Below are 144,179 nucleotides of genomic sequence, written 5' to 3'. Positions count from 1 at the left end.
GTCTTATGGCATGGATGGCTACCCCCAGTTACTGGATGAATTAATAAATTCGGGCTATTTCCAATAAGGGAACATGGTTCTAATACCATCCCGTGTATGACTGAATACCACGGTTGAGTAGGCCAATCGGGTACTATGAGAATCCCAGATGCCGAGTCTTGTTGAATTTTCCTTAGTACCCGATTGATGAGGCAGAACGGGGGAAATGCATAAAAGAGACAATTCCCCCAATGCAAAGAGAAAGCATCTGTAGCTTCTGCCCCAGGGTCTGGTTCCCAAGAAACATACCTTGGTAATTGGTGATTCAACCTAGATGCAAACAAATCAATATCTGGTCTGCCATATTTTGCTGTAATTTCAGCAAATATATATTTATTTAACAAATTGACCGTGTTAATGGTGAATCCTAAATAATCCATATTAGTTGCTGGTATCAATTTACATTTAAGTGGATGGATGACAAACCCTAGTTGTTCAAACAATAGTTTTGTGGCGAGCACTGTTTGATATGCCAATTCATAAGTTGTGCCAACAATAAAGATGTCATCTAAATATGCCATCACCCTATGGCTTTGTTTACGTAACAACGCCAAAGCGGGTTTCAGAATTTTAGTAAATAATCTCGGGGCTGATGTTAGCCCATTTGGTAAGGCTCTATATTGCCAAAGTTCCCCCATCCAGTTAAACTTCAAATACCGTCTGTGATCCCTGCTGATGGGTACTGTATAATATGCATCTTTTAAATCAATGCTTGCCATATAGAACCCAGTTGACACTAATTCTTTAGCAGTAATAAAAGTATCCATTTTAAAGTGAACATATTGAACAAATGTGTTCAACGTAGAAAGGTCAATAATAATCCTGCAACCCCCATCTTTTTTATTTCTAATAAAGATGTTAGATACAAATTCTAATTTTTCATGAACAGTATGCTCAATCGCACCTTTTGAGGACAATCTTTGTAGCTCCATGTGGGCCTTAGATTGTTCAGCTTTTGCAAGGACAAAAGTCCTTTCTGGTATATGTTGTACTGGGGTTTTTTGGGGTTAAGTTTGAATACTGCTAAGAATATATGAGTCTGTAGTGATTTTACACCATTCATAGCTATAGTATTGCAACCTCCCCCCCACCATAGTGGGTCCCTTTTTTACAGCAGAACCACACCCACCTACCTCCATGGTTACTGGTGGTTGACTTATTTCTTTGGTTTCCTGAAAAAGGGGGGTTCCGGTTTGATGTCCTTTCGGGTTTGTGTGTGAGGTTGAGGCTTCCGTATCTTCCAGGGTGGCCGGCCCTGGCCATACCCTAAAAAAGGCTGCTGTTGGTAATGTTGAGGTTTGGAAGTGCGACTGGTCTTGCGTGTGGCTGATATCTAGCTCCAAAATATGCCTTTGCACTGGCTTTAATGAGCCCTAGTGTTTTTGCTTCATCATCAAGTTTTCTGACTTGTGCGGTCAAGTCCTTCCCAAATAAAAGGGTTGATGTGTTAGTAGTTTTCTGTTTGCAGATAGGCGCATATCTGGGGTCTAGCGTTGGCTGAATGGCAGTCTTCCGCATATTGTTCAATTCGTACTGCACATTGCAAAACAGAGCTAGTGCATCCTGGTGATTCTTGGTGAGCTCTGTTTTGTCCAATGTGCGGGTGTAGGCCGTGATACCTGCTGTCAGCCCCTTAAGTGTTCTCTGGATTTTGAGGTCTTGATTTCTTATGGTCCTCCCCATATGCTGCCAAATAGATTGGTTCACGGTGGGCACCTGTAATGCCTCACAGTTTCCCGGTGGCAGATGTCTGGCCAGAGTTTCGGTGAATACGTCCTGTTGTAGCTTGTGGCCAGACATATAGTTGATACTTGCTGCCATCCTGGGATCCAAGTCTCCCCCTGTTTGACTTGGCATGAAATACGTGGCGACCATGTCCAGCAGAGTCCCTGCTGTATTTGGATCATGGGCCTCTGTATTGTCGGGCTCTGGCCCCTCAGGGTCCTGCCCACTCTCCTCTGAGGAGTCTGAGATTGGTGGGGGTCCCTCACGGGGTACCCCTATGGGGCTTGCCTGCCCACTCTGGCAAGTCTCCTTCTCGGGACTGCCACTATGAATGAGCTCCTCGAGCAGCTCCTTTAAGCGCTCTCTGTGCTGGGCTGCACTAGGCATGTTAGGCTGCCCCACATCTTGCAGGCTTTCAGCAAAGTGCTGTTTCCTGGTATATACCAGCTGCTCCCATCCCTGGTACTCACGGGTGCTGGCTTGCGGGCTTGCTTCATTGGGCCGCTGACCATACCGTTCCTGAGTGTGTTCTCGATCCGCGGTGTCTTTTGGCTGCTCTGTGTGCACCCACTCATAGCGGGTTAGTTGCGTCCCCCGCTCCTCAGCCGTAGTGTGTTGATATGGGCTGGTCTCCCGTTGCGGTACAAAGTCGGGTTTCTCTAGATGGTGTGTCTTTCTCCAAACTTTTCCTCCCGCCCGGGCCATAAGTTTTGGTGGTGCCAGAACGGTTTCTGGCACAGCTGGTACCTCTGCCGAGGTGTCCATAGTCGGCGGCTGCTGTTCCTGCCGTTCACCCGTGTTCTCCACGCGTTTGTCGGGCAGCTTCTTTGCAGGCCGCTTCCTTGTAACTCTATCCATTTTCCTATAAATGTAAAATGTAGAGTCCTTACCTGCCTTTTGCTGTTCCTTTTGTACTCTCCCGTTACTGGGGACGTCCTCCCCCTCCTGTTGACTCGTACAATGCGTGTAGCGATATGACACGCATGCGCTGGAAGCGGGGTTCTTCACGAAGTCACTCACGTGACTCCGAAGTAAAATTTATAATTTTACCAAAACCAAATGAATCGACCAACCTGTATGTCTTTGGAGTGTGGGAGGAAACCGGAGATCCTGGAGAAAACTCACATGCTCACTGGGTGAACGTACAAACTACGGACAGCTCCCGTAGTCAGGATTGAACCCGGATATCTGGTGCTGTGAGGCAGTACCTCTACCGCTGCACAACTGTGCTGCCTCCAGCTTTTTGTTTGCTGTCCTTCTTAAATTAGCCACCCTCTATCTCTACTGTACTGAGGCAAGGAAGAATTTCAAAAAAAAAATCCTTGCCTTATCTTGCGGTCACCCTCTGTTCAGTCTCTCACTCAGTCTCTCACTGAGGCTCAACACTCATCCTCACACAAAGTACTCCTCATCAACGTACAGCCTCTCCCACCAAGGTCGCTCCCACTGGACTGCTCCACCACTGCCTACTTTCATCTATCCACCACAAGAACACCATCACTAACATTGTGCTGCTCCTCCTGTCAGCTGCTCACTCAGCAGTGGACCTACCCTGGCCTCACGTTAGCAGCTGTTATTTAAGTAATTGAATCATGGAGTCATACAGCTCGAAAACTACAGAAAGAGAATGTTGTAGGCAGGAGTTAGAATAGAATAGAATAGAATAGTTTCTTTATTGTCATTGTAACATGAACCATGTACAACAAAATTTTAAAATGTCAGCCAGTCAGTGCACCATTCAAACATTTCTAAAAGCTAACGATACATACAAGATAAAATATTAAAAGATAAACAACTAAAATAAATATCACGAAAATAGCACGCATAAACACCCAACCCTCCATCCTTCTGTCGATTTCACAGTGTACCACAGTCCCTTAGTATGTATCGCCCCTGCGTTCCTTGGCGGCTACATTTAGTGCTTTTATAGCAGTGGGGTAAAAACTGTTTTTTAGTCTGTTCGTCCTTGTCCTTGTAGATCTGTACCGTCTGCCTGACGGCAACAGTTCAAACAGGGAGTGTCCGGGGTGGGAAATGTCCTTTATGATACTGGGATTTTTTGATGCAACGGGAACTGTGTAAGTCCTCCAAGGTAAGGAGAGGGCAGCCGACAATCCTCTGGGCATTGTCAATGGCCCTCTGGAGCGCCTGGTCACACCCAAGGTGTGAGTTGGTCACACCCAAGGTGCAGGCAGAAAGTAGATCACTGACCATCAGCTCATGCATGCTGACCATCATGGTCTATCTATACTCCAATGGAAGTTTGAATCATCCCCAATGCAAGTGTGACTGCCCGTAAATAAGGAGACCAATGCCCTGGTCGCCCCAAAGATGTTGGTTAACTAGTGCCCATTCTAGTCCCCTTTGAAAGAACGGCCAGTGTTGCAATGACGTGCTCAACCTGAACACAACATTCTGCATTGGGCTACTTCCAGCAGTGCCAGGCTGTGGCTCCGGCAGCTCGTTCCATACACCCACCACCCTTTGTGTAAAATATTTATCCCTCAGGTTCCTATTAAATCTTTCCCCCCCCTCATCTGAAATCTCTTGGTTCTCGATTCCCCTACTCTGGGTAAAAGACTGCGCATTTACCCTATGGATTCCTATCATGATCTTATACGTGATCATAAGATTACTTCTCATTCTCCTGCGCTCTGGGGATTGATGTCCTGGCCTGCTCAACCTCTCCCTGTAGCTCAGCCCCTCGAGTCCCGGAAACATCCTCATAGATCCTTTCTGCAGCCTTTCCAGTTAAGACATTTCTTATAACAAAATGACTAAATCTGAACACAATACTCTAAATGTGTCCTCACTAATGTTTCAATAGTAACATGGCCTCCCATCTTCTATACTCAATATGCCAAAAGCCTTTATCACCACCCTATCTACTTGTGACAACACTCTCCAGGAATTATGTACTGTGCTTTCCAATGCTCCTGACAGCCCTGCCATTCACTGTGTAGATCCTGCCCTGCTTTGAATTCCCAAAAGCAACACCTCACATTTCTCTGTATTAAACTGGATCACCCATTCCTTAGCCCGCCTGCACAATTGATCCAGATCCTGCTGCAATTTTTGACAACCATCTTCACTGTCTACAATGCTATCGACTTTAGTGTAATTTGCAAACTTACTATTCATGCCTTGTACGTCCTCAACCAAATTGTTAATATAGATGACAAACAGCAATTGGCCCAGCACCGAACCCTGAAGCAAACCACGAGTCACAGGCCTCCAGTCCGAAAAACAACCTTCCACTGTCACCCTCTGCTTATTTCCATGATGCCAATTTGCTAGCCATTCAGCTATCTCTCCTTGGATCCCATGCGATCTAATCTTCCACAGCAGCAGGGAAAAGAACGGAGGGGGCGCTGCACTGCAGCAGCCTCGACCTACAGCCAGTCTGTATTTCAATATTTTTTAATTTTTAGTTAGTCTAAAGTTTTGTGTTGGGGGAAACTTTAACTTTTCTATGTGGGGGAGGGGGGCAGGGTAAGGGGGAAACCGTTTCCCAGTCTCTTCCGGGCGGGGACGCGACTATTTCTCCGAGTCGCGTCCTCGCCCCCCACCTCGCAGCCTACCAGCTGGATCGGAGCGGCCTTTCCTGCCGGGGACCGGGAACCAGACCGGGGCTGCTACAGCGGCGGCACAGCGCTGGAGTCACCGCAGAGCGGGCGATGCCTACCCGGGTCGCCGTTTGGAGCTCCGGAGCGTTGGGCCGCTGCTCCAACATCGTGGAGCTCTGGTGCGGAGAGCTTCCAATGTGGGCGGCGCTGAACAACATTGTGGAGTCCTGGGGCATCTTGCAGAGGGTCTGCAGCGGCGGTCTCCACCCGGCGCGGCCTGCGGACTTTGGAAGCCGCCGACTCCGGTAGGGGGCCGACTCTGGTGTCCACGCTGCTGAGGACGTCCCGCAGCCCCGACGTCGGACTTGTATCACCCCGGCGAGCGGTCCTGGACATCGGGCCGCCCGTAGCTGCAACTGCGGAGGGCTTGGGGAGGCCCTGAGCACGAGGAACAGTGGAGGAAGAGACTGACTTTGGTGCCTTCCCACCCAGCGGGAAACATTGATTCTGCTGTGTGGGGATGTTTTATGTTAAATTCTATACTGTGTGTTCTTTATACCCTTTCTGGCTTAATCCCTCCCTTCACCATCTCCAGTTTAAATTCCAGTTGGAATATTTTGGAGGACCCAAGAACCAAGAACCAAGAACCAAGCCTACCATGCGGAACCTTGTCGAATGCTGCTGAAGTCCATGTACACAACACCTACAGCTCTGCCCTCATCGACCTTTTTGGTCACGTCTTCAAAAACTCAATCAGATTTGTGAGATACAACCTCCCATGTACAAAATCCTATCACCAATCACCACTTGCCATCTAAATGCCTGTATTTATGCATGTCCATCTAAATGCTCACAACTGCAGGTCAGTGCGTCAAACATCTGTTGTCGGGAAGTTACTAGCGAGAATGCTGAGGAAAGACCACAGATGTTCAATACAGCCTTCGATACAGTGAACCATAACATTCTGCTCACCAGACTCAAAGGCCTCGGCATTGAAGGTTCTGCACTCAGCTGGCTCCGTTCCTACCTTTCCAACAGATCCCACTTCATCTCTCTCCACAACCACACCTCTGCTACAGCCACAGTCACTCAAGGCGTTCCCCAAGGCTCCGTACTCGGCCCCCTACTCTTCATCATCTACATCCTCCCCCTTGGTCAGATACTCCGCTACTTCAACCTGGACTTCCACTGTTATGCTGACGACACTCAGATCTACCTCGGCACCAAATCCCCCCACAAACCCCCCCTCTCCCATATCAACTCCTGTTTCTCAGCTATAAAAACCTGGATGCAACATAATTTCCTCAAACTCAACAGTGATAAGACAGAATTCCTCCTCATAGGCTCCAAAGCCACACTCAGCAAAATCAATAACCCCACTCTCACCATCGACGGCACCACTGTCTCCCCATCTCCCCAGGCCCGCAACCTTGGTGTGATCTTTGATTCCACCCTCTCCCTTGAGCTTCACATCTGCCATGTCATTAAAACCTCCTTCTTTCATCTCCACAACATTGCCAAACTCAGACCCTCTCTCACACCTCCCGCTTCTGAAAAACTCATCCATGCCTTCATCTCCTCCCGACTGGACTACTGCAACTCACTTCTCCTTGGCATCTACTCCACCTACATCAACCGACCCCACCTGGTCCAGAACGCAGCCGCCCGACTCATCACCCACACCAAATCCTGGCATCACATCACTCCAGTCCTCAAACAACTTCACTGGCTTCCCATCTCCCACCGGATCAACTACAAAATCCTGATCCTCACCTACAAAGCCTTCCACCACCTGTCCCCCCCATATCTCACTGACCTCCTCTCCCCCTACCAACCCTCACGGTCCCTCAGATCCACATCATCCGGTCTCCTCTCCATCCACAAGTCCAACCTCCGCAGTTTTGGGGACAGAGCCTTCTCCAGGGCAGCTCCCAGGCTCTGGAACTCCCTCCCCCAACTGATCTGCAATTCTATGTCCCTCACCATCTTCCAGTCCCGCCTCAAGACCCATCTCTTCACCTCTGCCTATCCTTAGACCCACGTCCCCCTCCTTTTTCATCTGTGCATTAATTGCCTCATATTGTGTTTTGTATTGAATTCTGTCTTTACTTTGTGTACTAGTCATGTCTCTACTATTTATTTCATTCCCCTTACATGTTTTTCCTCTACCTGCTAAATTTTTGTAAAGTGTCCTTGAGACTCTTGAAAGGCGCCCATAAATAACATTTATTATTATTATTATGAGATGTTCAACACACTGGCCTATAGTTCCCAACATTTTCCCTGTCGCCCTTCTTGAATAGTGGCACATTAGCCTCCCTCCAGACTCGGCACGTTACCCATATTTAACAATGACTCATAAATGACACTCTCTGTGTACCTGCGTGCTCACTCTGTGGAACTCTGTGAGAGTGCACTGCTTTTGTTTAATTTAGTTTAGAGATACAACGCAGAAACAGGTCCATCGGCCCACTGAGTCTGTGCTGACCAGTGATCCCCGCACACTAATACCATTCAACATCCAGTAGGTATAATTTTACATTTATACCAAGCCAATTAACCTAGAAACCTATACGCCTTTGGAGTGTGGGAGGAAACTGGAGATCCCGGAAAAAACCCTTGTAGGTCACGGTGAGAACGTACAAACTCCATGCAGCCAACTCCCTTAGGTTGGATTTAACCCGGATCTCTGGCGCTGTAAGGCAGCATCTCTACTGCTGCGGCTACCCTGCTGCCTCTACTTCTGGTATTTCAGACGCTTGGTTCAGAGGCTCAGATATCATTATGAAACACACTTGCGTTAGACATCTAGTTAGCCTGAGGATTGTCGTTGGCTCTAGAGACATGCTCAGGGGCGGGGGCAAATGTGAAGATAGACAGCTGTCGGAACAGATACAGACAATTGATTCAAAGTGGCATAGACGGAGAACTGACTCATGAACCCTGTCAGGTGGAGACTGCAAAGTCAAATCATTCTCATTTTAGTTTAGTTGACATTGTTTAAAAATAGATGCTACTTTTTACAAGCACCCATTCACAACCCAAGTGTGTAGGTTGAAAACAGACATGTCTTAGGGGCCAGATTACTGAATAAATTATGGTAAACTGAAGGAGCTCTAATAATTTTGGTCCAGGGCCCTCGAGGATTGAGAACATCCATGAGGAGGTAATTTGCCCATTTGGGGGCAGGGAAGTATGTGTTTCCTTGATAAGTGCTGGCTAATTAACCGTAAATGAAGCAGGAAGCCAGCATTAATAACTGCAGTCACTGCTCCTGGCTGATGTGTCATTAACACAAAAGGCAATGGCACAACAGGCAGTGTTATCCACAGGGAGAACTCTGCAGCAACTAATGAAAATTATTGGAATAACTGGGCTGATTTTCCAGCAACCTTCTTCATCTTCATTCCCCACAAACCTGTCTGTCATCGTCCACCAGGGGGATGATAGTGGAGAGAGTTAAAGCCTTCAAGTTCCTGGGCGTGCATATTTAATTTAGTTTAGTTTAGAAATACAGCGTAGAAACAGGCTCTCCAGAACCTCCACAGGTGTACAGTAGAGAGCGTATTGACTGGTTGCATCAAAACCTGATTCAGCAACTTGAACGCCCAGGAGCGAAGAAGCCTGCAAAAAGTTGTAAACACTGCCCAGTCCAACACACGTTCTGACCTCTCCACCATCAAAAGGATTTACATGAGTCGCTGCCTCAACAAGGAACCCAGCATCATCACAGACCCACACTACCTTGGCCACACACTAATTTCTCAACTGCGATCGGGAAGAAGATATAAGAACATGAAAACTGTAACATCCAGGTTCAGGAATACCTTCTTCTCTACAGCTATCAAGCGTTTAGACATTACATCTACATTAAACACTACATTGTGTTTTTTGATTTTTTGTCTTTGGAGGGATTTCTGTAATTAATTTGTGTATTGGTGATGTCCTTATTATTTATTTTACTCCGACTATATGTTTTTTTCTCTTCTGTTAATTTCTGTAAGGTGTCCTTGAGACTTTGAAAGGCGCCCGAAAATAAAATTTATTATTATTATTATCTTCCAAATAAGCTCTCAACTAAATAGACCTGGGGGCATTAGTTTTGTCTTTTTGCACTATTATTGTTTGTTTGTTTTTATACACAAGTAAGAATCGTATTGCTCTCTGGAACATATGACAAGATTCTTAACTCTTGACCCTACCTTTGCCTGCGTCTTGGGATTGGTCAATTCACTTGGCATACGTTCCAGGGGTAATGCTGGATTGATAGAGAGGCAGGATCCCAGATGTCAAGAGGTGAGTCTGAAACTGACTTAACACAATGAACCTGCCTGCAATGTCTCCAAACCAGCTGGTCCAGTTGTCGAGCCAGACCTACCTTTCTGTCCCCAAACATTACTGTCCTCAAGTAGCAGGGGTTTCCTCACCCCCAGGGTCACAGCCCAAAACATCATTTATCCATGTTCTCCATAGATGCTGCCTAGCCCGCTGAGTCACTCCAGCACTTTGTGTCATATTTTATAAACCAGCACCTGCAGTTCCTTGTGTCCACATTCAGTTCATAAACGTTGGGTTCTTTGCATCTGTTCCCACCACTGTCTTGACTTCACACATGATCTATCCTCCTTACTTTTCTTCAGCCCCTTGCTTACTCAAATTACACAAAGGAGCCAACATGCGTTAGATTCGTCTTCTAAACTATTGCAGCTTTCTCCCTCCACCCTCCTGCAAATTGTTGGAAGAAGGGTCCTGACCCGAAACATCATCAAACCGTAGAAACATAGACAATATCGAGCCAGCACTGCCATTCAATATGGTCATGGCTGATCATCCAGAATCAGTACCCGTTCCTGCTATCTCCCCATGTCCCTTAATTCCGTTAGCCCTAAGAGCTATATCTGACTCTCTCTTGAATGCATCCAGTGAATTGGCCTCCACTGCCTTCTGTGGCAGAGAATTCCACAGATTCACAACTCTCTGGCTGGAAAAGTATTTCCTTATCTCGGTCCCAAATGGCCTATACCTTCTTCCTAAACTGTTACCCCTAGTTCTGGACTCACCCAACATGGGGAACATTTTTCCTGCATCTAGCTTGTCCAATCCCTTAAGAAATGTATATGTTTCTAAAATATATCCTCTCATCCTTCTAAATTCCAGTGGATATAAGCCTAGTCAATCCATTTTTTCATCATATGTTAGTCCCGTTATCCTGGGAGTTAACCTTGTGAACGTACGGTGCACTCCCTCAATAACCAGAACATCCTTCCTTAAATTAGACCAAAATTGCACATAACACTCCAGGTGTGGTCTCACCAGGCCCTGTACAACTGCAGTTGGACCTCCTTGCTCCTATACTCAAATCCTCTCGCTATGAAGGCCATTTGACTTCAGAATTAAGGGACAGAAGTTTAGGGGTAATATGAGGGGGAACTTCTTTACTCAGAGAGTGGTAGCTGTGTGGAATGAGCTTCCAGTGGAAGTGGTGGAGGCAGGTTCATTGGTATCATTTAAAAATAAATTGGATAGGCCTATGGATGAGAAGGGAATGAAGGGTTATGGTATGAGTGCAGGCAGGTGGGACTAAGGGGAAAAAAAGTTGTTCGGCACGGACTTGTAGGGCCGAGATGGCCTGTTTCCGTGCTGTAATTGTTATATGGTTATATGGTTATATGTTAACATGCCATTGGCTTTCTTCACTGCCTGCTGTACCTGAATGCTTACTTTCAGTGACTGATGTGCAAGGACATATAGGTATCTTCGCACCTCCCCTTTTCCTAATCTGACACCATTTAGATAATGGATAGAACTAAGGAATTGTAAGCATAAAAAATACCCTAATGGGACTTATCTACAGGCCCGCAAACAGTAGCCTGGATATAGGGTGCAAGTTGAATCAGGAGTTAAAATTGGTATGTTGTAAAGGTAATGCTGCGGTTGTTATGGGAGATTTCAACATGCAGGTGGACTGGGAAAATCAGGTTGGTACTGGAGTTTGTGGCATGCCTTCATGATGGGTTCTTAGAGCAGCTTGTATTGGAGCCGACCAGAGAGAAGACATTTCTGGATTTAGTGTTATGTAATGAACAGGATTTGATAGGGAAACTTGAGGTTAATGAGCCATTAGGAGGTAGTGACCATAAGATGGTCAGGTTTAATCTACAATTTGAGAGGGAGAAGGGTAAGTCGGAGGTGTCAGTGTTACAGTTGAATAAAGTGGACTATGGAGCCATGAGCGAGGAGCTGGCCAAATTTGACTGGAAAAATATCCTAGTAGGGATGACAGTGGAACAACAATGACAGGATCAGTTCATTCCAAAGAGGAAGAAAGATTCCAAAGGGAGTAAGTGGCGACCGTGGCTGACAAGGGAAGTCAGGGACAGTATAAAAATAAAAGATAAGAAGTACAATGTAGCAAAGATGAGCAGGAAGCAAGAGGATTGGGTAATGTTTAAAGTGCAATCTACAGACCCCCAAATAGTAGCCCGGATGTAGGGTGTAAGTTGCAGCAGGAGTTAAAACTGGCTTGTAACACAGGTAATGCCACTATGGTGATAGGGGATTTCAATATGTAGGTATGCTGGGAAAATCAGGTTGGTTAAGGACCCCAAGAAAGACAGTTTGTAGAATGCCTCTGAGATGGATTCTGAGAGCAGCTTGTAATGGAGCCGACCAGAGAAAAGGCAATTCTGGATTTAGTGTTGTCCAATGAGCCAGATTTGATAAGAGAACTCGAGGTAAAGGAACCGCTTGGAGGAAGTGATCATAATATGATTAGTTTTAATCTGCAATTTGAGAAGGAGAAGGTTAAATTGGAAGTGTCAGTGATGCAATTGAACAAAGGGGATTATGAAGGCATGAGAGGGGAGCTGGTCAAGGTAGACTGGAAAGGGATACTAGCAGGAATGATGGTGGAACAGCAATGGCAGGAATTTCTGGTCATAATCCGGGAGACGCAGGATCATTTCATTCCAAAAAGTATGAAAGATTCTAAGGGGAGCAGGAGGTAACCGTGGCTGACAAGAGAAGTTAGGGGTAAAATAAAACTAAAAGAAAAGATGTATAACACAGAAAAGCGTAGCCGGAAGCCAGAGGATTGGGAAACTTTCATAGGACAACAGAAGGAAACAAAACGGGCAATACGGGCTGAAAAGATGAAGTGCGAGGGGAAGCTGGCCAGGAATATAAAGAAGGACAGTAAAAGCTTCTTTAGATATGTTAAGGGAAAAAGAGTAGTACAATCAGATGTGGGTCCCTTGAAGGCAGATATGGGTGAAATTATTATGGGGAACAAGGAAATGGCAGAGGAGTTGAACAGGAACTTTGGATCTGTCTTCACTAAGGAAAACACAAACTATCTCCCAGAAGTACTGGGTGACAGAGGATCAAAGGGTATAGAGGAACTGAAAGAAATTATCATTAGGCGAGAAATAATATTGGGTAGGCTAATGGGACTGAAGGATGATAAATCCCTTGGGCCTGATGGTTTACGTCCCAGGGTCCTCAGGGAGGTGGCTCTAGAAATAGTGGACGCACTGGTTTTCCAATGTTCAATAGATTCAGGATCCTGTGGATTGGAGGATAGCTAATGTTATCCCACTTTTCTAGAAAGGAGCGAGAGAGGAATATGGGGAATTACAGATCAGTTAGCTTGCCTTCGGTGGTGGGAAAGATGCTGGAGTCAATTATTAAAGAGGTAATAATGGGACATTTGGATAGCAGTAAAAGGATTAGTCCAAGTCAACATGGATTTATGAAAGGGAAATCATGCTTGACTAATTTTTTGGAATTTTTTGAGGATGTGACCAGTAAAATGGATGAAGGGGTGCCAGTGGATGTAGTGTATCTAGACTTTCAGAAAGCCTTTGATAAAGTCCCACATGGGAGACTGGTGATTAAAATTAGAGCACATGGTATTGGGGGTAGGGTGTTGACGTGGATAGAAAATTGGTTGGCAGACAGGAAGCAAAGAGTAGGGTTGAATGGGTCCTTTTCAGAATGGCAGGCAGTGGCGAGTGGAGTGCCGCAAGGCTCGGTGTTGGGGCCGCAACTGTTTAACAGATATATTAATGATTTGAAGAGGGAATTTGGAGCAACACTAACAAGTTTGCATATGACACAAAGCTGAGTGGCAGTGTGAACTGTGAAGAGGATATTAGGAGGTTGCAGGGTGACCTGGACAGGTTGAGTGGGTGGGCAGATGCGTGGCAGATGCAGGATAATATTGATAAATGTGAGGCTATCCACTTTGGTGGCAAAAACAAGAGTGCAGATTATTATCTCAATGGGGTTAGGTTAGGTAAGGGGGAGGTACAGCGAGACCTGGGTGTCCTTGTACACCGGTCACTGAAAGTTGGCATGTAGGTACAGCAGGCAGTGAAGAAAGCTAATGGAATGTTGGCCTTCATAACAAGAGGATTTCAGTATCGGTGTAGAGAAGTTCTTCTGCAGTTGTAAAGGGCTCTGGTAAGACCACATCTGGAGTATTGTGTACAGTTTGGCGTCAACTTAGATTTATCTGGATGTATGACAAAACCCAAGGTTTCAAATAAATGTCTAGTAGCTAATACTGCTGAATACAGCTAATTCCATGGTTTTGCCTATTATCAAAATATCATCAAGATATGCCATGACAATATGTTTTTGTTTTCTTAATATTGCCAAGGCTGGTTTTAATATCTTGGTAAACAGTCTTGGGGCTGATGTTAGAACATTAGGCAACTATTTGTACTGCCATTATTGCCCCATCCATGTAAATTTTAGGTATCTACGATGATCCTTATGAATAGGTACTGAATAGTATGCATCTTTTAAATCGATGTTTGCCATAAAGGTATCCTTTGGAAATCAATTGTTTGGCAGTCACAAATGTTTCCATTTTAAAGTGTATATACAGCACTTAACGAAAGTATTCAGTGTAGTTAAGTCAATGATGATGCGACATCCACCATCTTTTTTGGTTTTAGTAAATATATTTGATACAAATTCCAAAGGTTCATGTTCAGATTTCTCTATGATACCCTTTGTATGTAACCTCACCAGTTCTGCTTGCCCCTCCCGTTTTTCTTTTAGTGAGAGGGTAAAACCCCTTTGGGGTGCATGCTGAACTGGTGGCATGTTTTCTTGAATGAATTCAATTTTATATCCTCGAATACTGTTAGGTATATAACTATCAAGTGTGACAGTCCTCCACGCTTCCATAAACAGGTGTAGTCTCCCCCCTGTTAGCACAATCCCCCCACCTTTTATGTACTGGTAGGAACCGGACCCACCTACCTCCATTGTTATTGGTGTATTCCTTTCTTCGGTTTCTGGTTCCTTGTCTGTCGGGGTGGTGCTGTTGGGGGGTGGCGCATTTTTCATGGGGCCCGCTCTGGGCCCTGTCCTAAAAAAGACTTCTGGGGATGGTATGCGGGCCCCGAGCTTTCACCAGTCCCATGAGGTTGACGCCTACTGGTGGTTGTGATGGGGTACTGCCATCTGAGTTGCGTGGTTCTGCTCGATCTGGGTCCTGCCCTCATGAGGTCAAATGCTTTGGATTCTTCATCCAAGTCTTTGACTTGCTTGGGCAAGTCCTTGCCAAATAGCAGGATCTGTGGTTCTGAGGTTGGTGTTCTAAACAGTCCTGCAAAGTTTGGATTGTGGGCAGGTCTTATTGCTTCCTTACGGAGGTTGGTAATCTTGTACTGTGTGTTGCATAGTAGAGCCAGGGTATCTTGTTGGTTAGTTGTTATGTCTACCCCGTCCACGGAACGAGCATATGAGGTGATAGCCGACGTCAGGGGCTTCAATATTTTCTGCAGTTTTAATTCTTGGGTTCTGATACCCTGCCCAATGTACCCCCAGATTTGACTATTGACGGCAGGCACATTGAGCGAAATGCAGTTTTCAGGAGGCGTGTAGAGTTCCAACGCCTCATTGACTACCTGTTCTTGCAGTGGTTTAAAGGACAGGTAGTCAATGCTGGCCGCCAGTTTAGGCTGTAACAGCCATCCCACTCGCGGTGTTACTGTGTAGCGGTTCACCACTCCCAGCAGCTCTTCCTGTTCCTATACCCCAAGCATACTCTCGGTATCAGCCAGTGAACCCTGTTCTTGACCAGCCCAGTCCTGGTCGTCAACGCTCCCCTCTGCTGAAGGAGATGCGATGGCTAGTGCTCCCTTGGCAAGCTTTCCCCATCTCACGGAGCAAGTCTCGCTGCAGCATTTGCTCCATGAGCCTTCCATCCGGCTTTAATGGCCACCTTTGCCGCTCTCGGGCGGTGAGTCTTCCGGACCGGACTCGATGAGTATACCGGCCGGTCCAACTTCCTTTTTGCCTTACCTCCAGCCAGCTGCTGTTGTTCAGGCTATGCTAATGGCGCTGGGCTCGGATTGGAAATGCTGTCGGTGACTGTGGACCGCAGCGTCTGTGGTCCAGGTGCCGCCAGTCGCCCCCCACTGATGGAATCTCCTGTTCCGTTGCAGTCGAACGGGGTACGACCTTCCTTGCTTGTTTTCCCTTGTTCATGATCCTGTGTGCATAAACCAGAACAAGGGTTCGAAAAGACATGACCTCAGAGTAAGTTTACTTACCTGGAGGTCCCATTTGAAAACTTGTTGCGGGATAGCCCGTACTCCCGTTCGTTGCTGTTGCACTGCGTGAGACGCTATGTCGCGCATGCGTGCTGGACGGGGTCTTCACGTAGTCACTCACATGACTCCGAAGTAAAATGGATGAATGCAAACCAGACATACACATTGTACATATTGTTGCAAAGCTTTACTTTGCTAGATGTTGATTGGATTAAGTATTGAGCATTGTCTGGGTTTCTTGAATATCTGGGCAAATGTTGCTATTACCATCAAGGGCGCCGGTGAGATGGCAACCCTGCCAGCAGTCTGTTTGTCTTTTCACTCTTTTGTTATTTTTTAGTTTGTTAAAAGTTTTGTTTTAATGTTCTTCGTTTTGTTTTATGTGGGGGAGGAAACTTTTTTTCAAGTTCCTATCTTGCCGGTGATGTGATTAATTTTCGGATCACATTCTCCGGGCTCTGCGGCCTACCATCGATGGAGCTGGAAACCTCCTCAGAATGTCGTAAGCCCCACCGTGAGGCGCGGACGTAACATTGGAGCTCCCACCGCGGAACCAACACCAATGGATCGCAGTCTTCGGGTGAGGCCGAGTCGGCTCCAACGTCGCGAGGTTCGATCGCCCGGCGCAGGGGAGCTGACATCCCCCCTGATGCGGGAGCAGATCATCTCGACACGGAGGGCCCGAACGCCGCCGGCTACGGGAGTCAAGATCATCGCATCAATGGAAGGCTGGAGGCCCACGACCGAGGAAGAACTAAGGGAAGGGACTTGAACTTTATTTTGTCTTCCATCACAGTGAGGAATGTGTAGGAGTCACTATGGTGGATGTTCATGTTAAAATGTGTTTTTGCGTGTTCTGTTACTTTTAATTGTATGACTGACCTGGCCAATGAAATTCCTCGTATGTTGCAAAACATACTTGGTGAATAAAGTGCGATTCTGATTCTGATTCTATGTTTGTTTCCTTTCAGAAGCTTTGTTTGAATACATTGTATTAGTCACTGTATTATTGGGTTCATGTACTGGGTTAATCGATATCTGTTATTGGACTGTAAAGAGACCACCCCCATGTGGTTCGGCCCCTCAAGGTTCGGGGACCTATAAAAGACCACTCCCACGAGGTCCTGTGTTGATCTTCTGGGAGAGCACTTGGGATCGTGACCTTCTGGAGTGTCCCCGCTTGAGCGAGGTTACAGTGGGCTTGAGCAGGCAGATACGAGGATCGAACCCACGGTGGTTAGGTATAGTAGTGAGAACTTTAATTGATTTTTGTCAAAATAAAGATTAATTGTGCAAATGACTGAGTGATTTTTGACTGAAACTAGACTGGGGGGAAGCTTAGAATGAGCTATTTACACTTGTGACCAGAGGATCTGGGGTGATGGAGGAGCAGAAGGAAATCGACATTAGGCAGAAAATGGTGTTGGGTAGACTGATGGGTCTGAAGGCTGATAAATCCCCAGGGCCTGATGTTCTGCATCCCAGGGTGCTTAAGGAGTGGCTCTAGAAATCGTGGATGCATTTTCCAATGTTCTATAGATTCAGGATCAGTTCCTGTGGTTTGGAGGGTAGCTAATATTATCCCACTTTTTAAGAAAGGCTCCCACAGGGAGTTATAGACCAGTTAGCCTGACATCGGTGATGGGGAAGATGCTGGTCAATTATAAAAGATGAAATAGCGGCACATTTGGATAGCAGTAACAGGATCGGCCCAAGTCAGCGTGGGTTTATGAAAGGCTTGACTAATCTTCTGAACTTTTTGAGGATGTAACTAGGAAAATGGTCTAGGGAGAGCCAGTGGATGTAGTGTACCTGGATTTTCAGAAAGCATTTGATAAGGTCCCACATAGGAGATTAGTGGGCAAAATTAGGGCACATGGTGTTGGGGGTAGGGTGCTGGCATGGATCGAAAATTGGTTGGCAGACAGGAAACAAAGAGTAGGGATTAATGGAATGGCAGGCGGTGACTAGTGAGGTATTGCAAGGCTCGGTGCAGGGACCGCAGCTATTTACAATATATATTTTACTTCGGAGTCACGTGAGTGACTACGTGAAGAACCCGCCAGCACACATGCTCGCCATATCGTCTCACGCATTGCACCAGCGACGGGCGGGGGAAGAGCTCTCCCATGGCAAAATTGGAAAAACGGACCTACAGGTAAGAATTCTTATTCTAAGGTTGTATTTCTTGTCCTTGTTGTGCTTTGTGTTGTAGCACCATGGATAAGGGGAAGAAAACGGGTCGCGTCTCGTATGGCTGCGGGGGACCGTGAAAGTCCCGACAGCTGGGGGCGACCAGCGGCACCTGGACCGCAGTCTCTGCGGTCCATAGTCACCGACATCAACTCTGCTCAGCCGAGTCCAGCGCCGCGAACTGTACAGCCCGAACCAGCGCAGCGGGCTGGAGGCAAAGCACAGCAGAAGTCGATCCGGCCGATAGTCTCGGACGAATTCGGCCAGGAGGAGGCGCTGCCCGAGAGCAGTGGAGGTGCCGCCTCTCCTGCATGGAGCGGTTGATGGAGCAAATGCTCCAACGTGAATTGCTCCAGAGCATGGAGCAAGTTCGCTATGGGAGTCTTCGCACTCCCATAACAACACCTTATCCAGGGCTGTCCAATGCATCTTCCTCGACAGAGGGGAGCATTGTGGGCCAGGGCTGGGTTGGTCCAGAAGAAGGGGACATGGCTGAAGAAAATGGCAGTGTGCTGGGGGTGCAGAATCCTAAGGAGCTACTGGAAGTGGCCACCAAATTTGCGGACCACCGCAATCAGAAGTACCATTGTAGACCAAGCTGGCGGCCAGCATCGACTACCTGTCCTTCCATCCTCTGCAGGAACAGGTAGTTAACGAAACTACGGAGAAATATATGCCTCCTGTGAACTTTATTTTGTTAAATGTGCCTGCAGTAAACAGTACGATCGGGGGGTACATTGGGACCCAGGAGGTCAATATACAGAAGATTCTAAAACTTCTGACAGCGGGCATAACATCGTTTGCTCGTTCAGTCGATGGTACTGAGATGACGGACACTCAGCAGGACACACTGGCATTTCTCCGCAATACCCAGTATGATAAAACCTGCACTAAACCCCAAATTTGCAGGGTTGTGCGAAGCAGCTGCAACACAACTGCAGATACTGCTGTGTGTGTGTGGGGGGGGGGGGGGGACTTGTTCAAACAAGTAAAAGAGCTTGATGAAGAGTCTAAAGCCGTTGGGCTCATGAGAGCGTCATCAGCAACGGGCAAGACCACACACCGCAGAGGTAGGTGGGTCTGGTTCCTTCCAGAACATAAAAGGTGTAGGACCTGTACTAACAGGGGGAAGGTTACAGCATGGAGGTTTATTACCACTGATAAATAGATACTACAGAGTATTCAGGGATATGAAATTGAGTTAACCCAAAAGATATGCCACCAGTTCAACATGTGCCTAACCGAAAGTTGTATTCTCACAACAGGAGAAATTGGAAGGACAGACAGAACTGGAAAGGTTATATACCAAAGGTATAATAGAGAGGTCGGCACATGACTCTCTAGAATTTGTATCCAATATATTACGAAAACCAAAAAAGATGGCGGATGATGCATCATCATTGACTTAACAAAACTGAATACTTATGTAAAGTATACTCATTACAAAATGGAAACATTTGTTACTGCCAAACAATTAGTTTCAGAGGGATACATCATGGCATGCATTGATCTAAAAAATGCATACTATTCAGTACCTATACATAGGCATCATCGTCAATACCTAAAATTTAACTGGATGTGGCAACTATGGCAGTATATAGCATTGCCTAATGGGTTGAATTCAGCCCCAAGCTGTTCACAAAGGTATTAAAACCACCTTTGGCAATACTTAGGAAACAAAACATATTGTCATGGCATATCTTGATGATATATTAATTGTGGGGAAAACCCTGGAACTAGCTAAATCAGCGGTTTTAGCTACCAAACATTTGTTTGAAACACTGGGGTTCATCATCCAGCCAGATAAATCTAAGTTGACGCCATCCACAACTATGGACTTTCTGGGATTCACAATTACCACTATCCACATATCTGTAACATTGCCAAAGAGTAAAGCAGCAGACTTGGTGGAAGCCTGTAACAAATTGATTGTTGCAAATAAACCATCTATTCGACAGGTGTCAAGAGTAATTGGGAAAATAGCAGCATTTCCAGCTACTCAGTTTGGACCTTTGCATTATCAAAGTTTAAAAAGGGCAAAGGTGCAAGCGCTAAAACACCAAGCAGGTAATTTTGATCGACCAGCCAAAGCAATTTCGTAGTTACAATGGTGGAAGGGAAATATTTGGCATACTTCCAGCCCCATCATTATTAGTAAACCATCATTCACATTACAAACGGAGGTCAGCGCTCATGGCTGGGGAGCTACTAACACTATATCCAGTACTGGCGGTAGATGGAACATCAGGACTCACCATTACTAAAAACACTGGATATAAATTATTTAGAGATGTTGGGTGCGTTTCATGGGCTGAAAGCCTACTGTTTACAATGCACCATCTGCATGTCCGCCTACAAATTGATAATACCACAGTGGTGGCATATATTAATCATATGGGTAGAATGAAATTGATATCATGTGTCAATCTGGCTAATACAATCTGGCAATGGTGTGTTAACATACATATTTGGCTATCAGCAACTTACCTATCAGGTAAGCTCAATACAGTGGCAGACACCAGGTCAGGAAAATTTAATGACAGCACCGAATGGATGTTGGACCACAAAATGTTTTCTGATATTACTATACGATATGGTACACCAGATATCGATCTATTTGCATCTAGACTCAATCACCAGTTACCAACATATGTCGCTTGGGAACCAGACCTGGGGCAGCAGCGATGGGCGCTTTCTCGCTGAATTGGGGAAATTGTTTTCTATGCTTTTTCCCCCTCCTGCCTCATCAGTCGAGTCCTACGCAAAATACATATGGACCCAGCATCAGGTATCTTGGTAGTACCTGATTGGCATACACAGCCATGGTTCCCTGTGGTCCTTGACATGGTCTCTGAACCATATATGTCCATCATGCTGGATCTGGGCTGACGGACAGGACCATGAACATGATCACCGCGGCCTATCAACAGTCAACAAAAAAGCAGTACCTCTCCAGCAAAACAGTATGGGAGTTGTATTGCTCAAGGGATGGTGTAGCGTATAATACAGCTACAGTCACCAATGTCCTGGAATTCCTGTCCAGCCTTCATTTTGATGAAGGACTGAGCTGCAGCGCTATCAATTGCGCTAGGAGTGCCCTGTCAGCTTACTGGTGACAGGCACCTGGACAGCTCTCCATGGGATCCCACCCTCTAGTTGCCAAACTTATGATGGTTATTTACAACACTAACCCCCCTAGAGCGAGGTACTCCCAGATCTGGGACGTCAGTGTTGTACTAACATTGCTAAGGGGTTGGTCACCAGCAATGTCCCTGTCCCTGGAAAAGCTCACATTAAAATCAGTATGCTAATGGCACTGGTCTCAGCTCAAAGGGTCCAGTCTCTGCATAAACTGAGACTGGACAATATGATGGTATCTACAGAAAAGATAAACTTTCGCATCTTGGAGCTGGTTAAACAAGATAGACCAGGAACATCATGATACATTTTGGAATTCCAGGCATACCCATCTGACACCCGACTGTGTGTGAAAACACACCTTCTACTATACCTTAAGACTACTAAAACCTTAAGAGGTAGTGATTTGGCGCTATGGGTCAGCTATAAACAGCCTCAAGGCCAGGCATCGGCACAGACCATTTCCAGATTTCCAGGTTTTGGAAGCTGCTGGGGTGGATACTGACATTTTAAATCTAATTCCACAAGGGCAACAGCAACATCGGCAGCTAGAGACATGGTGGTGCCTATGGACCATTTCCTGGTAACAGCAGAATGGTCTAAAGAGAAGACCTTCCAACTCTTTTATAATAAACCAATAACCAAACCTGCGGTGTTGCAGAATCAATTTTGAATTCTGTAATATATTTAGCCCAAGGGAGCATTATTTTTGTTAAAATAAATTGTTATTGTTTGAATTTTGATTCATGTCTGAATACGATAACATACTAGCTCCCTTGGATGACTTCGGCAGTGAGTGAAGCATGGACTGGTTCCACGGCATGAAATCACAGATCTTTAAAATCTTCACGTAGTCACTCACGTGACTCTAAAGTAAAATAGTAAGATTAAACGAGAACTTACCAGTTTGAAGTTTGATCTTTATTTTAATGAGGAGTTACGTTGAGGGATTACGTGCCCTCCACGTCCACCCTCTATTACAAAGTTCAACTGGTATCTTAGTTCTTATTATCTTACTATGTTTATTTCACTTACTTTTGTCTGTGATTCCACACCGCTGCTTTGAAGAATGTCATGCATGCGTGCTGGCGGGGTCTTCACGTAATCCCTCGACGTAACTCCTCATAAAATAATGATCAAACTTCAAACTGGTAAGTTCTCGTTTAATCTTACAATTAATGATTTAGATGAACGGATTCAAAGTAACATTAGCAAATTTGCAGATCACACAAAGCTGGGTGGCAGTGTGAACTGTTAGGAGGATGCTATGAAAATGCAGAGTGACTTGGGCAGGTTGGGGGAGTGGGCAGACGCATGGCAGATGAAGTTTTATGCAGATAAATGGGAGGTTTTCCACTTTGGTTGCAAAAACAGGAAGGCAGATTATTATCTAAATGGTGTCCAGTTGGAAAAAGGGGAAGTACAACGGGATCTGGGGGTCCTTGTTCATCAGTCAATTAAAGTAAGCATGCAGGTACAACAGGCAGTGAAGAAAGAGAATGGCATGTTGGCCTTCATAACAAAAGGAGTTGAGTATAGGAGCAACGAGGTCCTACTGCAGTTGTATAGGGCCCTAGTGAGACCACACCTGGAATATTGTGTGCAGTTGGATATCTTATTGAAACAGATAAGATTATTAAGGGTTTGGACACGCTAGAGGCAGGAAACTTTTTCCCCATGTTGGGGGAATCCAGAACCAAGGGCCACAGTTTAAGAATTAGCGGTAATCCATTTAGAACAGAGATGAGGAAACACTTTTTCACACAGAGAGTTGTGAGTCTGTGGAATTCTCTGCCTCAGGTGGATTCTCTGGATACTTTCAAGAGGGAGCTAGATAGGGCTCTTAAATATAGCAGAGTCAGGGGATATGGGGAGAAGGCAGGAACGGGTATGTTTGAGGATGATCAGCCATGATCACATTGAATGGCGGTGCTGGCTCGAAGGGCGGAAAAGCGTACTCCTGCACCTATTGTCTATTGTCTTTTGTCTATTGTGTAGCGGCACCTAGTGGTGAAGCTGTGTATTCAGAACTCTCGTCATTGGTCGGTGGTGTCACGTGACCGGGGGTTCGTTTGCGAGCTTTTTAGTATGTTCAGTAGCTAGTGCTCCTCATGACGGCAGGAGCTTAGATCCTTTATTCCTGGCCTAGTCTACGTGTAGTTCGAGTGTTGTTTCGATTTTAAAGAACATTTTGCTCTACAAGCCTGGTCTTACTACAATTGGCAACCCCAACATCTCGTTCATTAGGCCCTCCAGCCCGCATCGTCTCAGCCTGCGCTCCCCTCCAACCCACACCTCGACTCGGTGTCAGACCCGGACGACTTGTACGCTCAAATTCTGGCCGATTTCTCTGAGATCCTGACCCCGCCAGTTTAAATTTGCCAACCCCAGACACGACATCGTACATCACATCCTCACCACAGGCCCACCACTCCACGCACAGACACGCAGGCTCACGACTGACAAGCTGCAGCTTACCAAGGAGAAATTCCAGTGCGTGGAAGAGATGGGTATTGTGCAGCGCTCTGACAGCCCATGGGCCTCCCCACCCCATATGGTCCCTAAGTTGTCCAGCGGGTGGAGACCCTGGAGGGACTACCGTCACCTCAACAATGCCATGATGTCGACCACTACCCCGACCCCCGCATACAGGATTTCACGGCCCATTTGGACGGGGCTAAACTACAATTGTCTATAATAATCTGCTTTCTTGTTCTTGCCATCAAAGTGGATAACCTCACATTTATCCACATTACAATGCATTTGCCTTGCACCTGGCCACTCAACCAACCTATCCAAGTCACCCTGAAGCCTCATAGCATCCTCCTCGCAGCTCACACTGCCACCCAGCTTTGTTTCATCCGCAAACTTGGAGATATCACATCACCTATACATGTTCTTGAGAGATGCTGCCTGACACATGTAGTTACTACAGCACTTTGGTTCTTCATTGTTAGATAGATACCACTTCTTAGTTGAGATGATAAAGTGTAAGACCTGTACAATACACGTATAATATCATGAGGCATATATAGATAGTCAGAACATTTTTCAAGAGTAGAAACATTAAAAATTAGAAGGTATAACTTTAAGATAAGAAGGACAAAGTTTAAAGGAGATGTACGGGGCAGGTTTTTTGCACAGAGTGTCGGGTGCCTGGAATGCGTTGCCAAAGGTGGTGATGGAGGCAATTATGTTAGTGGTGATTAAGAGGCTTTTAGATAGGCACATCAATGTGTATAGAATGGAGGGATATGGATCACGTGCAGGCAGAGGAGACTAGTTTAATTTGGCATCATATTCAGCGCAGACATTGTTGGCTGAAGGGCCTGTTCCTGTGTAGTACTATTCTTGTTCTTAAATAAAATTTCGAAACAGCCCAGGGAAACCGATGGAAAACATGAAATGTTTTACTTCTATTACTTTCTTTCATTTTTACTTATTTGTTCATGTTTTAATGCATTTCTAAGAATTCCTTGATTAAAAATATATCTATTGGGTGTTTGTTATCAGGATGTTGCACTGGCCCAGCTCCTGTTGCATGACGGGGTTGTTGTAAGGTCGTCTGGATGTGCCGGTCGATCTCCTCCTTAGAGCAAGCCAAACTCCCACTGCGCTTCTGCCCCAGCAGTTTGGTGAAGCCGAAGAGGTTGGCTATGAAGGATGCTCGCTTCCTGGCTCTTTCCTTTGATGCTACTCAGCTGTATAGAGGGTCAGCAGCTTCTTCCTCAGGATGGTTCACAGCTCAGCCAAGGGGGGGGCGTTGCTCTTCGCTGGCCTCTTTATATTGCTTCTTGAGAGACTTCAGCTCCTGCCGGATCTTGTGGATCTTTGCTGCTCTTTGGTTCATTGTGAAAGGTGTTCTGGCCGGCTTCTTCCCCACTGCTCCAAACCTTTCTACAGCTAGGCTGATGATGATTGGCATCATCGGCCGCAGCCTTCGGTCCACGTCTCCCTTCGCAGTTGTTTCTAGCACCTTGTCGACGTCCTCATCGAACTGATGCCAGACTGCCGTCTTGCAGGCCTGAGGCCATTCGACTCGAACCTTCTCCAGAGGTCTGTTCTGAGGGACTAGTTGCACCACTTGGAGGCTTCGGGCTCTATGGGGTGACTCCAGGCCCGGCTCCTCCTGCATCTCACCAGGTACTGTAAGTTATTGTGGCAAATCCTCCAAAATTATGGAAGAACTCGGATAAGGACGGATATTTTAAAAATACAGATTTGCTGGCTGCAACGGGAAAAAACCCCAATCCACAGAAAGATTCAAACCAGTCTGGCCTGTGGACTTGGGCATCACACAACTGTGCGAATGGTGTGGGGAGGAAAGGCTGAGACGGAGATAACGAGATTATCTTGGATGCACAAATTAAGGAACCAAGCCTCAGCAGACGGTGGTAAACAGGCCAGCCCAAGCTCAATCACCATCTTGGATGACCCATCCATCGAGACAATAGGAGCCCATCCAGGCGATGGGATAATGATCAGGCTGAGGGATCATGACATCAGCAAACCCCTTATCATCGGAAGCTTATTGTTCATGCCAGATCGAAACTGAGAATCATCAAAAGAACCCTTATATCTAGAGGACCACCTGGGGGTTTCAAAGGAAGCCTGGAAACAGGAACAGGAGTCAAGCCAGAACTCTTTCTCTCTTTCTGCTCTGCTGGACGGCTCGTGAGCCCAACTGTAAGTACCCCAGTGACCTGGTGAAATTCCTGAAATGGGATAGTGGTTGAGAAGAAGGAGAAGGGGGTACTTACAAGTAAAATTGTGTAAAGTAAGTTTTACGACGTGCCCGATAGTTTTCCGTCCATAGTCTTAGTTTAAAGCATAAGTTTAGCCACGTATTATGTAGTGTTGGTGAGATTCGATTTCTCATTGTTTAATAAAGCCTGTAATTTTTAGACTTGCTTTGAGTCCATCTTGGTTTCTGTTTTCTCTCATCGGCACACTCTGGTCAATTCAACCTTTTATCATATCCCACCATAATTCCGAGGTCTAGAACCTAGGGGAATCCCTTTTGTTGTATTCTCTCTCTTGGAAACCGCTCTAGTGGAGTGCTGGCCGTTTGATCCTCCGACAAGGGAGAGAATAACTCGGGCAGTTGGGCCCGAAGGGAAATAAAGGGAAACACAAAATCCCTACAGTACTATACAACGGAATGGAGAGGAGAAGAGCCACCAAGAACATCACAGATGTGGCACTCTCTCTCCCTCCAAACACTTCATCCGGGTCTGGGGAATCAGCAGGCTTCGGCTGTTCTTGCAGTCCTTCCCACATCTGCATTTCATACTCATAGTCGTTTGCCATTGCCATTAGTCGTTAACCATTGATCCGTCAAATTGAGGTGCTCATCCTCCCCCCTCTCAGACACCCCGGGGGTAATTTTTCCATTAGTTTATCTGTAGCTTGACTTGGGTCTCATCCTTTCCAGGATGCGGTTTGGGCTGCCAACCCTCCTCGCCCCAGTTGCCGAGCTGTCCAATGTCTTTCTAGTACTCAACACCATATTCTTGGTTGTCAACCAGTCTATTCCTGGTCGCCACTGGTTTCACCAGCACAGTGATTGATAAAAATACATCTATTGATGCTCCTGAACACATCATCAGTAATGTAACCTGGGGTCATTGGGTGTTTCGGGTCTTTCAACATCAGACAACCTCACCCAGGCGACCCAGCCGTGGTTGATCAGCTGTTTCACCAGGTCTACAGATTGCTGCCAGTCTTGCGCAGTCGCCAGGATTCCAGGCTGCTGTGGTTCTAGGCAGCTGCACTCTGGCCTTCACGAAGGTGATCATCTGTGTGGTGGGCCATTCTCATCTGCAGCTGCAGATTCCCATGCTGATGGTTTCTGCAAAGGGTTTAAGAACCTGGTCGTCTATGTTCCAAAATAATTTCTCAGTTCAGAAATGAATAACAATCCACCTTAGGAAGGGTCCCGACCCGATATGTCACTTATCCATGTTCTCCACGGATGCTGCCCGACCTGCTGAATTACTCCAACACTTTGTGTCTTTCCTTGTTAATCCAGCATCTGCAGTTCCTCGTTGTTACAGAAATAATTTAAACACATTTGAATCTATCTATACTCTATACTATTACTAGAACTCTCTTCTTGTCCTCTTCTGGTTTACATTGTATTTTAATTTGCACAAAAACGGTACCCTATATCGCTAGGATTTTTTGGCCACCTTACTAACCATTCTCATGTGCCCCTAGCGCACCAGGTTTTGTTCCAATCAGTGGAATATTACAAAAGTTGAGTGAACTGTGAGTCCAGCAGCCGTGAGTGAGTGAACTGTGAGTCCAGCAGCCGTGAGTGAGTGAACTGTGAGTCTAGGAAAAGTGAGTGAATGAACTGTGAGTCCAGAAGCCATGAGTGAGTGAACTGTGAGTCCAGAAACCATGAGTGAGTGAACTGTGAGTCCAGCAGACGTGAGTGAATGAACTGTGAGTCCAGAAACCATGAGTGAGTGAACTGTGAGTCCAATAACCATGAGTGAGTGAACTGTAAGTCCAGAAGTCATGGTTGAGTGAGCTGTGAGTCCAGAAGCCATGAGTGAGTGAACTGTGTCCAGAAGCCGTGAGTGAGTGAACTGTGAGTCCAGAAGCCATGAGTCAGTGAACTGTGAGTTACCCCTGTCGACGGCACGGTGGCGCAGTGGTAGTGTTGCTGTCTTACAGTGCCATAGATGCTGGTTCCATCCTGACAATGGGTGCTGTCTGTACAGTGTCTGTACATTCTCCCTGTGGCCTGTGTGGGTTTTCTCCGGGTACTCCAATTTCATCCCACACTCCAAAAGCATGAACGTTCGTAGGTTAATTTGGCTTCAGTAAAAATTGTAAATTGTCCTTTGTGCATGTAGGATAGTGATACAGTGCGGGGATCGCTGGTCGGCGCAAGCTCGGTGGGCTGAAGGGCCTGTGTCTGCACTGTATCTCTAAATTAAGAACTAAAACTGATTTGGATTTTTCCTAATCTGGATAAAAGATTCTGTGCATTAATAATGCCAACGTATTCTTATGAAATGTATAAAATTATAAAAGGACTGGACAAGCTAGATGCAGGAAAAATGTTCCCAATGTTGGGGGAGTCCAGAAACAAGGGCAACAGTCCAAGAATAAAGGGGAGGTCATTTAAAACTGAGATGATAAAAAACGTTTTCACCCAGAAAGTTGCGAATTTGTGGAATTCTCTGCTACAGAAGGCAGTAGAGGCCAATTCACAGGATGAGTTTAAAAGAGAGTTAGATAGAGCTCTAGGGACTAGCGGAATCAAGGGGTATGAAGGCAGGCACGGGTTACTGATTGTGGACAATCAGTCATGATCACAATAAATGGCAGTGCTGGCTAGAAGGGTGAAATTGCCTCATACTCACTTGCTGCAGCACCACAGTATATGTAAACATATCAAGGGACATGTGAAGAAAGGAAGAACGTAGTGTAAAAATAAGAATCATCCAATGTCTTAATGACTGGGCTGTTTCCTTTACTCCTTTTTCAATGTTTATAATAATTCCATGATTTGGTGAATACAGTGCAAGAGACCACTCCCTCTGCAACTCCCTTGTCAATTTGGCCCTTCCCACCCAAACCATCCCCTCCGCTGGTACTTGCCCTTGCAACCGCAGGATATGCTATGCTTGTCGCTTTACCTCCCCCCTTGACTCCATCCAAGGACTCATGTCGTCTTTCCAGGTGAGGCAGAGGTTCACCTGCACTTTCTCCAACCTCATCTATTGCATCCACTGCTCTAGGTGTCAACTGCTCTACATCGGTGAGACCAAGCGCAGGCTTGGCGATCGCTTCGCTCAACACCTCCGCACAGTTCACATTAACGAACCGGATCTCCCGGTGGCTCAGCACTTCAACTCCCCCTACCATTCCGTATCTGACCATTCTGTCCTGGGCCTCCTCCGTGGCCAGAGTGAGTCCCACCGGAAATTGGAGGAGCAGCACCTCATATTTTGCTTGGGTAATTTACACCCCAGCGGTATGAACATTGACTTCTCTAATTTCAGGTAGTCCCTGCTTTCACACTTCCCCTTCTCTTCCCAGCTTCCCCACAGCCCACTGCCTCTGCCTCTTCAATTCTTCTTCTCGCCTCCCCACCCCCACATCAGTCTGAAGATGGGTCTCAACCCAAAACGTCACCTATTCCTTCGCTCCATAGATACTGCCTCACCAGCTGAGTTTCTCCAGCATTTTTGTCTATCTTCGATTTTTCCAGCATCTGCAGTTCGTCGAGTCAAGTCAAGAGAGTTTATTGTCATGTGTCCCAGATAGGACGATGAAATTCTTGCTTGCTGCAGCACAACAGAATATTGTTGTCATAAATACAGATCAGATCAGTGTGTCCACATACCATAGAATATATATATATACACACATAAATATACAGATAAAGTGCAATAGGCTGTTATAGTTGATAGTTTGTTTTGAGTTGTGGTTAATTGTCTGATAGCTGTGGGGAATAAGCTGTTCCTGAAGCTGGATGTTGCAGATTTCAGGCTCCTGTACCTTCTACCTGAAGGCAGCAGGGAGATACGTGTGTGACTAGGATGGTGTGGGTCCTTGATGATGCTGGCAGCATTTTTGAGGCAGCAACTGCGATAGATCCCCTCGATGGTAGGGAGGTCAGAGCCGATGATGGACTGGGCAGTGTTTACAACTTTTTGCACCCTTTTCCGATCCTGGACGCTTGGGTTGCCGATCCAAGCCACGATGCAACCAGTCAGCATGCTCTCTACTGTGCACCTGTAGAAGTTTGAGAGAGTCCTCCTTGACATGCTGACTCTCCGTAATCTTCCCAGGAAGTAGAGGCGCTGATATGCCTTCTTTATAATTGCATCAGTGTTCTAGGACCAGGAGAGATCTTCAGAAATATGCATGCCCAGGAATTTGAAATTCTTGACCCTTTCCACCATCGACGTGTTGATATAAATGGGACCGTGGCTCCCCCTCCTACCCCTTCCAAAGTCCATAATCAGTTCCTTGGCTTTGCTGGTGTTGAGAATAGAATAGAATAGAATAGAATAGTTTCTTTATTGTCATTGTAACATGGGCCATGTACAACGAAATTTAAAATGTCAGCCAGTCAGTGCAGCATTCAAACATTTCTAAAGCTAACGAAACATCCACGGTAAAATAATAAAGATAAGCAAATAAATAAATATCACAGACAAAGCACGCATACACACCCAACCCTCCATCCTTCTGTCGATTTCACCGTTACCACAGTCCCTTAGTCTGTATCGCCCCTGCGTTCCTTGGCGGCTACATTTAGTGCTTTTATAGCAGTGGGGTAAAAACTGTTTTTTAGTCTATTTGTCCTTGTCCTTGTAGATCTGTACCGTCTGCCTGACGGCAACAGTTCAAACAGGGAGTGTCCGGGGTGGGAGATGTCCTTTATTATATTCTGGGTTTTTTTGGTGCAGCGGGAACTGTGTAGGTCCTCCAAGGTAAGGAGAGGGCAGCCGACAATCCTCTGGGCGTTGTCAATGGCCCTCTGGAGCGCTTTCCTCTGAGCCGCTGTGCAGCTGGTGTACCACACGCATACACAGTATGTTAGTATGCTCTCAATGGAGCACCGATAAAAGGACAGCAGCAGCCTCTGAGTGATGTTGTTCTTCCTGAGCACCCTCAGGAAGTGCAGTCTCTGCTGGACCTTTTTCAGCAGCGCAGTGGTGTTTTTCAGCAGCGCAGAGCCAGGTTATTGTGCTGGTACCATTTGATCTCACTTCTATACTCTGACTCATCCCCATCAGTGATACGTCCCATAACAGTGGTGTCATCGGCGAACTTGATGATGGAGTTCGCACTATGTCCGGCTATGCAGTCATGAATATAGAGTGAGTACAGCAGGGGGCTGAGCACGCAGCCTTCAGGTGCTCCCGTGTTGATTGTTATTGAGGATGACAAATTTCCACCAATACGGACAGACTGTGGTCTGTGAATGAGGAAGTCGAGGATCCAATTGCAGAGGTATGTGCAGATACCCAGACCTGAGAGCTTGTTAACCAGTTTGGAGGGGATGATTGTGTTAAATGCCGAGCTGTAGTCAATCAATAACAGCCTAACATATGAGTTTTTGTTGTCCAAGTGGTCCAGAGCGGAGTGGAGAGCCAATGATATCGCATCCACCGTTGGCCTTTCTTAATCAGTGCAGTAATCTAATTCTCATACCAGAAAGTCCAGGGCCTGTCCTTCACTATCACCTTGGGGCCTGCCTTGAACATAAAATCATAGACAATAGGGTAGGAGTAGGCCATTCAGTCCTTCGAGCCAGCACAGCCGTTCAATACGATCATGGCTGATCATATTCGTTCACCTGCACCTGCACCTCCTCCAACCTCATCTATTGCATCCGCTGTTCTATGTGTCAGCTGCTCTACATCGGTGAGACCAAGCGTAGGCTTGGCGAACGCTTCGCCCAACATCTCCGCTCGGTTTGCAATAACCAACCTGATCTCCCGGTGACTCAGCGCTTCAACTACCCCTCCCATTCCGTATCCGACTTTTCTGACCTGGGCCTCCTCTATGGCCTGAGTGAGCACCACCGGAAATTGGAGGAGCAGCATCTTGTATTTCGCTTGGTTAGTTTACACACCTGCGTTATGAACATTGACCTCCAATTTCAGGTAGTCCCTGCTTTCTCCTTTCCCCTCCCCTTCCCAGCTCTCCCACAGCCCACTGTCTCCATCTCTTCCTTTCTTCTTCCCGCCTGCCCCACCCTCACATCAGTCTGAAGATGAGTCTTGACCCGAAACTTCACCTATTCCTTCGCTCCACAGATACTGCCTTATTCGCTGAGTTTCTCCAGCATTTTTGTTTACCATGGCTGATCATCTTCCTGCATTTTGCCCATATACTTGATTCCATTAGCCCTAAGAGCTATATCTAACTCTATCTTGAATACAGTGAATTGGCCTCCACTGCCTTCTGTGGCAAAGAATTCCACAGATTCACAACTCTCTCCTTGTCTCAGTCCTAAATTGCCTGCCCCTTATTCTTAAACTGTTCAATAATCAGAGCAGTCTCATCATGTTATTTGTAAAGCCCATATTCTGGGCATGCAGCCTTGCCACCACAACATTTGCATGTTTCTCACAGCCAGAGGTTGGTTCATCTCGTCCTCTTTTATTTCCTGGAATTAGTTTCCATCCAAGATCCAGTTACTTTGCCAGAGTGACATATCCCTGGTGTGTGAAGCCTTCCTCCTTTTCAGTCAGCAGCGTTCTCTCATTCTCACTCCACACACCTCTGCTATCAGATTGCAGTTTGATCAGCCCAGAGAATGAGCATTTACTTATTTCTCCATGAAATCACCCTGTCTGCAATGGCCCTTGCCTCAGTGGCCAGACAGATGGATGGGCATAGTGTTGTGAGTCTGTTGAAGGTGGTTCAGACAAAGATGACAGCAGATTTACTGGTCTGCGCAAATTCCTTTCAACTTCGATGAGCTTGCATACACCATGAAATAACGTTGAGAACCCCCAAGGGCAGCCCCGGCAGCGACAATGTGTGGATTAGTGTGTACTTTTGGTGTTCCTTGTAACGTGGTCATAAATTGTGGTTCAGTAGCTTTCTTAATTAATGCAAACTATTCCCTTTGGAACCGTTTACAAAGTCATTGACTAGGAAACTTTGGCAGAATTTGCGAGAATGTTACCAGACACCAATTAGAAGGATAGATGAACAGTGTACTAAAACTTCTGAGATGGAATCAGTTGTATTATTATGCAACATATTTAATAACTGTTGAAAGACCACTTGTCCACCGACTGTCACTTACCTTGTTCAGCTCAGGAGCAACATTTTTCAAACATTATTTCGCTGAACATTGCAACATTAATGAGAGGGAAAGACTGAAATGAGGCTGGAAATGCGTTTTTGGATAATTAATCCCCTTTATATATGTAGGGATCCTTACAGCATCCCAATCAGTGCAAGTGACAGCCTCAGTAATGAGGAAAACAAACTAGTTAATTTGGTTTGAGAACATAGAACATAGAACAGAATAATGAAGGAGGGAACTGCAGATGCTGGTTTACACCGAAGATACACACAAAATTAGGGAGTAACTCAGCGGGACAGGCAGCATCTCTGGATAAAAGGAATGGGTGATGTTTTGGGCCGAGACACTTGTTCAGACTGAGAGTCAGGAGAAAGGGAGACACAGAGATAAGGAAGGGTAAGGTGTGAAAATGAGAGATCAAAGGGGAAAAAGTTGAAGGAAAATGCAGAATAGATCATTGATAGCGAGGGGAAGGTGACAATGAAGCATACAAAGATAAACTTTAATCAGGAGGACAGAATAGCACAGGATCGGGCCCTTCAGCCCACAATGTCGGTGCCGAACATGATGCAAGGACCAACTCTTATCTACCTGCACATAATCTCTGGCGCTTCAAGCGCTGTGTTAGGCAGCAAATCAAACTCTGCGCCACTGTGGCCATGTCATGAGGTATGACTCGTACACTCATTGCCTTAACAAAGGATTTGTAGCATTTTGTGAGACATGAGTGATTCCTGCTCTTTCCTGAAAGGTCCTTTGGGATCATTGTCCATCCTGATCGATAGCCAAGGCGGACTCAGTTGCATACATCCACTAAATGATGACCCCCTTCAGCACTGCAGATGCAGCCTAATACTGAACTTAGGTGCATATAATGAACATCATGTACAAGCCTTTGTGATCATCATCTACATTCCTTGTGCTGAGCCCACTGGTGTTATATTGCACTGTAGGTATCTTGCATTGACTGCCCAGGTGACTGCATTCCAGTTTCACTGCAGCTTTGCATTGCCATTTGGGTCCACAGAGACATTGCCAGCAAGCTACAGTGCACAGCAATGATTTTGATGCACGCTACCAATCATTCTGCACTGGCCCGTAGATCATCTAATTCAGTGAGAAGCTGATAGTTGGATTGAAGTCAGCTTTCTCATGTTGACAGATGCAATACGTGGATGGGGGTGAGCAATGCAACCTGCAACATCTGCAGACAGTTGCAATCAAATCTCTCTGTTCCAGGTGGAATGCTGCACGCCATCCGTCAGTCAAGGTGAGTGGGAAAAGTGAGAGAGGAGAGCTGATAAATCAAAGCCTCGCCATCAGTGATGCCCGAGTAAGAACCCTCTTCCTTATCCACACGAGGTGAAGCTTGAACCTTTCCTTCACAGCTTGATGATTGTCTTTGCTGCTCAGTGGGTCAGTTCAAGAACCTGACAGATCCTTTATCTCCCAGTTTAGAAACATTCCCTTCAGCTCAACTTGCCCACACCGGCCAATGTCCTTTCCACACTTATAAGATCATAAAGTCATAGGAATTGGAGTAGAATTAGGCCATTCGGACCATCAAATCTACTCCACCATTCAATCATGGCTGATCTATCTTTCCCTTCGAACCCCATTCTCCTGCCTTCTCTCCATAACTTCTGACACCTGTAAGGGACTGTCCCACTTGGCAAATTTTTCAGTGACTTCCGGCATCATTGACTGATGTATTAGGGTCGGCGAAATGTTTTGAACATATAAAAATCCAGCGGTGACAAAAAAAATGTCTTCTTCGGTGACCTGATACGCCAGTCAATGATGCTGGCAGTCGCCGAAAAAAATCACCAAGTGGCAACAGGCTCCGTGCTGATCAAGAAATTAGTAGTAGTCCCACCTACCCACATTTGATACACAATCCTCTAAACCTGTCTTATCTATGTACCTGTTTAAATGTGTCTTAAATATTGTGATAGTACCTGCCTCAACTACCTCCTCTGGTAACTCGTTCCATACACCAACCCCCCTTTGTGTGAAAAAGATACCCCTCAGATTCTTATTAAATCTTTCCCCCCTCACCTTAAACCTATGACCTTTGATTCTCGATTCTCCAACTATGGGTAAGTGACTCTGTGCATCTACTCAATCTATTCCTCTCATGATTCTAAACACTGTAAGATCACCCCTCATCCTCCTGCACTCCAAGGAATAGAGTCCTAGCTTGTTCAACCTCTCCCAATAGCTCAGGCCCTTGGTTCCTGGCAACATCCTTGTAAATCACAACTCTCTGGGTGAAAAACGTCTTTTCTCACCTCAGTCTTAAATAGCCTGTGTGAGTCTGTGTCTGTATTGTGGAACTTATCATTATTATTCATCTTTTTTCCCTCTAAACCTTTTGTATCCTAGTACCTGTCCAAGTGTATTTTAAATGTTATTATTGCACCTGCTTCAACTACCTCCTCTGACAGCTCATCCCATAAACCCACCACCTTCCGAGGTTAAAAGTTTCCCTTCAGGTTGATATAAATCTCTCCCCTCTCACCTTAAACCCATGCCCTCTGCTAAATAATTCCCCCACCTTGGGTAAAAATCTCTGCATTCACCCTATCAATGCTCAGCATGATTTTAAACACCTCTATAAGATCACACTCCAGCCTCCTGGGCTCCAAGGAACAAAGTTCTAGCTACCCCAACCTATGGTTGAAGCCCTCGAAACCTGGCAATATTCTTGTGAAACTTCTATGCACTCTTTCTAGCTTAATGACGTCATTCCATTGGCAGGGTGGCCAAATTCATGCTCAATACTGAGATCCAATTGTGGCCTCATCAATGTTTTATACAATTATATCAGAACGTCTCACTACGTTGCCAGAATACGCTGTTCCCTGATTGACGAAGGCCAATGTATGAATAGTCTTTACTTTAACCACCCTAACTACCTGTGATGCTACTTTCAGGAAACTATGCGCCTGTCTTCTGGATTCCTTTGCTCTCAACCACCCCCCCCCCCCCCCCCCCCTCTCCCAGAGCCCTGACATTCTCTGTGAAGGTCCTGCCCTAGTTTGACATCCCAAAATGCAAAACCGCCCACTTACCTGCATTGAACTCAACTAGCCATTTGCCCAGCCCATTTGCCCAGCCCATCAAGATCCTGCTGTCAATTTTGATAACCCTCTTCACTGTCTTTGATGTCACCTACTTTAGTGCCATCTGCAAACTTATTAATCATGCCTTGTAAATCCTCATCTAAATCAGTGATGTAAACATCATTTGCCCTCTCACTGAACTCTTCAAAAACTCAACCACATTCATGAAACACAATCTCCAATGTCCAAAACCATAAAATCCCTAAACAGCTCCTTTTTATTAAAATGCATTGAGATCCTATCCCTCAGAATCTTCTCCATAACCTGCCTACCACAGATGTTGGTCTCACGGGTCTATAGTTCCTTGTTTGCGCTGAGTGTGGCCAAGGTCACAGCCAAACAAATTACAAGAACTCGATGATGAAACGGGTGGAGCTTTATAAACCAGTGCGTGAAGGCTCTGTGTTTCTTCTTCTTAAGCAGTCCTCAAGACTGAACATGTCCATTTTTCATTGGGTCTGAGTCAGTGAGATGAATGAATGAACGATACTTTATTGTCATGTGGTGAAAAGTGATCTTCTTTGTTTTGCCCACCCAAGGTGTGCAAAGTGATGCCACATGAAGAACGTTGACACAGTTACAATGTACCTCCTGCTGGGTGCTCCTTTGTTCATAACGTCAGAAGTGATAGGAACAGAATTAGGCCATCCGGCCAAGCAAGTCTACACCGACATTCAATCATGGCTGATCTATCTCTCCCACCTAACCCCATTCTCCTGCCTTCTCTCACATTCACACCCATACTAATCAAGAATATATCTACTGTATCTCTGCCTTAAAAATACCAATTGACATGGTCTACACAGCCTTCTGTGGTAGAAATGTCTCCTCATCTCCTTCCCAAAGGATCGTCTTTTACTTCTGAGGCTATGACCTCTATTCCTAGACTCTGCCACGAGTGGAATCATCCTCTGCACACCGACTCTATCCAAGTCTTTCATCATTAGATACGTTTCAATGAGATCCCCCCTCATTCTTCTAAACTCCAGCGAGTACAAGCCCAGTGCCTTCAAACGCTCATCATAACTTAACCCATTCATTCCTGGGATCATTCTTGTCCATCCCCCCCCCCCCCTCGCCCCCCCCCCTCTCCATCGCCCCCTCCCCCCTTTTCCAGCGGTTCCGCTACGCCAGGTCCACCTCTGTCCTTGGCAGTGCGCCCCTCCTCTGCACCCAGTGGCCCGCCCTCGACCACCAGCTCCATCCTTGGCAATGACTGCTGGCATCCTCAGCGACCCCCTCTGATCCCCCCGTACTACTCTACTTTCTTTCTCCCTTTTGGCTTCCTTGCCCTGCAACCAATGCAGAAGATGTGATCTCAGTGTTGGGAATATTGGGTTACATCACAGCTTGGGTTGGCAACAGCTTTGCCCAACATTATAAGGTAGTTGTGGATGTAGCCCGGTCCATCACACAGACCAGTCTCCACCCCACTGACCATCTGCACTTCACCCTGCCTCAGCAAAAATATAACCATATAACAATTACAGCACGGAAACAGGCCATCTCGACCCTTCTAGTCCGTGCCGACCACATATTCTCCCCTAGTCCCATATACCTGCGCTCAGGCCATAACCCTCCATTCCTTTCCCGTCCATATAACTATCCAATTTATTTTTAAATGATAAAAACGAACCTGCCTCCACCACCTTCACTGGAAGCTCATTCCACACAGCCACCACTCTCTGAGTAAAGAAGTTCCCCTCATGTTACCCCTAAACTTTTGTCCCTTAATTCTCAAGTCATGTCCCCTTGTTTGAATCTTCCCTACTCTCAGTGGGAAAAGCTTATCCATGTCAACTCTGTCTATCCCTCTCATCATTTTAAAGACCTCCATCAAGTCCCCCCTTAACCTTCTGCGCTCCAAAGAATAAAGCCCTAACAGCCAAATAAACAAGGATCATTCCCTCTTCTCAACTCTCCTGTTGGGCAAAAAATACTAAAACCTAAAAGCACGTTCCACCAGATTCAGGAATAGGGCAGCACTGTGGCGCAATGGTAGAGTTGCTGCCTTACAGCGCCAGAGACCCAGGTTCGATTCTAATTATGGGTGCTGTCTGTATGGAGTTTCTACATTCTCCCTTTGACCACGTGGGTTTTCTCTGGGTGCTCCGGTTTCCTCCCACACTCCAGACGTGCGAGTTTGTAGGTTAATTGACTTTTATAAATGGTCCCGAGTGTGTATGATAGCGTTAGTGTGCGGGGACTGCTGGTCGGCATGGACTTGGTGGGCTGAGGGGCCTGTTTACACGCGGTATCTCTAAACTAATCTAAACTAAACAGCTTCTTCTTCCTGGTTGTCAGCAGATTACTGAATGGTCCTTCCATTATCTAGATTGTAGTACTGACCTCCCAACCTGTCTCATTTTGAACCTTGGACATTTCTTCTGTTACTTTAACACTATAATTACCTAACTCCATCTACCAGGCCCTGTTATTTTTCTCTTTACACTACCTGTTGTGCTTGTATGTGGCTCGATGGGACTCCTGTAGAGTATGATTTGAGTGGATAGCAGGTAAACAAAGCATTTTTCACTCTATCCTGGTACAAGTGAGAATAATAACCCAAAGGCAACAGCTTGTTGTTGATCCCCAGTGTTTGAAGCAACAATCTTTGTCACTGAACAAAATCCTCAGCAGCCTCTATCTCCACATGTTTAAATTCCTGCAAGACATATGAAACTATAAATGCTGGAATCTTGAGCAAACACAAATTATTTAGCAGGTCAGATAGCATCTGGGGATGGAAATAAACAGACATCCTGTTGGCTCAGGACCTTCTTCAGACTGATGGATTAGGAAAGCGAAAGCGGAAAAAGCGAGATAAAACCTGGCATGCGATAGGTGGATACAGGTGAAGATGGGTGGAGTAAGTCACTTTTACTTTTGGGCAGCACGGTGGCCTAGCGGTATAGTTGCTGATTGTCAGCGCCAGTCTCGGCTAATCTTGATTCCAGAAGCTGTCTGTATGGAATTTGTATTTCTCAAGTGACCTCATGGGTTTTTCTCCGGGTGCTCTGGTTTCCTCCCACGTCCCAAAAATGTACAGGCTCATAGGTTGTGTAGGAAAGAACAGCAGATGCTGGTTTAAATCGTAGATAGACACAAAATGCTGGAGTAACTCAGCGGGACAGGCAGCATCTCTGGAGAGAAGGAATGGGTGATGTTTCAGGTCGAGACCCTTCTTCAGCCACTTAACACAGGTGACCAGGTTTTAGGTGAATGTGAACATCTGTCTCACATGGAAGGGCTGTTGTGGCTATGGACAGATGTGTGTGTGAAGGTATAGAGGCAGGTGTTCCATCTCCTGTGGTAGCAGCAGTAAGTAGCTGTGGAGAGGGGGTGTTCGGGGGAAGGGGGGATTGTGTGGGAAGGGATGAGCGAAGCAAGGGTTTGGGTAGGGGGTGGTTGCTGCAGAAAGTGGAGAGTGGTGGGGACAATAATTTGTTGCTGGTGGTGGATTATTTTGACATTACACTTTAAAGATGCAGCAGGAGAACAGGCCCATCGGCCCACTGAGTCAGCACCAACCAGCATTCAGGCTTGTCCACTAGTGCTATCCTACACACCAGGCACAATGTACAATTTTTACTGAAGCCTATAAACCTGTATGATTTTGAAATGTGGGAGGAAACCGATTCACCCGGGGAAAAACCATGCGGTCAAAATGAGAACGTACAAACTCCGTATAGACAGCACCCGTAGTCAGGATCAACGCCGGGTTTCTGGCGCTGAAGGCAGCAACTCTACCGCTGCGCCACTGTGCTGCCCCTATTACAAGTGATTCATGTTAACGATGGCGGAAATGTGGGCTTCTTGCTTTGCTCAGTACCTCCCATCAAGGCGATGTTGTGTGTAGTAAATGCGGTGTCAAGTCAAGTCAAGTTTATTTGTCACATACACATACGAGATGTGCAGTGAAATGAAAATGCCAATGCTCGCGGACTTTTGTGCAAAAGACAAACAACCAAACAACCAAACAAACTATAAACACAATAATAACACACATATTCTTTTACATAATAAATAATGGAAAGAAAAACGTTCAGTAGAGTTAGTCCCTGGTGAGATAGGCGTTTACAGTCCGAATGGCCTCTGGGAAGAAACTCCTTCTCAACCTCTCTGTTTTTCACCGCATGGCAACGGAGGCGTTTGCTTGACCGTAGCAGCTGGAACAGTCCATTGCAGGGGTGGAAGGGATCTCTCATGATATTGTTGGCTCTGGAGTTGCACCTCCTGATGTATAGTTCCTGCAGGGGGGCAAGTGAAGTTCCCATAGTGCGTTCGGCCGAACGCACTACACTCTGCAGAGCCTTCTTGTCCTTGGCAGAGCAATTCCCAAACCAGATGGTAATGTTCCCAGACAAGATGCTTTCTAATGAAAGGGGGGCTGGCGGGATGTTGCACGTCCTGCGTCTGAGCCGATGTTGTCACTCCACTGGGAATAATGGATTGCCACCGGTTTTGTGGTGTGTGTAGCCTGCTGGCTTCAGAGCTCGTCAGAAGTCCTCCTGAAAATATTTCATGAAAATATGCAATGTGTGTTAACAGTGTTCTTGTAAAAAGAGCTCAGCCTGAATAGTATATTCATAGCATGAATAATGGATGGCTGTGGCATCGGGACTATTGTGTGTGTGTTGTTAATGAGACTGAGAGAGTGTATCTACACCTTCCTGCTACCTAGGGAGGCTATTAGAGCTAACTTTGCTCTCAGTGTTATTGGTGTTAATGTTAGAGCTTTCTTTGGCTTTAAAATATTAATTGACAGATATTTTCAAATAAAATGCAATTCACCTGGATATTATATGTGACGTTTTATCAATGTGTGTGGAACATGAAAGATTTCAGTGGGATTTTGATCCGTTTAAAAAAAGCACAGAAGCAGAGGGCATTTTGACTTCCAACCTGAAAGGAAGAGTTCCACTGGAGATTGCTCTGGCCACTGGATGACATGTCCTTCTCAGATACAGCACGAGTCACGTTTCACACGCAGGTTAAACGCCAGAACCTTCCTCTATTGATCTACCACGATGCAAACATGGTAATAATGCAATTCATTATTCATGCTGAAAACACTTGCAAATTTAACCCGAACCGGCTGACAAACACTTGGTGGGTTCCCATTAAAATGGCACAGGTTCCTCGTGGCTTCCAGAGGTGAAGGTAGCTCCTACCTCTACCGCTGCGCCACCGTGCTGCCCTGTGATACTTGCTCACCGTCTGTGAGGTATGAAGTTTACATAAATACATCGATACATAGACAATTGTTGCAGGAGAAGACCATTCGGCCCTTCAAGCCATCACTGCCATTCAATGTAATCCTGGCTGATCATCCACAACCAGTACCCCATTCCTGCCTTCTCCCCGTTCCCCTTGATTCCGCTAGCCCTAAGAGCTCTATCTAACTCTCTTTTGAATGCATCCAGTGAATCGGCCTCCACTGCCTTCTGAGGCAGAGAATTCCACAAATTCACAATTCTCTGGGTGAAAAAGGTTTTCCTCATCTCCATTCTAATTGACCTACCCCTTATTCTTAAACTGTGGCCCCTGGTTCTGGTCTCCCCCAACATCAGGAACATGTATCCTGAATCTAGAATGTCCAATCCCTTAATGATTTTATATGTTTCTGTAAGATGCCCTCTCATCCTAAATTACAGTGAATACAAGCCCAGTCGCTCCATTCTCTCAGCATATGACAGTCCCGCCATCCTGGGAATTAACCTTGTGAACCTACACTGCATTCCCTCAATAGCAAGAATGTCTTTCCTCAAATTAGGAGACCAAAACTGCACACAATACACTAGGGCCCTGTACAACTGCAGAAGGGCCTCCATGCTCCTATACTCAACTCCTCTTGTTTTAAACATATAACCAGATAACCATATAACAATTACAGCACGGAAACAGGCCATCTCGACCCTTCTAGTCCGTGTCGAACACGTATTCTCCTCTAGTCCCATATACCTGCGTTCAGACCATAACCCTCCATTCCCTTCCCATCCATATAACTATCCAATTTATTTTTAAATGATAAAAATGAACCTGCCTCCACCACCTTCACTGGAAGCTCATTCCACACAGCTACCACTCTCTGAGTAAAGAAGTTCCCCCTCATGTTACCCCTAAACTTCAGTCCCTTAATTCTCATGTCATGTCCTCAAATTAGGAGACCAAAACTGCACACAATACACTAGGGCCCTGTACAACTGCAGAAGGGCCTCCATGCTCCTATACTCAATTCCTTGTTTGAATCTTCCCTACTCTCAGTGGGAAAAGCTTTTCCACGTCAACTCTGTCTATCCCTCTCATCATTTTAAAAACCTCTATCAAGTCCCCCCTTAACCTTCTGCGCTCCAAAGAATAAAGCCCTAACTTGTTCAACCTTTCTCTGTAACTTAGTTGCTGAAACCCAGGCAACATTCTAGTAAATCTCCTCTGTACTCTCTCTATTTTGTTAACATCCTTCCTATAATTAGGCGACCAAAATTGTAAACTATACTCCAGAATTGGCCTCACCAATGCCTTGTACAATTTTAACATTACATCCCAACTTCTATACTCAATGCTCTGATTTATAAAGGCCAGCACACCAAAAGCTTTCTTTACCACCCTATCTACATGAGATTCCACTTTCAGGGAACTGTGCACAGTTATTCCCAGATCCCTCTGTTCACCTACTTTCTTCAATTCCCTACCATTTACCATGTAAGGGTTTTGAAGGCCATTAGGTTTCTTCACTGCCTGTTGTACCTGCATGCTTACTTTCAGTGATTGATATACACCCAGGTCTCAATGTACTTCCCCTTTTCCTAACCTGACACCATTCAGGTAATAAGTTGCCTTCCCGTTCTTGCCACCAAAGTGGATAACCTCACATTATACTGCATCTGCCATGCATCTGGCCACTCACCCAACCTGTCCAAGTCACCCTGCATCCTCATAGCATCCTCTTTACAGTTCACACTGCCACCCAGCTTTGTGTCATCTGCAAATTTGCAAATGTTACTTTTAATTCCTTCATCTAAATCATTAATGTATATTGTAAATAGCTGCGGTCCCAGCACCGAGTCTTGCAGCATGCCAATAGTCACTGCCTGCCATTCTGAAAGTGAGTTAATCTGTACTCTTTGTTTCCATATAACCATATAACCATATAACAATTACAGCACGGAAACAGGCCATCTCGGCCCTACAAGTCCATGCCGAACAAATTTTTTTCCCCTTAGTCCCACCTGCCTGCACTCGTATCATAACCCTCCATTCCCTTCTCATCCATATGCCTATCCAATTTATTTTTAAATGATACCAATGAACCTGCCTCCACCACTTCCACTGGGAGCTCATTCCACACCGCCACCACTCTCTGCGTAAAGAAGTTCCCCCTCATATTACCCCTAAACTTCTGTCCCTTAATTCTGAAGTCATGTCCTCTTGTTTGAATCTTCCCTATTCTCAAAGGGAAAAGCTCCACATCAACTCTATTCCTCTCATCATTTTAAAGACCTCTATCAGGTCCCCCCTTAACCTTCTGCGCTCCAGAGAATAAAGACCTAACTTATTCAACCTATCTCTGTAACTTAGTTGTTGAAACCCAGGCAACATTCTAGTAAATCTCCTCTGTACTCTCTCTATTTTGTTGACATCCTTCCTATAATTGGGCGACCAAAATTATACACCATACTCCAGATTTGGTCTCACCAATGCCTTGTACAATTTTAACATTACATCCCAGCTTCTATACTCAATGCTCTGATTTATAAAGGCTAGCATACCAAAAGCTTTCTTTACCACCCTATCTATATGAGATTCCACCTTCAAGGAACTATGCACGGTTATACCCAGATCCCTCTGTTCAACTGTATTCTTCAATTCCCTACCATTTACCATGTACGTCCTATTTTGATTTGTCCTGCCAAGGTGTAGCACCTCACATTTATCAGCATTAAACTCCATCTGCCATCTTTCAGCCCATTCTTCCAAATGGCCTAAATCACTCTGTAGACTTTGGAAATCCTCTTCATTATCCACAACACCCCCTATCTTGGTATCATCTGCATACTTACTAATCCAATTTACCACACCTTCATCCAGATCATTGATGTACATGACAAACAACAAAGGACCCAACACAGATCCCTGAGGCACCCCACTAGTCACCTGCCTCCAACCCGATAAACAGCCATCCACCATTACCCTCTGGCTTCTCGCATTCAGCCACTGTTGAATCCATCTTGCTATTCCTGCATTTATACCCAACAGTTGAACCTTCTTAACCAACCTTCCATGAGGAACCTTGTCAAAGGCCTTACTAAAGTCCATATAGACAACATCCACTGCTTTACCACCGTCATCCCTGCTAGGGTCCCTTTCCAGTCCAGTTTCCTGTCTACCAACCAATTTTCTATCCATGTCAGCACTCTACCCCCAATACCATGTACCCACTAATCTCCTGTGTGGGACCTCTGCCTGCATCTATTCACTATGTTTCTATGTTTCCCTGCTTTCCCTCTTCCTTCTTTCTTGAAAAGTGGGATAATATTAGCTACCCTCCAATCCACATGAACTGATCCAGAATCTACATGGAAAATGATCACCAATACGTCCACAATTTCTAGAGGCACCTCCTTGAGTACACTGGGATGCAGACCATCTGGCCCTGGATTTATCAGGCTTCAGTCTCATCAGTCTACCCAACACCACTTCCTGCCTAATGTGAATTTCATTCAGTTCCTCCGTCACCCTAGGTCCTCTGGCCACTAGTACATCTGGGAGATTGTTTGTGTCTACCTTAGTGAAGACAGAACCAAAGTACATGTTCAACTCGTCTGCCATTTCCTTGTTCCCCATAATAAATTCACCTGTTTCTGTCTTCAAGGGACCCACATTTGTCATAACTATTTTTTTTATCTTCACATACCTAAAGAAGTTTTTCCTTTCCTCCTTTATATTCTTGGCTAGCTTACTTTCATACTTCATCTTTTCTCCCTGTTTTGCCTTTTTGGTTAAAAGTTGTCCCATCCTCTGGCTTCCCGCTCATCTTTGCTATGTTATATGTCTTCTATTTTATTGTTATACTGTCCTTGACTTCCCTTGTCAGCCTCGGTCGCCTCTTACCCCCCTTAGAATCTTTCTTCCTCTTTGGAATGAAATAATCCTTCATCTTCTGGATTATTCCCAGAAATACCTGCCATTGCTTTTCCACCGTCATCCCTGCTAGGGTCCCTTTCCAGTCTACATTGGCCAGCTCCTTCCTCATACCTCTATAGTCCCCTTTGTTCAACAGCAATGCTGACACTTCCGATTTTATATGATTGCATCTGGATTTGGCTGCGTTTAACTTTTTAATGGAGATTTTAAATGAGATTTGACTGGCATGTTGCAGTGACTTGCCCTCCAGCCCAGCCCAACAGGGTTATTCCTCCATGTTCCTTCACTAAAAACTGAGGCCCCTTGAGCTGTGGAATCACACTCCTGTCCTAGTTGACAGTACCCCTCACCAGCCAAGCTGTGCACCCACACTCCCCTGTGTTACACTGTCTGCTACCCCACATCTGGGGGTTAATAATAATATTAATAGTTATTATTAATAATATTAGTATCATTATTATTAGTATTATTATTAGTGTTATTATTATTATTAGTAGTATTATTAATATTATTATTATTATTATTATTATTATTATTATTATTATTATTATTATTAGTAGTAGTAGTAGTATCATTATTATTCGTATTATTATTAGTGTTATTATTATTATTATTATTATTATTATTATTATTATTATTATTATTATTATTATTATCTATATTACTAAAACTCTGATCTTGAAACGCTGCCACTTACGGTTGTGATTTTTGGCCTTCTTACTCAGAGTCCTACTCCACTGCGCAGGAAAAGAGGATTTTTCCCATCAATTAAAAATAAAAGAGGTATTAATGTTTAAAAAATGTTGAGATTATCTCTGCTGCCCCTACTGGTGGGAGGGGGGAGGGACTATAAAACTCGGAGGTGTTGTGCCTCAGTCAGTCTCTGCAAGATGGAGGAAGCGAGAGGGTCACGTCTCTCTGAGCTGTGAATAACACTGAACACACGTCTAACGTGGTTGCTTTGAAATGCTGCACTGCAAATGCTGCACTGCAAATGGCTGTTGGTGGTGGTTGCTTTGAAATGCTGTACAGCAAATGGCTGTTGGTGGTGGTTGCTTTGAAATGCTGCACTGCAAATGTCTGGAAGTCCAAACTTGACAACTTCCTGCTTGCACTGTATATTGATAAAATGCTCCACTTGCGGCTGGTATTTTTGGCCATCTTACTCAGTCCCCCTCTGCGCATCAGGCGCAGAGGATTCTTCGCATCAATGAAAAATAAAAGTGTTATTAGTGTTTAAAAAAATGTTGAGAATCTCTCTCCTGTCAATCAGGCCCCTTCCTGATGGGAGGGGGGAGGGATTATAAGACCCGGAAGTGTGGGTGTTGCTCAGTCTCTGCAAAATTGGGGAAGGAGAGGTCACGACTCTGTCTGAGCTGTGAATCGACTAAACACACGGAATGCCTACTGAACTGTAAGTGTGGTGCTTATGTGATGTTTTGTGTGGTTATATGGTGGTTTCCGCCTGCTTGAAATGGTATGAAACTGCATTTGAATGTGGTGACCTTGCACCGTGCATGAAATGGTATGAACTGCATTTGAATTTGGTTGCCTTGCACCCTGTATGAAATGGTATGATACTGCACATGAATTTGGTGGCCTTGCACCCTGCTTAAAGTGGTATGAAACTGCACTTGAATTTGGTGGCCTTGCACCCTGCTTGAAATGGAATTTCAAGGAATAGCCATGAGTCATCTGCTAGCCCACCAGCCGTGAGTGAGCTCCCAGTACATCAGGCTTCTAGCGCTCCAGAAAGCCCCTGCCACCCCAAGAATCCATTTGGCCCAAAATGTCCATACTAGCCCTCTGGAAACATCCCTTCCGCCCACAATAGCCATACTAGTGCTCCAGGAAGCCCCCCCCCCTCCCCCCCCACTGGTCATCAATATTGGAATTGGTGGAGAGGTGGAATATTGCATTGGGGGATCAGCCCTCCCATGTGAACATGGGACCCAGTGGGTCCCACTTAGTCTAGTTATTATTATTATTATCTTTGCACTTTTACTGGCGATCTTTGCACTATTATTGTCTATTGTTTATTTATTTGTCTGTATTTTACATTTTTTAGTTTAGTTTGGAAATACAGCACGGAAATCGAGTCCACACCAACCAGCGATCCACAAACACTAACACTATCCTACAATGTTATCAAGCCAATTAAACAACAAACCTGTACATCTTTGGAGTGGGAGAAAACCAGAGCACCTGGAGAAAACCCATGCACGTCAAGGGGCGAACATACAAACTCCATAGAGACAGCACCCGTAGTCAGGATCAAAACCGAGTCTCTGGTTCTGTAAGGCAACAACTCTACCGCTGAGCCACCGTCCCACCATTTATATTTACTGAACTTTTTTTGGTGGTATATTATGGTGTTTACAGAGTATTATGTTTACATAGATGCGGCACGGTGGCACAGTGGCAGAGTTTCTCCAGTTTGCAGTGCAGGAGACCCGAGATTGATCCCGCCTGCAGGTGCTGTCGTACGGAGCTTGTACCTTTTCCCCATGACTGCGTGGGTTTTCTCTGGGATCTCCGGATTCCTCACACACTCAAAAGGCACAGGTTTGAAAGTTATTTGACTTGGTATTAATCTAAAATTGTCCCTAGTGTGTGTAAGATAGTGTTCTTCTTCTTGCGATTGAAACATAAACCAAAGGAATAGTTATATCTCAGGCTGGGTGTTGAGCAGCCAGGTTTGTTGTCTCTGTATCAATGTTAATGTGTTAGTGTTAACCATATAACAATTACAGCACGGAAACAGGCCATCTCGGCCCTACAAGTCCGTGCCGAATAGTTAGGATAGTCTTAATGTGCAGGGATTGCTTATCGGTGCGGAAACGGTGGGCCGAAGGGATTGTCCCCACGCTGTATCTCTAAATCAAAATAAAACACTCTTGACTCTTAACTCTTGAATGACAACAGAGCAAAAGGATGCTGTCATAAAAGGACATGTAATAACTGTAGCTGTTTCTGAAAGATAGTCAGCTTAATGGGTAACAACAAAATTATTTTCTCTTTCTCAATCCAGTTGGATCCTGTAGGACCAAGGATTGCAAACTTGTGTCATCCGCAGCCTGTTTAGTGGCTGAAGGGATAAGAACAAGAATCTGGAGAAAGCACACATGGTCACGGGGAGAAGGTATAAACTCCGTACAGACATGCCCATGGTCAGGATTCAACCCAGGTCTCTGTCCCTATAAGGCAGCAACTCTACCGCTGAGTCACTTCCTAAACTTGAAGCTGAGCTACTGGGCTTGTCTGACTTAGTCCAGAATGATCATTCTCAGACAGTCCTGTGTTGCACATGTGTCGGTGCTAAAACCTTATCCTTTGCCTCTCCAGGCCTTGAAGACTTGAAGGGAGGTCATCCCAGCCCCACCTCGGACTGATCCTGACACCCGTTGGCAGTGGGCTAGGCTGGGGTTCCTGGGGGTCTATCAATGAGAAAAGCTACCAGAGAATTTAATGAGATACGGTACGATAAACTTTATTCATCCCCGGAGGACAATTGGTCAGCCTACAGTCACAACACACAAGGTACACAAAAAGTTAAAAGTGAAAACTAAAAGAAAAAGGACAAGCGACTGTTGTCTGGCTGTCGTGTGCACAGCGTCTTCGCCAGAACAAATGGACAAACAAACAAACAAACACAGACTTTTCCTCTGGGTAGATGATTCTAAACTGGAGAACTCGTTCCAAATGTCTCTGATCTAAGCACCATTAAAATTGAAGTGTAAATAAAACTAGTTAAACAGAATACAATCATGGAGTGATACAGTGTGGAAACAGGCCCTTCAGCCTTACTTGCCCACACCAACCAATATGTCCTATCTACACTAGTCCCACCTGCCTGCATTTGGGCCAAATCCCTTTAAACCTCTCCTGTTCATGCACCTGACTAATTGCTTCTAAAACGTTGCAATAGTCCCTGCCTCAATGAATTCCTCTGGTAGTTTGATCTATACACCCACCACCCTTTGTGTGGAAAGGTTACCCTTCAGATTCCTATTAAATATGTTTCCCTTCACCATAAACCTATGTTCTCTGGGTGTCAAGAAGTACTTAAAAAAATAATACATTTTAAGAAAGGTAAGATGATTTGTACCAAGTAATGCCCTTTCCATTTTGCCTATGAATCCATCAGTGTCCAAACCCCATTGAAGGCACCATCACTGGAGGCCCCATCACTGAAAGCCCCATCACTGGAGGCCCCATCACTGGAGGCCCCATCACTGGAGGCCCCATCACTGGAGGCCCCATCACTGGAGCCCCATCACTGGAGGCCCCATCACTGGAGGCCCCATCACTGGAGGCCCCATCACTGGAGGCCCCATCACTGGAGGCCCCATCACTGGAGGCACCATCACTGGAGGCCCCATCACTGGAGGCCCCATCACTGGAGGCCCCATCACTGGAGGCCCCATCACTGGAGGCCCCATCACTGGAGGCACCATCACTGGAGGCATCATCACTGGAGGCACCATCACTGGAGGCCCCATCACTGGAGGCCCCATCACTGGAGGCCCCATCACTGGAGGCCCCATCACTGGAGGCCCCATCACTGGAGGCCCCATCACTGGAGGCCCCATCACTGGAGGCCCCATCACTGGAGGCCCCATCACTGGAGGCCCCATCACTGGAGGCCCCATCACTGGAGGCCCCATCACTGGAGGCCCCATCACTGGAGGCCCCATCACTGAAGGCCCCATCACTGGAGGCATCATCACTGGAGGCCCCATCACTGGAGGCCCCATCACAGGAGGCCCCATCACTGGAGGCCCCATCACTGGAGGCATCATCACTGGAGGCCCCATCACTGGAGGCCCCATCACTGGAGGCCCCATCACTGGAGGCCCCATCACTGGAGGCCCCATCACTGGAGGCCCCATCACTGGAGGCCCCATCACTGGAGGCCACTCTGAGTGCAAAGGTGGAACAAGCTATTGTTTTTTGTTTAAAAAAAGGACAGAAAATGATGGAGTGACTCAGCGAGCCAGGCAGCATCCCTGGGGAACATGGATAGTTGCGTTTTGGGTCAGGACCCTTCACCAATCTGAAGAAGGGTCCCACCCAAAACGACACCTATCCATGTTCTCCAGAGATGCTGCCTGGCTCGCTGAGTCACTCCGGCATTTTGTGTCTACTTTCGGTGTAAACCAGCATCTGCAGTTCCTTTCTACACATTTGGAGTTCCTTGTTTCTACATATTGGTTCAGGGTCCCTGGTTCACATGAAAGTCTGGGATTGACAACTGTTTAACCAGTTGCTGGCAGATATCTCCATGATTAGTGCACTGCCACTCGGATGAGGGTGGGTCACATCTCTGCTTTGTACTGCGTGCCTGGTGTACTCCTCTCCTGTGACGTTGCACTTGGTCCTCCGGGATACAACCAAATTTGCTGCGGTTTTGGTCAAATAGGAGCAGTTATGACAAATGGTTACTGAGTGCAGGGCTGTCTTCAATGTATTTGTTAGGTACCCATTTGTAAGATCATAGAAACTGATGTAATAGATTTTATAAATTTAAAACTGCATTTGAAAGAGTTGACGAAGAAAGGCTGTGAGACAGCTGCCATGGCAACGATTAGGCAGGCTTGTCAGCTACAGTCCCTGATGGACGTCCTTGGCTTTGTTGATGCTGAATTTCATTATTTTATAATTCATGGTTGTAACATTGAGGGCAACAGAGGCAGGCTTGTCAAAGGCTCCCTTCTGTAGGTGTTCCTGAACGCTACGCTGCTGGAGATGAAGTGAGCACAGAAACATTTCAGCATGGTTAAGGATCATTCCAGCCATCAGGTTCATATCTAATGGAAGGCTTAACTTGGTGAATTGCAAACCCATGAACTCTAATCACTGAAGAAGATTCTGAAGAAGTGTCTCGACCCGAAACGTCACCTATTCATTCTCTCCAGGGATGCGATCTGACCCGCTGAGTTACTCCAGCATTTTGTGTCCAAGTCTAATCACAGCAGAGTGCAATGTCAATTTCCCTCGAACTCACCTCATATTACTTCTTTCAACAACCCCTCCTCCATCAATCTTTCAATTCCCACTTCCCGTCGCGCAGTGCCGTCTCTATGCCAGCAGGAAGCCCCCGAAGGCGTGGTGGATGTCCGAACCCGTACGGACTTTGTTCCGCTCTATCTGAAGGCTGGATGGGTACAGAGGAGACCGATTGGGGACGGAGGTGGCCGAACGTGCATGGGAGACATAGAAACGTAGAAACGTAGAAACGTAGAAACGTAGAAATGTGGAAACATAGAAACATGCAAAATAGGTGCAGGAGTAGGCCATTTGGCCCTCTGAGCCAGCATTGCCATTCAATATGATCATGGCTGATCATCTAAAATCAGTACCCGCCTCCTGCTTTCTCCCCCATATCCCTTGATTCCCTAAGCTCTAAGAGGTACATCCAACTCTCTCTTCTGTGGCAGAGAATTCCACTGATTCACAACTCTCTGGCTGAAAAAGTTTCTTAAACTGTGGCCCCTGTTTCTGGATGCCCACAAAATCAAGAAAATTTTTCCTGCATCAAGCCTGTCCAACCCCTCAAGAATTTTATATGATTCTATAAAATACCCTCTCATCCTTCTAAATTCCAGTGAATACAAGCCCAGTCGACCCATTCGTTGGAATCCCGTGGAGCCCCGCGGCTGGAGGTCACAGCTGCATTGAACAGAACTGGGGGTTGCCGTCTGCAAACAAAGGTGGCCCCAGAGTGCGGGGACCACCGTGAAAGGTCAGGGGAAGGAGAGGAGCGGTGGAGAACAAAGGGAGACCTGGTACAGGATACTTTGTAACTTTGTCAGTGCCCTTTACGTGGTGACTATTTGCATACCTTGGCTATGCAAACAAAGAATGTCAGTGATTTGCCACATGTCACAATAAAGTATTCAAATACAAATTAATGCTAAATCGGAATTATAAATGCCGATATATGAAATAGGGAATAAAAATCAGAAAATGGCGGAAGTACTTAGACGGTGAGGTTGCTTCATTGGTGAGAGGAACAAAAGCAACATTTTCAGATCAATTACCTCTCTGAGATGAAGCTTTAAACTATTTCTATTTTAAACAGATACAACTTGACAGATGCTGAACATTTCCACATGTTTCTCCTTCAACTCAAAGTCTACCTGAAAAATGCTCACCGTTCTGATATCTGTGTAAGTCCCTGCCAGGCCATAGGACATACGGTCATGAGACATAGAAGCATAAGACATAGGAGCAGAATTAGGCTATTCCACCCATTGAGTCTTGTCTGACATTCCACCATTTCTCTCAACATTCTCCTGCCTCCTCTCTGTAACCTTTGATGCCTATACTAATCAAGAACCTATATCCTCTTTGAAAATACCCAATGTCTTGGCCTCCACAGCCATCTGTGGCGATGGATCACCGATTCACCACCCTCTGACAAAATAATTTGCCCCTCTGCTACATCCTTGTATTCAGAGGCGTCCCTTTCTTCTTTGTTGTTTTTTTTAGTGTGTGTTAAATGCATGTTTTTAGTGTTCTTTAGCTTGTTTTATGTGGGGTGGGGGAGGGTGTTGGGGGAAACTTTTTCTAATCTCTTACCTCGACTGAGATGCGATTTGTTTCCATATCGTATCTCCGTCCGCACTGTGGCCTAACATCGAGAAGTTGGCAGCCTTTGCTGGAGACCGACTTCAAGAGCTCATCGCGGAAGCCTGCGGGACATAACATCATGGAGCTGGCGATCCCTTAGCCAGGGATCGACCTCTGAGCTCCAGACTTCCGCGGGAGGCTGCAGACTTTAACATCGTGGAGATCGCGGCCTCTGGTCAGAGACCGACTTCGGGAACTCTAAACCGCAGGAGCTTTGATGGCCCCGACGTGGGAGCTTTGATCACCCCAACAAAGAAGCTTTAATCATCACCATGTGGGAGTTGCGACTGCTGGCTGCGGGTGCTTCAATCGCCCCAATAGATAGTTCAACTGCCCCGACCGGGGTGAAAAATGAGGGAAGATTAAACTTTATTGTCTTCCATCATAATGAGGAATAATAATAATAATAATAATAATAATAATAATAATAATAATAATAATAATAATAATAATAATACATTTTATTGTCATTGCACATAGGTGCAACAAAATTTGGTATGCAGCTTCCATCCGATAGTCATAACTTACATGACTAATAACATTTAGATTTAGATACCCAGAGATACATGATTTATAAAAAAAAAAGAACAGTAAAACAGTGGGGGGGGGGGGGGGGGGGGGGGGCACTCAGCAGGGGCGGTTCAGGGCAGCGATAGCTCTGGGGATGAAGCTGTTCCTGAGTCTGGAGGTGTGGGCATAGAAGGCCTTGTAACATCTGCTGGAAGGTAGGAGTTCGAACGAACTATGTTAAGGGTGTGAGGAGTCTTTGTGGATGCTGATGGCCTTCCTGAGGCACCGTGTGTAGTACATGCCCTCCAAGGCTGATAGCGGTGTCCCAATAATCATCTGTGCACTGTGGACGACGCGCTGAAGAGCTCTCTTCTCCGCCTCCGTGCAGCTGAGATACCACACAGAGATGCCACGTGTTAGTATGCTCTCTGTGGTGCTGCAGTTGTCAGCAGCTGTTGGGGCAGACCAGACTTTTTCAATGTTCTTAGGAAGAACAGTCATTGCTGTGCCTTCTTGACCAGCACAGCGGTGTTGGTGGACCATGTGAGGTCCTCCAAAATGTGCGTGCCAAGTAACCTAAAGCTGGACACTCTCTCCACACTGTCCCCATAGATAGAGAATGTAGAAATGTGGGGATTCCGCTGTGGTGGATGTTTATGTTAACTTTTATGTAGTTGTGTGTTTTGTTGCTTTTTTAGTATGACTGTATGGTAAATCGAGTGTCACTGTTTCTTAATTGGTACACGTGACAATAAAAGACCTTTGAAACCTTTGGTCCTAGGCCCTCTCATTAAGCAGGTACATGGAAAGGACAGTTTTGGATGGATATGGGCCAAACGCAGGCAGGTGTAGCTGGGACATGTTGGCCGGCGTGGGCAATTGGGCTGATTGGCCTGATTCCATGCTGTATCACTCTATGACTCTATCCTTACCATGCCCACTCTACCTAGGTCATTCATTATTCAGTAGGTTTCTGTGAGATCCCCCTTATCCTTCTAAACTCCAGTGGCTACAGGCCCAGAGCCATCAAACTTTTTTTCACATGAATCCAATCATCCCCAGGATTCTGAACCACCTCCAACATCAACATCAGATATGGGGCCCAAATCTGTCACAATATCAATTGACAAGAATTTTTATAAACACAACTCCAAAAAACAAGTCCATGGTAGTTCAAAAGTTCAAAGGTTCAAAGATCTTTTATTGTCACGTGTACCAGTTATAGTACAGTAATTTACCACCCAGCCAGACTAAAAAAAAGCAACAAGACACACAACTACATAAAAGTTAACATAAACATCCACCACAGTGGCTTCCCCACATTCCTCACTGTGACAGAAGGCTATAAAGTCCAATCTTCTTCCCTCCTTTTCTCCCGCGGTCGGGACAGTCGTACCATCCGCAGTCAGGGCGATCGAATCTCCCGCAGCCAGCGAGCGATGCCCCTGTATCAGGGCGATCGAAGCTCCCGCCTCGGGGAGGTCGAAGCTCCTGCTGTTTGGAGCTCCCGAAATCCCACCTGCCCGCGTTTGGCCTAATCCCTCCAAACCTGACCTATCCATGTACCTGTCTAACTGTTTCTTAAATGTTGGGATAGACCCAGCCTCAACTACCTCCTCTGGCAGCTTGTTCCATACACCCACCACCCTTTGTGTGAAAAAGGTTACATAGAAACATAGAAACATAGAAATTAGGTGCAGGAGTAGGCCATTCGGCCCTTCGAGCCTGCACCGCCATTCAATATGATCATGGCTGATCATCCAACTCAGTATCCCGTACCTGCCTTCTCTCCATACCCCCTGATCCCCTTAGCCACAGGGGCCACATCTAACTCCCTCTTAAATATAGCCAATGAACTGGCCTCAACTACCCTCTGTGGCAGAGAGTTCCAGAGATTCACCACTCTCTGTGTGAAAAAAGTTCTTCTCATCTCGGTTTTAAAGGAATACCCCTTTATCCTTACCCCTCAGATTCTTACTAAATCTTTCCCCCTTCACCTTAAACTTATGTCTTCTGGCTACTCTGGGCAAGAGATTCTGTGCATCTACCGGATCTAATCCTCTCATGATTTTATACACCTCTCATCCTCCTGCGGGAGGTCATGGCCCAGATGCTGGGGATCCATGATTATAAATGCCACATTCTTGAGGCAGTGCATGATCTAGATGCATTCTGTGGTGGGATTGCTCTGCCCATTATGGGTCTACCTCTCTCTGCAGACTCTTGCGTTCCCCTGCATTGGAATTGCCGTACCAGGCATGATGCAACCAGTCAGGTTTCCTTCCACAGTAGATGGAACATAGAACATGGAACATGGAACGGCATAGCAAAGGAATGAGCCTTTCGGCCCAGTATTTGAGCCGGACATAATGCCAAGTTAAATTGATCAAATCAGCCTGTTTCTGATCAATATCCCTCTAATTCCTGAGCTTCCATGTGCCTATCCAAAAGTCTCAAAATACCACAATCTGCCTCCTCCACGACCCCGGGCAATGCATTCCAGGCCCTCATCACTCTCTGTGCAAACAAACTTCTCCCACACATCTCCATTAGACTTTCGCCCTCACACCTTATAGCTATGCCATCTAGTGTTGGATATTTCAACCCTTGGAAAAGGATTCTAAAAGTCTACCGTATCTATGCCTCTGATAATTTTATATACTTGAATCAAGTCTCCCCTCAACCTAAAACATTCCAAAGAAAAATAATCAGAATCCATCCAACCATGCAGCTGAAACCCTCCAATCCAGGCAGCATTCTGATAAACTTACCGTGCACCCTCTTCATAACCTGCACATCTTTCCTATAATGGGGTGACTCTTCTTCTTTTCGTGTCCATCTTGTTACAAATGTTGACCTCGCACCTGAAAAGGACGCAAGCTTCTGGCGACAATCAGTGGAAGCCATCACTTGTCGCAATGGATATTGGTGGTAGCAGAATTAGCTCAGGATACTTCCAGTTTTCAGCCCCGCGAGGTGGACACTTCTGCTATGGGGCCATGGGGCGACTAGAACTGTAATACTCCAAAGACAGCCTAACCAAAGCCCTATACACTGTATTATGGCTTCTTGACATATTCAATGTCCCTAGCACTGAAGGATAACATACGCCGCTCTATCTACTTGTGCTGCCACCTTCATTCAGCAATGAACTTGGACTCAAAGATCCCTCTACTTATCCATGCTGTTAAACCATTAGCAAATTGGTCTTATAACTTCAACTTCATAAAGTGTAACATCTCACACTTGCTCAGGTTCAACTACATCTGCCATTTCTCTGCCCATTTCTACAGCTGATCTACATCCCACAGTATAGGATTCCTCACTATCTACAACTCCCCCAATGTTAGTGTCATAGAAACATAGAAACATAGTAAATAGGTGCAGGAGGAGGCCATTTGGCCCTTCGATCATCAGCAAACTTACTTACCTACCCATTAATATTCACATCTATGTCATTTATATATATATCACAAATAGTAGATGTCCCAGCGCAGATCCCTGCGGATCCCCCATAGATCATAGACCTCCAGCCAAAATATCTATCTTCCATAACTCTTTGTTTTCCATGATTAATATCCAGTTTTGTACTGCCTGACGGAGGCGGATTTCCTTGGGCTGCTAGCTACTGAAGAAAAATCAATCTGACTTCTGTACTTGTTTTTTTTTTAAATCGCTAGATAATTTAATAATTGTATAACAAAATTTAAAAAAAAGTTTCATAACAAAATCTAGGGGGCACCGTTCATGCAGCTGTCCGTCCTTTCACTCCTTACTTTAATTTTTAGTGTGTTAAAAATTGTTTTGTTTGGAGGTCTATTCTTTTTATGTATGGGGAGTGGAGGTGGGGGGGGGGAGGAGGAAACTGTATTTCTCAGTCCCTACCTGGTCGGGGGGCAGCTTTCCTCGGAGCAGCAACATCGACCCATCCTCGCGGACTTCCATCGGGTCTGGAGCAGCGTTTCCTGAGGGGGCCGGCCAGAACCTTGGCTTCGGCGGCGGCAGAGCGCTGGAGCGCTATCGTGGGGCGGAGCTTTTTTGCGCTTTATGTGAGCTGTTATGTTATGTTCTGTTATGTTGTCTGTTTATGATGTCTTGTTTATTCTTCTGTACATCACTTTGGTCAACATTGGTTGTCTTAAAGTGCTTAACAAATAAAGTTGGATTGGATTGGATTGGACCTACTGTGGCGATAGACAAACTGACATGGATCCAGGTCAGTCCTGAGGCAGGGGTTGATTCACACCGTAACCCACCGTTCAAAGCACTTCATTATGCCAGCTGTTTAGACGGTGGCCATTGAGACTGGTCACCTTGCCCTTCCTGGGCATCGGTAAAATGGATGCCCATTATTCGTTCAGTATTCCTAATTTCTACATTTAATTTCACAAATGTTTAAGATTACTAAACACATCAAAATAGTAAGATTAAACGAGAACTTACCAGTTCGAAGTTTGATCATTATTTTATGAGGAGTACGTTGAGGGAATACGTGAAGAACCCTGCCAGGACGCATGCGTGTCATTCTTCAAAGCAGCGGTGTGAAATCACAGATAACTGTAATGACTGAACATAGTAAGATTAGAGAAGAAAATACCAGTTGAGTATATGATCAAGGGTGGTAGCGGAGGGCACGTATTCCCTCAAAGTACTCCTCATAAAATAATGATCAAACTTCAAACTGGTAAGTTCTCGTTTAATCTTACTATTTTACTTTGGAGTCACGTGAGTGACTACGTGAAGATTTCAAAGCTCTGTGATTTCATGCCGTGGAACATCTGCCTTAATTGACTGTGGGAGGATTTGTGTTAACATGTTTAGACATGAATCCAACATTGAAATCCATGATAAATTATTAACAACAATTATAGCCCCTATTTATGGGGTGAAATTATATTACAGAACTTAAAATTGACTCTGCAAAGTTCCAGGTTTAACTACTGGTTTGTGGTAGAATAGTTGGAACATTTCCCCTTATCCATCCTGCTGCCATTGGTACATCCAACTCCATAGCTGCCGATGTAGCTGCAGCCCTGGTGGAATAAGATTTGAATATGTTAGTATCCACCCCAGCTTTTGTTAAAACCTGTTTCAGCCATCTGGAAATAGTTTGAACCAACACTTTTTTTGTGGGTTGTTTGTGGCTGGTTAGTAGTGCCATCTCATAGCCTCAGATGTTTTTGGTGTTCTCCATATATAGCAATAATTGTCTTATTATACAGAGACGATATCTGTAGGGTAATCCCTAAATTCTATTTTGAGGCCTGATGATCCCGGTCTGTTCTGTTTGACTAATTCGTAATATGAAACGTTATATTCCTGTTGAAGAAGTCATATAGTCCAGCCTTAACTTATGTACGACTGTACCCTTAGTGCCGTGACCAAAGCCATCAGCATGACTGTTTTGTGCGTCAGTCTTTGCAGGGACAGAGCTGTTGCTGGAGACCAATTCCTTAGCAACGTTAGGGCAATACTCATATCCCATTTTAGAGAGTACCTGGTTCTTGGGGGATTGATATTAAAAATTCCCCTCATAAATTTGGTTACCAGGGGTGAGTCCCAACAGAATGACGCTCTGATCCTTGCCATAGATATGTTGAAAGGGCACTTCTGGCGCAGTTAATGGCACTGTAACTGAGCCCTTCATCATAATGGAGGCCTGCCAGGAATTCCAGAACAGACGTTATGTTCATCGAACTGTAGGTGATGTTGTTTCTGTGACAACATATCTCCCATTTCCTGATGTATACCAGATATAGTTTTTTGGTGGACTGTCTGTGGCCCACTGAGATAATGTTCAATGTTCGGTCCTCCAGTCCCAATTGCAGTAGAGGTTTCTTTAGACTATACAAATTGATAGGTCTGTTGTATTTGACATGGATGGGTTACCCTGTTACGGGATGAACCAATAATCTGGTTGTTTCAGGATGGTGATACATGGTTAAAACCCATGTCGAGTATCACAGGGAACCATGGTTAAGTAGGCCAATCGGCACTACCAATTAACAGACGCCGAGTCTTGTTGTATTTTTCGTAATACCCGACTGATAATGCAGAAAAGGAGGGAATGCATAGATAAACAATTTCCCCCTCAATGCAGTGAAAAGCATCTGTCCCTGCTGTCCCAGGGTCTGGTTCCCAAGAAACACAGTTAGGTAACTGGTGATTAAGTCTTATTTTATTGAATTTGCATGACCTGATGTCTGTCACTGAATTTAGGGTTACCTGGTAGGTAAGTAGCTGATATTCAAATATTTCTCTGGATACACCATTACCAAATTGTATTAGTCAGATTGTCACTCTGTAGTCTAACATACTGCTGATTTATCCCAGAGCAGTATGACTTTAGGCCATAGAACGCACCCCACATTTCCAGGTAATTTATGCCCAGTGTCTGTGATAATGATGCCTCCTGTGCCTTTCATCTACCTCCACAGATGGAGATGGAAATTGGTAGTACCCCAACCAAGCGCACTGGCATCAGTTTGTAGCACCACTAAGGATTTGCTGATAACGATAGGGTTGGAACAATGCTGAATGTTATCCCTCCACAATTTTAATTCCATAAGCTTTTATTGGTGGCTTATTGGTCTGTCGAAATGACCAGTATTGACTTTGAGTGCTTGTATTTTTGCCATTTGTAGATTTTTGGTAATACAAAGGTCCAAATTGTGTGGCTGGAAAAGCAGACACTATATGCCAATTACCCTTGCTACCAATCTGAAAGACGGTTCACTGATGTCAGTGGGGTTATTGCAGGCCTCAGTTAAGACTGTAGCCTTGTCCTTTGGAAAAGTCACCAACATGTGAGCTGTCAATAGTGAACCCCAAATAATCCATTATGTTGGTAGGCGTTAGTTTAGATTTAACTGGATGGATGATAACCCCAGTTTTCACCCAATTGTATGGTGGCTGTTAAAGCTAGTTTGGCCAACTCCAAAGTTATGGCCACAATTAGTATGATCATATGATTATGTATTTGGTAGAGCTCTATACAGCCAGAGCTGCCCCATCCAGTTGAATATTTTTTTAAATAACGTTTGTGATCAGTCCGTGTAGGCCCTGAATAGTAAGCATCTTTTAGGTCGTTGCTAGCCATGGAGTAGCCTTTGGAAATCAGTTCTTTAGCAGTTACCAGTTCCCATTTTGTACTGAATATATAGTATAATGTATTCAATTTGGTCAATTCTATGATGATGCGACTGTCACCATCTATTTTGTTTTTGGTAAAGATATAAGACACAAATTCCAGCCAATCGTGTTGGGTTTACCCATTACCCCTTTTGCACAATTCAATGGTATATCCCTGGATACTGCTTAGGATATAAGTGTCTGTTGTTGATATACACCATGTATCCGAAAGAGTGTAATCTCCCACCACTCTTCCTATAATTTGTAAGGGACCAGACCCACCTACCTCCATTGTTACCAGTGGAAGTTTGCTTCTTCTGTGTAGTCTACGTGGAGGTTGAGGCGCCGGTGTCTGGGTTTGTTTTTGGGTTGGGGGTGTGCCCATCTTCCACGAAGGCCGGTCGGGGCTATGGTCTAAAAGACTGCTGTCCTGTATGCCCGGCCTTTGAGCTTTCACCAGCTTCTCTTGTTCTGCTGGTGGGTGCATAAGGGTGCTGTCTTTGGCTGTAGGAGATCCTTAATGTTGTCGCCTTTATGAGCCCCAGGGTTTTCTAAGTCCTGCTCCGACATGTTTCCAGATGCTATTTCCACGACTGGAACATTCAGGGATATGCAGTTTCCTGGTCCCAAGTATTTTTGCAGTGGTGTCCATCATGGTCTGGCTGTATGTATTTGGACACCATGACCAGTAGATTTTGCCTTCCTGCACACTTGTAGTTTTGTTCGTCAAAACCCCTCTTCAGGGTCAGCCCAGAATTGACCCCCCGGTACTCCCCTCTGACGTGGGAGATGCACTGTGCAGCCCCATGTAAGGTGCTGCTGTGGGTGTTTTTTATATCCCCACAGTGACTAGGAGTCTGTCATGTTGGAGCTTGGCTCCATAAGCCGCTCCAACCGGCTCCAGCGCTCACAGTCGCCGGCCGCTCGCAGCTGCTCAAAGTCGGACTCATCAGTCACCGACTCTTTTGGTTTTCTTCTTGCCTTCCCGCCCAGACGCAGTGTTTAATCTGGCCGGTGCGGGGGCAAAGTCGGGCACAGCTGTTCCCTTACGGGTGATTCCTGTGCCGCCAGCCGCTGCTGGCGTCCGCAACTCCGCGGTCTTCCCCCGCCAGCTTTGTCGCAGCTTTGGTCGACTTCTTTGCCTTGTGCATGTTTCCCCCACCTGTAGAACAGTATGGGAACAATAAAGACCGCAGTATCACTTACCTGCAGGTCCAGGCTTAAAACTTGCCGTTATGGGGGAACGTCCTTCCACCCCTCCTCCTGCCGTTTTGACTTGTTAAAGCCAACGGCTCCATTCTGTATAGTCTCCCACCCAGCCATGGTGTTTAATCTGGCCGGTGCGGGAGCGAAGTCAGGCACAGTTGTTCCCTTAAGGGTGATTCCTGTGCCGCCTGCCGTTGTTTGCACAGCTCTCCATGTTTCCCCACCTGTGAAACAGTATGGGGAGAATAAAGACCGCAGTTTCACTTACCTGCAGGTCCAGGTTTAAACTGTCGCTACGGGGGAACGTCGTTCCACCCCAACTCCTGCCGTTTCGACTTGTCAAAGTCGACGACCCCATTCTGAATAGTCTCCCGCCCGGCCGTGGTGTTCTGGCCAGCGCGGGACCAAAAGTCGGCACAGCTGATCCCACTTACGGGGCTTGTGCCTTCAGCTGCTGCTGGCTCCCGCAACTTCGCGGTCCTCCCCAGCCAGCTTCACTCGCAGCACTTGTGGACACTATTTTGTCCAGCTTCCCCCCAGTGTAAAAACAGCACGGGGAACAAAAAACTACCGCAGAGTAAGTCACTTAACTGCAGGTCGCGGTTTCAAACTTACCGCTGCGGGGGAACGCTCCACCCCGCCTGTCGTTTCGTAAGCGTGAAAGCGATATGTCACGCATGCGTCCTGGCGGGGTTCTTCACGTAGTCACTCACGTGACTCCGAAGTAAAATATACCATTCTGCAGGATTACAGAAATATGCTTTGGAAAGTATAATCCCTTCTTCAGCACGCTCCTGCCTCACTACCACTCACTCCTGCGTAAGGCTCTGTGAGTAGACCACAATTAAACTCTCTCCTGGTCACTATCCACGATAAGCAAGATCTGATTGGGGGCAGCACAGTGATGCAGCAGCCTATGCTGCTGCCTCACAGCGCCAGGCCCTGGTTCGATCCTGCCTTCTGGTGCTCTCTGTGAGGAGTTTGCATGTTCTTCCTGGGACCAAGTATGTTTACACTGGATGCTCCGCATTTCCTCCCACTTTCTGTAAATGTGCAGGTTTGTAGGTAAATTAGCTTCTATACATTGCCCCTTGTATGTAGAGGAGGTGAAAGTGAAATATCATAGAAGTGTGGGATAATGGGTGATCGATGGTTAGGATGGACTTTGTGGACTGAAGGGTCTGTTTCCATGCTGTTACATAACAAAATAAGCAAGATTTCCCTATCATTTTTTACATTTTCTATTTAGTTTAGTTTAGAGATACAGCACGGAAACAGGCCCTTTGGCCCATCGAGTCATTGCCAGCAATCGCCGCACACTAATGCTATCCTGCACACATTGTAGGACAATTTCCAATTAACCTACAAATCAGTACATCTTTTGAGTTTGGGAGGAAACCGGAGCACCAGGCGAAAACCCACGCAGGTCACGGGGAGAACGTACAAACTCCGTAGTCAGGATCGAATCTGGGTCTCTGGTGTTGCAAGGCAGCAACTTTACCGATGCGCAAAGTAATTTACTAATTAAATAGTAATCGAATTAAAGTATTCCCAAGGTAATAGTTTCAATGACAAGCGATCCGTGTAATCAGACTGTTTGTCACTTCCCTATACCCCAGTTCTGGAGGGCAGAATAAATCTGCAGTCTGAGTGGAATAGCAGTGCAGGGCTCTCAAGATGAGAAAAGGCAGTGTGAACTCACTATCCTGGTGAAGGAGCAGCCAATGTGAGTTCATAATAGTGATGATGCAATAGTGATGTTTTAAAGGTTTTAGATAGGCACATGGATACTCAGGGAATGGAGGGATTTGGATCATGTACAGGCAGCAGAGAGAAGTTTAGCTGGCATTATGTTTGATGCAGACATTGTGGTCCACTGGGCTTTTTCCTGTGCTGCAGTGTTCGATGTTGAGGTCCACCACCGATTTTCTAGCAGCAGGCAGTCCGGCCCCTCGTTTAATCCGGACAAATTTCTGCCCAGAAGCCCCCCCGAAAATGTGGCGCTTAGTTGGGTGAGGTGACTGATCTCAACCTCATAGGAACTTCCGGGCCGATCAGCGGGTCAAATTCCTCGGCTGCGGCCAGGACTTCGGAATTCTGGCCCGGCCGGAGCAAGCAGATCCGTTCCCATAGCCACAACAGCTGACTTTGCGGGCGGGTATTTCAACCCCGCACCCAAGGCCGTGACCTCTGCTGGTCCGGCTAAATGGATATTCTGGTAAAATAGGCTCTGGACCCAAAGGTGCTGGAAAATAGTAAGATTAGTAAGAACTTACCAGTTTGAAGTTTGATCTTTATTTTATGAGGAGTAACGTTGAGGGAATACGTGAAGAACCCTGCTAGGACGCATGCGTGTCATTCATCAAAGCAGCGGTGTGAAATCACAGATAACTGTAATGACTAAACATAGGAAGATTAGAGAAGAGATACCAGTTGAGTATATGATCAAGGGTGGGAGCGGAGGGCACGTATTCCCTCAACGTTACTCCTCATAAAATAACGATCAAACTTCAAACTGGTAAGTTCTCGTTTAATCTTACTATTTTACTTCGGAGTCACGTGAGTGACTACGTGAAGATTTTAAAACTCTGTGATTTCATGCCGTGGAACGAGTCCATGCATCACATCTGCCTTGATTATGGGGAGAATAGTGTTAACATCATTAGACATCAATACAATGTTGAAAACAATGATAAATTTATTAACACCAAATCATAGCCCCTATTTGTGGGGTAAAATCATATTACAGAACTTAAAATTGTTTCTGCAAATGTTTCAGGTTCAATGACTGGTTTATTATAAAATCGTTGGAAAGTTCTTTCCGTTGACCATCCTGCTGTCTTGAGGACTTGGTTCATTGGAACATCCAACTTCATAGCTGCCGATGTAGCTGCAGCCCTGGTGGAGTGAGATTTAAAAATGTTTAGTGTCTACTCCAGCCTTTATTAGGACCTGTCTTAGCCATCTTGAGATGGTCTGGACTGTCACTTTTTTGTGTGGCTGTTTGTAGCTGATTAAAAGTGACATTTCTTTGCCTCTGATGATCTTTGTATTCTCCATATATAATAGTAAGTGAGTTACTAAATAGAGACGATCATCTGTCGGGTAGGCCCTGAATTCTATTTTTAGTCCTGCTGACCCCTGTCTGGTCTATTGACTAATTCATAGATATGAAAAGTCAAATTCCCAGATGAAATAGTCATGTTGTCCAGCCTTAGTTTCTGTAGCGACTGGACCCTTTGTGCCGTGACCAAGGCCATCAGCATGACTGTTTTCATTGTCAGTTTCTGTAGGGACAGAGCTGTAGGTGGAGACCAGTTTCTTAACATGGTCAGTACAATGCTCACGTCCCATATTTGGGTACCTGGTTCTTGGGGGATTAGCATTAAAAATGCCCCTCATGAGTTTGGTTACCAGGGGGTGTGTCCCTACAGAATGCCGCTCTGTTCCTTGTCACAGGTATGTTGACAGAGCACTCTGGCGCAGTTGATGGCACTATAACTGAGCCCCTCATCGTAATGGAAGCTTGCCAGGAGTTCCAGAACAGACGGAATGTTGATTGATCTGTGGATGAGGTTATTGTTGTGACAGTACTTTTCCCATTTCTTGATGTACACCAAGTACTGTTTTTTGGTGGACTGTCTGTGGGCCGATGCAATCATATCCACTGTTCGGTCCTTCAGTCCCAGGTATAGTATAGGTGCTTTCAAACTCTACAAATTAATAGGTTTGTATAATTATGACATGGGTGACTTTCCCTTGTTACGGGATGAACCAATAAATTAGGTCTATGATGGATGGGGATGCATGGTTCTAATACCATGTCAAGTATCACCGGGAACCATGGTTGAGTAGGCCAATCGGGTACTATCAAAATACCAGACTTGTCTTGCTGTATTTTCCTTAATACCCGGCTGATGAGGCAGAAAGGCAGGAATGCATACATAAACAATTTCCCCCAATGCAGCGAAAATGCATCTGTTGCCGCTGCCCCAGGGTCTGGTTCCCATGAAACATAATTCGATAACTCGTGATTGAGCCTGGATGCGAAAAGATCGATATCTGGTGTTCCATACCGTGCTGTAATTTCAGCAAATACATTTTTATCCAACATCCATTCAGTGTTTTCATTGAATTTGCATGACCTGGTGTCTGCCACTAAATTTAGCTTACCTGGTAAGTAGGTAGCTGATATCCAAATATCTCTCTGGATACATCATTTCCAAATTGTGTTGTCCAGGTTGTCACATGATGTCGATTTATTTCCACCCATATGGTTGATATATGCTACCATGGTGGTGTTGTCAATTTGTGTCTAACATGCTGGTGATTTAACCCAGAACAATATGACTTAAGGCCATGGAATGCACTTAACATTTCCAGGTAGTTTATGCCCAGTGTTAGTAATAATGATGCCTTCTGTGCATTCCATCTCCCTCCACAGCTGGAGATGGAATTGGTAGCACCCCAAACAAGTGCACTGGCATCAGTTTGTAGTACCATAGACGGGTTGCTGATAATGATTGGATTGGAACAATGCCTAATGTTATGTTCCCACCATTTTAGTTCCTTTACGGCTTCTGTTGGTGGCTTCATTGGTCTGTCAATATGACCACCATTAATTTTGAGTGCTCTTATTTTCGCTCTCTGTAAATTTCGATAATGTAAAGGTCCGAATTGTGTGGCTGGAAACGCAGCCACTATCTTCCCAATTATTCTTGCTACCAGTCTGATGGATGGTTTAGTGATGTCAATGATTTTGCTGCAAGCCTATGTTAAGGCTGTAACCTTTTCTTTCGGCAAAGTCACTGACATGTGAACTGAGTTAATGGTGAACCCCAGATAATCCATTTTGGTTGAAGGTGTTAATTTAGACATAACTGGATGGATGATAAACCCCAGTTTTTCAAATAATTGTTTTGTGGCTGTTACCGCTTGATTAGCCAATTCCAAAGTTTTGCCCACAATAAGTATGTCATCTAGATATGCCATTACCATGTGTTTTTGTTTCCGCAGGTTTCAAAGTTTTTGTGAACAGCCTGGGGGCTGATGTTAGCCCATTAGGGAGTGCCCTGTATTGCCATAGCTGACCCATCCAGTTGAATTTTAAATAACATTCACCTCTTATGGGTACTGTATAGTAAGCATCTTTTAAATCGATGCTTGCCATGTAGTAACCTTTGGAAATCAATTACTTAGCAGTAACAAAGGTTTCCATTTTGAAATGAATATATTGTACGAAAGTATTCAAAGTAGTCAAATCGATGATGATGCGGCAACCACCATCTTTCTTGTTTTTGATAAAGATGTTGGACACGAATTCCTGTGATTCGTGTTGGATTTTCTCAATTACTCCTTTTTTATTCAGCATGTAGTTCAGCATGTGCTTTTAATTTTTCTATGCCTGTAAGCACGAACATTCCGTTCAGTACATGCTGAACTGGAGGGTTATGTTTTTGTATAAATTCTATGGTATAACCCTGGATACTGCTTAAAATATAAGTGTCGGTAGTTAACTTATTCCATGCATCCAGATAGTATTGTAATCTCCCACCAACCTCCATGCTCCCTTCAATTCGTAAGGAACCAGACCCACCTACCTCCATGGTTACCAGTGGTAGGTTTGTTACTTTTTCGGCATTCTCCGTGGACGTTGGGGCGCCCATGTCTGGGTCTGTAGTTGGGTTGATGTTGAGGGTTTGCGCATTTTCCAGGAAGGCCGGTCTGGGCCATTGCCTAAAAAAGACCGATGTTGGGTGTTCCTGGCCTTTGCGCTTTCTCCAGTTTGGCTTGGCCGGCTGGTGGGTGCGTAGGGGTGCTGTTTCTGGCCGAAGTAGTTTTTGGACGCTGCTTTTATGAGCCCCAGGGTTTTAGCCTCTTCGTCAAGTTCTTTGACCTGTTTGGATAAGTCCCCTCCAAATAGTAGAATTGGTGGTTTGCAGGTTCCAGGTTTGGAGAGGCCTGTAAATTTGGGGTCTAAAGCTGGTTGGATAGCACTCTTTCTAATACTGTTTAACTCGTATTGGGAGTTGCAAAATAAAGCCAGTGCATCTTGGTGATCTTGGGTCATGTCTTGTTCATTCAATATGCGGGAAAAGCCATAATTCCTGCTGTTAGGACTTTCAGATCTTTTTGTATTTTCAAGTCCGTGGCTCTGATCGATGCCCCGACATGTTTCCAGATGCACTGGTTGACACTGGGAACATTTAGTGATTTGCAGTTCCCTGGTGGTAAGTGTCTTGATGTGGTGTCCAATAATGCCTGTCCCTGTAGCTGGTTGAATGACATGTAGTCAATACTTGCCGCTATTTTGGGCTCCAGGTTTTGGCCAGTTTGGTCGGGTTGAATAAACTGGGACACCATATCTAACAGGTTTTCTTTCACCCCATGCACACTAGTGGTATGTTCTGCACACCCCTCTTCAGGGTCAGCCCAGAATTGACCCCCCGTACTCCCCTCTGATGAGGGAGAAACACTGTGCAGCCCCACAAGAGGTACTGCTGTAGGACTTACTAGCTGCCCCCTGTGGCTAGTCTCCATCTCCCGGAGCCTGCCACTTTGGAGTATTTCCTCCAACAGCCGCTCCAACTGGCTCTTATGCTCTCGGGCACTGGCCGCTCGCGGCTGCTCCTGCTCCCCCAGCCGCTCCAACCGGCCCCAATGCTCACAGGCACTGGCCGCTCTCGGCTGTTCAAAGTTGGACTCATCGGAGTCAACTTTTGCTTCGCTTTACCGCCCGGCCGTGGTGTTGATTTGGCCGGTGCGGGAGCAAAGTCGGGCACAGCTGTTCCTATTACGGGAGATTGGCGTGCCGTCGGCTGCTGCTGCTGGCTGCCCGCAACTCCGCGGTTCTCCCCCGCCAGCTTTTTCGCAGCCTTCCTTCACGTGGATCTGTCCATGCTTCCACCTGTAAAGTAAGTGGGAAGAACGCAGAGTCTCCTTACCTGCTGTTCCCGGCTTTTAAATTCTGCCGCTAAGGCCCTGCTGTGACTTGTTGCAATGCGTGTAGCGATATGACACACATGCGTGCTGGCGGGGTTCTTGACGTAGTCACTCATGTGACTCCGAAGTAAAATCACTACTGGACCTGTTCTATGTTCTATACAGTACAGTGCTAAGAGAGAGTTTGATAGAGCTCTAGGGGCTAGTGGAATCAAGGGATATAGGGAGAAGGCAGGCACGGGTTATTGATTGGGGATGATCAGCCATGATCACAATGAATGGCGGTGCTGGCTCGAAGGGCCTAATGGCCTCCTTCTGCTATTTTCTATGTTTCTATGATGAGGGAGCTGATCACAATCCTCGTGAAGGAGGAAGGCGGTGTGAGTTTAGGAGTCAGGAGTGTTCAATTGTGCAAGAAGAAACTGCAGATGCTGGTTTAAACTGAAGATAGACACACAAAAAACTGGAGTAACTCAGCAGGTCAGGCAGCATCTCTGGAGAAAAGGAGTAGGTGATGTTTCAGGTGGGAACCCTTCTTCAAACTGACTGTGGCATATACAGACAATAGTACAATGAAATTCTTATTTCCTGTATACATAATAACACACAGATAATGCAAAATAAAAATACAATAAATTAATAAGCATTATTAAGAGAACTAAATTAATAACCATAATAATCAGTATCCAATTAATAACCATAGTACCCGAGTTTGCCAGCATCATGAGAGGCAACAGTGACACTGTAAATAGACGCACAGTGCTGGATTAACTCAGCAGGTCTGGCAGCCAATCTGGAGAATAGGGGTGGGTGACATTTCAGGTCGGGATCCTTCTTCAAACCACGGGTCCATACTCGAAATGTCATCCATCCGTTTTCTCCAGAGATGCTGTCTGACCCGCTGAGTTTCCTCCACCACTTTGTGTCTATCTGCGGTATAAACCAGCATCTGCAGATCCTTCTTGGAGCCTGGACAATCCTGGGTTTGTCAGGCAGGTCCTTCTGTGTTGATTAATGGATGTCAGCCTGAATAGGATTGTCCATTTGAGTCATGCATTCAGAAGGTAAATTAGTTTTCCACATATATATCTGATAAAACGGATTTAATTTTTCAGTCTATTATAGTAAATGCTTTCTGTAATGGAGCTGGAATCAAATACTCCGGGGTTATGGACAGTGCAGCGAGACTATCTTGTAAAGGAAGGCTCGTCAGAGCTGCATGAGAAACCATTCTCTGAACATTTAGCTGACAAAAATGTCTTGTCTTCACCAGTGTGTTTAAAGCGTGTTTGATGGCAGTATTTTCATCCTCATTGTTCCTGACTGTTGCAATTGCAACTCATTTATTTCCCAAAGTGATGTGAGTTCAAGCTATTCAAAGAGAAACCAAAACTCTATTCAAGTTCATTTTTTTTTGCATCAGCCAGAAAGAAAGACTTGGATCCAATATCTTCTGGGACACATCACTGAGAGTTTTGATCATAGAATCATAGAACTATTCTGGCACAGAAGGAGATTATTTGACCCTCTGAGTCTTTCAGCTATTGGAAGACCAATCCCATTAGGCCGAGCTCCGCCCCGCCCCACAGCCCTCAAGTGGTCATCAGTTCTCTTGCGTTTGATGCCGTTCCCACCACATCCGCACTCAGTGCGTTCCAGTTCATAATTACTCTCCACATAAAAAAAACTTTCCTTCACAATCTTATTTCATCTTCTGACCAAAGTTCTACATCTGTGCTGCCTCGCCCTTCATCCATTGAGTGATGAGAACCCCCTATAGTAACCTGTTCCAAAGACACTGTCAAATGTGTTCTCAAGCCGAGAGTGAAGGAGACTAGTATAGAATGCCAACAGACCCTTCGGCCCAAGTTGTCCATGCCAACCATAATGAAGCTAATCCCATTTGCCCACATTTAGCCCATATCCCTCTAAACCTTTCTTCTGCAAGTCCAAGCATCTTTTATAAGTTGTTATTGTACCCACCTCATCTACCTCCTCTGGCAACTCATTCCACGTTCCCACCACCCCCTGAGTGAAAAAGTTGCCTCCTAGGTTCCTATTAAATCTTTCTCCGCTCACCTAAACCATTGACTCCATTGATACCTCATGCTGCCTCGGTCAGCAGCACAATCGAGTTGCACCCTTGCCACTCCCTCTTCTTCCCTCTCCAATCGGGAAAAAGGCATAGAAAATGCACACCTCCAGATTCAGGGATAGTTTCTTCCCAGTTGTTATCAGGCAACTGAATCATCCCACCACAACCAGAGAGCTGTCCTGAGCTACTATCTACAGTACCTCTTTGGTGACCCACGGACTATCCTTGATTGGGCTTTACTGCTTTGCCTTGCACTAACATTTATTCCCATATTACAGTATATATCTGTACACTGTGAATGGCTCAATTATAATCATAAAAAAGGGTCTCACCCTGAAACGTCACCCTTTCCCTCTCTCCAGAGATGCTGCCTGTCCCGCTGAGTTACTCCAGCATTTTGTGTCTACCTTCGATTCTAATCATGTGTTGTCTTTCCGCTGGCTGGTTAGCATGCAACAAAAGCTTTTCACTGTACCTCGGTACATGTGACAATAAACTAAACTGAACCGAACTGCTGGATAGCCTCCAGTTCATGTTCCCCCTACTCTGCTTAAAAGAATGTGCATTCAGCCTATCTATTCCCGTCAGGATTTTATGTTACTTATTAGAGGCTGAAGGCTGTCCTTACATCACAAGGTGCACAGGACAGTAGGATAGATAGTCACAGCCTTTCTCCCAAGATAGGGTAGTCTAAAACTAGAGGGCATAGGGAAAACTAGATCTGAGGGGTAAGTTTTCCACACAGAGAGTGGTGTGGAATGCACTGCCACAGGAAATGGGAGTGGTGGGTACCTTTTTGACAGGTGCATGGATAGGAAAAGTGCAGAGAAACTTGGGCCAAATGCTGGCAGATTGGACTAGTTTATGTAGGCACCTTGGTCAGCATGGATGAATTGGGCCGAATGGTCTGCTTCCATGCTATGTAACTATAACTCTATTATCTTTCCTCGTCCTGCCTTTGGATCAACAATGCTTCCTGCACTTTTCCACTACAAAGCTTCCAGTCATTAACTGGTGTACATTCCTTGGGCCATCTAGGCTCAAAGACCTGGAATCTTTTCGCTGAATTCCCGTTTCAAAAATCACTTTCTCCAACATTCCTCTTTGCCACAAACGTCTATTTTTGCACGGAGCCACATTTTCTCCCATGACGTGTTTCGCAATGTTATTTCTGCTTTATAGACTCAAAAATAAACACAAGATGTTGTTTTGTAAATGCCACTGACTACGGAGTCAATATTCCGGGAACTCAGCCTATCCTAGTGTCATTTAATTTGGAGCAGGCTCTGTGAATGGAACCAGCGACTTTGTGCTGTGTGGTGCAATTGTGACTGTTTAGTTCAGTTTAGAGATACAATGCGGAAACAGGCCCTTCGGCTGACCAAGTCCATGCTGATCAGCGATCCTCGCATGCTTACACTATCCTACACCCGCACACACAATTTATAATTTTACAGAAGCCAATAACAAACAAACCTGTATGTCTTTGGAATGTGGGACAATACCGGAGATCCTGGGGAAAACCCACACAAGTCACGGGGAGAACGGACAAACTCCGGACAGACAAGTATTTGTTGTAAAGACACGCACATTTTTGCAAATTGGGAGGAAACAGGAATTCTCAGAGGAACCCCATATGTGAGAGGGAGAACGTGCTAACTCCACACAGACAGTTCTGACTGCTGTCTCTATTGGGGTGTGTATTCGACCTGGCGGAGTGTATTCTCTCTGTCACGCCACCCATCAACATTGTCCTGGGTCAGAATCAGTGTACACAGCCCTGGGATGCTGCCCACCACAGTCAGAAACATGCTTCCTCTCTGAGTACAACATGCTTGTGGAATTCATTGCCACAGACAGCTGTGGAGGCTAAGTCAAGGGGCATTTTTAAGGTGGAGATTGACAGGTTCTTCATCAGTAGCGGTGTCAGGGGTTATGGGGAGAAGGTGGGAGAATGGGGTTGTGAGGGAAAGATAGATCAGCCATGACTAATTGGTGGAGTGGACTTGATGGGCTGAATGGACTAATTCTGCTCCTATAATTCATGAAGTCATGAACTTTTGAACACCACCGGAGAACACTCTCCACGCCTCCTAAAAATAGTGACTTTGCAAAAATCCTTTCTGTTAAGTGTGAAGTTATTTGCAGTCATTTTCACGTTTTGTCTTTCTATGGGGCACTCTATTTATGAATGCACCGTGATAAAGTGAAGTATTGGCATAGTACATTCCCTATCAGACGACAGGTAACCTAGCGACAAATTTAGCAATGGAACACCAACCTCTCTCTACTCTACTGTACTGGGACAGCATGCATTTTTATGAATTAGTGGCAGCACATTTTGATTCCAGGTAATTAGGTTTATACATTTGCTGCCACTTGGACGTCTATGATCATTATTGTTCACATTCTTTATTTAATCTCTACTCTGTCTGAACCTGAGCACATTTAAGCTTCTCAGTTGAAGTCAAAGTACACTTATACAAACGGGTCTCAAACGGAATCGTTGCCTATTTCCTTCGCTCCATAGATGCTGCCTCGCCCGCTGAGTTTCACCAGCATTTTTGTCTACCTTATACACTATCTCATTCACTATAACAAGTAGACCAGCCAATTCACTTACAATCTGTTTGGGTGTCACCAGTTTTTCATTCTCAAACATCCCCTCCGTGAGAGGTTTAGTTTATTTTAATTTTACTTTAGATAAACAGGCACTTCGGCCCACTGACTCTGCACCCACCAGCGATCCCCACACATTAACACTACCCTATACACACAGGGACAATTTTACATTCATATCAAGCCTATTAACCCACAAACCTATACGTCTTTGTAGTGTGGGAGTAAACCGAAGATCTGGGGTAAAACCCACGCAGGTCACAATGGGGATGTTGTGTGATATATTACAGCATGGGGTGGTGGGGGTGAATGGGGTTCCTGGCCTGGGTGGGGCAAGCCATTAATGGTGAAGGTGAGAATCATAGTCAGATATCAATGACCTGAAGAAAAAGGATCAGAGGAACGGGAGAGACCAAGGCAAGGGGCTGATAATGGGAGGGGGAGACGAAGGGAATAGGGAGAGAAGGGGAGGGGGAGATAAGGGGAAGGGGGGACCAAAACAAAGGGGAGATAAGGGGAGATGGAGAGGGAAAGAGGAGGCAGGCAAGATGTGGGGAAGATCAAGCATTCAGAATTCCGAATGACTTGGTTGGCAACAGGAAAAATGGACAAGAGAGGAATGGCGTACTCTGGTCATGAATTGTTTTGGGATGAAGGGATGGCCTGCCAAAAGCTCGGATGTGATGAGATTGGAAGCTTGGCGAAGGGTTGAATGATATGCCGGGCACTGTGCTGTAACTCGCCGCTGACAGCTCAGAGATGCTTGGGGATCAGAGGACACCATGCTACTTCATCAGGGTGTAGACACGTTTACAGCTTCAACCAATGTTCCCATGTGAAAACTAATGCAGAGAGTTGTATGTGATAACCATGGGGGAAGAATGAAGAGAGGACATGTCTGCTAAGTGGCAAAAGTTTAAAAGAGAATTAGTAGCCAGACCTGAGCTTTGGATTAATAATGGACACAAAGTGTTGGAGTAACTCAGCAGGTCAGGCAGAAAAAGGATAGGTGATGTTACGGATTGGGATCCTTCCTCAGACTGAAAGTAGGGGGTCGGGGATTGTGGCGTGAGAAAAAAACTAGGACCAATCAGGCAGGGTGGTGACCTGCAGGGCCAATTGTTGGCTGGGATACAATAGACAAGAGACAATACCATGTGGCGAACTGCGGAACTGGTGAAATGACTAGGATGGAGGAGGGGGGCAAAGAGGGAGGGGAGATGGGAGGGGAGTGTAGGTGGAATTTACTTAAAATTTGAGAATTCAATATTCATATTGCTGGGTTGTGAGCTGCTCAAGCAAAAGATGAGCTGTTGTTCCCCCAATTTTCATTTAGTCTTGTTCTGTCAATGGAGGAATCCCAGGACAGAAAGGTCTGTGTGGCAATGGGAAGGGAGTTTAAAATGGTTGGAAACCGGGAGATCCTGTAGACCTCGACGAACCAAACATAAGTGTTCAGCGAACGGTCAGCAATTCTATGTATGGTCTCACCGATGTACAGAAACCCACTTTGGGTACAGCGGATGCAGTAGATGAGGTTAGCGGAGGTACATGAGTGAGTTACTGGCATGATCCCCGACACTCCTTCTCAACACTCCTGCCCTCCTCGCAACTTTACCCCTGGTCAGACTCCCCACACATTGTGAAAGGAACTCTCCCTCCAATTGGTCCCTTGAACTAGTGTTGTCATTCAATAAGATGACAACTGATTCAACTTTTCCCAGTGTGGTCCCGTTTTCCCCACCATCTCTCCACCTCCCGTCACCCTCCACCCCCACCCATTCAGTAATTCAGAATGAAGGAGATTTGGAAGCCTTGTCAAATTGAATTGGTACTTTCTTTATTTTTATTTTTTTGAACGTGAGAAATTCTATGTCCCACCAGCCTTCCTTCAAAATTTAGCAACTGAATGGGGTTGCGTCTTCATTGCCGGGAAATACGGTACTTTATTAAGCGATATGGCTTTAGAAAACTTTATAAAAGTCGACTGGCAGCTTACGGAGAGGAGAACAATCTGCGCATGCGCTGTTTAAGATTTTTTAAATTCCGACTAACTGCGTACCCTGAGTAATTACTAACGGCACGTGCCTGTTTAACACATACTAAAAACAACAAAAAGAAGAAAGGACAGACAGATTGTTGGCAAGGCAGCCACTGCTGGTGGCTTCCACTCAGCTTGGCTAAAGAGCCAAATAAAATAAGTGGGATTGAATAAGGATACTGAATGTCAGATCCACAATGAACAACTCTGGCCTGGTGCATGGGTTTGTGAGGTTTATAACACCAGTTCTGGCGATCAGGAATGACTTAAATTGGAAAAGTCGTAGATTAATTAAAGTTAATTTGCAAGTCAAATTAGTGGTAAGAAACATAAATGCAATGCTGGCATTTAATAAGGGAGCACTACCATATAAAACAAGTATGTAATGCTGGGTCTTTATAAAGCACAGATCAGTCTGCATTTGGAGTATTGTGAGAAATATTGGGCCCCATAAAGGCGGAAGGATGTGGCTTCATGTGGGTGATTTAGGTTGAAATATGGTTTACAACCTCAAGACAATATTTACAACTCATTAAGTGTTTACAACTCAGGCGAAGGAGAACAATCCATGGAGATCCATGGAGACACACGGAACTGCAGATACCTCGGACTATATTTACTTGGACTTTATCTTGCACTAAACGTTATTCCATTTATCCTGCATCTGTACACTGTGGACAGCTTGATTATAATCATGTACAGTCTTTCCGCTGACTTGGATAACACGTACCAAAAGCGCTTTCCAGTTTATTGTACACGTGACAATAAACTAAACTCAACCAATCTTAAGAGTAAAACAATTGTAAATACATAGCACAGAACACATTTCCCAGACCATATAAACCATATAACCATATAACACTTACAGCACGGAAACAGGTCATCTCGACCCTTCTAGTCCGTGCCGAACACGTATTCTCCCCTAGTCCCATATACCTGCTCTCAGACCATAACCCTCTATTCCTTTCCCGTCCATATAACTATCCAATTTATTTTCAAATGATAAAAACAAACCTTCCTCGACCACCTTCACTGGAAGCTCATTCCACACAGCCACCACTCTCTGAGTAAAGAAGTGCCCCCTCATGTTACCCCTAAACTTCTGTCCCTTAATTCTCAAGTCATGTCCCCTTGTTTGAATCTTCCTTACTCTCAGTGGGAAAAGCTTATCCACGTCAACTCTGTCTATCCCTGTCATCATTTTAAAGACCTCTATCAAGTCCCCCCTTAACCTTCTGCACTCCAAAGAATAAAGCCCTAACTTGTTCAACCTTTCTCTGTAACTTAGTTGCTGAAACCCAGGCAACATTCAAGTAAATCTCCTCTGTACTCTCTAAATTGTGTTGACATCCATCCTATAATTAGGCGACCAAAATTGTACACCATACTCCAGAATTGGCCTCACCAATGCCTTGTACAATTTTAACATTACATCCCAACTTCTATATTCAATGCTCTGATTTATAAAGGCCAGCACACCAAAAGCTTTCTTTACCACCATATCTACATGAGATTCCACTTTCAGGGAACTGTGCACAGTTATTCCCAGATCCCTCTGTTCACCTGCATTCTTCAATTCCCTACCATTTACCATGTACGTCCTATTTTGATTTGTCCTGTCAAGATGTAGCACCTCACACTTATCAGCATTAAACTCCATCTGCCATCTTTAAGCCCACTCTTCCAACTGGCATAAATCTCTCTGTAGACTTTGACAATCTACTTCATTATCCACAACCCCACCTATCTTAGTATCATCTGCATACTTACTAATCCAATTTACCACACCATCATCCAGATTATTGATGTACATGACAAACAACAGTGGACCCAACACAGATCCCTGTGGCACCCCACTAGTCACTGACCTCCAACCTGACAAACAACCATCCACCATTACTCTCTGGCATCTCCCATTCAGCCACTGTTGAATCCATCTTGCTACTCCACCATTAATACCCAACAATTGAAACTTCTTAACCAACCTTCCAAATGCACCATTCAAAATGCAGAGTCAGTGGGTTGCATTGAACTGGGAATTAAATAAGCCTGGGCTCCTTTGTTACAAAGCAACATGGTATGCTGTAAGTCCCTGAGATCAACATCTCAGGAGATGGACCTAATTGTAAAAGCGATGCTTCTCACACGCCCTTTATCCTTCACACTCCAGCATGCTCACACAAGCATCCATCACAATGCCCACATGCAGTTTATTGGTCAAAATGTTACACTCTGTTCGAGGAGGCAGAGAATGATGGCATCTTACTGTTGGGCGAGCATCTCTGGAAGAGTCGTCTACTTTTCCCTGCGTCCCTGCCCCGGTCCTGCACCCTTTTACATATTGACTCATATTCATGTACATTTTAAAAAGCCGTTATGGACTCAGCTTCCATACATTTCCAGTAAGGCACCCACAGACTCTCATAAATCTGATCTTTCACATGTCAGTGATATCGACTCTAGGACCTCCAGTTGCCGACTTGCTGATAGTTACCACATGTACTTGAGGAGGTGCTTGGAGAAGCTTGGGATTGGGAAGGGGAATGGGAGGGTGGGGGAACGGGGTATCTGCTAATCTTTCTTCACAAAGCCCACATTGGGATGACCGAAGAGGTCCAGATCCGAGTGTTTGAAACCTGAAACATCACCTATTCCTTTTCTCCAGGGATGTTCCCTGCCCAGCTGAGGCACTCCCACACTCTGTGGTCGACTGTTATTTAGTGCACAGATGATCTTTCACAGATATGAGCTCGTGAGACAGATGATTCATAAAGCGAGTGGGCAAGACACAATCACCAGGTCAGGCGATAACTGCAACATCCTGTCTCCATGCATCCAGGGCAACGGCAATATTTCCTCTCTTCATTCCCGACATTGGTGGCTTTTGTCATTCATGAGAATAATTGGGGCCATCTTGAAAGGGGATGATAGAATTTAGTTAATTTGCTTTTGAATAATTCTCTTAACTAGCGTGTAGTTAGCTGGGCCAGAGGAATGCTTTGCAATTTAATTCATTTGCAGAATGTATGAATGTGGGCATTAGCCAAGCAGGATAAAGATATCAGGGCAGCGGTGGCGTACACTGCTATCAATAATGGGTGTGTTAGGGCACCTTCCTGACAAGAACATCGTGACAACTGTGATGCAGTGACTGAGGTTAGACGATGCATCTCCAAAGCATTACACTTCAACTTTATTTATATTGGGATAGATATAGATAGTATAAATATACAATTAAGAAGTTCCATTAGCGTGTGTGTACAGCAGCCAGTCCAATTAATTGTCTGGATGTAAAAGATTAAAGGCATTGCCCATGGGATAGATGTCGCCGATTCCTAGTGTATGTTCACCGATCATTATGGCAGCTTCATTATATTAATTGGATATTTAAATGAGTTTCCGAAAGAGTTTTCAATTGCGTGCAAAAGGAATTAGTGATTAACATGGTAATAATGCTGCCGCACGTAATGTTGGGTCTCAGCTCTGCGGGGAAGCTCACTAACAACGCTCATTACTTTGCTCAAACGCATTTGAGTTTCCAATCTCTTTTATCTGATCATCAGAGAGTGAGGTTATGAATAGTCATCAGGCCCCACTATGGTGCCAGGCTCGGGGTGCCTGAGCATCAATGTGCTCTTCCTTGCCCTTGATTTCATTCAAGGCAAATGACATGGGGTGAAGACGTTGATGGTGATGGAGAGTTGGGCAAACACCCTGGGGTTGAGATCTTCGCTGACTTTCATTCAATGGAATCGACGAGCTCTGACTCGAGGGAACACGCAGGAGCACCAATTTGCACATGCCAAGAAGTGTAAACGTCGTCCAGCTCTCCTGCAGTAGGAGACAGGAACGCGTTTGGGTAAAACCACCCTGGAAATTGAGTCGGAGATGTCACCGCAGTGTGCACGTCTGAAGCAAAAACAGATGGCACGGCACAGGACTTTGGAAACAGCTCAGCTCAGTTTAGTTTAGTTTAGAGACACAGTGTGGAAACAGGACCTTTGGCCCACCGAGTCCGCACCCACCAGCCTTTCCCATACAATGTCATTATCTTACACACACTAGTGACAAAATTAAAAAATTTCCCAAAGCCAATTAACCTGCAAATCTGTACGTCTTCGGAGTGTGGGATGAAACTTGAGTACCCAGCAAAAACCTACGCGGTCACAGGGAGAACGTACAAACTCTGTACAGACAGGACCAGTAGTCAATAGACAATAGCTGCTGCAGTAGGCCTTTTTGCCCTTCGGGCCAACACCGCCTTTCATTATGATCATGGCTGATCATCCACAATCAGTAACCCGTTCCTGCCTTCTCCCCATATCCCTTGATTCCATTAGCCCTAAGAGCTCTATCTAACTCTCACTTAAAAGCATCCAGAGAATTGGCCTCCACTGCCTTCTGAGGCAGAGAATTCGACAGATTCACAACTCTCCGGGTGAAAATGTTTTTCCTCATCTCCGTTCTAAATGTCCGACGTCTTATTCTTAAACTGGCCCCTGGTTCTGGACTCCCTCAACATCGGGAACATGGTGTTTAAGAAGGAACTGCAGATGCTGGAAAATCGAAGGTACACAAAAACGCTGGAGAAACTCAGCGGGTGCAGCAGCATCTTTGGAGCGAAGGAAATAGGCGACGTTTCGGGCCGAAACCCTTCTTCAGACTGATGGGGGTCTGATGGGGACCCCCCATCAGTCTGAAGAAGGGTTTCGGCCCGAAACATTGCCTATTTCCTTTGCTCCATAGATGCTGCTGCACCCGCTGAGTTTCTCCAGCATTTTTGTGTACCATCGGCAACATGTTTCCTGCCTCCAGCATGTCCAATCCCTTAATAATCTTACATGATTCAAGTAGATACCCTCTCATCCTTCTAAATTCCAGTGTATACAAGCCCAGTCACTCTATTCTTTCAAGATATGACAGTCCCACCATCTTGGGAAATAACGTAGTGAACCTACGCTGCACTTCATCAATAGCAAGGATGGCCTTCCCCAAATTTGGAGACCAAAATTGCACACAATACTCTAGATGTGGTCTCACCAGGGCCCTGTGCAACTGCAAAAGGACCTCTTTGCTCCTATACTCTTGTTATGAAGGCCAACATGCCATTAGATTCCTTCACCGCCTGCTGTACCTGCCTTCATGCTTACACAGTCGCCACATGGTCACCACATGTTCGCGGGTTGTTGCTGGGGAGTCGCCTTCATGGTCGTGAGGAGTTCCCACATTCTGGGAACTAGTCGCGGCCTCATTATGGTCACCCTAGTGGGTTGCCAGGTGGTCGAAGGTTCTCTTGGGTTCTCGTAGGTTGGAGCCGGTGCTGACCGGTGCATTTCATTAACTCATTGGGGAAAAAAAGGTCAGCAGTAGTTTCCAAAACCAAGGATAACCGACCGGTAATGTTAATGTCCACTGAGCTCCACAGTGTTACTCTGGCTTCTTAAAAGCTGTCCCCAATCCTTCTCCCCCCTCTCCCCCCCTGTTTTAAAGGACTTACCATACACTGAGCTTTAGCCGTATTAATTGCAGCGCCAACCTTTCTGTTCATCGCGGTGTGTGTCTGTATCACCTTGGCTTTGCACTATGTGAAAGCTTTAGACAGAGCTCCCCCTGCTTGTCCTGACCCCTGCCTGCATAACAGGATGGTTAAGGAAGCGATGTCTGTGTGTGTGTTCCACTCTGGCAGTCGCCATTCCAGTTGCTGGTTTTTCAGGCGACTGCCGAAAAATCGTCTAAGTGGGACAAGCCCAGACAAATAGGGGGTTGGCCATTTAGAACAGAGATGAGGAAATAAGTTTTCACCCAGAGAGTTGTGAATCTGTGGAATTCTCTGCCACAGAAGGCAGTGGAGGCCAATTCTCTGAACGCTGTCAAGAGAGAGTTAGATGGAGCTCCAGAAGATAGCAGAGTCAAGGGATATGGGGAGAAGGCAGGAACAGGGTACTGATTATGGATGATCAGCCATGATCACAGTGAATGGTGGTGCTGGCTCGAAGGGCTGAATGGCCTCTACTCCTGCACCTGTTGTCTTTTGGCTATTGACCAGCGATCCACGCACATTAACACTATCCTCCACACACTAGGGACAATTTACATTTATACCAAGCCCAATAACCTACAAACCAGTACGTCTTTAGAGTGTGGGAGGAAACTGAAGATCTCGGATAAAACCCACGCGTACACGGGGAGAACGTACAAACTCCATACAGACCGCACCCGTGGTCAGGACATAACCTGGGTCTTTGGCGCTGTGAGGCAGCAACTGTGATGGCAACCAAGCGAGGTTAAAAAAAAAGATATATGTGTTTAAAGCTTCACTTTATAAAATAAATAAAATACCAGGGGAGGCAAGGACTGCCACAGTGTGGACGAGTTGTTATGCAGAGCAATAAGGAGGTGATAACAAAGAGATTTTCCATTGTGTTATAACCATAGGCATCACACAGTGTAAAGGGCAGTACAGACAATGTCAGAAGTGAATCATTACCAGAAGCTGAGATATATAGGATTGTGTGATCAAATCATTTGTTCTGTCATTTATGGCTAGGGTTTATTTCTAGTGTAAGTGAGATTGATTTTCTCAGGAAAGAATGCTGGCTCCATAATCATATCAGCACTCTGTGTATTGGTGAAATTCATCATTGAAATTACCTGCGGCTGTAAAGGAGACTATAAACCACTTGGTAATAGAGAAAAAAAAGTTTTAAAGGTATGAATAATTGTTTTTATTGTTTGCATACTGTTGACATGAACCCACCCTGTGTACAAGGATAGGGGGGGGGTCAGACAGAGCCCCTCCAAACTAAAGCAGCACTAGAGACGTTGAATACACACAAGGGTAAGTCAGAGGCTGGCGATCCTATGGTGAATAATGGCCCGCACCCCTTCACTCTACAAGGCCAGTCCTCCACCAACAAGTCTCAAGTCAGCAGTGCCACGGACAACTCTCCACCTTAGCTTAGTTTTATTTACGAGATACAGCAAGAAAACAGGCCCTTCAGCCCACTAAGTTCATGTTGACCATCGATCACACGCTTTACATTAATTCCACTTTATCCCATTTTCACACCCACTCCCTGCACATGAGGGGCAAATTTTCAGAGGACAATCGACCTGTAAACCTGCACATCATTTTGGGATGTGGGAGGAAACCTAAACACTTGGAGAAAGCCCGCACGGTCACAGGGAGAACGTGCAAACTCCACACAGCCAGCACCTGTGGCAAGGATCGAACCTGAGTCTCTGGCACTGTGGGGCAACAACTCTACCAGCTGCACCACTGGGCTGCCCACCTGATAGGCGAGAGTAGTTTCAACAACACTCCAGAAGTTTCACACCATACAAATCAGATAGGCTCTCCCATCCACAACTGTTCTCACCACTGATATAGAGTCAATGCAGCTTCATAGTGTCTGCAGGATGCATTACACCAACCTACCAGGAGTCCTCAAACAGTAGCTTCCAAACCCAATTCCTCTACCCGCTGAAAGGCAGCTAAACGTGGGGACTTCACCCGCTGGAACACCCTCCCAGCCGCATTGCCCCTTCACTTTGAAATACATTGCCATCCCTTCACTTTTGCTGAAACTCACTTCATAGAACATGGGGACATGAGTGGGCAGCCATGGTGGCGCAGTGGTAAAGTTGCTGGCTTACAGCACTTGCAGCACCGAAGACCCAGGTTCGATCCTGACTACGGGTGCTGCCTCTACGGAGTTTTCCGTTCTCCACGTGACCACGTTGGTTTTCTCCGAGAACTTCAATTTCCTCCCACACTCCAAAGATGTACAGGTATGTAGGTTAATTCAGATTCAGATTCAGATTCAACTTTAATTGTCATTGTCAGTGTACAGTACAGAGACAACGAAATGCAGTTAGCATCTCCCTGGAAGAGCAACATAGAATATGATTTCAATAAATAAATCTATTTACATGTATACAGACATAGTGTTTTTCCTGTGGGAGGAGTGTCCGGGGGGGGGGGGGGATGATTGGCAGTCACCGAGGTACGTTGTTGAGTAGCGTGACAGCCGCAGGGAAGAAGCTGTTCCTGGACATGCTGGACCGGCAACGGAGAGACCTGTAGAGCCTCCCAGATGGTAGGAGGGTAAACAGTCCATGGTTGGGGTGAGAGCAGTCCTTGGAGATGCTGAGCGCCCTTCGCAGACAACGCTTGCTTTGGACAGACTCAATGGAGGGGAGCGAGGAACCAGTGATGCGTTGGGCAATTTTCACCACCCTCTGCAAGGCCTTCCGGTCGGAGACAGAGCTGTTGCCATACCATACTGTGATACAGTTGGTAAGGATGCTCTCGATGGTGCAGCGGTTGAAGTTCACCAGGACCTGAGGAGACAGATGGACCTTCTTCAGTCTCCTCAGGAAGAAGAGACGCTGGTGAGCCTTCTTGATCAGAGTTGAGGGATTATGGGTCCAAGAGAGGTCATCGGAGATGTTGACCCGCAGGAACCTGAAGCTGGAAACACGTTCCACCTCCGTCCCGTTAATGTGGATGGGGGTGTGCATGCCGCCCCTAGACTTCCTGAAATCTACAATGAGCTCCTTGGTCTTCTTGGAGTTAAGGGCCAGGTTGTTGTCAGCGCACCATGCTGCTAGGAGCTGGACCTCCTCCCTATAGGCCGACTCATTGTTGTTGCTGATGAGGCCAATCACCGTTGTATCATCTGCATACTTGATGATGGTGTTAGTACCATGTACAGGTGTGCAGTCATAGGTGAAGAGGGAGTAGAGGAGGGGGCTCAGCACACAGCCCTGTGGAACGCCGGTGTTCAGGGTGAGGGTTGAAGAGGTGTGCTTGTCTAACCTAACAGACTGGGATCTGTTGGTTAGAAAGTCCAGTATCCAGTTGCAAAGGGAGGGGTCGATGCCCAGGTCACCGAGTTTGGTGATCAGTTTAGAAGATATAATGGTGTTGAATGCTGAGCTGTAATCGATGAACAGCATTCTTACGTAAGTGTCTCTGTTGTCGAGGTGGTAGAGGGCGGAGTGAAGTGCCGTTGAGATGGCATCCTCCGTCCTCCTATTCTAGCGGTAGGCCAACTGATAGGGATCCAGTGTGGGGGGTAGGCAGCTTTTGAGGTGTGTCAGGAGTAAGTGCAACTGGGCGGAAGTCGTTGAGGCTTGCCGCAGTGGAGTGTTTTGGCACCGGCACGATGGAGGTGGTTTTAAGGCACGTGGGGACAACTGCTTGGGCAAGTGACATGTTGAAGATGTCAGTCCAGGCGTCTGTCAGCTGCACAGCACAGGCCATGAGGACGTGCCCGGGGATGCCATCAGGGCCAGCAGCCTTACGTGCATTAGTCCTAATCAGTGCCACGTACACGTCGTAGGGGGTGAGTGTGAGGGGTTGGTGATCAGCAGGGAGCACAGCCTTGATGGCTGTCTCTAGATTGTCCCTGTCGAAGCGGCCATAGAAGTGGTTAAGCTCCTCAAGGAAGGAGGCGTCGCTGGATGTGGGGGTGATGTTGGTGGGTCTATAGTCAGTGATGGCCTGGATGCCTTGCCACATGCGTCGGGGGTCGGAGTTGTTGTTGAAGTGCTCCTCAATCCTGAGCTTATGGCAGTGCTTGGCCTTCTTGATGCCCCTCTTCAGGTTAGCCCTGGATGAACTGTAGGGTCGAGCATCGCCTGACCTGAAAGCGGTGTCCCGTGCTTTCAGCAGTAGCCTGACCTCGCTGTTCATCCATGGCTTCTGATTCGGGAATATGGTCACCTGTTTGAGGGAGGTGACACTATTGATGGTGGAGTTTATAAAGTCCAGAACAGAGGATGTGTAGTAATCAATGTCCGAATGGGAGTCAAGGGTGGCCTGGGCTGCAAACGCCTTCCAGTCAGCGTTTCCAAAACACTGCTGAAGTGTGGAGTCCGCTTCCTCTGGCTTGGTGTATGTGTAAATTATCTCTAACGTGTGTAGGATAATGTTGGTGTGCGGGATCATTGGTCGGTGCGGACTCAGTGCGCCGCTGGGCCTGTTTTCGCTTTGTATCTCTAAACTAAACTAAACTAAACATATAACACAGAAAATTACAGCACAGAAATAACCCCTTCGGCCCACAATGTCTGTGCCGAACACAACAGCAAGTCAAACTAATCTCCTCTTCCTGCACATGATCCATATCACACAATTACCGGCATGTCGTTGAGCTTATCTAAATGCCTGCTAAACACTACTATCATATCTGCTTCCACCATCACTCCTGACAGAGTGCACCAGGAACCAACCACTCTCTGTGTAAAACTTGGCATTGTCCAATGGAGAAAATATCATTAGACATGGGTGAGATGTTGGGAGACTGGAAGTTGGCTAATATTGTGCCTCCGTGGCTGCAAGGAAAAGCTTGGGAACTAATGACCAGTAAGTTTAGCATCTGTGGTAAGCAAGTTATTGGGGATTATTCTGAGTGATAGGGATTTAGGGATGCATATGGGTAGACAGGGGCTGATTAGAGATAGCATGGTTTTGTACATGAGAGATGGTGTCTTATGAATCTGGCTGATCTTTTGGAAGCTAGACAAAAATGCTGGAGAAACTCAGCGGGTGAGGCAGCATCTATGGAGCGACGGAAATAGGCAAAGTTTCGGGTCGAGACCCTTCTTCAGACTGATATGAGGGAGGGGGGTCGGGAGGAAGAAAGGAAGAGGCGGAGACAGTGGGCTGAGGGCGACCTGAGAAGGGGAGGAGAAAGCAGGGACTGCCTGTATTTAGAGAAGTCAATGTTTATAAAACTGGGGTGTAAACTGCCCAAGCAAAATATGAGGTGCTACTCCTCCAATTTACGGTGGGCCTCACTCTGGCCATGGAGGAGGCCCAGGACCGAAAGGTCAGATTTGGAATGGGAGGGGGAGTTGAAGTGCTGAGCCACCGGGAGATCAGGTTGGTTATTGCGAACTGAGCGGAGGTGTTGGGCGAAGCGATCGGCAAGCCTACGCTTGGTCTCACCGATGTAGATCAGCTGATACCTAGAGCAGCGGATGCAATAGATGAGGTTGGAGGAGATGCAGGTGAACCTCTGCTGCACCTGGAAAGACTGCTTGGGTCCTTGAATGGAGACCAGGGGGGAGGTAAAACGACAAGTGTAGCATTTCCTGCAGTTGCAAGGGAAAGTGCCCGGAGAGGGGTGGTTAGGAGGGGAAGGGACGAATTGACCAGGGGGTTACAGAGGGAGTGGTCTCTGCGGAAAGCAGACAGGGGAGGATATGGGAAGATGTGGCCAGTGGTGGGATCCTGTTGGAGGTGGCGAAAATGTCAGAGGATTATGTGTTGTATATGACGGCTGGTAGGGTAGAAGGTGAGGACAAGGGGGACAAGTTGCGAGTGGGGTGATGGGGAGTGAGAGCAGATTTACGGGGTATAGAAGGGACCCTGGTGACAGCCTCATCTATAGTAGAAGAGGGGAGATTTCAATTTTCCACAAATAGACGGGGAAACACATTCTGTAAAAGGGCTGGATGATTTGGAGTGTCTAAAATGTATGCAGGATAGTTTTCTATGAGGAGGGGCAGTGCTGGACCCCCTGTTAGGAAATGAGACAGGTCAGGTGGTGGAGGTATGTGTTGGGGAGCACTTTGGGTCCAGTGGTCACAATACCATTAGCTTCAATATAATTATGGAGAAGGTCAGAAATGGACCAAGGGTTGAGATTTTTGATTGGAGAAAAGGCGAGGAGATGCGAAAGGATTTAAAAGGAGTGAATTGGGACATTTTGTTTTATGGGAAGGATGTAGAAGAGAAATGGAGAACACTTAAAGGTGAAATGTTAAGAGTACAGAATCTTTATGTCCCTGTTCGGTTGAAAGGAAATAGTAATAATTGGAAAGAGCCATGGTTTTCAAGGGAAATTGGACACTTGGTTCGGAAAAAGGAGAGATCTACAATAATTACTAGACCAAGTGCAGACCCGTTGGGTCTGTTCCCCCAACGTGCGGTTGTGGGGGGGAGGCGGCATGCAGCGTCACACACACTAACTATCCCCCCCCCCCCCCCGCACTCATGCTAATTACCCCCCTTGATATTATATTAATATTATTAATTTGCTCCTTTTACCCCATAACCACCCTTCTACTGACACATAGCCCCCAACTTGCAGTCACATCTAGAGGGGGGGGGGGGCGACTGGGGTAGAGAGTGAGGGCAGAGAAAGAAGGGGGCAGAGATACAGAGAGAGGGGAGTAGAGAGAGAGGGTGAGAGTGAGGGGGACAGAGAAGGGGTGCTGAGAAGGGGAGAGGTGGGGAGCAGGGAGGGTGAGGGTGGAGGGAAAAGGGTAAGGGGTGTGGAGGGGAGGGGGTTTAGAGGAGGGAGGGTGGGGGAGGGGATGGAGGGGAGGAGGGGAGAGAGAGAGAGAGAGGAGAGGAGAGGGAGGAGAAGAGAGGAGAGGGGGGGAGAGGGGGGGAGAGGAGAGGGGGTGGAGAGGAGAGGGGTGAGGAGAGGGGGGGGTGAGGAGAGGGGGGAAGCGGAGAGGGGGAAGAGGAGAGGGGGGGAAGAGGAGAGGGGGAAGAGGAGGGGGGAAGAGGAGGGGGAAGAGGAAGGGGGGGCAGAGGAGGGGGGGAGAGGGGGAAGAGGGGGGGGGAAGAGGAGGGGGGAGAGGGAGAGGGGGGGGGAAGAGGAGGGGGGGGTATAGGGGAGGGCGTGAGAGGGGAGGGGGAAGAGGAGAGGGGTGAAGAGGAGAGGGGGAGGAGAGAGGAGAGAGGGGGGAGAGAGAGGAGAGGGGGGGAGAGAGGAGAGGGGGGGAGAGAGAGAGGGGAGAGGGAGGAGAGGGGGACAGGAGGAGAGGGGGGGAGAGGAGAGGGGGGAGCGGAGATGGGGGAGAGAGGAGGGGGGGGGAGGAGGAGAGGTGGGGGAGGGGAGAGAGAGAGAACCCAAACCCCCCAAACCCCCCAAACAACCATTTGCAGGCAGTGCTTTTTTCCTTCAAACTAACCATAACCATATTTTCATTTTCAAACCAAATTAAGGGTACTTACTCACAGCTGTGTAGACATTTGTTCAGACATTCAGAGCTCAGACCTCCATGTTTTTTTTTGGTTTTTTTTTAATCAAAAAATTTATTCAATTATTAAAAAATAATATTTACACTACAATAAAACAAGCCAGAACCCACCACCATAAATACAATACAAACATATATCCATTATACAATTATGATACAATCCTTATTGAGGATACATTCAACACCCTGCGGAGCCCAGCGGTCCCGGAACTCCCTCAGGGTGCCCACAGACAGGGCGTATTCCCTTACTAATCCCACCCGGGCATGGACGTAACCCCGGAAAAGGGGCAGGCAGCTGGCTCGGGTAGAGCCCTCCACCGTCTGGCGCCGTGACTCGCGGATGGCCAGCTTGGCCAGGCCCAGGAGCAACCCAACCAGGACATCTTCAGCCCCAGACCTCCGTGTTGTAGAAATTGATTGGGGCACACCATTTCCTGGTTTTATAGTCCCTCCCCCATCCCACCAGCAGGAGCAGCAGAGAGAATGGGGAATTTTGTAAAAACATTAATATCTCTGTCATATTTCATCGACAGGAAAAATCCTCAGCACATATGCGGCGGAGGGGGGAACTGAGCGAGGTGGCCAAAAATGACGGCTGTAGGTGGCGGCATTCTCTCGGAAATCGCAGCACAGATTGCCAAAAGTGGTCAAGAACAGAGTTTTAGTGATATAGATAGGCAGCGTGGAATAAATTAGGTGTCTCTCTTAAGAGAGAAATTAGAAAAGCTAAAGATATGAGGTTGCTTTGGCAAGTAAGGTGAAATTAAAACCAAAGGGTTTCTATAGCGATATTAATAGCAAAAGGATAACAAGGGATAAAATTGTTTAATTAGAGTCAGAGTGGACAGCCATCTGCAGAGCCAAAAGAGATGGGAGAGATATTGAACACTTTCTTTTCTTCGGTATTCACCAAGGAGAACGATATTGAATTATGTGAGGTAAAGGAAACAAGTAGAGTAGCTACGGAAACTATGACATTCAAAGAAGAGGAAGTACGGACAATTTTGAAAAATATAAAAGTGGATAAGTCTCCAGATCCTGACAGGATATTCCCTAGGACATTGAGAGAAGTTAGTGTAGAAATAGCAGGGTCTACGACAGAAATATTTCAAATGTCATTAGAAACGGGAATGGTGCCGGAGGATTGGCGTACTGCGCATGTTGTTCCATTGTTTAAAAAGGGTTCCAAGAGTAAACCTAGTAATTATAGACCTGTTAGTTTGAGGTCAGTGGTGGGCAAATTAATGGAAAGGATACTTAGAGATAATATATATAAGCATCTGGATAAACAGGGTCTGATTAGGAACAGTCAACATGGATTTGTGCCTGGAAGGTCATGTTTGAATACCTTCTTTAATTTATTGAAGAGGTTACAATGGAAATTGCGGGGGATGTTGTCTATATGGACTTCAGTAAGGCCTTTGACAAGGTTCCACATGGATGTTGGTTAAGAAGTTGATGGATATTAATGGTGGAATAGCAAGATGGATTCCACAGTGGCTGAATGGGAGATGTCAGAAAGTAATGGTGGATGGCTGTTTGTCAGGTTGGAGGCCGGTGACTAGTGGGGTGCCTCAGGGATTTGTATTGGGTCGACTGTTGTTTGTCATGTACATCAATGATCTGGATGATGGTGTGGTAAATTGGATTAGTAAGTATGCAGATGATACTAAGATAGGTGGTGTTGTGCATAATGAAGTAGATTTTCAAAGTCTACAGAGAGATTTAGGCCATTTGGAAGAGTGGGCTGAAAGTTTGGGCTGGAGTTTAATGCTGATAAGTGTGAGGTGCTACATCTTGGCAGGCCAAATCAAAATAGGACGTACATGGTAAATGGTAGTGAATTGAGGAAAGCAGTGAAACAGAGGGATCTAGGATTAACTGTGCATTGTTCCCTGAAGGTGGAATCTCATCTAGATAGAGTGGTAAAGAAAGCTTTTGGTGTGCTGGCCTTTGTAAATCAGAGCATTGAGTATAGAAGTTGGGATGTAATGTTAAAATTGTACAAGGCATTATTGAGGCCAATTCTGGAGTATGGTGTACAATTTTGGTCGCCCAATTATTGGAAAGAAGTTAACAAAATCGAGAGAGTACAGAGGAGATTTACTAGAATGTTGCCTGGGTTTCAGCAACTAAGTTACAGAGAAAGGTTTAATAAGTTAGGTCTTTATTCTTTGGAGCGCAGAAGGTTAAGGGGGGACTTGATATAGGTCTTTAAAATGATGAGAGGGATAAACAGAGTTGACGGGGATTAGCTTTTTCCTTTGAGAGTAGGGAAGATTCAAACAAGAGGACATGATTCGAGAATTAAGGGACAGAAATTTAGGGGTAACATGAGGGGGAACTTCTTTACTCAGAGAGTGGTAGCGGTGTGGAATGAGCTTCCAGTGGAAGTGGTGGAGGCAGGATCGATTTTATAGTTTAAAAATAAATTGGATAGTTATATGGACGGGAAAGGAATTGAGGGTTATGGTCGGAGTGCAGGTAGATGGGACTAGGGGAGAATAAGTGTTCAGCACGGACTAGAAGGGCCGAGATGGCCTGTTTCCGTGCTGTAATTGTTATATGGTTATATGGTTATATAGTTATAACCCCCGTTCCCTGAAGATTCAGGACCTCTCCAATGCCCTGGAATCCCTCATCCTTGGAGCAGATGCGGTGTAAACTGAGGAATTGGGAGAATGGGTTATAATCCATACAGGAAGCAGGGTGGAAAGAAGTGTACTCCAGATAGCCATGGGATGTACTTCTTTTGGAAGTAACCCAAAATATTGGCGAGTGCAATTAGTTTAATTCAGTCTTGAGAAAGGGTCTCGACCCAAAATGTCACCTATTCCTTCGCTCCATAGAAGCTGCCTCACTCCCTGAGTTTCTCCAGCATTTGTGTCTACCTTCCATTAGTTTAATTCAGGTAAGATCGAGGTTTTGCAGAAGTTGGCCAGGGCAAAAGCTTCACAGTGAATGGTAGTGCTCTGGGGAGTGGTGTAGTGCAGATTGATCTGGGAGTACTGGAACATCTATCTATATTACTAAAATCTGATCATGACCTCTTCCTGTTGATTTTGATTTTAGAAAAAACACTGCCACTTACGGCTGTGATTTTTGGCCATCTTACTCAGTCCCCCTCTGCTGTGCAGGACAAGAGGATTTTTCCCATCGATGAACAAATAAAAGAGTTATTAGTGTTTAAGAAATGTTGAGATTCTCTCTCCTGGAGGCCATGCCCCTTCTGGAGGGACTATAAAACCATAAAACTTTTTTGTCAAGTTCCTACCTTCCCGGAGATGTGATCAATTTTCGGATCACATTCTCCAGGCTCTGTGGCCTACCATCACTGGAGCTGGAGGCCTCCTCAGAATGTTATGTCCCACCGTGGCCTGCGGACTTACCATCAAAGGCTCGCAGTCTCGGGAGAGGCTGGTCAGGAGCTCCAACACCACCGAAGGTTCGACCAGCCCCGACGTGAGGTTCGATCACCTGGCGCGAGGCAATTGACATCGCCATCTGATGCGGGAGCTGAACGCCTCGACACGGAGGGCTCGAATGCCGCTGGCTATGGGATTCAAGACCATACCGTCAATGGAGGACTCGAGGCCCCCGACTGAGGAAGAACAAAGGAAGGACTTGAACTTTATTTCACCTTCCATAACAGTGAGGAATTGTAGGAGTGATTGTTGTCGATGTTCATGTTAAAATGTGTTTTTGAGTGTTGCTTTTAATTGTATGACTAACCTTGCCAGTGAAATTCTTCGTATGTTGCAAAATATACTTGACGAATAAAATCTGATTCTGATTCTGATTCTTGCCTAATTAAAGTTGCCTTGCCTTCTATATAATTAAAAGCCTAATCTTGACAACTTCCTGTTTGTGCTTTATATTGATTGTTTAAAAAGCGCTATCATGTACAGCTGTGATTTTGACAATCTTACTCAGTCCCCCTCCGCTCATCAGGTGCTGAGGATTTTTCCCATTGATTAAAAATAAAAGAGTTATTAATGTTTTAAAAATGTTGAGATTCTCTCTCCTGTCAATCATGCCATGCAGGCCACGCCCCTTCAGGTGGGAGTGTGGGAGGGACTATAAAACCCAGATGTGTGGGCATGGCTCAGTCTCTGCAAGATGAAGGAGGGCGAGGTCATGAATAGCTGTCTTTAATGGCCTTGCACCCCGCTTGAAATGGTATGAGACTGCACTTGAATTTGGTGGCCTTGCACCATGCTTGAAATGAAATTTCAAGGAATAGCCGTGAGTCAACTGCCAGCTCACCAGCCGTGAGTGACTGAGCAGCCAGCCCAAGAATCCATTTGGCCCACAATGTCCATACTAGCCCTCTGGAAACCAGTCCCTTCAGCCCACAACACACATACTAGCGCTCCAGAAAGACCACCCCCCCCCCCCCACTGGCCACCAATATTGGAATTGGTGGAGAGGTAGAATATTGCATTGGGGGACCAGCCCTCCCATTTGAAGATGAGACCCAACGGGTCCCACTTAATCTAGTAGTATCCTAAAAGTAGCATCACAGGTAGACAGGGTGGTGGAGAAGACTTTTAGTGCATCGGCCTTCATCAGTCAGAGTATTGATTATCAATGCTTGGATCTTATGTTGCAGTTGTACAAGACTTTAGTTTTGGTCACCCTTCTATAGGAAACATTTGATTAAGCTGGAAAGTGTGCAGAGAAGATTTGTGGGGATGTTGCCAGCTTTAGGGTAAAATTGGGCAGGGTATGACTTTATCCCTTGGAGCATAGGAAGCTAAGAGGTGATCATATAGAGCTGCATTGTATTATGAAGGGAATATATAGAGTGAATACACAGAGTCTTAACCTAGGGTAAGGAATGAAGAACCAGAGGACATAGGTTTAAGGTGAGAGGGGATGCATTTAATAGGAACCTGAGGGGCAACATTATCACACAAAGTGTGGTGGGTAAATGGAACAAAATGCCAGAGGAGGTAGTTGAGACAGGTCCTAAAACAACATGTAAAAGACACTGGCATTAGTGGGACCCGTTGGGTCCCTGTCACACGGAAGGCTTGTTCTCCAAACGCAATATCACCCAAGTGCACAGGCGCAGCTCATTTCCCCTCATCCCTAGCACTCTCTCCCCCTCCTCCACCCTCCTTCTTCTTTCCCCTTTCCTCCTTCGCTCCCCTAAACCCTCCCTCACCTCTCTCTTCCTCTCCTTTCCCCAACCCTCAGTCACTCCCTCCCTCCCACCATAATCCTCTCCCCTTCCTACTCCCCTCCTCTCCCTCAATCCTCTCTCATCCCTCACTCTCCCTCCCCAGGATCTTGAGGTTGCCGCTCCTCTCCCTTCTTGCATGCCCTGGAGGAGCATCAGCCTCAGAGCTAGGCCTCGGTTCGGCACGAACGCAACAGCAGCTACGGCCACGCCGGCGTGTGGGCGCGGGTGGGGTGGGGGGGGAGAGTGCTCGGAGAAAAGATGGGAGAAAAGCCATGGGGGAGAGGGGGGTATCACAGGGGAGGGGGCAGGAGCCAGCAAGGGGGATCAGAGGGGAAAGGGGTGGAGCGGAAGGGCGTTGCAATGGCAGTGCGTTTGGGACTCACAGCGGGCGCTGGATGCTCTCCACCACTGGGATCAGACTCTCCGCTTTCCGTTTGACTACATTACCGCACTGCTGGGCTGCAGGGCTGCGGGGCTGCTTCGGTTCCCTCCACTTTCCTCAGCTCCAGTAAAGACGCAATGGCGCAGGAAGGGGCGGTCCATCCCAGGGAGTGACAGGAGAAGAGAATAATCCGTGCAGCGCTGGAAGGCATGAGAAGAGATTGATCTGCGCACATGCAGTTTTTCAGATTTTTAAACCTCGCTAATTTTGACGACATTCATCGAAACGAAACAAAACTTGGTGCACTCGCAGCACAGGAGAATGGTGAGTGAACTGGCGAAAAATGGTAACATTATTGCAAACCGTTTTTGCGCAAATAGAAGGACCGCCAAACAAGATCAAGATCAGAGTTTTAGTTATGTATAATAAAATAAATAGTAGAATAAATAGATAGATAGATAGATTTGGACAAATACATGGATAGGACAGATTTGGAGGGATAAACGCAGGCAGGTGGGACGTGTGGATGGGGCATATTGCTTGGCATGGGCAAGTTCAGCCAAAGGGCCTGTTTCCGTGCATTATGAATATGTGATTCAATGACTCTAGGTCCATACCTGCTGAATTTAACTGGAACATCGAGAGACATGTGGGGCTGAGACTGTGATGGCATCACGTACAGCTGTGTGGGGATCACAATCCAGTTTGCAGGAAAGACGAATATCAGGTGAGAGGCAAAATGTTCCAAAGCAATACCTGGGGAACACCGGGCGTGAACGTGTACAAGTCACCCCCATAAATTTCAAACGCTTGTCCATGACTCGTTGCTATCCGCAGACCACCCATAGAGAGAAGGGACTTCACAATTGCACAGCTTAAAGCCAGGAGTCAAGAGTGTTTCATTGTTCATGTGTTTAGTTTAGTTTAGTTTAGTTTAGTTTAGTTTAGTTTAGTTTAGTTTAGCTTAGTTTAGTTTAGTTTAGTTTAGTGATACAGCACGTAAACAGGCCCTTTGGCCAACTGAGTCTGTGCCGACCAATACACTAACACTAGCCTACAAACTAGGGACAATTTACATTTATTCCAAGCCAATTAACCTACAAATCTGTATGTCTTTAGAGGAAACCCATGCAGGTCATGTGGTGAACTCCGTACAGACAAGCTGCCTTCGTCAGGATTGAAGGCAGTTCCTCTACCGCTATATTGAAATTGAACAAACCATTTTTATTTGCAGCAGCTTAACAGTTTGGCAAACAAAACACTCATAGATACTTCTTTGTCTGTCAATAGGAATCGATCAAGTCGTTGAGTCATTGAGTCATACTGCAAAGAAACAGGCCCTTCGGCCCCACTTCTCCATGTGACCACGATGCCCCATCTCAGCCACTCTGAATTACCTGCAATTGACCCCTGTCCTTCTGAACCTTTCCTACCCATGTACCTGTCACTCATTAGGCCATGCATTTTAAGAAAAAGGAGCAGGTGGGCGAAGGTCAACAATCTGATTAAGATCAGATCAGCTCAGCAAGAAGGTCAATGCAGCATTTGGTTCAAACAGCTCTGACATGTATGATGGTGTACCTTTGCTGTAAATGACTATAATGATGGAAACAAACAGAGGTCCAGACTAATTCATCTAGGAGACATTGAGTCATAGAACGATACAATAAAGAAACAGACCCTTCAGCCCCTCAGTGATGCCGTCCAAGATGCCTCATCTATGCTTGTCCATTTGCCTCTGTTTGGTCCATCTAAGACTTTCCAATCCATAACATATAGTTTAATGATCCCAAAGGAACCAGTGATAAAGATTGAAGGGATTGGTGGATTTGCTGAAGATTTGCTTTAACCCAAAGCCAAACAAGATCCTGCCAAGGTTTGCATTTGCTCTAAGGTTAATAAAACCCAAGAAGTAAGTAGCTGAACACACAGCGGAATTGAAGAAGTTATCACCAAACTACACCAGGCGCTCTCAGATGTTTAGAGACACATTCGTGTGTGGAATCAAAGATTGGAAACCGAGCTGAATCTGACCTTTGAGGATGCACTGAAAATTGCCCAAACAGCAGCGTGAACAAGTGAAAACCATGCATAACTTGCAAGTGAGACTGTCTGTGCATGTAGCAGCATGCCCCTGAGACACTGCAAAACACTAGTTCAAGGTAAGCCAAGCATCAAATGGTCGGTAATGGCTGGTGCTGCTGTGGAGGGAATCAGACATACACAGAATGCTGGTCTAGGCAAGTGAAGCATTACAGAGTACAGGAGTATCTCAGATTGATGCTCCCACCAGATGCTGCCTAACCTATTTGGTTACTCTTTTTCTTTTTTTCATGGACCGGCATCTGCAGTTCCCTGAGACGCCGAGTAAAGTGTTATATGTGTGGGTTAAAAGGCCACAATGTGGAAGCTTGTAGAAATAAGCAGAAGGTAAAGTGGAGTAAAGAAAATGAAAGAAAAAAACTAAAGGAAGGTGCTTAAGATTTCTGAAATGTCCACCTTTCTCGGCACATAATGAAAGCAAGGGAAGGGTGTTCCCAAACGAGGGAGAGTTCACAACGTTTAATGAAAAAGCTGCTACAGGTCTGAATAAATATGGAACAACCGATTCTGAAAATGATTGTGACAGAACTAAAATTTGAGCTTGACTCTGGATGGAAGGTTAGGCAATGTTGCTCAGCCAATGGACTACACAGTGGAGTGACCAGAAAACACCTCAACCAAACTTAACAAGAAGCTAAAAAGGCATATTTAAAAACCAATATCGGTGAACACAACAAGTAGCTGGAGTGGCTGATGGATAAGTGGCATAGGCAAGACAGTGTATGATACGTAGTTAATTGAAATGAACAGCATGGAAACAGGCCGTTTGGCCAATCGAGTCCACGCCAACTATCTTTCACACCAGTTACCCCATGTCAGTTATACCACTTTCTCACTCACTCCCTATACACGATGGGCAATTTACAGAAGGTCAACTAACCTTCATGACTGGGATATAGGAGGAAAGCAAAGCAGCTAAAGGAAATCCAAGAAAAACACAAAAAGCTGGAGTAACTCAGCGGGACAGGCAGCATCTCTGGAGAGAAGGAATGGGTGACGTTTCGGGTCGAGACCCTTCTTCAGACTCGGAAACCCACGCAGTCACAGGGAGAACATACAAACTCCACACAGACAACACTCGAGGTCAGGATTGAACCTGAGTCTCTGGCACCGTAAGGCAGCGGATCTACCAGCAGCACCACTGTGCCGACAACAGCTTTAGTTGTTGCAAGCTCTAGGAGTAAGCTAACGGGAAGCAGTGGGCTGAAGGATATACGTATCCCTGGATTGCATGAAAATTCCTTGTGTTAAGTTGGGCGAGACTGGAATTAGCAAAAGGTGCAGAGACATGAGAAGTATTATAAAGATGAATGGAGCATGTTGAAGGGCAGCTAATCCAAAATTCATATTGATCCCAATTTTCCACCACAGTTCTTCAAGCCATGTTTATTGTTTTGTACAATGAATCTAAAATTAGGGCAGAAATCAATAGGATTAATAGAATTAATCTCAGTGGGAATGTGATTGAATGCTAAATACTTTGAATGGTCAGTTTAAAAGTCCATTAGATCCATCAGAATTTGTGGAGATTGCAAGCTGATTATTAATTGAGTCTTCTCTCTGGAATTGGGATTGGTATTGCTTTAGTATTGTCTGTACAGTGAAAAATTTTGCTTGGGTACTATCCAGGCAGATCAACCCATTTAAATCATACAAAAGTACAACAAATACTACAAAGAGAAAGAAAATATAGTGCAGAATAAATGTTACAGCTACAGAGAAAGTGCAGATCAAAAAAAGTGCAAGGGCTACATTGAGGTAGGTTGGGAGATCGAGACTATGCTTGAACATATGGGAGGACTATTGAATAGTCTGATAACAGTGGGGAAGAATCTGGTGCTTTCAATCTTTTTTATTTTCTGTCCTATTGGAGAAGGGAGAAGAGGCAGTAACCAGGGTATGAGTGGTCACTGATTAGTTTGAATAGTATCCTAATAGTGGAATAGAAGACGTATGTGTTCCGTTCTATTTGGGACACCAGTTCGCTAGGTTGGATATCAGTTATGCATGTGTGAGAGGACTGGTCTAAGAAGTTGATATATGGATAGGAAGGGTTTAGAGGGATATGGGCCAAATGCAGGCAAAAGGGAAATAGCCCAGTTAGCCAACTTGGTGACTAGGTGCGGCCAAAGAATGGTTTCATGCTGGACATCACTCTGATGCTAACTCTTTGACTGTAATCACACAAAAGCTTTTAAACATGGAAAACTGAATATACTTTGGAAATTCATCTGCACCTGAACCTGGATGGAATGGAGGAATATGGATCATATGCAGGTAGATGAGATTACTTTAGCTTGGTATCATGTTCTGCACAGGCATTGTGGGCTGAAGGGCCTGCTCCTGTGCTGTACTGTTCTAGGCTCTATGCATTTTTTCATCATCAGGTTGCTGCAGGGCACTCACAGGGTCGCTGTGTGGATGATGTGTTGGTTGTGATGACCAATATGGCGGCGGCCTCTGCAGTCCATCTGTCTTTTTATTTCTCCTGTTGAGTGTATAGTTTGGTTGTATTTTATATATTGTTTTTAGGTGTGTATATGTGGGGGCGGGGGGATGGGGGGGAACTTTTAAGCCTCTTCCCTGTACGGGGGACCCGACCTTTTCCCTGTCTGGTCTCTGTTGTCATCGGGGCCTAATACCGTGGAGCGGCCTCCAACCGGAACGACCTGGAAGCTCCAGTCGCGGAGCCTGCGGACTCACCATTGTGGAGCTGGCCGGCTTCAGAGCGTGGAGAGCTGTGGTGGTGCGCGGCTGCGGCCCAACCCCGGAGCTTCGGAGGCTTCAGCCGCAGGTCCGGTGGACAGTAACATCGGGAGCTCGCGGGTCCCTGGTGAGAGACCGCTTTTCGGAGCTCCCACAATGGCAACTTCTCCCGCCCGAATTGCGGGGTTGAAAATGACCCATAGTGGGGCCTTACATCGCTCGGCACAGCTTTAACTTGCCATCGCCCGCCGGGGGCTTTAACATCGGGAGATGGTGTAGTTTGTTGGTAGGTTACTTAAATGTGGAATATCCAATCATTATACTGCTGGGTTGTAAGCTATTCAAGGGGAATATGAGATGCTGTTCCTCCAGTTTGCATGTGGCCTCACTCTGCCAATGGAGGAGGCCCCGGACAGAAAGGTCAGTGTGGGAATGAGAACTGGGAGATAGAGTCAAAGATTCATAGTGATACAGCTCGGAAACAGGCCCTTCGGCCCAACTTGCCCACACTGGCCAACATGACCCAGCTACACGTCCAATCTGCCTACATTTGGAACATATCTCTCCAAATCTGACATATCCATGTACCTGTCTAACTGTTTCTTAAACGTTGGAATAGTCCCAGCCTCAACAACCTCCTTTGGCAGCTTGTTCCATACACCCACCACCCTCTGTGCGAGAAAGTTACCCCTCAGATTCCTGTTAAATATTTTCCCCTTCATCTTAAACCTATCTGGTCGTCGATTCCCCTACTCTGGGCAAGAGATTCTGTGCATCTACCCGATCTATTCCTGTCATGATTTTATATACCTCTATAAGATCGTCGCTCATCCTCCTGCGCTTCAAGGAATAAAGTCCCAGCATACTCAACTCCCTATAGCTCAGACTCTCTAGACCTGCTGATGATACAAAAGTTTGTGGTTTTGCAGATAGTGAAGATGGTTGTGAAAGGTTGCAGCAGGATCTGGATCGATTGGCTAGGTGGGCGGAGGAATGTTTGATGGAATTTAATACAGAGAAATGTGAGGTGTTGCATTTTGGGATGTCGAACAAGGGCAGGACCTACACAGTAAATGGTAGGCCTCTGGGGAGTGTTATAGAGCAGAGGGATCTAGGAGTACAAGTGCATGGTTCTTTGAAGGTCGAGTCACAGGTTGATAAGGTGGTCAAAACACTTTTGGGACTTTGGCCTTCAACAGTCTGAGTATTGAGTATAGAAGTTGGGAGGTCATGTTGCAGTTGTATAAGACGTTGATGAGACCGCATTTAGAATATTGAGTTCAGTTCTGGGCACCATGTTATAGGAATATATTGTCAAGCTTGAAAAGGTTCACAAAAGATTTATGAGGGTGTTGCCAGGATTAGAGGGTGTGAGCTATAGGGAGAGGTTGAGTAGGCTGGGTCTCTATTCCATGGAGCGCAGGAGGACGAGGGGAGATACTTTCAAGAGAGAGACAGATAGGGCTCTAAAAAGATAGCGGAGACAGGGCATATGGGGAGGCAGGAACAGGGTACTGATTGGGGATGATCAGCCATGATCACATTGAATTGCGGTCTGGCTCGAAGGCCAAATGGCTTCCTCCTGCATCTACTGTCTGTTGTCTATTGCCTATCTTATAGATGTGTACAAAATCACGAGACGAATAGATTGGGTAGATGCACAGTCTTTTGCCTAGAGTAAAGGAATCGAGGACCAAAGGACATAGGTTCAAGGTGAAGGGGAAAAGATTTAAGAAGAATCCGAGGGGTAACATTTTCACACAAAGGGTGGTGGGTGTATGGAACAAGCTGCAGAGGAGGTAGTTGAGGCTGGGACTATTCCAACATATAATAATAATAATAATAATAATAATAATAATAATAATAATAATAATAATAATAATAATAATATATTTTATTGTCATTGCACATAAGTGCAACGAGATTTGGTATGCAGCTTCCATCCGATGTCATACTAAAGTAACTAATAATATTTAGATTTAGATACCCCGAGAAACATGGTTTGTAAAAAATAACATTACAACAGTAAAACAGTTCAAACAGACTAAAGAGCAGATGTGTCTGTGCAACGTGACCATCCGAGGAAGACCCAGGGGGGGTGGGGGGCACTCAGCAGGGCCGGTTCAGAGCCGCTATAGCTCTGGGAATGAACCTGTTCCTGAGTCTGGAGGTTCGGGCGCAGAAGGCCTTGTAACGTCTGCCGGAGGGAAGTAGTTCGAACAGTCCATTACAAGGGTGTGAGGAGTCTTTATGGATGCTGATGGCCTTCCTGAGGCACCGTGTGTGGTAGATGCCCTCCAAGGCTGGTAGCTGTGTCCCAATGATCTTCTGTGCTCTGTGGACGACGCACTGAAGAGCTCTCCTCTCCGCATCCGTGCAGCTGAGATACCGCACAGAGATGCCATACGCTAATATGCTCTCTGTGGTGCAGCGGTAGAAGGTTGACAGAAGCTGTTGGGGCCGACGAGTCTTTTTTAATGTTCTCAGGAAGAACAGTCATTGCTGTGCCTTTGACCAGCGCAGCGGTGTTGGTGGACCATGTGAGGTCCTCTGAAATGTGAGTGCCCAGAAACAGTTTGACTGGTACATGGTTAGGACAGGTTTGGAGAAATGTGGACAATGGGAGGTGAGACTGGTATAGAAACATAGAAAATAGATACAGGAGGAGGCCATTCGGCCTTTCGAGCCAGCACCGCCATTCATTGTGATCATGGCTGATCGTCCATAATGTATGCAGACACGATGTCTGTATACATGTAAAAAGATTTATTTATTGAAATCAAATTCTATGTCGCTCTTCCAGGGAGATGCTAACTGCATTTCGTTGTCTCTGTACTGTACACTGACAATGACAATTAAAGTTGAATCTGAATCTGAATCTGAATCAATAACCCGTGCCTGCCTTCTACCCATATCCCTTGATTCCAATAGCCCCTAGAACTCTCTCTTAAGGCCCTGTCCCACTTACGTGTCCTTGGCATGCAAATTACACAACCTCGTGGTCGCGTTGAGGCCGGTCCCACTAAGAAGCATGGAGGGGTATGTAGTTGTGTGCGGGGATCTGAACTTTTTGTAGTGAACAAAATCTTCGCGCGCTAACAGCTTGTCGCATAACTGACGGGCAAAGCGAGACGGGCCCAAGACCCTGGAGCGAGGCAACTTCTCACCTCCAACTGCAGCAGCAGCAGGCAAACGATCGCCGAACTCGGCCTGGAGCTCATGGCCGTTGCGCTCCGATCCGCCCCCACTTCTCCTCCCAGAGCGGGGCCAAGAAAATTGAAAATGGACACAAAATGCTGCAGTAACTCAGCGGGTGTGTGTGTGTGAGGATACTGAAATCATCTTGTTATGAAGGCCAACATTCCATTAACTTTCTTCACTGCCTGCTGGACCTGTAAGCCAGCTTTCAGTGACCGGTGTACAAGGACGCCCAGGTCTCGCTGCACTTCCCCATTACCTAACCTAACCCCATTGAGTTAATGATCTGCCCCCTTGTTTTTGCTGCAAAAGTGGATAATCTCACATTTATCTACATTATACTGCATCTGCCACGCATCTGCCCACTCACTCAACCTGTCCAGGTCACCCTGCGACCTCCTAACATCCTCTTCATAGTTCACACTGCCACCCAGCTTTGTGTCATCTGCAAACTTACTAGTGTTGCTCCTAATTCCCTCTTCCAAATCATTAATATATATGGTAAACAGTTGCGGCCCCAACACCAAGCCTTGCGGCACTCCACTCGCCACTGCCTGCCATTCTGACAAGGACCCGTTCACTCCTACTCTTTGCTTCCTATCTGCTAACCAATTTTCTGTCCATGTCAACACCCTACCCCCAATACCATGTGCTCTAATTTTAGTCACCAGTCTCCCATGCGGGACCTTATCAAAGGCTTCCTTTCATAAATGCATTTTGACTTGGACATTGAACATTTTTCTGCTATCCAAATGCCCCATTATTACCTCTTTAATAATTGACTCCAACATCTTTCCCACCACCGAAGTCCGGCTAACTGATCTGTAATAACCCGTTTTCTCTCTCGCTCCTTTCTTGAAAAGTGGGATAACATTAGTTACCCTTTAATCCACAGGATCTGATCCTGAATCTATTGAACATTTGAAAATGATCACCAATGCGTCCACTATTTCTAGGGCCACCTCCCTGAGGACCCTGGGATGCAGACCATCAGGCCCAGGGGATTTATCATCCTTCAGTCCCATTAGCCTACCCAATACTATTTCTCGCTTAATGAAAATGTCTTGCAGTTCCTCTACCCACTTAGATCCTCTGTCCTCCAGTACATCTGGGGTATTGTTTGTGTCTGCCTTAGTGAAGACAGATCTGAAGTACCTGTTCAACTCTTCTGCCATTTCCTTGTTACCCATAATAATTTCACCCATGTCTGCCTTCAAGGGACCCACATTTGACTTTGCTACTCTTTTTCCATCTAAAGAAGCTTTTACTGTCCTTCTTGATGTTCCTGGCCAGCTTCCCTTTGTACTTCATCTTTTCAGCCCGTTTTGCCCATTTTGTTTACTTCTGTTGTCATATGAAAGTTTCCCAATCCTCTGGCTTCTGGCTACTCTTTGCTGTGTTATACATGGTATAGCTTAGACATGTCTGCCAGTGTTGGCAAGTTAGGCTGAAGGGCCTGTTTCCACATTGTATCACTCTTTGACGCTATGACTATGAATAGATAGGGTAGAATTTGAGCCCCACCACAGGGCGTGGAGCCGATTACTTGCCTGGGATCAACGCTCCAACCCGCGGCCTGCGGACCTTAACGTCAAGGAGCTTGCAGTCTTGGGAGGGACCGAGTCGGGAAGCTCCAAAAAAGCACGATGTTTGACTCGCCCTGACCCGTATTGAGATCTCCCGATGAGTGGGAGCTGAGAGTCCCCTCCGATGATTGCCCCCACCAGGATGCCCGCTGCCGGCTACGGGATTAACATCGTCCCGTCAACGGTTAGAGGCCCCGGACCACTAGAGGACAAAGAAGGGAGAGATTGAACTTTTTTTCACCTTCCTCACAGTGAGGAATGTGGAGGAGTCACTGTGGTGGATGTTCATGTTAAAATGTATTTTGTGTGTTCTGTTGGTTTTTATTAGTATGTCTGTATGGCAAATCTATTTCCGCGTATGTTGCGAAACGTACTTGGCTAATAAAGTAAGTATGAGTATGAGTGTGTGTAGGATAGTGTTAGTGTGCAGGGCTCACTGGTCAGACCGGACATGATAGACTGAAGGGCCTGTTTCTGTGCTGTATCTCTAAACTAAACTAAACTAAATTAAAAGTTGTGGGCAGAGAGAATTAACTGATTCAACATCACAAATCGTATGACAGAGTGGAGCTGTCGCTACTCCTGACATTGTCTGGGTAACCGTATCTTATTTCTCCCAGTGCCAAGTAAGAGGTTGTCATTGGGAACAGCTTACAAGGAATTTCTGCTCTAAAGTTGCTGGAAGGACAAGGGGGTTATAGTTATACACAGAGGTCAACAGCTGTCTGTGGATTTTAAATCAATTCTACAATGGTGTACTAAATGTGTTTCTCGTGATAATGCACTCGGGTCTGTAATGGATTTTGAATTAGCCCTGGTCTGCCTCATTGCACCCGTGGAATAGCTTGCAAGATAGATTATAACGCAGGGCATAAGGCGGCTGAGGATGGATCTGCTGCTGACTATTGACAGGACCTCAGATTGCAAAACCATCCCATGCACCAGAACACTGGGTCCGGGCACCCTCCCACATCGGGTGTGTGGTCAATGGGGACAAGTCAGTGTGTGTGTGTGTGTGTGTGTGTGTGTGTGTGTGTGTGTGTGTGTGTGTGTGTGTGTGTGTGTGTGTGTGTGTGTGTGTGTGTGTGTGTGTGTGTGTGTGTGTGTGTGCGCGCGCGCAGGTGTATGTGCGTGCGGTGTGTTGTGTGTGTATATGTGTGTGTATGTGTGCATGTGTGTGTGTGTGTGCTGGTGTGTGTGTGTGCTGGTGTGTGTGCATGCTGGTGTGTGTGTACGTGCATGTGTATATGTGTGTGTGTACGTGCATGTGTGTGTACGTGCTGGTGTGTTTGTGTGTGTGTATGCATGCGTGTGTACGTGCGTGTGCACGTGCATGTGTGTGTGTGGGAATGTGTGTGTGTGTAAGTGTGTGTGTGTGTATGTGTGTTTGTGTATGTGTGTGTGTGTATGTGTGCGTACGTGCGTGTGTTTGTGTTTGCGTGTGTGTGTGTTTGTACATGTGTGTGTGCATGTTTGTGTGTGTGTGTGCATGTGTGCATGTGTGCGTGTGTGTGTGCATGTGTGTGTTAGTGTGTGTGTGTTTGTGTTTGTGAAAGCAAATGGCCTGTTGGCCTTCATAACAAGAGGAGTTTAGTATAGGAGCAAAGAGGTCCTTCTGCAGTTGCACAGGGCCCTAGTGAGACCACACCTGGTGTATTGTGTGCTGTTTTGGTCTCCTAATTTGAGAAAGAACATTCTTGCTGTTGAGGGAGTAGCGTAGGTTCACCAGGTTAATTCCTGGGATGGCGGGACTGTCATAAGTTGATAGAATGGAGCGGCTAGGCTTGTATACTCTTGAGTTTAGAAGGCTGAGAGGGGATCTTATTGAAATATAAGATTATTTTAAGGGTTGGACACGCTGGAGGCAGGAAACATGTTCCCAATGTTGGGGGAGTCCAGAAACAGGGGCCACAGTTTACGAATAATGGGTAAGCCATTTAGAACGGGGATGAGGAAAAACGTTTCACACAGAGGGTAGTGAATCTGTGGCATTATCTACCTCAGAAGGCAGTGGAGGCCAATTGTCTGTGTGCTTTCAAGACAGAGTTGGATAGAGTTCTTAAAGATAGTGGAGTCAGGGGATATGGGGAGAAGGCAGGAACAGGGTACTGATTGTGGATAATGAGCCATGATCACAGTGAATGGCGGTGCTTGCTCGAACGTTTGAATGGCCTACTGCTGCATCTATTGTCTATTATCTATTGTGTGTGTGTGTTTGTGTGTGTTATGTGAGTGAGTGCGTGTGTGTGTGTGTGTGTGCATGTGTGTGTGTGTGTGTGTGTGTGAGTGTGTGAGTATGCGTGGGTGTCTGTATTTGTGTGTGTGTAATTATGCTCTCTACAGCTTACCCACGTAGTCTAGTTCACTAAAAACACTGAGTAAAGCACTGGATCAACTAACTCTGTATTCTCACTCACACAAACAAACTTCCTATACAATACCTAACCACACCGCGGGTCAGATCCTTGTCTCTACTCATGCGAGCAGACACCTCCAGCAAGTCAGCATGGTGCCAAGTGCTCCCCCAGAAGATCGGCTCCGATCCATGTGGTGTCCCTCTTTTATAGGGCATCGGACCTGTGGCGCGAAACTATATGGGGAGGTGGGCAGCCCCTACAAGCCAATCTCAAATATCAATCATATACAGTTATTGACAGTTCCCTAACCCAATCACAAGTGCCCCTTTACACTGTTTCCACATAAGCTTCTAGTTGGAAGACAGTCCACCAAAGTAAAGAAACATTTCCCCAGGTAGTATAAACAATTTGAACAAGGCCCCACACTTTCACCAATCACAAACACTCTGCAACATAATAGTAAGATTAAACGAGAACTTACCAGTTTGAAGTTTGATCTGTATTTTATGAGGAGTTACGATGAGGGATTACGTGAAGAAGCCCGCTTCCACGCATGCGTGTCATACTTCAAAGCAGCGGTGTGAGGTCACAGGAACCTATAATGATCTAACATAGTAAGATTACCAAAGAGATACCAGTTTTTGATATGATCATAAGAGGGTGGGAGCGGAGGGCACGTAATCCCTCATCGTAACTCCTCATAAAATACAGATCAAACTTCAAACTGGTAAGTTCTCGTTTAATCTTACTATTTTACTTCGGAGTCACGTGAGTGACTACGTGAAGATTTCAAAGCTCTGTGACCTCATGCCGTGGAACGAGTCCATGCTTCACAAACTGCCTTGGGTATTGGGAGAGAGCATCATTAGTAATTTTAAACACAATTATACAAAGAGTTGTGTGGTATAACGAAAAAATATATAACATTTTTTAAAAATTTGAGAATCATAGCCCTGTAACCTTTCGGGCAAATTATTTTGTTGAACATAAAATGTTTTCTTAATACAATGATGGCTCCAAAAAATAACTGGTTTATTATAAAACCTGTGGAAAACCCTTTTTTAATGACCATCCTGCCATTCTGAGGATTTGGTCTGTGGGTACCTGTACAATTTTTGCTGCGGATGTTGCTGCAGCCCTGGTGGAATGAGAGTTAAAACATTAGTGTCTATTTCTGCCATTTTTAGGACCTATTTGAGCCACCTTGATATAGTTTGAGTCATGACCCTTTCATGCAGTTTCTTGTAAGAGATAAACAACTCCATTCTCTGACCTCGAATGTTCTTAGTATATTCTATGTATTGTTAGATGTGTCTTGCTATACAGTCGTTTGCCATATGGGTGTACCATAAATTCAAACACTTGACCCGAGGAACCTGATCTGTTTTCTTTTATTAAATCCTGTATGACAACACCAGTTTCTCGGTGAGATGATCAGGGAGTCCAGGCTCAGTTTGCTTAATGGCTGGACTTGTTGTGCGGTAAATAACACCATGAGCATAACCATCTTCCTGGACTGTTACTGAAGTGACAACGCTGTTATGAGCTACAGGCTCCTCAGCATGTTGAGAAACGACACCCACGTCCCAGATTTCGGAGTACCTGGTTTTCTTACCAGGGGTGCGTTTCCACCGCGTGCCGCTCCGTTCCTTGTGATAGGTAATTGGAGAGTGCACTTGTGGCACTATTGAAGGCACTGTAGCTCCATCGATTATCCTAATGGAGGCTTGTAAAAATTCCAATACGGCCAGAATGTTCTTGGCCTTTTGGTCGAGATTGTTGTCCAAGCAGTATATGCCCCATTTCTTGATGTGTCCAAGGTACTGCTTCCGTGTTGACAGTCTTAGTGCAGATGAGATGAGATTCATCGTCCTGTCTGACAGTGTAGTGGGTCTGTTAGACTCTACAAATCAATAAATCCATAGTGTTATGGCATGGATGACTGCCTCCAGTCACTGGATAAATCAATAATTTTTTGGCAATGTTCATAGGGAACATGGTTCTAACACCATCCCCTGTAAGACTGAAATACCATGATTGAGAAGGTCAGTCGGGTACTCTGAAAATTCCAGATGCCGAGTGTGGTTGAATTATCCCTAGTACCCCAATGATGGGTCCGAACGGGGGAAAACCTCACCCTATGGCTTATTTACATAACAATGCCAAGCTGGTTTACGAATTTTAGTACATAATAATGGGGCTAATGATTGCCCCTTATGTAAGCTCTATATTGCCAAAGTTCCTCTATTGAGTCAATGCCTGCCATATAGAAACCCACAACTGACACCAAGTCTATATCAATAATAAGAGCATCCATCTTAAAATGAATATCTAAAACAAATGTGTTTAGGGTTAAAATCAATGATAATCCTGCAACCCTACTCTATCTTATATTTAATAAATATGTTCAATCCCATCTTTTGTGTACAATTCTTGTAGCACCATGTGGGTTTTAGATTGTTTGGTTTATGTAAGGACAAAATGCCCTTCTGGTGTATGATGTACTGTGGTTAATGGGATGAGAAAAACCCTATCAGATAACCCTGAATACTGCTGAGATTATATGAATCTGTAGTGATTATATACCATACATAACTGTAGTGTTGCAACCTCCCCTACCCTCGTAGGTCCCTATTTTAACAGAAGAAAACCCCACCCACCTACCTCCCTGGTTACCGGTGGTTTTGTTATTTACTTGGTTTTTTGAAAATAAGGTTCTGGTTTAATATTTCTTGTTCGGGGTTGTGTGGGAGGTTGAGGCTTCCGCATCTTCCAGGGTGGCCGCCCTGGCCATACCCTAAAACGGATCCTGCAGGTTATATTGATTTCTGACACTGCTACTGGTATGAGCCACATTTTTTATGGCCTTGCCTGTGGCTGGTATCATGCTCCAAAATAGGCCCTTGCGCTGGCCTTGATGAGCCCCAGTGTCTTGGCTTAGTCCACACACGGTTTTTATTTGCAAATGGTAGCATTTTTGGGGTCCTAGTGCTGGCTGAATGGCCGCCTTCCACGTGTAGTTCAGGTTATATTGCATATTATTAAACAGATCTAGTGCGTCTTGATGGTCTTTGGTTACCTACGTTTAGTCCAGGGTGCTGGTGTGTGCTATGATGCCTTCCGTCAATCCCTTGAAGGTTCTCTGGATCTTGAGGTCCTGGTTCCTGATGTTCGTCCATATGCTGCCAAATGCATTGGTTTACACTGGGCACCTGTAATGCCTCACCGTTGCCAGGTGGCAGATGTCTGGCCAGTGTTTGTAAATTTTTCTTGTTGGCGTTTGTGGCCAGACATATAGTAATACTATTGCCATCCTGGATCCAAGTCTACCCATGTTTGACTTGGCTAAAGTAATCGGCCACCATGTCCAGCAGAGTCCCTGCTGTGTTAGGATCATGGGACGCTGTATTACCAGGCTCTGGCCCATCAGGGTCCTGCCTACTCTTTTTTATAGAGTTAGAGATCTCTAGGGTCCCGCACGGGGTACCCATGTGGGGCTTAACTGCTGCCCACTTGTCTTATGTTCTGCGGACCCCTCTTGCAGGTCAGCCCAGAACTGACCCACAGTGCTCCCCTCTGATGGGGTAGAAGCATTGTGCAGCCCTCAAAGAGGTACTGCTGTGGTTTTATCACGTTGGAGCAAGGCTCCATACACCGCTTCTTCCCGCTCCAGCCCTCTCGGGCACTGGTTGCCGGCGGTTTTATGCAAAGTCGGACCCTTCCGAGTCCACTACCTTGTTTGATTTGTGTCTAGCCTACCGCTCGGTCACATGGATCTGGCCGGTGCGGGGCCGACATCGGGCACAGCTGATCCCACTACGGTTGATCCAAGTGCCGCTGGCTGCTGCTGGCTGCCCGCTGTTCCATGGTCCTCCTTCTCCAGTTTTGTCCTTCCTTCCGTGAAGTGGATATGGCCGGTGTGGAGGATAACTGGCACAGCTGCTTCCATCTATTCCTTTAACCTGACTTCAACGCTCTCAGCACTCCTGGCTGCTCCTTTATCTTAGACCCCTGGGACCCACCCCCGTACTGACGGTACTGGTCCCCTATGGTCGTTGCAGCCGGTCAACCCCACTCTAATGCCCTCAATTCTGGGCACTCCTACTTATATGGTCCTTAGATAAGGGACATATAAGACATTAAAACTGATGATAACAGCTACTATAGTTTTTATATAATATATATAGTCCCTAGATAAGGGGTGTATCAGATATTAAACTGATAAGAACAGATACTACACTTGATCTTAGCCAAAAAGCCGAGAAGCGATTATTGTAACTAAAACCCCGCTGGGACCGATCCTGGTACTCACATACTGGTCCCTTGTAGTAGATTGCAGCCAGTCAACTGCAAAGTCCTTTGCTGCCGAGAAATGAACTTTCTCACCATGCTGGAGCGAAGTTGGGCACAGGTGTTTTTACCCCTCCGGGAATCGATGTGCCCATGCTGCTCCTGCCGTTGCCAGCTCCTCACGAAGTGCCAGCTGCCACTGCTGCTGCCTGTGCTACTGCAACTGCCGGCTGCCACTGCTGCTGCCGCTGCCGCTGCTGCTGCTACTGCCGCTCCTCCGCGGTTCTCCCGCCGGCCTTCTGCACCTTACATGGACCTGGTCCATGTCTGCACCTAGAAAGGTAAGTTGAAGGAAACGCAGGGTCTCTTACCTGCTGTTCCCGACTTTCCTTCTCCCGCCGGTGACCGTCGTTCCCTGTGTCGGGTTCGAGCCGCTTGGACCGACCCCGGTGTTCACGGGCCTGGTCCTTCGCGGCAGTTCCGCAGCCGGTAACCCCGGCTGTTCCTATAGATCCCCTGGACCCTGGGCCTTACCTTGTGAACAAGGTTTTCAGCCCGAACGTCCCGTTCCGACTCCATAAGTGCCGCTGCACTCGCTGAGCGTTTCGAGCCCCGGTACCGCTGGTCCGAGCTGTCTGTCCCGCAGCCTCTGCGCTGGCTGCTAGCGACTGGTCCCAAGTCAGTCTCGTTTGAGACTGGCATAGGGACCTTTTTTACTTTGCTTCCCGCCCGGCCGAGAGGTGAATTTTGCCGGTGCGGGAGCAAAGTCGGGCTCAGGTTGTTCCCCTCCAGGGAAACTCGTGCTGTTGCTGCTGCTGGCTGCTCGCCCTCCACGGGTCTCCCCGCCGGCTTTCCGCAGCCACCTAAAAGTAAGTAGTAAAAAGGAACGCAGAGTCTCTTACCTGCTGTTCCCGACTTTCAAATCTCCCGCTTGGGGAACGCCGTTCCCCCCTGTGTGACTCGTTGCAATGCGTGTAGCGATATGACACGCATGCGTGGAAGCGGGCTTCTTCACGTAGTCACTCACGTGACTCCGAAGTAAAATTAACAATACTCTACAACACCGGCACGGACTTGTAGGGCCGAGATGGCCTGTTTCCGTGTTGTAATTGTTATATGGTTATATGGTTATTATAACACCCCATCCTATGACCAATCCTGATCATGCATTTGCAAACCTGCTCAGCTCTTCTGCAAAATCCTCATACGTATTAACAATAAGAAGGACAACTGGACCTCACCTTATCCTCAACCTCCTCCCAGTGTCCAGACATCGTGGAGCCATAAATCATAGCTATACAATGTTCACAGAAAGAGAACAAGCAGGCTTTGCAAATACAGAGATTCCCCATTTTGTGATATCGTTTATTTGGCCAATATTATCATTCGTCCCTTTTATCATTTATGATAACCATCTTATCATTGATGATAATCAAAACACAATAGTAACTCTTCACTCTAGCAGATATCATAACAGGAACATGCTGATGTAATCTCTCAGAATTTCATCAACCTTCCCGAGTTTTCATGGGCGTAGCTTCATGATTCCTGTCTGATGAGTCTTCACCTCCCGAGTTTTCATGAGCGCAAATCCCCTCCATCCATCCTATCTGGTGCATCTGTCTTTGTCTCGTCATAGAGTATGATGTTTCTGAGAAAATCTGGAATAAAATAAGTTAGCAGCCTACTCTCCGACTGATACTCTTGCAATGATGGAGATGCACCCATGCATTTATACCTTCTACGTTGACTGCTGTTGGAGTTATAACCATATAACCATATAACAATTACAGCACGGAAACAGGCCATCTCGGCCCTACAAGTCCATGCCGAACAAATTTTTTTCCCCTTAGTCCCACCTGCCTGCACTCGTACCATAACCCTCCATTCCCTTCTCATCCATATGCCTATCCAATTTATTTTTAAATGATACCAATGAACCTGCCGACACCACTTCCACTGGGAGCTCATTCCACACCGCCACCACTCTCTGCGTAAAGAAGTTCCCCCTCATATTACCCCTAAACTTCTGTCCCTTAATTCTGAAGTCATGTCCTCTTGTTTGAATCTTCCCTATTCTCAAAGGGAAAAGCTTGTCCACATCAACTCTGTCTATCCCTCTCATCATTTTAAAGACCTCTATCAGGTCCCCCCTTAACCTTCTGCGCTCCAAAGAATAAAGCCCTAACTTGTTCAACCTTTCTCTGTAACTTAGTTGCTGAAACCCAGGCAACATTCTAGTAAATCTCCTCTGTACTCTCTCTATTTTGTTGACATCCTTCCTATAATTTGGCGACCAAAATTGTACACCATACTCCAGATTTGGCCTCACCAATGCCTTGTACAATTTTAACATTACATCCCAGCTTCTATACTCAATGCTCTGATTTATAAAGGCTAGCATACCAAAAGCTTTCTTTACCACCCTATCTATATGAGATTCCACCTTCAAGGAACTATGCACGGTTATACCCAGATCCCTCTGTTCAACTGTATTCTTCAATTCCCTACCATTTACCATGTACGTCCTATTTTGATTTGTCCTGCCAAGGTGTAGCACCTCACATTTATCAGCATTAAACTCCATCTGCCATCTTTCAGCCCATTTTTCCAAATGGCCTAAATCACTCTGTAGACTTTGGAAATCCTCTTCATTATCCACAACACCCCCTATCTTGGTATCATCTGCATACTTACTAATCCAATTTACCACACCTTCATCCAGATCATTGATGTACATGACAAACAACAAAGGACCCAACACAGATCCCTGAGGCACCCCACTAGTCACCTGCCTCCAACCCGATAAACAGCCATCCACCATTACCCTCTGGCTTCTCCCATTCAGCCACTGTTGAATCCATCTTGCTATTCCTGCATTTATACCCAACAGTTGAACCTTCTTAACCAACCTTCCATGAGGAACCTTGTCAAAGGCCTTACTAAAGTCCATATAGACAACATCCACTGCTTTACCCTCGTCAATTTCCCTAGTAACCTCTTCAAAAAATTCAAGAAGATTAGTCAAACATGACCTTCCAGGCACAAATCCATGTTGACTGTTCCTAATCAGACCCTGTTTATCTAGATGCTTATATATATTGTCTCTAAGTATCTTTTCCATTAATTTGCCCACCACTGAAGTCAAACTAACAGGTCTATAATTGCTAGGTTTACTCTTAGAACCCTTTTTTAAACAATGGAACAACATGCGCAGTACGCCAATCCTCGGGGACTATTCCCGTTTCTAATGACATTTGAAATATTTCTGTCATAGCCCCGGCTATTTCTACACTAACTTCCCTCAATGTCCTAGGGAATATCCTGTCAGGACCTGGAGACTTATCCACTTTTATATTTTTCAAAAGTGTCAGTACTTCTTTTACTTTGAACCTCATAGTATCCATAGCTACTCTACTAGTTTCCCTTACCTCACATAATTCAATATCCTTCTCCTTGGTGAATACCGAAGAAAATAAATTGTTCAATATCTCCCCCATCTCTTTTGGCTCTGCAGATAGCTGTCCACTCTGTCTCTCCAATGGACCAATTTTATCCCTCCTTATCCTTTTGCTATTAATATAGCTGTAGAAACCCTTTGGATTGACTTTCACCTTACTTGCCAAAGCATCCTCATATCTTCTTTTAGCTTTTCTAATTTCTTTCTTAAGATTCTTTTTACATTCCTTATACTCCTCAAGCACCTCATTTACTTCATGCTGCCTATAATTATTGTAGATCTCCCTCTTTTTCCGAACAAGATGTCCAATTTCCCTTGAAAACCAGGGCTCTTTCCAATTTTTACTGTTTCCTTTCAGCCGAACAGGAACATAAAGATTCTGTACTCTTAAAATTTCCCCTTTAAATGTCCTCCATTTCTCTTCTACATCTTTCCCATAAAACAAAATGTCCCAGTTCACTCCTTTTAAATCATCTCGCATCACATCAAAGTTAGCCTTTCTCCAATCAAAAATCTCAACCCTAGGTCCAGTTCTGACCCTCTCCATAGTTATATTGAAACTAATGGTATTGTGATCACTGGACCCGAAGTGCTCCCCAACGCATACCTCCGCCACCTGTCCAGTCTCATTTCCTAACAGGAGGTCCAGCACTGCCCCTCCTCTAGTAGGTACCTCTATGTATTGCTGCAAAAAACTATCCTGCACACATTTTACAAACTCCAACCCATCCAGCCCATTTACAGAATGTGTTTCCCAGTCTATGTGTGGAAAGTTGAAATCTCCCACAATCACTACCTTGTGCTTACTACTAATCTCTGCTATCTCCTTACATATTTGCTCTTCCAGTTCTCGTTCCCCGTTTGGCGGTCTATAATACACCCCTATAAGTGTTGCTACACCTTTCCCACTTCTCAATTCCACCCAAATAGCCTCCCTAGATGAGCCCTCCAATCTATCCTGCCAAAGCACTGCTGTAATATCTTCCCTGACTAGCAATGCAACACCTCCACCTCTTGCCCCTCCAATTCTATCACACCTGAAGCAACGAAATCCTGGAATATTTAGTGCAACCACGTTTCACTGATCGCCACAACATCATACTTCCAGGTGTCTATCCAGACTCTAAGCTCATCCACCTTTCTTACAATGCTCCTAGCATTAAAATATGCTCATTTAAGAAAACCCCCGTCCCTTATTCTCTGTTTATTTCCTTTCTCCTCTTGCGTCCGAGTGCTTCCCATTTCTGCTTCCTGCCTCCCATTCTGTCTACTACCTTTCGCTATTTGAGTCCCTCGCCCCAACCATTCTAGTTTAAAGTCTCCCCAGCTGCCTTTGCAAATTTCCCCGCTAGGATATTGGTCCCCCTCGGGTTCAAGTGCAACCCATCCTTTCTGTACAGGTCCCACCTTCCCCAAAAGAAGTCCCAATGATCCAGGAACTTGAATCCCTGCCCTCTGCACCAGTCTTTCAGCCACGCCTTTATCCCCCACCTCGCTCCATTTCTACTCTCACTGTCGCGTGGCACAGGCAGTAATCCTGAGATTGTTACCTTTTTGGTCCTTTTTCTTAACTCTCCTCCCAACTCCCTAAATCCTCCCTTCAGGACCTCTTCCCTTTTTTTACCTATGTCATTGGTACCTATATGTACCACGACCCCAGGCTCCTCTCCCTCTGATTTAAGGATATCTTGGATGCGTTGAGACACGTCCGAGACCTTGGCACCAGGGAGGCAGACCACCATCCTGGTCTCCCGACTGCGTCCACAGAATCGCCTATCCGACCCCCTAACAATAGAGTCCCCAATTACTATTGCCCTCTTTTTTTCCCTAGCTTTTGGAGCAACAGGGCCAGTCTCTGTGCTGGAGGCCCGTCCGCTGTCACTACCCTCGGGTAGGCTGTCACCCCCATCCGTACTCAAACAGGAGTACTTATTTGCGAGGTGTACCGACATTGGAGTACTCACTCGTTCCTGCCTCTGCCCCTTGCCCTTCCTTAACGTGACCCATATGTCTCTCTCCCGTGGTTTTGGAGTGACCACCTCTCTATAACTCCCCTCTATGACCTCCTCACTCTCCCTGATCAGAGCGAGGTCATCGAGCTGCTGCTCCAGGATCCTAATACGGTCCCTTAGGAGCCCCATCTCGCTGCACATGTGGACATCTGGAGGGCCATCCGACACCATGACCTCCCACATCTGACATCCAGAACAGTATACTGCTCTGACTGTCATTCTCCCGCCTTACCCTGGATCTGATACCAGTATAATACAAAAACACTGCACCTTTACTAAAACACTGCCCCTTTAACCCACTGTACCTTAACTAAAGTACTGCCCCTTTAACCAGAAAGCTCAAATGCTAACCTGATGTTGCACCCAATCAGCTGCTTCCTCTCGTCTGCTTCCACCAATCAGCGGCTTCCACCAGAACCCTCACTATGGAGTGTGGAACGTTACGGATTTTGGTAAAAGCCCTGACCCTCCTCCACTCGCTCCAACGGTCCTGGGCCTCTGTGAAAACAAGCCCCGCGCCCGATTTATATACTCACCGCCCTGACCCTCCTCCACTCGCTCCAACGGTCCTGGGCCTCTGTGAAAACAAGCCCCGCGCCCGATTTAAGTACTCACCGCCCTGACCCTCCTCCACTCGCTCCAACGGTCCTGGGCCTCTGTGAAAACAAGCCCCGCGCCCGATTTAAGTACTCACCGCCCTGACCCTCCTCCACTCGCTCCAACGGTCCTGGGCCTCTGTGAAAACAAGCCCCGCGCCCGATTTATATACTCACCGCCCTGACCCTCCTCCACTCGCTCCAACGGTCCTGGGCCTCTGTGAAAACAAGCCCCGCGCCCGATTTATATACTCACCGCCCTGACCCTCCTCCACTGCTCTCCGACGGTCCTGGGCCTCTGTGTTAGGACAACCTGGTAAGGTCCTTCCCAGCGAACCACCAACCCTTTCCTTACCCAATTCTTTATAAGGACATAGTATCCAGGCTTCACCTAAGTAGAGGCAGTCAACAAAGGCAACTCACCATACACTGCTCTCACCCTACAGAGTGATTGTCTCAAAGCTTGAGTCAAAGCTAGAATATAGTCAGTCATTTCTGCAGTCATATGATGGAAATTTATAATTTTCATCGCATTTTGATTCCAAGGTGTTCTTAAGGGTCTACCATAAACAATTTCAGCTGGGCTCAGTCTAGATTTCCCTGCAGGCGTGACTCTCATCTGAAATAAAGCTATGAGAAGTAATTTAATCCACCCAATCCCAGTCTCGGCCTTCAATTTAGCTAATTTAGTTTTCAGGGTCTGAAGTGTTCCTTTCTACAAGTCCAGCAGCCTGTGGTCAATAAGCACAGTGTAATTGCTGCTGGATCCCCAACTGTTCACAAAACTCTTTATTAACGTACCCAATAAAATGTGGACCATTATATGAACTAAATCGAATAGGGATGCCGAATCTAGGGACAATTTCTTTCATTAACACCTTGACAACAGTAGCCACTCTATTATCAAGGGTTGGATAAGCTTCGATCCACCGCCTGATACTTTGACTATGACAAGTACATATCTGTAACCCTGGCACCGTTCCAATTTGATGTATTCCATTTGTAATGTATCAATAGGACCCATGGGCAATGGTGTCTTTCCATCTTTGCAACCAACTCCTTTCCCAGGATTGTATTTCTGGCAAATCAGGCAACTACTAATGAGCTAATGCCACCAAGTAGCCTAAATTGTGTCTCCTACTGCTCTTGCACTGCAATGAATTGCATAGTGCATGCACTCTATAACCCATACTGCCAGTGAGTCATGCAAGTTTGCGCTGCTGGTGTCCATAATCCTGTCATACAATCCAGTGTACATCCAAGTTGCTTCCATTGTTCTTTATCCCTTTTAGTAGCCTCCTCCTGCAACTGAACAATGCATGGCTGGCATTGACTTCTCCAAGGGGGACCTGTTTCTTAAACTTATAGTCTGCCTCATCATCTTTGGCACTATCATCTTATGTTCCTGGGATGTTTATTGTGCTGCCTGATCGGCACTATGATTTCCAGTATCTGTTGAGATCTGTCCTCTTGTGTGTGCACTCCATTTCATAACTGAAAGTTGTCTGGAAAGCATTGGGGCCTTTAATAAAGGCCCCAATGCTTTGTTTGGTTGTTTGTTTGATATTTGAGTCACCGCTGAGGTAAGAAATCCTCTATTTCTCCATAATTGTCCGAAATCATGCACTATTCCAAAAGCACATCTAGAATCTGTATATATGTTTACCTTAAAAATGTCCCCATAATGCAAGCCCTAATTAAAGCAAATAATTCAGCCTGTTGTGCTGAATAAGGTGACTCAACGACAGCTGCATCTACATTTTCCCCATCTTGATTAATAATTGCATACCCAGACAATTTCTCACCTCAGGGTCCAATGGATTCACTCCCATCTACGTACAGTGCCATGTCAGGGTCCTCTATAGGTGCATTTCTCAAGTCCTCCCTCACTGGTGTCTCTCCCTTGATTATAAACAAACAGTCATGTCCCGCCTCTGAGTGCTCCTCTGGAGGAGAAACAAGAAAAGATGCTGGGTTAATGGTTGTACAATGTCTAAATTGAAGCTTCGGGTTATTTAACAAATAAATTTAATATTTATTTTGATGAGCCATTGTTAGGTGCTGAGTCTGGAGTTGCCCCAATAAGGCTGCCACTGAATGCAAAGTATAAACAACTATTTCCTGCTGTAAGGTCAAATTTAGAATAGAATGCCTTTTATATTCAGCAAACTGTAAACTATTATAAATGGTGGTTAGAATTTAGGTGTATGGTGGGTGTCTCCTTGCAACTGGATCAAATTTACTTCAATAATAGGCCACTGGCCAATGCCTATACCCATGTTTTTGAGTAAGGACTGCCGTCGAACACTCAGAGAGAATAGTGCAATAGAGTTGGAAGGGTCTGTCATAATGTGGTCTTCCCAATGCTGGGGCTTATATCTGCGATTTCTTCAAGTTCTCAAAGGCCTTTTGTGCCTTATGAAGAGGTAAGGAAAAGAATGCATGCTGCAGGTCGACTATCGAGAACATGTTGGCTTCAGCTGGGATTAAAGCTAAGATGTGAGAAGGGTTTGGCACTAGCGCATGGAACGGTTCCACAACTAAGTTGATTGTTCTTAAATCCTGGACCAATCTGTACTGGCCCTCCTTTCCTGGTTTCGGAACTGCAAGGATTGGTGTGTACAGATAGATTGGCATTTTACTAAAATTTCTTGCTCCAACAGTCCCCGAATTAATTTGTCAATGCTGTTAATCCAACATGGGTTTCAACGGATACTGTTGTATCGAAGGCAGTGTTACCACTATCTGGAGAGCTACTTGGATGGGATTTATGTGCACACATCCTACCTGAGCTGTGTCTTCTGCCCAAACTTGTGGGTCTGCATACTCACATACCTCACTCCCCAGATGGGTAACAACTGTCCTTGGGGCCTGATAGAACTTAACAACATACTGGTTAGACAAATTTTGCTCTTCGTACTTATTCGGGTCTGCCATAGTAATTGCCCTTTCCACCATTGCTCCTAGATCTTTTGCACTTGCCAGATAGTTTACTCTTCTGGTGATATGTGGAGCAACCCCTGTAATTCTCTTCCATAAGTTTACCGGTACCTAAGCGTATTCCGCAGCGCCCTCATTTCCTTCAACAAATTTCTTGTTCCCACATTGTTCCCTAACATCAATGACAGTTACTTTGTTTCCTTTCTTAGATTATGTGTATCTTTCTTCTTGATAAATTATTTTGATGGGTCCAGGGGTAGGGAGGGGTCAGGTTATCTCGTCCATTGATTCTGGACTGGCTGGCTGATCAGGACTGTGAAAATGGGTTTGTCTATGAAAAACGTTATCTGACTTCTTGGTCCCTGATCTCCTGGCCCGTTTACTCTCTGTTCTCTCGGATCTCTGGGATTTAAAGACTTCCTGTAATCCCTAAGACTTCCTGTAATCCCCAGAGGCCCAGGGAGCCATTGGTGAGAGGAGGAGTAACAAAATCTGCAGCGTTACATCCAAAGATATCTCACTTCCAGAGAAGCAGTCTGGTGGAAGCCTCTGATTGGTGGAAGAGGACCAGAGGAAGCAGCTGATTGGGTGCAACCCCAAGTTTGCAATTCTGCTTTCAGGTTAAGGGTTCAGTGAGTTAAGGGTACAGTATTTATTAGTAAAGGTACAGTTTAAAGGATAAAGATTTTTATAGTGTGAGGGAGTAAAGGTACAGTGAGCTAAGGGGTCTTCCAGCAATTTGTATTGCATTGTACTTGTATTGTATCCAGGGTAAGGTGGGAGAATGAGGGCCAGGGCAGTTTACTGCTCTGGATGTCAGATGTGGGAGGTCATGGAATCGGATAGCCCTCCAGACGTCCACATCTGCGCCAGGTGCATTGAGATGGGGCTCCTAATTTTAATGCTAGGAGCATTGTAAGAAAGGTGGATGAGCTTAGAGCCTGGATTGATACCTGGAAGTATGATGTTATGTGGATCAGTGAAACATGGTTGCAGGAGGGTTGTGATTGGAAACTAAATATTCCAGGATTTCGTTGCTTCTGGTGTGATAGAATTGGAGGGGCAAGAGGTGGAGGTGTTGCATTGCTTGTCAGGGAAGATATTACAGCAGTGCTTTGGCAGGATAGATTAGAGGGCTCGTCTAGGGAGGCTATTTGGGTGGAACTGAGAAGTGGGAAAGGGGTAGCAACACTTATAGGGGTGTATTATAGACCGCCAAATGGGGATCGAGAATTAGAAGAGCAAATATGTAAGGAGTTAGCAGATATTAGTAGTAAGCACAAGGTAGTGATTGTGGGAGATTTCAATTTTCCACTCATAGACTGGGAAACACATTCTGTAAATGGGCTGGATGGGTTGGAGTTTGTAAAATGTGTGCAGGATAGTTTTTTGCAGCAATACATAGAGGTACCTACTAGAGAAGGGGCAGTGCTGGACCTCCTGTTAGGAAATGAGACAGGTCAGGTGGCGGAGGTATGCGTTGGGGAACACTTCGGGTCCATTGATCACAATACCATTAGTTTCAATGTAATTATGGAGAGGGACAGAACTGGACCTAGGGTTGAGATTTTTGATTGGAGACAGGCTAACTTTGAGGAGATGCAAAAGGATTTAAAAGGAGTGAACTGGGACATTTTGTTTTATGGGAAGAATGTAGAATAAAAATGGAGGACATTTAAAGGGGAAATTTTAAGAGTACAGAATCTTTATGACCCTGTTCGGCTGAAAGGAAATAGTAAAAATTGGAAAGAGCCGTGGGTTTCAAGGGAAATTGGACACGGTTCGGAAAAACAGAGAGATCTACAATAATTATATTTTCAAGATGGCGGCGCTGGCTTAACAGCTGCGGCCCACCTGCAGTCCGTCTGTTTTTTTTCTTTCGTTTTGTTCTTTGTCATGTTTTAGTTAATTTTGTTTTATTAAGTTGTGTATGTATGTGGGTGGGGTGGGAGAAACATGCTTTGGCCTCTTCCTTCGGGTGATGCGACTTTTTCTTCGGTCGTATCCGCCGTCTCCGTCTGCGCCGAGGCCTAATGGCGGAGCTGGCGGCAACGGAGCTGTGGCGGCGGCAGCAGCAGCGGAGACCTGACTCGGCCCCGAAGCTGTAGTGGCGGCGGCAGCAGCAGCAGCGGAGACCTGACTCGGCCCCGAAGCTGTAGCGGCGGCGGCGGCAGCAGCAGCGGAGACCTGACTCGGCCTCTGAGCTGTGGCGAGGCAGCGACCACCCACGGAGTTTGAACCGTCGCCTCGGCGCAGAGGGAGAACAAAGAGGGAAGAGCCAGAGACTTTAAGATTTTGCCTTCCACCACAGTGAGGAGGTGTTTGGTGAACTCACTGTGGTGATGTTAAATTTGTGTTGACTATGTGTTTTGTCATTTTTTTTAATTATATGTATGACTGCAGGGAAACAGAATTTCATTCAGACCGAAAGGTCTGAATGACAATAAACAAATCTAATCTAATCTAATCTTATAGGCAGCATGGAGTGAATGAGGTGCTTGAGGAGTATAAAGAATCTAAACAGAATCTTAAGAAAGAAATTAGAAAAGCTAAAAGAAGATATGAGGTTGCTTTGGCAAATAAGGTAAAAGTAAATCCAAAGGGTTTCTACAGCTATATTAATAGCAAAAGGATAACGAGGGATAAAATTGGTCCATTAGAGAGACAGAGTGGAGAGCTATCTGCAGAGCCAAAAGAGATGGGGGAGATATTGAACAATTTATTTTCTTCGGTATTCACCAAGGAGAAGGATATTGAATTATGTGAGTTAAGGGAAACAAGTAGAGTAGCTATGGAAACTATGAGATTCAAAATAAGAAATACAGGTGCACAACCTTTTATCCGAAATTCCGGAAACCGAAAAGCTCTGAAAATCGGACATAGAAACATAGAAACATAGAAATTAGGTGCAGGTGTAGGCCATTCGGCCCTTCGAGCCTGCACCGCCATTCAATATGATCATCCAAACTCAGTATCCCCGTACCTGCCTTCTCTCCATACCCTCTGATCCCCTTAGCCACAAGGGCCACATCTAACTCCCTCTTAAATTTAGCCAATGAACTGGCCTCGACTACCCTCTGCGTCAGAGAGTTCCAGAGATTCACCACTCTCTGTGTGAAAAAAAGTTCTTCTCATCTCGGTTTTAAAGGATTTCCCCCTTATCCTTAAGCTGTGACCCCTTGTCCTGAACTTCCCTAACATCGGGAACAATCTTCCTGCATCTAGCCTGTCCAACCCTTTAAGAATTTTGTAAGTTTCTATAAGATCCCCTCTCAATCTCCTAAATTCTAGAGAGTATAAACCAAGTCTATCCAGTCTTTCTTCATAAGACAGTCATTTTCCGTCCTGGAAAAAAGGGAGGGTATATTGCCCTGGAGAGTAGGAATCCCTAGACCTAGTATGGTGAGCGTCCACCAAGGGTCGCCCGGAGAAGTTCCGCGGTCACCTCTCCATGTGACCCTCAGTGGACGCTCACTGATCTAGGTCTAGGGATTCGCAAAAATGCTGGAGAAACTCCGCGGGTGCAGCAGCATCTATGGAGCGAAGGAAATAGGTAACGCTTCGGGCCGAAACCCTTCCTCAGACTGCCCTATCAGTCTGAGGAAGGGTTTAGGTGAAGGGAGGGGAGAGAAGGGAAAAGAGAGAGGAAGGATCTGCCGGACATGTTGTGTGTGTGTGTGTGCGTGTGTGTGTGTGTGTGCGTGTGTGTGCGTGTGTGTGTGTGTGTGTGTGTGTGTGTGTGTTTGTTTGTGTGTGTGTGTTTGTTTGGCGAACTCTGAGGGGAGAAGGAGAGAAGGGAGAGAAGAAGGGAAGGAATGGAAGGGAGGGAGAGATCCAGTGGCGGGAACGGATGCCTGGGTCCGGGCGTGAGCTGAGGCCAAGGTTTGTAAACGTTGCTGCTACTCCCGGCCCGGCCCTCCGTGTATTGTTCACCGCGTCTTCCTGGAGAGAGGGGGGAGGGTGGGAGCCGGTGCTTGCTGCGTGAAGCACGGCGACTAGAGGGACGGCATAGCTGCCCCGGGAGCGTGAGGGCACCTCCCCTTATCCATTCCCCCTCACACCCCCCTCCCCATCTACCCCTTTCTTCCCCCTCTACCCTCTCTACTCTCTCTCGGCCCGCAGCAATCTGCCGGACATGCTGTGTGTGTGTGTATTTGTTTGGCGGAGTCTGAGGGGAGAAACGCCGGCACTAAGAGCGAGCGAACGCACGGACAGAACGGACAAAAGCAATGATCATAGGTCGGAATAGGTGACCAAAGATCTTTGTAGGTGACATTTCGGGTCGAGACCCCTCTTCTGACTGACTCAGGGGAAAGAGGAGCAAGAACTATGGACGGTACTAAGGACAAGTGAATGGAAGATATGCCGATATCTCCCGTTTCCCTTTCCCTTGACTATCAGTCTGAAGAAGGGTCTCGACCCGAAATGTCTACCAACGCCGCTCTATGAATGTTGCTTTCGTCCGTCTGTCCACGCATTCGCTCGCACTTGGTGCCGGCGCTTCTCCCCTCATGGCATCTATTGAAAAAGTCGACCCGAAATATCCCCTATTTCCTCCTATTTTACTTCGGAGTCATGTGAGCGATTCCGTGAAGAACCCCCTCAGCACGCATGCCCGGCATTTACGTCCAGCACAGCGGGAATCAGGCGCTCCCGCTATGGAGGTGAAATAACGGACCATCAGGTAAGCTGACGTCAGGTTTTCTTTCACAAGGAGCCTTCTGCTGTCCGGCGGAGAAGAAAGGCTCTAGAACAAACCTGTCCCCCGCTCGACTCCACAGAGGAGCGTTCCATCTGGGGGGCAGCATCAAGGCGGTAGGATCACTTACCCGGCGCTCCACTATACCGACACTGTGCTGAGCCCAGCCCGCTAGCGCCTAAGCAGCGAGCTGGAACTACCGCCATGGAAGAGGTGGTGGCTCCGACTTATCGGACAGGACGTCTTTTCACCCGCACGGGGGGAAAGACAGCCGCCTGAACAGACCTGCCCCCGCTCGACTCCACAGAGGAGCGTTCCATCTCACGGGGGCAGCAACAAGGCGGTAAGACCGCTTACCGGGCGATCCGCTATACCCCGACACCGCACCAAGCCTAGCCCGCTAGTGCCTGAGCAGCGGGCTGGAAGTAAAGCCACGGAAGAGGCGTCCGGCCGGTGGCTCCGACTTATCGGACGGGGACGTCTCTCCATCCAGGCGGGGAAGAGACAGCTGCCTGAGCCGCATGGAGCGGCTCTTGGAGCAGAAGCTCCAACGAGGTGCACCCCAGGAGGGGCGCTCTCGCAGAGGGGGGTCAGGCTCTCCCTCCACAGTGCCTTGTGCAATGTCCATTGCTTCCTCCTTTCCAGAGGATAGCTTTGGTGACCAGGACAGGGCTAGTCAAGAACAGGGGCAATGGCTGAAGATCTCGGGAGTATGCAAGGGGTGCAGGAATAGGAAGAGCTGCTTGGTGTGGTGGACAGCTACATGGAAACCCCACGTGCAGGAGGCAGTTGAAAGCCTGACGTCAGCCATCACATCGTTTCTCCTCATTCCATGGATAAATACGGAGATGACCACAACCTTCGTAAACAAGTCATAAGACCATATAAAACCATATAACCATATAACAATTACAGCACGGAAACAGGTCATCGCGGCCCTACAAGTCCATGCCGAACAAATTTTTTTTCCCCTTAGTCCCACCTGCCTGCACTCGTACCATAACCCTCCATTCCCTTCTCATCCATATGCCTATCCAATTTATTTTTAAATGATACCAATGAACCTGCCTCCACCACTTCCACTGGGAGCTCATTCCACACCGCCACCACTCTCTGCGTAAAGAAGTTCCCCCTCATATTACCCCTAAACTTCTGTCCCTTAATTCTGAAGTCATGTCCTCTTGTTTGAATCTTCCCTATTCTCAAAGGGAAAAGCTTGTCCACATCAACTCTGTCTATCCCTCTCATCATTTTAAAGACCTCTATCAGGTCCCCCCTTAACCTTCTGCGCTCCAGAGAATAAAGACCTAACTTATTCAACCTATCTCTGTAACTTAGTTGTTGAAACCCAGGCAACATTCTAGTAAATCTCCTCTGTACTCTCTCTATTTTGTTGACATCCTTCCTATAATTGGGCGACCAAAGTTGTACACCATACTCCAGATTTGGTCTCACCAATGCCTTGTACAATTTTAACATTACATCCCAACTTCTATACTCAATGCTCTGATTTATAAAGGCTAGCATACCAAAAGCTTTCTTTACCACCCTATCTATATGAGATTCCACCTTCAAGGAACTATGCACGGTTATACCCAGATCCCTCTGTTCAACTGTATTCTTCAATTCCCTACCATTTACCATGTACGTCCTATTTTGATTTGTCCTGCCAAGGTGTAGCACCTCACATTTATCAGCATTAAACTCCATCTGCCATCTTTCAGTCCATTTTTCCAAATGGCCTAAATCACTCTGTAGACTTTGGAAATCCTCTTCATTATCCACAACACCCCCTATCTTGGTATCATCTGCATATTTACTAATCCAATTTACCACACCTTCATCCAGATCATTGATGTACATGACAAACAACAAAGGACCCAACACAGATCCCTGAGGCACCCCACTAGTCACCTGCCTCCAACCCGATAAACAGCCATCCACCATTACCCTCTGGCTTCTCCCATTCAGCCACTGTTGAATCCATCTTGCTATTCCTGCATTTATACCCAACAGTTGAACCTTCTTAACCAACCTTCCATGAGCAGACCTGCCATAAATCCCACATTGTGGGGTTGTGCATACCCCAGCCACTGAGCCAGACCCACTGCTCTTTGGCAAAAACCTCACAAAGCATATGAAAGACATGCAAGAGGTTTTACAAAACTTTTGGCTCATGAGAGCAGGGCCGGGACGAGCAAACCAAAAACAGTAATTCCTACGCAGCAGCACCCCATCGCGTCCATCAGTCAACATCTATCATATCGGACTGATGAAAGCTCAGGGCCCGCATTCTATCACCGAAAGTCTTCTTTAGACCAGGCCCCAGAGCAGGCCCCATGGAAAATGTACCACCCCCCAACATCACCGCCACGTCAGACGGCGTGTAACACTCATTGGACCGGCAGGAAACAGAAGAATACCCATAACCATGGAGGTAGGTGGGTCTGGTTCCTACCAGTACATAGAGTAATACTAACACATGGGAGTCTATCACGAGTGATCAGTATATACTCAATAGCATTATTGAATACTAATACAGTTCATACTAGAAAAATTGCCACCAGGTCAACATTCACCCCAGAGGCTATTTTTCCCCTCTCCGTTAAAGAAACAAGAGGGACAAGCTGAACTAGTGAGAATAATTACAAAGGGTATCATGGGAAAACCTGAACCCTTGCAATTCGTATCAAATATATTCACTAAAACCAAAAAAGATGGTGGATGTCGCATCATCATTGACTTAACTTCACTAAATATGTTTGTTAAGTATATACATTTCAAAATGGAACCGGTTGTTACTGCCAAACAACTAAATTCCAAAGGATACTTCATGGCAAGCATTCATCTTAAAGATGTTTACTATTTAGTACCATTCACAAGGATCATCGAAGATTTACCTGGATGGGGCAGCTATAGCAGTTTAAAGCGTTACCCAATGGGCTCACATCAGCCAAGAGTATCACCAAGACACTAAAACCAGCTCTGGCAATATTCAGAAGACAAAAACATATTGTCGTGGCATATCTTGATGATATCCTAAATGGTAGGCAAGACCATGAAATTGACTATGTTAGCTGTTCAGCTACCAAACAGTTATTCGAAACCCTGGGGTTGTCTTACATCCAGACAAATCTAAGTTGAAGCCATCCTCTATCATATCACTACTTGACTGTAACATTGCCAAGAGCCAACATAGTTGAGTTGGCACAACCATGTAACAATTTAATGGTCAACAAACTACCAACTACTCGACAAGTAACAGAATAGTTGGGAAAATGGTCGCAGCATTTCCGGCTACATAATTCGGACCTTTGTACTAAAAACGACATACAGGTCATTATGATCATTTCATGAAGTTACCCACTGAAGCAATATCAGAACTACAGTGGTGGGCAAAAAACGTTTGACATAGTTTTCAGCCTATTATCATCACTAACCCTACGTCAGTTATCCAAAGAGATGCCAGTGCTCAAGGCTGGGGAGCCACTAACTCTATATCCAGCACAAGTAGTAGATGGACTAACTCAGAATCATCGTTACCACTTACACTTATAATTAATGGGCATTAATTACCTAGAGATGTTGGGTGACTTTTATGGTTTAAAAGCATATGCATAAATATGCATCACTTGCATGTACGGCTATAAATAAATAATACTACGGTGGTGGCCTACATTAACCATATGGGCGGCATAAAATCAGTATCATGCGACAGTTGGTCAACACAATTTGGCAATGGTGTGTCCAAAGACATATTTGGCTATCAGTAACTTACCTGCCAGGTAAGCTAAATACAGTAGCAGACACCAGGTTACGTAAATTTAATGACAACATCGAATGGATGATAAAAAAACAAAACAAAAAATTCACAAAAGTTATCAAGCAATATGGCACGCCAGATATCGATTTATTTGCATCAAGGCTAAATCACCAGGTACCTATGTATGTCGCTTACCTCTGCCTCATCAGTCAGGGAATACGCACAGTACAAATGGACTCTGTTTCAGGTATTTTGATAGTACCCGACTGGCCTACACAGCCATGGTTCCCAATACTCCATGACATGGTTATTGAAACTCTGATGGTATTCCCCAGTGACCTAGAGTTATTAACACCCAGTGTCAGGCACAAGCCACCCGTGCCATGAAAAAATCAAACTCCTGGGTTGCAAATTCTGCACAAACTACTTCTGGGACTGGGATTATCATAACAAACCGTCGACACCATGTTAGCATCCTTCCGAACATCCACTAAAAAACAGCACTTGTCCAGAATCAAAAAATGGGAGAAGTACTGCTTGGATACAGGGAAAACCTACTCAACCGCTATAGTTACCAACGTACTGGAATTCCTGGCGAACCTTCACCACGATGAAGGACTCAGCTACAGAGCCATCAACACAGCTAGAATTGCCTTGCCTGTCTATTTAAAACCAACTCCAGGACAACAGGCCATGGGGTCCCACCAGCTGGTGGTCAAACTAATGAAGGGTATCTACAACTCTAACACCCTAGACCAAGGTACACCCATATATGGAGGTCTCGGACGTGTCTCAACGCATCCAAGATATCCTGAAATCAGAGGGAGAGGAGCCTGAGGTTGTGGTACATATAGGAACAAATGACATGGGTAAAAAAAGGGAAGAGCTCCTGAGGGAGGATTTAGGGAGTTGGGAGGAGAGTTAAGGAAAAGGACCAAAAGGGTAACAATCTCAGGATTACTGCCTGTGCCACGCGACAGTGAGAGTAGGAATGGAGCGAGGTGGAGGATAAATGCGTGGCTGAAAGACTGGTGCAGAGAGCAGGGATTCAAGTTTCTGGATCATTGGAACTTCTTTTGGGGAAGGTGGGACCTGTACAGAAAGGATGGGTTGCAATTGAACCCGAGGGGACCAATATCCTGGCAGGGAAATTTGCAAAGGCAACTGGGGAGACTTTAAACTAGAATGGTTGGGGCGAGGGACTCAAATAGAGAAAGCTGGTAGACAGAATGGGAGGCAGGAAGCAGAAAAGGGAAGCACTCAGACAAGATAGAATTGGAGGGGCAAGAGGTGGAGGTGTTGCATTGCTAGTCAGGGAAGATATTACAACAGTGCTTTGGCAGGATAGATTGGAGGGCTCGTCTAGGGAGGCTATTTGGGTGGAACTGAGAAGTGGGAAAGGTGTAGCAACACTTATAGGGGTTTATTATAGACTGCCAAATGGGGAGGAAATGTTAGGAAATGAGACAGGTCAGGTGGCGGAGGTACGCGTTGGGGAGCACTTCGGGTCCAGTGATCACAATACCCTTAGTTTCAATATAATTATGGAGAGGGTCAGGACTGGACCTAGGGTTGAGATTTTTGATTGGAGAAAGGCTAACTTTGAGGAGATGCGAGATGATTTAAAAGGAGTGAACTGGGACATTTTGTTTTATGCGAAAGATGTAGAAGAGAAATGGAGGACATTTAAAGGGGAAATTTTAAGAGTACAGAATATTTATGATCCTGTTCGGTTGAAAGGAAACAGTAAAAATTGGAAAGAGCCCTGGTTTTCAAGGGAAATTGGACATCTTGTTTGAAAAAGAGGGATATCTACAATAATTATAGGCAGCATGAAGTAAATGAGGTGCTTGAGGAGTATAAGGAACGTAAAAAGAATCTTAAGAAAGAAATTAGAAAAGCTAAAAGAAGATATGAGGTTGCTTTGGCAAGTAAGGTGAAAGTAAATCCAAAGAGTTTCTACAGCTATATTAATAGCAAAAGGATAACAAGGGATAAAATTGGTCCATTGGAGAGACAGAGTGGGAAGCTATCTGCAGAGCCAAAAGAGATGGGGGAGATATTGAACAATTTCTTTTCTTCGGTATTCACCAAGCAGAAGGATATTGAATTATGTGAGGTAAGGGAAACGAGTAGTGTAGCTATGGATACTATGAGTTTCAAAGTAAAAGAAGTACTGACACTTTTGAAAAATATAAAAGTGGATAAGTCTCCACGTCCTGACAGGATATTCCCTAGGACATTGAGGAAAGTTAGTGTAGAAATAGCCGGGGCTATGACAGAAATATTTCAAATGTCTTTAGAAACGGGAATAGTCCCTGAGGATTGGCGTACTGCGCATGTTGTTCCATTGTTTAAAAAGGGTTCTAAGAGTAAACCTAGCAATTATAGACGTGTGAATTTGACTTCAGTGGTGGGCAAATTAATGGAAAAGATACTTAGAGATAATATATATAAGCATCTGGATAAACAGGGTCTGATTAGGAACAGTCAACATGGATTTGTGCCTGGCAGGTCATGTTTGACTAATCTTCTTGAATTTTTTGAAGAGGTTACTAGGGAAATTGACGAGGTTAAAGCAGTGGATGTTGTCTATATGTACTTTAGTAAGGCCTTTGACAAGGTTCCTCATGGAAGGTTGGTTAAGAAGGTTCAACTGTTGGGTATAAATGCCGGAATAGCAAGATGGATTCAACAGTGGCTGAATGGGAGAAGCCAGAGGGTAATGGTGGATGGCTGTTGGTCGGGTTAGAGGCAGGTGACTAGTGGGGTGCCTCAGGGTTGTGTGTTGGGTCCTTTGTTGTTTGTCATGTACATCAATGATCTGGATGAAGGTGTGGTAAATTGGATTAGTAAGTATGCAGATGATACCAAGATAGGGGGTGTTGTGGATAATGAAGAGGATTTCCAAAGTCTACAGAGTGATTTAGGCCATTTGGAAAAATGGGCTGAAAGATGGTAGATGGAGTTTACTGCTGATAAATGTGAGGTGCTACACCTTGGCAGGACAAATCAAAATAGGACGTACATGGTAAATGGTAGGGAATTGAAGAATACAGTTGAACAGAGGGATCTGGGAATAACTGTGCATGGTTCTTTGAAGGTGGAATCTCATATAGATAGGGCGGTAAAGAAAGCTTTTGGTATGCTAGCCGTTATAAATCAGAGCATTGAGTATAGAAGCTGGGATGTAATGTTAAAATTGTACAAGGCATTGGTGAGACCAAATCTGGAGTATGGTGTACAATTTTGGTCGCCCAATTATAGGAAGGATGTCAGCAAAATAGAGAGAGTACAGAGGAGAGTTACTAGAATGTTGCCTGGGTTTCAACAGCTAAGTTACAGAGATAGGTTGAATAAGTTAGGTCTTTATTCTCTGGAGCGCAGAAGGTTAAAACTTGATAGAGGTCTTTAAAATGATGAGAGGGATAGACAGAGTTGATGTGGACAAGCTTTTCCCTTTGAGAATAGGGAAGATTCAAACAAGAGGACATGACTTCAGAATTAAGGGACAGAAGTTTAGGGGTAACATGAGGGGGAACTTCTTTACTCAGAGAGTGGTAGCGGTGTGGAATGAGCTTCCAGTGGAAGTGGTGTCGGCAGGTTCGTTGGTATCATTTAAAAATAAATTGGAAAGGCATATGGATGTGAAGAGAATGGAGGGTTATGGTATGAGTGCAGGCAGGTGGGACTAAGGGAAAAAAGTTGTTTGGCACGGACTTGTAGGGCCGAGATGGCCTGTTTCCGTGCTGTAATTGTTATATGGTTATATGGTTTATATGGTTATAGAAAACACACTACAATGTAAAATACAAGTGTAAATTGCTTGTATCTAAGCTTCCCCCAGTCTAGTTTCAGTAAAAACACTGAATCAAGCACTTGAACAACTAATCTTTATTTTAACAAATCGCAATTACAGTTCAACTACTGTACCTATCCCACCGCAGGTTCGATCCTCGTATCTGCCTGATCAAGCCCGCTAGGCCTCACTCAAACAGAGACATTCCAGAAAGTCACACCGTCCCAAGCGCTCTCCCAGAAGATCGACACGGGACCTCGTGGTGGCGGACTTTCATATGTCCCGGGACCTCGAGGGGCTAAACCACATGGGGGTGGTCTCTTAATAATCCAATTACAGATATAGATTAACCCCATACATACAGATATTTCCCTAATCCAATAATACAGCAATTTATAAATTGTATAAGAAAGAAAGCTTTTGAAGGAAGCAAACAAGAACAAACTTTGAAACATGTGCCCTGAGATTCAAACAATTTCTCCAAGGCTCAACATTTTGACCAATCATCTATTATCAGGATGACCATCTTGTAACATTATATATACTGTTTACAATGCTTTTACAGCAATCCAATAGAAATGATGCATTTAAGGTTAGTTTGCAAAACCGTTATACATGTTATCAATTTAAGAAAACTAGGAGAACACATGGACCCCTTACCATCTTGCATATCAGTCTGAGCCTAGACTGGCTGGCACCAATCAAAGCCTGTAAAGTTCAGCTGACATGGGTTAAGCAATTCTGACACGTGCAGGGATCCGCCATTTTATGGTGTCTTTTATTTAGCCAATATTAACAATCCCCCATTTTATAATTCATGATAACCCTCATCATTAATGATAACTCCAGAATACAATGATAACTGCTAAACTTTAATAATGTTCTAACAAGAAGTTGTTGATGTAGCTTATCAGAGTTTCCCGAGTTTTCGTGGCGTAGCTCCATGATTTCCGTCTGATGAGTGTTCATCTCCTGAGTTTTCGTGGGCGCGAATTCCCATCCATCAATCTTGATTAGAATTCCTAAGAAAACCTGGGAGAATATAAATTAACTATTGATACCTCCACTAAAGCTTTTACAATGATGAAGATGCACCCAGGCATTTCTCCCTTCTACCTTTACTGCGGTCAGAGTCATTAAAAGAACTTGGTACGGTCCTTCCCAACAAAATTCCGATCCTTTCCTTACCCAATTCTTCACTAAGACATAGTCTCCAGGTTTTATTTTAATGGGAGTTACTAGTGAAGGCATATCCTCATAGGTTGCTCTCACTCTACAATGTAAATCCCTTACGGCTCTTGTCAAGGCTAAGATCTAGTCGGTCATCTCTGCTGTCATATGGTTGAAATTAACTATTTTCATTGCATTCTGGTTTCAGGGGTCTACCGTAAATAATTTCAGCTGGGCTTAATCCAGATTTTCCTGCAGGCATGACTCTCATCTGAAATAGGGCTATTGGGAGTAACTTAATCCATCCAAGTCTAGTCTCTGCCTGTAATTTGGCTAATTTGGTTTTAAGGGTCTGGTTTGCCTTTTCTCCAAGTCTGGCAGCCTGTGGTTGATAAGCACAGTGTATTTGCTGCTGGATCCCCCGCTGTTCACAAAATTCTTTATTGATTTGTCCAATAAAGTGTGGACAGTTGTCTGAGCTAAGTCGAATGGGAATGCAGAACTTAGGGACAATTTCTCACATTAGCACCTTCTCAACAGTAGCCACTTTATTGTCAAGGGTTGGATATGTTTCGATCCACCGGCTGAATACATCGACTATGACAAAAATGTATTTGTATCTTTGGCATCTTTCTAATTCAATATAGTCCATTTGCAATGTCTCAAAGGACCCATAGACAATGGTGTTTCCCTTATTCACATCCTATTCCTTTCCCTGGATTGTATTGCTGGCAGACCAGGCAATTACTGCTTACCTTTTGAGCAAAAGATTCTAATTTTGGATGCCACCAAGTAGCTAATAAAGTGTCCCCTACTGCTCTTGCACCACAATGGGTTGCATAGTGCATACACTTGATAACACATACAGCTAATGAGTCTGTCATGCAAGTTTTCCCTGCTGGAGTGTTCCATAGCGCATTCATAATATCTAGTACACATACCAGTTGGCTCCATCTCTCCTTTTCTCCTTCAGTAGCCTCTTCTTGTAATCGAACAATTTCTTGGATGGTCAGCATCAGTTTCTCCAAGGGGGACTTGTTAGTTACACTTTTAGTCTGCCTCATCATTCTAGGTACCACCACCTTACATTCCCATGATACTCTTTTAGCTACTAAATCGGCATTATGATTTCCAATGTCTACTGGGGTCTGTCCTTTAGTATGGGCACTACATTTTATTACAAACATTTGTCTGGGTAGCATTAGGGCCTTCAATAAATTTGTCACCAATTGTTTGTGGGATATTTGGGTTCCTGCAGAAGTTAGAAATCCTATATTTCCCCATAATTGTTCAAAATCATGCACCACCCCAAATGCATATCGAGAATCAGTATATATGTCTACTTTTAGATTTTTCCCAATAATACAGGCCCTAATTAAATCGAATAATTTAGCTTGTTGTGCTAAATAGGGTGAATCATAAGCAGCTGCTTCTATAATCTCCGTCTTTTGATTAATAATTGCATACCCAGACAATCTCTCACGCTGCAGTCCAGTGGATGCACTACCGTCCACATATAAAGTGATGTCAGGGTCTTCCATGGGTACATCCCTCAAGTCCTCTCTCACTTATGTTTCCTCCTCTATAACAAATAACAGTCGTGTCCTGCCTCTGCTCGCCCTTCTGGAGGTGAAATAAGAAAAGAGGCTGGGTTAATCAATGTACAGTGTTTAAACTGCAATTTCGGATTGTTCAACAGGTAACCATATAACCATATAACCATATAACCAGGTAGATCTCATACTTATTTTGACGGGCCATTGTCAAATTCTGGGTTTGACAACATTTGACAATGGAGCTGCCCCAACAATGCCGATACCGAATGTAAACTGTACAGTACAATTTCTTGCTGGAGTGTCAAATTAGCAGCCAATTGTAAACTATTGTAGATTGCAGTTAAGATTTGAGTGCAAAGAGGATGGCCCCTAACTACTGGATCTAATTTGCACCACAATGGGAGTGATATGCAACTGGTCTATGTCTATCCCCATGCTTTTGCGTTAGTATCAAAGTGGCACAGTCAGATAGAATTGTACAATACAGCTGGAAAGGACAATCGTATAATGGCCTTCCCCATTGCTGGGACTTGCATCAAAGATTTCAAGTTCTCAAATGCTTCCTGTGTCTCCTTTTTTAGTTTAAATTCACCCTCCTTGGTGGTATAGGGTGTTAGCTTCTTAGTTTCTAGAGCTATATTTGAAATCCATGGTCTGTAATAATTGACCATGCCCAGCCATTGCCTCATTTGTTTGGCTTCTTTTGGGACTTGAAATTTGCAGGTAGGTTTGAATTTGCTCTTCTTAAGACTTCTTTCGGTGGCCGAAATTATAATCCCTAGAAATCTTACTTTCTCCTGAGTTACAGTACTTTTGATGGGGAGACCACATATCCTAGATCGGCTAGATGATTCAGTCATTGTGCAGTGTCTTCCCGATTACTGGATTCATCTTTACTAGGCACCAATAGGTCATCAACATACTGCACTAATGTAGAATTCATTTTTAAACTATAAAGTACTTAGCTCATCCAGCAGCCACTTGGAAAATAAAGTAGGTGAGTTCACAAATCCTTTAGGCAACCTGGTCCAGGTGTATTGTTGGCCCTTATAGATGAAGGCAAACAAATATTGGCTGTCTTCATGAAGAGGAAGAGAAAAGAATGCATGTTGTAAGTCACCTATCGAAAAGCTGGTATTTGGGCTAGGATATGGACTGGATTTGGCACTAGGGCATGAAGTGGTTCTACAACAGAATTGATTTCCCTTAAGTCTTGTACGAGTCTATAATGACTCTCCTTTCCTGGTTTCGGAACGGCAAGAATAGGGGTGCTACAGATAGATTGGCACTTTGCTAATATTCCTAGTTCTAGCAAACCCCAAATTAATTTGTCTATGCTGTTGATGGCCTGCAGTTTCAATGGATATTGCTGGATTGAAGGAAGTGTTACCCCTATCTGGAGAGCTACATGGATGGGATTAATGTTCACGCATCCTACCTGAACACTGTCTTCCGCCCACACATGAGGGTCCACATACTCATATACCTCACTCCCCAGATGATGACATACGTGGGCAACAACCTTCCTTGGGGCCTAGTAAAATTCAACAACAAATTGATTAGACAAATGTTGCTTTTGATAATTATTCGGGTTTGCCGAATAATTATGAATCAATTATAAATTACCGAAAAATTATAAATCCTTTATAAAGCAGAGCATTGAGTATAGAAGTTGGGATGTAATGTTAAAATTGTACAAGACATTGGTGAGGCCAATTCTGGAGTATGGTGTACAATTTTGGTCGCCAAATTACAGGAAAGATGTCAACAAAATAGAGAGAGTACAGAGGAGATTTAATAGAATGTTGCCTGGGTTTCAGCATCTAAGATACAGAGAAAGGTTGAACAAGTTAGGTCTTTATTCTTTGGCGTGCAGAAGGTTAAGGGGGACTTGATAGAGGTCTTTAAAATTATGAGAGGAATAGACAGAGTTGACGTGGATAAGCTTTTCCCATTGAGAGTATGGAAGATTCAAATAACAGGACATGATTTGAGAATTAAGTGACAGAAATTTAGGGGTAACATGAGGGGGAACTTATTTACTAAGAGAGTGGTAGCTGTGTGGAATGAGTTTCCAGTGGAAGTAGTGGAGGCAGGTTTGATTTTATCATTTTAAAATAAATTGGATAGGTATATGGACGGGAAAGGAATGGAGGGTTATGGTCTGAATGCAGGTAGATGGGACTAGGTGAGAATAAGTGTTTGGCATGGACTAGAAGGGCCGAGATGGCATGTTTCCGTGCTGTAATTGTTATATGGTTATACGGTAATTGTCTTTCTTACCATCATTCCTCGGTCTTTAGATCCAACCGGGAAATTCACTTTTCGAATGATGTGAGGAGCAGCCTCTTCAGTTCTTTTCCATAACTGTGCTGATATTTTAGCATATTTGGCAGCTCCCTCTTTCCCTTCCACTTGTGCCAATACTTCTATTTCCCAATCCTTCCCTTCGTATGATTTAAAGAAGGTTTCCAGCTCATTATTCTTTCCACTTCTATCGTAAGGCAGTGTAATGTGAAGTGGGGGTTCTTCGTCCAGATCTAAGGACCACCATTGAGGGGTCACTCTGGAGGAATATTGTCGTGCAGGGGCCAGAAGGTCACTATTATACCTCTATCGCCACATTCTATTTTTAGTTGGGAAGCACAGAGTAAATCTCTCGCCATTAGGTTGCAACCTAATCCGGTGGTTATCACAAATCTATGTTTGATTGTCTTCCCTCCATACACTACTTTGACTAGCTCAGAGATGGGATACTGGCAAACTTGTCCTTGAAACCCAGACAGATTCTGAAATTCTCTTGATTCTGGTAAATTATAAATTGATTGAAGAGATGACATGGATGTGCCTGTGTTTACTAGGAAGGTGCAGATTTTACCTTCAACTTGTAGAGACAACATAGGTTCCTCATCAGACTTCCATCCAGTCACTACCAGGTTTGCTAATCATAGGCATTTAAATGGGTTACTCTGAGAAAAGGAGATTTGTCCCGTTGGCCCCTGACTTTCCTGCCAGTTCCCTCTATGCTCTCTAGGATCCTGTTGATCCCTCCGTTCTCTTTGATCTTGGAGATTTTTTTCTGTCATTCCTTTCTTTACTTGGGCACCTCCAACTCCAGTGACCTACTGTTCCACAATAACACTGGCTCATTCCTGGTGGCCGGCCTGTCCTTGACCCTGGTGTTTGGAGAACTGGCTCTAGGGCAGATGCTTCACTATAACATTAGTCTGAATATTCCGGAACTCTAATTTCTCCCAGTGCATAGTTTGCTGGTACTCTAACAATCCATGGTTCAGGGTCGAATTTTGGTATTTATTTTCTGATCACATATTCAGTTCTTGTTTTTACTGCAGGCGGGCTATCCTGCTTCTTTATTTCCTTCCAGTGATATCTTACAGCCCTGGCCATTTGACTGGCACTATTTTCTGTCCAGTCCATTTTATTAGTCTTAATGGCTTCTGCTACGTTGGTGAGAAGGCAATCCAATTAAATGGCACAATATTGTGGGAAATTTACTCAACTTCTGTAATTTAAGACATGATTGATCCATATATAATTCAGAAAATCGCTCTAAAACCTCATCCGCTCCTTCTCCCCTTTTTGGCCTTACATTTAATATTCTGGCCAAATCGATTGGTTTCTGAAGGGTGTTTGCAAGGGCAGTTAAAACAGCTTCCTCCCTTGCACCATTGCCTGCTATTATATTTGCAAGAGCTTCATCCGACGGATGCCCTAAATTCGTTAGGAATCTGGCATGCTCATTTGGGGTAACTATTTGCTGGATCACTGCCCATAAATCTGGGGAATCTGCATAATAAACGCACATTGTAGTTCTTAAGTAATCCACAAAAGAAGCGGGTGATTTTCTACGATCGGATGTTTGACTTAAAATAGCTATCTTCTCATTAGGCTTCCATGGGGAATAGACTCTAATTGATTATTTGCACTCAATTATTGGCTGGATCAAAAGAAGGATTAGGCATTTCCCTTACAGGGAACTGTCTAAGGGTTGTTTGTTTAGCTTCAGAATCTACCTCAGCCTCTTCAATTATGGTCTCAGATCATGGTACTTTCTAAAGGATTTCTTTCCTTTCTTAACTGCTCGTTCAATTAGTCTAGGGGTACGCTCTTCTTTTTCCATGAACAATTTAGTATTTTTCCTAGTTTGGCTTCTGGTACCGTGAACTCTAGGACTGTCTGAAATGGACAGATCGGTCCCCCAGACCACTCTCCCAGACTTCTAAATAATCTTTGTCATCCCGCTCGTAACCAGTGCCAACCATCGGGTCCTTGCGCTTATGACTTATGGATGATAATCTTTCTGTGAAAGATTTCCTTCTCCCATTATCTTTAATATTCTCAGGCTCTTGCCTTAGGCTACCCGGAGGTTCACATGCTTCAATATCTTCTAATACTATTCCCCGTTTTAGAGTTGCTTACTCACAACTTGCCATTCTTTCCTCCGCTCTACTCGCTTTCTGTTCCTCATTATAATTTCTCCACAATTCAATTAATTCCTGTGCCTCTGTATTATTGCTGCACTGCAATATAATCTGCTCAATGTATTTTAATCCCTTTACTGTGTCTATACCCCCTCGGGGCCATAGTTTGTTCCCTAATTCTCCATTTAACGATCTGGAAAGGATTCTCAATTGATCAGCTTTTTGTGTAAATTCACTGCATATTTCTTGCAGAGGACTTTCCGAGTCAGCGGTCATATCTTTATTTGCATGGCTTTCCATTATGTTGGACAACTCTAAACTACTTGCACCTCTTAGCAATTGCCCTTTCTAATTTCGAAATTACCAAAGCTGTTTTAGACAATTTTCAAAATCAAAATGCTCCAGGAAAAAAACAATCACACTCACACACCCTCTTGCCACCCACCTCCTATCCCCGATCTTAATCTGAATGTATGCAAATGATCTCTAAACACGTGAGCAAAATTGAGCACAAAAAGGAAATTAGTTCACTTATCAGAAGTTTATGTAACAACACTCCTGCATAAATCAAAACCATTCACTTATTACAAATCACGTACTCTAAGAAATCATCCTCATGGTGCGATAGTTCAGCGGGATGACTCCTCTCCCGACGCAGCGATCGAAAGTGTACAACCCCTGATCGAACTACCCCGATTCAGATTCTCACAATACAATCTTAAACAAATACAAATATTTCACTCAAACACACTCTTACTTCAAGTTTCTAAATCTGTAAACACCCACACAAGCAGCAACACAAATGACGGTCCATAGACTTAACACGATCTAAATCTTATCTTTTAACTCTTAATACACTCTAAGTTTAGTTACATGCACAGAATATTTACAATATCCGGATCCTATGACAATACGAAAAGCTAGATTTTTACAATTTACAAAATGATTTAAAGCACTAGCGCGCAGTTCACAAACACTCAATCTCGATACCGCATCATGCAGTAAACCTCTCCCTCTGATACTGAAGATTTTCCCCTTCCTACATTACTCTTTGCTGAGGGGTATACTCCTTTAATGACTACTTTTTCTCCCGAATGGTACTATCCCTCTGCTAAGACTGGACTTCTATAGGGCGACCTCTATCTCTCCTCTCTAAATTCTACAAAATTAGGGTTACCCTTCGCATTTGGATTACTTTTCATCAAGTAAAGAGGTTCCGGTCTCTCAGGTACTCTTCTCTATCAGATACTAATCAACAATCGACCAGTGTTACTATTCACAGTTGATCAGCCGCTATTCGGAATCGATCATGCACCAACTACGAAGTTCAATATACAGGAATTTGAATTCCACCTTACTGGCATATCTTCAATATGAAATCCTGTATTTGGGAATTTGGCTTTGCAAATATAGACTCGAACTCGAACTAATTTTAGTGCGTATCTCTTCTACAATGCGGGCACTCGAATCAAACTAAAACTGCCCAGTTGAATTATTGAACGGTCTGGAGAATTTAGGCCAATCTATACTCTGTCCGTCCAAGCCCAGTACCTTTACGAGGTTCTTCATCCGTCACTTCCGGGAGAGACCCAGATACCTTCACGCACAAACTCCTCTCTGCTGGGCACCAAGGATTCAGCGCTTAGCCACTTTGCGCTGTGAGTTATTGATGCAGATTTTCAGAGCGCACCTTTTCAATTTGCAATCGGCAAAAATCCGATTGAAGGTCAGACCTGTACTTTAATACCCCACCAATTGGTTACCAAGTCTAACCCTGGGCCACTCCTCGCATGATGAAGCACATTTGGCTCTCGTTAAAGCAGATGCAGTCTGCCAACTACGACTAAAGTTTTGGGTCTCTAACCCAGGAAAGGGCCACTAACCCAACCCCAGCAGGGCCTCTAACCACACCCTGGTTTTATGGGCCCCCCCCAAAGGTAACCCAAAGGTGTACACCACCCCCCCCCCCCCCCCCCCCCCCCCCCCCCCCCCCCCCCCCCCCCCCCCCCCCCCCCCCCCCCCCCACCCCCCCCCCCCCCCCCCCCCCCACCCCCCCCACCCCCCCCCCCCCTCCCCATGCTTGCTAGACTCTGTTCTAATGATCTCGATTAGACCTTTTCCCAATGAATGATCGATCCACTCCGACTAATGAAGTGCTGAAAATCAATGCGAAAACTGCACCGTGGGCCTGATTTCTGCACTCGCGATCGAAACAGCTCAACACCCTTGATCACAAACTTGTGTTTGGGGGTCTTTTGAGATCCCGGATGAGCCCCCAATGTAATTTTACTTCGGAGTCACGTGAGTGACTACGTGAAGAAGCCCGCCCCAGGACGCATTGCGGCATTACGTTTCAGCATGCAAAGCGGCAGGCGGGAGACAGGGCTCCCGCAGAAACGAGAAAAATCTAAGTTTAGGTAAGTACTTACCTTTACTTTTACAGCCCCTTTGCGTCTGCTTGTTCCCCGCAGGGCATGCAAGCGGCCCCCTTGGACTCCAGGAGGAGTTTCTCCGTTCGCGGGAGGGGAGGAAAGACGCTACCAGGACCGCACTCACCGGCGGACCATGGATGGGAGCTGTGCCGGTGCCGGTAACTCTCCACAGGGGCGACATCAAGAGAGCGCAGGAAGACGGCGCTTGCACTGCGTTGGAGGTTCCCCTCAGTCCTCGCTCGCCCTCGAGTACTGCCCAGGTGAGGCAGGCAGGCGGGCGGGCGGAGGCTTCCGACATTTGCGGAGCCGTTAAGGGGACCCACTGTGCAGTGCTGGCGTGAGTGCGCTGCAGCCCGAGTGCAGGTGAGCAGCAGCCCGAGTGCAGAGAGAGAGAGAGAGAGGACCGCTAATCAACGGCCCGCTCCCGACACTGCACCAAGCCCGTCAGCATCAGCAGCGGGCTGGGGGGGAAAATGCTGCACCTGCCCGCTCGACGGAGGAAACGTCATTGGGCAGCAACAGGCGGTAGGACCGCTTAGCGGGCGGTCCACAAACCCGCCACCGCAACCGAGCCAGGCCGCTAGCGCCTGAGCAGCGGGCTGGATGTGTGTAAAACCGGGCGGTGGAGCCGACATCGGACTGGGACGTCTCTCCACCCAGGAGGAGGAGAGACAGCCGCCTGAGCTGCAGGAGCGGCTCTTGGGCATGGGAAAGGTGAGTTTGCAGTTGTGTTTTATTATAGATTTCATGAACACAACGCAAGAACTCGCAAAGAGAAACTGCCCCGCTCCAACTCTACCAGCGGGGAAGCAAACGGCGGCAGCGTCGCTCGCAGAGCGTTTTTCGCTGTCCGTGAGACCGAGCCAAGCCAGTCTCGCCAGAGCCTGCACGGCGGACTGGGAAAGCGGCCAGGAAGCCAAACGGGCGGTGGTCTCCGATTCATCGGAGGGGCACATGTCTCTACCAAAGCAGAGGGAGACAGCCGCCTGAGCTGCACTTAGCAGCTCCTGGAGGAGAAGGTCCACCAGGAACAGCAGCGCTCCCGGCGAGACAGGACAGGCACCTCCTCCATAGTGTCGTATCAGGCACTGCCCTTTGCTACCCTCATACCACGGGTTGGAGCAGGAGGCTAGCATTGGTGACCAGGGCAGGGCTGGTCTGCAAATGGGGCAGGCGGACAAAATCGGGAGTATGCATGAGGTGCAGGATCAGGAACAGCTGTTGGGTGTGGTGGACCGCTTCGTAGCAACCCCACGGGCTGGAGCACCGCTGGAGCCAAAACAATGGCAGCCAGCAAGAATATACAGCACCAGAGAACTGTGAGGCCCTTAAGGGGAATAAGCCTAAAACAGCAAAATCTGGAAGTTGTGGGGGCCTTATGCGGGCATATAAACTCAAGCTACAGCGGATCCGAAGGCTCCTGACGTCAGCTATCACAGTCTATGCTCGTTCTGTGGAGATAACGAGATGAACACATGCCACCAGAAAGTGCTGGTATTAAGGTGTACCACACAATTCGAACTAAACAATCTCTGAAGGGAAATATAACACCTGCCCTCAATCTCAAAGATGCAGGCTTGAGCAAAGCCCAGCAGCGGAGGCAGACTCACTGCTATTTGGGAGAGATCTGAACAAAAAGCTGAAGGAGATCGAAGAGGCATCAAAAACCTTCGGCATCATGAGGGCAGGCCCCGGGACGAGCAAACCACGACTTTCGATACCCAAACAGCAGCACCTCACGGCATCCACCAGTCAATGTCTAGAATATGGGACTGGTGAACGCTTGGGGCCGCACTATCCCCAAAGATCTTTTAGATCAGGGCCCGCCGCGGACCCCCTGGAAAATGCGCCTCCCCCCAACGTCGCCAGCACGTCCTCAGAACAAAAGCACTCAGAAAACAGAAAGCACAAACCGCCAATAACCATGGAGGTAGGTGGGTCTGGTTCCTACCAGCATATAGAGCGCTTTCTTGGACTATCTTGGCTTTCATATTAATTCAGTCCACGTAACTATAATGTTGCCAAGAGACAACATAGTTGAATTGGCACAAACAAGCACAAATTAATGGTCAAACTGCCAACTACTCGACAAATAACAGAGTAATTGGGAAAAAATGGTACCATTTCTGTCTACATCATTCAGATGTTAGTATCAAAAACAACATATAGGTTGTCATTGAGCATCTTATGAAGTTACCCACTGAAGTAATATCAGAAAGACAGTGGTGGGGTTACCACTTATACTGGGCATTAATTATCTAAAAAATGTTCGGGTGAATTTTATGAGTTTTAAAGCACTTGCATGTATGGGTATAAATAGACTACACTATGGAGGTGGCCTATATTAACCATATGGCAGCATCAAGTCGGTATCATATGGCAAGTTGGTCAAACCAATTTGGCAATGGTATAGCCATAGATGTATTTGACTATCAACAACTTACCTGGCCGGTAAGCAAAATACAGTGACAGACACCAGGTCACATAATATTAAGGACAACATCAATTAGATGTTTTCATATAAAGTTTAACAAAACTATCAAGCTATATGATGCAACAGATATTAATGCATTTCATTGTCGCTGTACTGCACACTGACAATGACAATTAAAATGGAATGTGAATCTGATATCGATTATGTGCATTAACGCTATATCAATCAATCAATCAATCAACCTTTATTGTCATCTTGCAAGCAACAGTTGTTACAGTGCAAAATGAAAAGACGTTTCCCAGTGAATAGCGGAGCATCGCACATGAAATTTAAACACTTCACACATAATAACACTAAAAACAATCCAGTCCCTGATGGAACAGTATAAATAGTTAAAAGCAGGTAAAAAAAAACACAATGTTAAAATTCAATAAACCAATCATAAAAAATGTCCGGGGCCGCTGATTCGAGTGGCCAGTGCCAGTATTAAAGTGTCCGTGCCAGCCGCAGAGTCAAGTCAAGTGACTGTGGGTGCAGAGTGACTGTTTAGCAGCCTCACAGCCTGTGGTAGGAAGCTGTTT

The 144,179-nt window shown here is 45.7% G+C and overlaps 1 pseudogene; it reads right to left on the bottom strand.

The window, feature by feature from the left end:
• Nucleotides 1-110,167: 110,167 nt before the first annotated feature.
• On the bottom strand, nt 110,168-110,275 carry LOC129712821 (U2 spliceosomal RNA; annotated as a pseudogene).
• Between the last annotated feature and the right edge of the window lie 33,904 nt (nt 110,276-144,179).

The sequence above is a fragment of the Leucoraja erinacea genome, chromosome 33, assembly GCF_028641065.1.
Source record: "Leucoraja erinacea ecotype New England chromosome 33, Leri_hhj_1, whole genome shotgun sequence".
Lineage (NCBI taxonomy): Eukaryota > Metazoa > Chordata > Chondrichthyes > Rajiformes > Rajidae > Leucoraja > Leucoraja erinaceus.
The sequence above is the reverse complement of the archived record's forward strand: the minus strand, read 5'-3'. Positions and strand labels throughout refer to the sequence as shown.